General features: G+C 39.9%; 1 protein-coding gene across 1 annotated transcript; it reads right to left on the bottom strand.

Moving 5' to 3' along the window:
* Positions 1–31,550: 31,550 nt before the first annotated feature.
* LOC122794802 (1-phosphatidylinositol phosphodiesterase-like) lies at positions 31,551–91,691 on the bottom strand. Its single transcript, XM_044063416.1, has 2 exons — positions 91,563–91,691; positions 31,551–32,669 (listed from the first exon to the last, which is right to left on the bottom strand). The coding sequence occupies exon 2, from the start codon at positions 32,652–32,654 to the stop codon at positions 31,827–31,829; it is 828 nt and encodes a 275-aa protein (XP_043919351.1). The 5' UTR covers positions 32,655–32,669; positions 91,563–91,691; the 3' UTR covers positions 31,551–31,826.
* Positions 91,692–144,179: the final 52,488 nt, after the last annotated feature.

Genomic DNA, 144,179 nt, shown 5'->3' with positions numbered 1-144,179 from the left:
ATAATCAGCGTAACTGTTAAACTGCTGGACGGTGGACGCCACCATTCGAAGGTGGCACCGAGTTAAGTGCGCACACCAAAATGCTGTTTAGGGAGCGATCTTCTTGAGGGGTTGAGGTTGATCACACTGATGACGGACACCTGCTCTTTGAAATAAAGTAAGTAAATCAGTAGTTTCATCTGTCCACACGGTGGACACCGTAAAACCCAGAACCCCGAGAGTTAAGTGCAGCCGACCTGCCAAATAATGCCAATCGAAGCAGCCGAGGGGTTGAGCATGGTCTGCTCAATTAACTATACTCCCACTGACCTTTTACCTGATTCTAAGAAACCAAAAGGGGAAATACAACCTTTTCAGCTCTGCCATGAGTAAACCTTGCAAACCTCCTTGAATCTGCATGATCTGACTTGGCTAGCTTCAAAACAGCCCAATCTGGCAGTGTCAGACTTGAAGCTCTGAGTTTCTCACATGAAAATAGGGAAAATTCAAAAACAAAATCTGCGCATGGTTGACCCCGCCGTTCGCAAACCGACGCTAGTTAAGCGGGCAGCTGATGGTATGTTTCTCGCATCGAAGGGGCGCAAGTGTTGAGGAGGGTCTCTGCGCTTAACCGAGCCCTCCTGAATGGACACTATTCCCATAACTCTGATTCACAGTATAGACCAGGCATGGGCAAACTACGGCCCAGGGGCCACATGCGGCCCGTTAAACGTTTTGATTCGGCCCACCAAACTTGAAAAAATTTAATAAGTTAACCTTGTTAATGTTTTATTTCCCCTGCAATTCTGATATTTCCTCACTAGATGGCACACTCTAGATATATTGGCTTTGTTGAGGTGAAGCGTAGGCCTATTACTCCACGTTTGCACTTTACCCTTTGACCCACCGCCCCTCTATGAAGATGAGCGGACCCAAGAAAAGGAAAGTGGACAGAGAATGTCGAGTGTTCAATAAGGAGTGGACAACTAAATATTTTTTCACTGAACAACGATCATCTGCTGTTTGCCTGATATGCCAAGAAACTGTGGCGTTTTTAAACTAACTCCAGACTTTGATGCGCTGGCTAAAAAAGGAGACCAACAACACTGCACCCATTAAAATGTGTGTGTCTCCGTGATACGCACTTTGTTAAAATAAACAGTGCGCGCAGATCAAATATAACGCTTCACAGACCGACTTGCTGCAACTCTTTCGTCCTTGCACTGGTCGTTGTTGACTTTTGGCACTGGGGAAACAAATTGAATAAAAGGAACAGGACAAGTACATCTGCATCTCCTACCGTTTCTGAAATAAAAAAGACAGTCAGGAGGAGAGTGATGGTGATATCCTGAAGGATAACAGAACTTTCAGTGCTTTAAAATAAAATGGTCATTTATTTGATTTTCAGTGTTTAAAGACTCATTTCGAAGTCAGAGATTTTATTGTAATGCTTTTCTTCATTTTCATTGGAGATTAAAGCATATGTTTTCTCCATATCCCAAGATGTGTATTTTTCCCCCAATGAGGTGATGTTTTCAAAGCATGCCATCTATCTGCTCCTGTTCTGGCCCTGAATGGACACTATTCCCATAACTCTAAGATTCACAGTCTAGACTCACGTATTTCCGCCCCCGCTGCTCGAAGACCGAAGGGAGTTAAGTGCACCTGCTCACATATGTTACTTCCTCCGATAGGGTGGACGATCTGACGGGGGTCCCGGAATGTCACCTCACCCCTATCCCCTAATAATCAGTGTATCTGTTAAACTGCCGGACGGTGGACGCCACCATTCGAAGACAGCACCGAGTTAAGTGCGCCCACCAAAATGCCGTTTAGGGAGCGATTGTCTGGAGGGGTTGAGGTTGATCCCACTGATGACAGACACCCGCTCTTTGAAATAAAGTAAGTAAATCAGTAGTTTCACCTGTCCACACGGTGGACGCCGTAAAACCCAGACCCCCAAGAGTTAAGTGCAGCCGACCTGCCAAACGATGCCAATTGAAGCAGCGGAGGGGTTGAGCATGGTCTGCTCAATTAACTATACTCCCACTGACCTTTTCGCTGACCCTAAGAAACCGAAAAGGGAAATAAACCTTTTCAGCTCTGCCATGAGTAAACCTTGAAAACCTCCTTGAATCTGCATGATCTGACTTGGCTAGCTTCAAAACAGCCCAATCTGGCAGTGTCAGACTTGAAGCTCTGAGTTTCTCACATGAAAATAGGGAAAATTCAAAAACAAAATCTGTGCACGGTTGACCCAGCCGTTCACAAACCGACGCTAGTTAAGCGCGCAGCTGATGGTATGTTTCTTGCATCGAAGGGGCGCAAGTGTTGAGGAGGGTCTCTGTGCTTAACCGAGCCCTCCTGAATGGACACTATTCCCATAACCCTAACCCTAACCCCTAACCCTAACCCTAACCCTAACCCTAACCTAACCCTAGCCCTAACCCCTAACCCTAACCCTAACCCCTAACCCCTAACCCTAACCCCGACCTGCAAAACGATGCCAATCGAAGCAGCTGAGGGGTTGAGCAAGGTCTGCTCAATTAACTATACTCCCACTGACCTTTTCCCTGACCCTAAGAAACCGAAAGGGGAAATGCAACCTTTTCAGCTCTGCCATGAGTAAACCTTGCAAACAGCCTTGAATCTGCCTGCATTAGGCCACACCCATTTTCAAGATGGCGGCCGTTGTGGAGGTTCCTGCTGCATCAGCAGCTTCTGTTTGTGCTATTCCAGTTTTTGGTTCTGCTATTTCAACTTCTAAGGATTCTGTGGATACTACAGCTATTGTGGAAAGTACATCGGTGTCAGATGCTGCACTTATTGGTGTACAACAAGGTGAAAATGCTGCTTCCAGTTTGTCTCTTTCAGATGCTCAAGTTGCTGCTTCCCTGTCATGGAGTGAGACTGCTGAAGATTTTCCACCTCCAGCCGGTTCTTTGGCAGCTGGTATGTTACAACAAACTTCTGGTGTTAATGTTTCTGTGACTGGAACTACTGGTTTGCCTAGTACTACAGTTTCTGAGGGTGCGAGTTTTTCTGGCACTGTTAAAAAGTTTAAAACTGCTGTTGGGACTGCTTCTCCTGTTTCTGCTGCAGTGGCAGATGCTGCTTCTGGGGCTTATACTACTGTTACTGGCAGGCCTGTCAGGCCTGATGTGTCAAGGCCTTTATCTGCATTTAATGTCTTGGCAGCTTCTAAGGAGGCTGCTTCTGTTGCTGTGGCTGATGCAGTGGATTATACATGGAAATCGTTTGCTTCTGCAGTGGGACAACCTTCAAGGTTTACACAGAGGCCATTTGTTTGTGTTAAAACTGTGAGTAATGCTTCATTGGATTTAAAACATTTGTGGGATGGGGTTTTGGCTCCAGCTGGGGTGCGTTTAAAAGATATCAGTGGATATGTGCTGTGGGGAACTGAACCCTATATTGACTTTTATTTTGACTCTTCTGCTGTTGCCCTGCATTTTTCCTCTATCTTTCTCGTTAACAGACATAGGGCTCTTTGGAACTTATATTGCATTTCTGATGTGGATGTCCGTTTGAAGAAAAAAATTCACTTGAATTTTCGGACCCTTTATGTGTCAGACAGTGACATTAAAACTTATCTGTTGCAGTTTTGTTCTGCGGTCCATTCTGTTACAAAGGCTACTTCTAAAATACTGCCTGGTGTTTGAGATGGGGGATGGGAGGCATGGGTTACCATGTCGGCTTCCTCTGAAGGTGTTAAGCACATACCAGGTGTCTGCTTTGTCTCCGGGCAAAGGGGCATAGTACGCTTTGTGGGTCAACCCCGCTTTTGCTTTTATTGTGGGGATTTCTCTCACATTGTTTCAGTATGCCCTCTCAAGAAATGTACAAAGTGTGGTTCCACTTCCCATTTTTCAAGGGCTTGTCCACGTCATTGTTCACAGTGCGAGGGGCCGCATCATTGGAATGACTGCCCCTTGGTATTTCCTACAGCAGTTCCGAACTCGCCTCCAGTGCCTGCTGTTCCTGCTACTGTTCCTCCTGTCAGCTCTGACCGACCTTCTACTTCTGTGGCTCCTCTCTCAGTGGTCACTCTAGAGGAAAGCAATGCTGTGGCTAATGATGTTCTTCTACCGGCTGAGATGTCCCAAACTGTGAATACCAGTACGGCTTTGTCTCCTGTTGCCCATGTGCCTTTGTCTCCTGCTCTGGCCTCGTCTTCCTTGCCGGACTTGGCCCCTCCGTTGCCGGACATGGCTCCTAGTCTTCCACCTACTGGCACTTCTGTGATGGATTTGCCTGTTACCACCGCTGTGACTGATTCCTCAACTTCGGTTGCTGCGATAGTGCACGTCCCTGGGGCACCACTGGATCTTTATATTACTCATCCTATCTCTTCTGACCAGGATATGTCTGATGATTGTGTGGATGTTCCTGTTCAGCATTTGCCTATTTCTCCATCTTTCTCAGCTGAGGACATGGACCTGGATGGGCGGGAGGCCGAGGATACTGCATCATTGCCCCCTCCTGTGCCTGCTCCAGTTCTACAACAGTCTGTACAGGACTCAAAGGAAGTTAAGGACAAGCAGAAGAGGATGAGGCGTTCACGGATTTGATGGTGGTGGACCCATTCACAGTCTCCTTTTGTAATATTAATTCCATGGTTACTGTTCAACGGAGGCTTCAGATCTATGACTGGGCACACACTTTGCAGTTTGATCTACTATGTCTTGTTGACACAGGCCTTGTACCTGAAGATGCTCAGTCTCAGTGGGCTGCACTTTGAGGGGGTTATGTCATCTGGTCTCCGGGTGGAGATCGACATTCTGGACTTGTGCTTATGTATAATTCTCAGTTGTTTTCTGTTTGTGATGTGATGCATATAATTCCTGGCAGGGTGTTACTTGTTGATTTTTTCTTTGGACATGTTATTCTGCGTGCCATTTTTATTTATGCTTTCACAGTTCACTCTGAAAGAAATGCTCTTTTTACATTACTAGCTCCTTATTTGCTTGTGGATCATCCCCTTATTTTATGTGGTGATTTTAATTTGCATTTGTTAGATAGGTCTGCTAGTGCCCCTGCTGATGTGAGGCATTGCTTACGGATTCTGCAGAGGGCTATGTTAGTTATGGGTCCTATGCCTACTTTTACTTTTCATAGTGGAGCTACCACTACTGCTATTGATTATTGTTGGCATAATTCCCTTTTGCAGTGTGCCTCCTCAGCTTTGCATTTGGTTGCATTTACTGACCATGTCTTATTATCTTATTCATTTGGTGCTGATGTGTCCCGCATGAGAGGGAAGGGGTTTCCGCGTATGCACAAATTATATTTAAAGGAGGAAAGATGGAAACACCTTTCCTTTGAATTATGGCAGTCCCATTTAACTTTGTTTCCCTTATATGAATCCGTTTCTGCTTGGTGGGGGGATTTTAAGAGTAAAGTCCTCTCTGCTTATTGTGGTTTTGTGAAATCATTTCATGTGGAAATGAAAGAAGCCACGGCCTCTGCTTTTGGCCGCTTTCAACTGTTGCGTACTACAGATGTTTCTGCGGCTTTATGTCAGCTGAAGGAGTTGCATTCTCTACATCAGACTAGAGTGCATACTAAGTTATACAATCTTGCACATGCACTGAAAGGCAGTGGGGAAGAGTTTTTGCCGTATCTTGGCAAAAGGGTAATGCACAACAGTTCTTTTATTAGATGTTTGCGGGATGACTCTGGGACACTGTTCAATGATAAGCATGGCATATTGTCGTTGGTGAAACAATGTTTGTTACAGTGGTATGGTGGCATTCCAGGTTCTGCTTAGGATTGGTATGTGCCTACTATTTCCCCTGACTTGGTACACCAATTAGATGCAGATATCACTTTATCGGAGTTGCATGAGGCCTTGCACCTTTTTGCACTGTCTGATTCTGTGCCTGGAGTGGACGGCATACCGTATGCTTTTTATGCTCAGTTTGATGATATCAAGTTACACTTTTTGGTGTTGTTGTTTAACGAGTGGTTGCATTTAGGTTTTCAGGATCCCCAGTTTTTGCGTGTGGCTCTACATTTTTTCTGGAAGAAAGGGGATCGTTCCATCCTCACAAACTGGAGACCCATTGCCCTTTGTAACTGTGATTACAAACTGTTTACGAAAATTTTGCAATTACGACTCAAACAACACTTGTTTCATATTTTGCCTTCTGGCTGTTTTGGCATTTCTGGTAAACCTGTGTGGGATTTATTGTTACTTTTGAAAAGTGTGTCTAAAGATTTACTTGTGACTCCTGGGGCAATCTTGGCATCTTGTGACATAGCAAAAGCGTTTGACAGCATTTCTCATTCTGTATTGACTGATGTTTTACTTAGTTTTGGTTTTGGCCCTATCTTTACTGGGTGTCTTCAGTCTATTCAACGGGGTACTTCCATTGTTCCAGTAGTTAATGGCTGGTGGGGTGATCCTGTTGCTATGCGCAATGGTATTCGCCAAGGTTGCCCCTTGAGTAGCTATTTGCTTGCCTTGCTAGTTGGTGCAGTCATTTATAGGTTTCATGCGCATACTGGTATGCCGTCTCTCTCCTTTTCTTGTGCAGGTGTGATGCTGCCCCGTATAGTTGCATATGCTGATGATGTCTCCTTTATCGCTGAAAATCTTTCAGTTTTTTCAGGAACTGTTTCATGGGGTCTTAGTTCCACTTTTTCAGCGGGTTGGTTGGCAATTGAATTTTTCCAAATCTGTTGTTTTTTCAATTGGGACATTATCTTCTCAGGACACTGGAGGTATCCCTGCCACCACTGATGTGGTTCGCATTTTGGGGGTTCCCTTTAGTACACTTCCTTTTGTTGCAGATGCTTGTCGAGAAGTTCTGCGGAATGCTACTGCAAGTTTACCCTTTTGGTCCTCTTTCCACATGTCTTATAGAAAGAAGATATACATCCTGACTACTTTTTTGTTAGCAAAACTGATTTGTTTTCTCGGTGTATTTTTTTCCCATAGCATGGTCTCAGGATTTGTTAAGGCCATATTTTCATTTTTTTTTGGAGGTCGAATCTTGAACCTGTCTGTAGGGGGATTTTGTATGCTCCACCAGCACAAGGGGGGTGTTCATTGAAACATCCTATTTTTTTTTACATTTGTTATTTATTTATAGGATGTTTGCCCATCTTCGTGCTGCGGTGCCTTCTATGTTGTCTGCTTTATTTTTGGCCCAGGATGTTGGTTTCTGGCATTCCTGTCTGAATGGGAAGAGACCTTTAGGTGTTTTGTCTTCAGAACATCGAGATGTTCGGTTGGTCCTCTTCCGCTATAGACTGCATGCATTCGACATATCCCTTCCTAGACAGCAGTGGTATTCCATCATCCTTCAGCGGCATTTTTTTATCAATGCCTTTGAGGACTACCCACCCTTTCGCCTGCATGGCATTAGACAGCGACAGTTGTTCCTTTCCTCAGTGCCTCATTGGCACGACTTTCTTTGGAAGTGTGCCCTGAATAAGCTGCCTGTCTTGGCCAATTACAGGAGCCATCTTGGGGTGGTGAATTCTTGTTTTCATGGTTGTGGGGAGATTGAAACAGCTGGTCATGTTTTTTTCACTTGTTCTAGAAGTGCTGGTTTTTGGACAGCGTTTTGGACTGTCTTTTCAGTCCCTTTATTGTTTCCCCTCAATTTGGAAAAGTGCCTCTATGGCAATTACCAGTGTTTCTGGACACCGGCTTTAAGACGCACTGATTTTGTCCTTGTGTCAGCCCTGCAAGTATTATGGCTGGCGAGATGTGTTGAGAAGCGTACACATGATTGCATTCCAGTGCCTACCCTACTTTCTAGGTTGAAATGCTGGCTTCTGCATAAAGGCTACTCAGATTTCATTGTTTAAAATGGTCCTTTTACTGTGAATTAACAGTTGCTTCTTGCATATTATATATATATATATTTTTTAATATACTCACTGAGATTTATCTGTTGTTTCTGCATATTTCGACTTGATTTATTATTTCTTTATGCCAGTGTTATTACTGTGAATTAACAGTTGCTTTTACATTATTGTGTTGTTTTTACTTTTTGATTTTCGTTATTCCAGTTATATACTCACAGTGACTTAACTGTTGTTTCTGCATATTTTGTTTTGATTTATCATTTCTTTATGCCAGTGTTATTACTGTGATTTAACAGTTGCTTTCTGCCTTTTGTATTGTCCTTTTTTCTTTAATAAACTTGATTGGTTGATTGAATCTGCATGATCTGACTTGGCTAGCTTCAAAACAGCCCAATCTGGCAGTGTCAGACTTGAAGCTCTGAGTTTCTGACATGAAAATAGGGAAAATTCAAAAACAAAATCTGCGCACGGTTGACCCCGCCGTTCGCAAACCAATGCTAGTTAAGTGCGCAGCTGATGGTATGTTTCTCGCATCGAAGGGGTGCAAGTGTTGAGGAGGGTCTCTGCGCTTAACCGAGCCCTCCTGAATGGACACTATTCCCATAACTCTAATCCTAACCCTAACCCTCACCCTAACCTCAACCCTCACCCTAACCCTCACCCTAACCCTCACCCTAACCCTCACCCTCATCCTCATCCTCACCCTAACCCATACCCTAACCCTAACCCTCACCCTAACCCTAAACATCACCCTAACCCTCACCCTAACCCTCACCCTCACCCTAACCCTAACCCTCACCCTCACCCTAACCCTAACCCTCACCCTAACCCTCACCCTAACCCTAACTCCTTCCCCTAACCCTAACCCCTACCTCTAACCCTAACCCTAACCCTAACCCTAACCTTAACCCCTAACCCAGACCCCCGAGAGATAAGTGCAGCCGACCTGCCAAACTATGCCAATCGAAGCAGCTGAGGGGTTGAGCAAGGTCTGCTCAATTAACTATACTCCCACTGACCTTTTCCCCTCACCCTAAGAATCTGAAAGGGGAAATACAACCTTTTCACCTCTGCCATGAGTCAACCTTGCAAACAGCCTTGAATCTGCCTGATCTGACTTGGCTAGCTTCAAAACAGCCCAAACTGGCAGTGTCAGACTTGAAGCTGTGAGCTTCTGACATGAAAATAGGGAAAATTCAAAAACAAAATCTGCGCACGGTTGACCCTGCCATTCGCAAACTGATGCTAGTTAAGCACGCAGCTGATGGTATGTTTCTCGCATCAAAGGGGCGCAAGTGTTGAGGAGGGTCTCCGCGCTTATCCGGGCCCTCCTGAATGGACACTATTCCCATAACTCTAACCCTAACCCTATTTTCCTCTTTGTCTTCTTATTTTTTTGTATTGTAATGTTTTCCATGTTTGGATTCCTTTGCCTATATTTCTCTTCAGATATCTTTGGTGCTGCTCTTTTAGTATTGGTTAGTTTTGCTTTCTCCTTTACATAAAGTACTGGCTCAGTATAGGTGGCTCCATTTACAATGAGCTCTGCACACAATTGTTTATTGCCTTTAAGGTTGCGGACGTAGCTATAAATGCCTTGTGGTTAGCCCTTGACCTGAGACTTCTACTTTACTAATCTTCTTTTCTATGTCCCCCCCCTTGTGATCTTATTTTTGTATTGTAAACATTTCCATATCTTGGTGCCTTTGCCTGTATTTTTCTTTGAATATCTTTGGAGGTGCTTTTTTTGTATTTACTAATTTGGTTCTCTCCTTTGCATAAATATTGCACAATGGTTATCAGATCTATTGTTCTTTCTCATGTCCATTTTAATTTTTTATACCTTTCAACCATCTCTAGATTTTGCTCTTTGTATTTTTGATCTTCCTTCATTGCTTTTATCCCCCCCCAAACAGTCCAAGGTTTCTTTGTCTATAAAATGTAGTTTATGAATCTGTTGTATTAATGAACACAAATTTGTATTTGAAGCTTTGGACAGTTTTTTTTTGTACAATTATTTTTTCTTTCCTCTTGCTTTTTCTCTTAATCTTTTTGTATATCTTTTGTCCAGAAATTCTCAGCTTCTTGCATAATAGTAACAATACATAAATTCTTTCTATCCTCAATAGTCCACTCTATCATCTTTTTGTCTCTCTCTCTCTTTTTTTTTTTGACCTATCAGTTTTTGTGATTTTTGTGGACTACTGCTTCCTTCTACAACAGGGGGTCATCCTCCCTTGGACCTAGCCTAACCCCATTGTAGGAATGTTTCCATGTATTGAGGATTCTGTACTGTCATTTTATTCCAGTACTGGCACCAGTGCACCTACCAGGATCGGGCACTTTTTTTTAAATCCTGGTTCATGTTTACCCAGCTGACTTTTTTTAACCTACTTCTGTCCATGATATACATTATATAAAACACAGTCTATATATCAGTGTCATCTTGGTGCAATTTTTAAAAACACACTCCATCTCATGAAGGTACTCACCAAGACTTGAGGATGAATTCAGTTCCAGCAATACTGCTCTCCTTTGCTTGCTGATTTTATCTCTCCAGTCATACCCCCAAATGGAGTGATATACCTTACATCCACATACCTTCTTCCCAAGTCACCAGGTGAGAGCCTGTATGACCTTGAGTAAGTCACTTAAATTCACATTGTTTCTGGTTTATCTCATGGTTAACAAATGAGTATCACTGGGGTTTTTGTATAATGGTTCCTTGTATAATGGTTAAGGTATTTACCTTACAGGCGCAAGCTGCAGGTTTTGATTTTCATCTTTGAAACAGAAATTGACTAGACTTAAAAAGGCCCATGATGGCAGCTATCAAAGTACTTGACTATGAGGATGGTCACCCAATAGGCAAAGGAGGACTGGGAGAATCAAACCTTGTAACCCTGGAACTATAGCTCACAGCTTTAACTCTGCATCAGCTGCCACATAAATCTTACTCTAGCCTACTGCATCATCATCCCTTGAGTGGGTGTTCACAGTACCACTGAATATGTACATAAGTAAAGAAAATTGGAGAAGTGAAACACATTAAAGGAAGCACAATTTTTTTTTCAATATGTGCTGTGATGTCTATTCCATCCATCTGAACTACCACAAACTCAGGCGGATGATTCCTCAGTTTAACATCTCATCCAAAGCATGTTATACTCAGTTAATAAGACTTGAGTGCACATAAATCCTTTACTAGAACTATCAGGTGGATGAGACAGCATTCTTGTAATTAAAGGTTGAAAATACTAATGCTATTCTCTGTGCAATTTAGACTTATTCACAGAAGTCTATTATGTACAAGAGCAATTTGAATGAAACATGTTGGCTTTGTTGGGTATTAGATTTCTGAATCTTAATCTTAATATATGAAATTGTAGGCATTTGGTGGCCTTGCCCCATGTATAGTTTTTTGATGTAATGTTCCAGCATGTGGGGAGCATATGTGCTTTCCATGCACACAGCAGAGAGATCTGTGAGTGAGACACCCCATGTGGGATTTTGTGTGATATAGCCCATTTCACTGATATGCTGGAGGCCATAGACTGAACCTACATTGAAATAAAGGACTGATCTGGTGACTTGGAAAGAAGGTATGTGAACTGTAAGTGTTATCACTCCATTAATTCCTAGCTTGTCTGTAATGCACAGGTCATCATCTATAATGTGTCTGCAAGCCACCCATACTATTACCATGACTCCCACATATGGCATATATGTAACCTTTCACAATGGTTTCTAATAGATGACTTCTCACTGGAGAATGGTATTAGTGGCATGACATATGTCCTGGAGCCCTGGTTGATCACATTCATCAGAAATCAACAGAGTGCCATAGATTATGGAAACAATTGTGTCCTATCCTATTCTAAACCAGGGTCATTATGGAGCCTGTGTCTGGGCTGCCGAGGATGCACAGCAGGAGTTTGTGGTGTCCTGCAGTATGACCCAGGTGAATATGCTAAATGTTTTGCACTGCATACACTGTTACATAATTTCATACTTATGAGGCAGTTACAGCAGGTGGGAATATCGCTGGATCAATATATCACAACATATAAGGCAGTGGAAGCTGTACCAGATGAGGTCTGAGTGAAAGACCCAACAGCAGGGGATGAAAATGTTAAATACAGGCAGGTGGGGTATGCTGTGGCATTGGCAAAGAGGCAGAGGATTGCTCACAGATTTTCCCACAGCACTGCAGAAACAATACAGTACAAGTGATGTATGCAAACCCAACAGCAAATGTGCTGCCCATGCACAGTTTAGCCACACTGTGCATCAGACATAAGCAACCAAGTAATAAAGTAGAAAAGGCAGGACAAAAATACAATTTTCACAAGGTTTACAATGAATCACAAGTTTGGAATATCAAAAAAAGAAATGTGTGAGGATACAGTTGGGATAAAATTTAAAATGATAAATGCTTCATTTATTGCCCATCATATGTTCATAGGTAGGTACTAGGCTATTGGCCCTAGGGCCTATATAAGCCTAGCCAAAAAGGTACCCTGGCTTTCACCACCCAAGAAAATTATTTTCCTGTGCCCCTGTTGAGCAGAGTCACAGAGGTGATCCCTGGGGTGAACTTCTTATTTCCCATCCAATCATCAAGATTTTTCTTGAAGACTGCTAATGAGGAGCTTTGTTTGATATAGATAGGTAGTTTGTTCCAGAGTATGAAAAGTCTCTGGGACAGGAATCTATCCCTTCAGCATGTTCTGTTTATTGTGGTGACAAGGTTTAGGTCCTTAGAGCATGTAGCTCAGAGGGATTGGGATTTCTTTAAGTGGAGCATGTCCAACAGCTCTGGATTTGACATAGCTTTATATGTTAGGCAGAGATTGCCTCTGAGTAGGCAATATGCGACAGAGTAAAGCTGGAGATTTTTGAGACGGTCTGCATAGGGCATCTGTTTGAGGCCAGTAATTCTCTTTGTGAGGTATTTCTGTGGCCTTTCCAGTTGTTGTTGATGTCTTTTCAGGTACATACCAAAAGGGATGTTATACTCTATAATAGGTCTAATGAGTGATGGGTAGAGGGGAACAATGACTTCTTTTTTCCTGGATGAGAAACCTTTTGTGATGAGGTGAGCCATGTAGAAGGATTTCCTGACTATTGTGGCAATGTGATTATCAAAGGAGAGACTACTGTCCACTTATGTCCCAAGGTTTCTTATCACACTTTCAGTGTTAAGTAGACTACCACCTATGTGGTAGCTCATGGGTACAGAGTTTTTACAAAAGGGGATGACAATGCACTTTTTGGCACTGAGCTTGAGGCCATGGCTTTGACACCAGGCATCTGTCTCAGTGAAGCCCTTTTGTAGGCTGTCTACATTGTTAGGAGTTTTGATTATGGCTCCTAGTTTGCAGTCATCTGCGAACTTCATTAGCCAAAGACCTTCTGCATTAGCCTGTACTTCAGAAAAGTAGATACCAAACAGGAGAGGACCCAGGACTGAACCCTGTGGTACTTCACTTGTCACTGGTCTGAAGTCAGATTTGGAGTCTGCTACTTTCACAGTGTGGGTTCTGTTAGTGAGCCAGTTGGCAACCCATCTTGTGACATAGGGATTTATACCTAGTTTAATGAGTTTATCTATAATTCCGGAGTGGGGGATGGTGTCAAAAGCCTTGGCAAGATCTTGATAGGCTGTGTGAACCACCTTACCCTCATCTACGGCTTTGGTGACTGCTTCAAAGAAGTCTGTCAAGTTTAGGAGACATGATCTGCCTTTTACAAACCCGAACTGGGTGATGTCCAGAGTTTGAAGATTACCAATGTATTTGTTTATAAGTTCCATGATGATACATTCCATGGCCTTGCAGACCAGGCTTGTTAGGCTAATGGGGCAGTAGTTTCTGGGGTCCATGATGGCTCCCCCATTGTGGAGTGGGATAACCATCACTGTGCACCATTCAGTGGGCACAAAGCCTAAGGTGAGGCTATGATTGAACATGGTGCTTAGGTGGGGTGCCAGTTCATTCTGTAGTTCATGTAGAACCCCTGACCCATCTACAAAACTATTAGGTGTCATCATAGACAATAATCTAAAATTTGACCTACATGTTAACCAAACTATCAAAACCATCAATACAAAACTAGGGTCACTTTATAGAATAAAAGCCTTCCTAACCCCTCCAGCTAAAATTGCCATAGCTCGCTCTCACCTTCTTTCAACCCTTCTGTAGGCATCCTCTCTACTCTTGAATTTAAACAAGACTGTTCTTAACAAACTCTCAACTTGCTACAACCACATTGCCAGGTTTGCCACTGGGCTGCCTTTTAGGACACATCATTGCATCAATCTAAATCAGCTTGGGTGGCTTGAACTACCCAGCCTAATCCAGTATAACCAACTGATTATGGCCTATAAAATCCTCTATAATCCGGACAATACTCCTGCACTTAAAAATATTATCACCCCCTATAACAATCCTAGTCCGCTTCAATCCTCTAACAAACTACTAATTCAGACAAGCAAAATTAATAGCAAAGCCGGTGATTCTCTCTTTGCAAACTCTGTAAGTAGATCCTGGAACTCTCTTCCAGTTGATATTACCTTACTTTCCACCTTAGGTCAATTTAAAACTAGACTCAAACAACATTTGTCACTTAACTGGCTATGTCAATGTATCAAGCCTGGCTTACTCTCTCTAGAATGTGTAAAAATCTGTTTACCAGTTTACTGTGTAATTTAATTTAATCCTGACTTGTGCTCAGAATTAACTGTAACCTGTGGAACTTGTTTAACTTGCTTGCTTAATCTCTGTAAATAGTCTGTTTGTAATATGCAATGCTGGTATTATGTAATGCTGTATCTGCTTACCCTTGGAGCTTTTCTCCCCGGGCCTCCACTGAAAATGGACATGTATCCAGTCGGACTATCCCGGTCAACAAATGTAAAATAAAAATAAAAATAAATAAAATAAACACAGCCTGGGATGTTGTCAGGTCCCATGGATGCTATCTTCTTGGCATTGGAAAGTGTTTTTACCTGTGCAGCTATGATTATAGGAACAATGCATTCTTAAGGTATAGAGATGGGACCTTTAGAGGGTGAGAGGGTGGTAAAGTTAGCACTGAACCTATCTGCCAGAATGTTGGCAATATCAGTTGGTTCTGTATATTTAGTGCCATTGTGCTGTAACTCAGAGCAGATCTGAGTGTTGCCATTGAGATTCTTGAAATAGCTAGAGAATGCTTTGTGGTTGTCTTTAGAATCAGTGGTGATTTTGTTTTCAAAACTAGCTTTGGAGGATTTTATGAGGGATCTCAACTTCTTACTGAGGCTGACCAGGGAGTTCCTCCAATCATGGGATTTTACACTTTTTTGCAAAAGTTTCTTTCTTCTGTTGTAGATTTTCTTTATGGCAGGGGACCTCCAGATTGGCTTCCTTTTTTTTGGAGGATAGCATCTTGGTTCTGTTAGGGGTGGCACGATCCATGCACTCCTGTATGTGTTTATAAAGTGCATTTGTGTAGGATTCAGCAGTTGTACCACTATTGTCCATCTGCATGGGTGTCGTGAAGTTTGCCACTTCTGTCTTAAGAAGAGTGAGGTTGGCTTTGGAGAAATGTTGTACAATGGTTTCCCTAATGGCAAGATGTGGTACATGTGATAGATGTGAATTGATGTATTAGCGTGAGAGGGCAGGTCATTTATGAGAGTTAGGGTTATACCTTGGAAGAAAACAGGGATTTTGATTGTGCAATAAGGCTGATTTAAATGTGTTAGAAAACAGGGCTCCTGACACTTCCTCTCACCACAACCAGTCAGGTTGTAACAGTTGAAATTTTAGAGACCATGGTTGCAGTTAGAAATTTATTCGTAGGAATCCCCATTCACAAAATCTGTGGCCAAACAGTTGATGAACTGACCATACGTTGAACTTGTGCATATGCACTAATCATTGATGAAAACAATTAACTGATTGGAACGGGACTATTCCCATGCTAAAGTCTGGCAACAGTTAATATGCAGTTACTCTGCACAAAGAACAGGCTAATGTTACTAGGCTAATAACATGCACACCTCACTGAAACAAATGTTACTCTTTACAAGGAACAGACTAATGTTACTAGGCTAATAACATGCACACCTCACTGAAATAAATGTTACTCTGCACAAAGAACAGACTAATGTTACTACGCTAATAACATGCACACCTCACTGAAACAAACGTTAATCTGCACAAAGAACAGGGTAATGTTACCAGGCTAATAACATGCATACCTCATTGAAACAAACATTACTCTACACAAGGAACAGATTGCAGTTATAGGCTAATAACATGCACAGCTCATTAAAACAAACGTTACTGTGCACAAGGACAGGCTAATGTTACTAGGCTAATAACATGCACACCTCACTGAAACAAACGTTAATCTGCACAAAGAACAGGGTAATGTTACTAGGCTAATAACATGCACACCTCACTGAAATAAATGTTACTCTGCACAAAGAACAGACTAATGTTACTACGCTAATAATATGCACAGCTCATTGAAACAAACGTTACTTTGCACAAGGACAGGCTAATGTTACTAGACTAATAACATGCACACCTCACTGAAACAAACGTTAATCTGCACAAAGAACAGGGTAATGTTACCAGGCTAATAACATGCACACCTCATTGAAATAAACATTACTCTACACAAGGAACAGACTGTAGTTATAGGCTAATAACATGCACACCTCACTGAAACAAACGTTACTTTGCACAAAGAACAGGGTAATGTTACCAGGCTAATAACATACACACCTCATTGAAACAAACGTTACTCTGCACAAGGAACAGATTATTGTTATAGGCTAATAACATGCACACCTCACTGAAACAAACGTTACTCTGTACAAAGAACAGACTAATGTTACCAGGCTAATAACATGCACACCTCACTGAAAAAATGTTATTCTGCACAAGGAGCAGACTAATGTTACTAGGCTAATAACATGCACACCTCACTGAAACAAACGTTACTCTTCACAAAGAACAGGCTAATGGCATTCACACCTCATTGAAACAAACGTTACTCTGCTAAAGGAACAGACTAATGTTACCAGGCTAATAACATGCACACCTCACTGAAACAAATGTTACTATGCACAAGGAACAGACTAATGTTACCAGGCTAATAACATACACACCTCATTGAAACAAACGTTACTCTGCAAAAGGAACAGGCTAATGTTACCAGGCTAATAACATGCAAACCTCAATGAAACAAACGTTACTCTGCACAAGGAACAGGTTAATATTACCAGGCTAATAACATGCACACCTCATCGAAACAAACATTACTCTGCACAAAGAATAGACTAATGTTACTAGGCTAATAACATGTGCACTTTACTGAAACAAACGTTACTTCGCACAAGGAACAGGCTAATGTCACTAGGCTAATAACATGCACACCTCGCTGAAACAAACGTTACTCTGCACAGGGAACAGGCTAATGTTACTAGGCTAATAACATGCACACCTCACTGAAACAAATGTTACTCTGCACAAGGAACAGACTAATGTTACCAGGCTAATAACATGCACACCTCACTGAAACAAACGTTACTCTGCACAAGGAACAGGTTAATATTACCAGGCTAATAACATGCACACCTCATTGAAACAAACATTACTCTGCACAAAGAATAGACTAATGTTACTAGGCTAATAACATGTGCACTTTACTGAAACAAACGTTACTTCGCACAAGGAACAGGCTAATGTCACTAGGCTAATAACATGCACACCTCGCTGAAACAAATGTTACTCTGCACAGGGAACAGGCTAATGTTACTAGGCTAATAACATGCACACCTCACTGAAACAAATGTTACTCTGCCCAAGGAACAGACTAATGTTACCAGGCTAATAACATGCACACCTCACTGAAACAAATTTCACGCTGCACAAGGAACAGACTAATGTTGCTAGGCTAATAACATGCACACCTCACTGAAAGAATCGTTACTCTGCACAAGGAACCGACCAATGTTACTAGGCTAATAACATGCACACCTCACTGAAACAAGCATTACTCTGCACAAAGAATGGACTAATAACTTGCACACCTGAATGAAATAAACATTACTCTGCACAAAGAACAGGCTAATGTTACTAAGCTAATAACATGCACAGCTCATTGAAATAAATGTTACTCTGCACAAGGAACAGCCTAATGTTACTAGGCTAATAACATGCACACCTCACTGAAACAAATGTTACTCTGCACAAGGAGTAGACTAATGTTACTAGGCTAATAAGATACACACCTCATTGAAAAAAATGTTACCCTACACAAGGAACAGACTAGTGTTACTAGGCTAATAACATGCACACCTCACTGAAACAAACATTACTCTGCAAAAAGAGCAGGCTAATGTTACCAGTCTAATAGCATGCACACCTCATTGAAACAAACGTTACTCTGCACAAGGAACAGACTAATGTTACCAGGCTAATAACATGCACACCTCACTGAAACAAACGTTACTCTGCACAAGGAACAGACTAATGTTACCAGGCTAATAACATGCACACCTCACTGAAACAAACGTTACTCTGCACAAGGAATAGACTAATGTTACCAGGCTAATAAGATGCACACCTCACTGAAACAAACTTTAGTCTGCACAAGGAAAAGGCTAATGTTACCAGGCTAATAACAGGCACACCTCATTGAAAAAAATGTAACTCTCCACAAGGAACAGACTAATGTTACCAGGCTAATAACATGCACACCTCACTGAAACAAACGTTACTCTGCACAAGGAATAGACTAATGTTACCAGGCTAATAAGATGCACACCTCACTGAAACAAACTTTAGTCTGCACAAGGAACAGGTTAATATTACCAGGCTAATAACATGCACACCTCATCGAAACAAACATTACTCTGCACAAAGAATAGACTAATGTTACTAGGCTAATAACATGTGCACTTTACTGAAACAAACGTTACTTCGCACAAGGAACAGGCTAATGTCACTAGGCTAATAACATGCACACCTCGCTGAAACAAACGTTACTCTGCACAGGGAACAGGCTAATGTTACTAGGCTAATAACATGCACACCTCACTGAAACAAATGTTACTCTGCACAAGGAACAGACTAATGTTACCAGGCTAATAACATGCACACCTCACTGAAACAAACGTTACTCTGCACAAGGAACAGGTTAATATTACCAGGCTAATAACATGCACACCTCATTGAAACAAACATTACTCTGCACAAAGAATAGACTAATGTTACTAGGCTAATAACATGTGCACTTTACTGAAACAAACGTTACTTCGCACAAGGAACAGGCTAATGTCACTAGGCTAATAACATGCACACCTCGCTGAAACAAACGTTACTCTGCACAGGGAACAGGCTAATGTTACTAGGCTAATAACATGCACACCTCACTGAAACAAATGTTACTCTGCCCAAGGAACAGACTAATGTTACCAGGCTAATAACATGCACACCTCACTGAAACAAATTTCACGCTGCACAAGGAACAGACTAATGTTGCTAGGCTAATAACATGCACACCTCACTGAAAGAATCGTTACTCTGCACAAGGAACCGACCAATGTTACTAGGCTAATAACATGCACACCTCACTGAAACAAGCATTACTCTGCACAAAGAATGGACTAATAACTTGCACACCTGAATGAAATAAACATTACTCTGCACAAAGAACAGGCTAATGTTACTAAGCTAATAACATGCACAGCTCATTGAAATAAATGTTACTCTGCACAAGGAACAGCCTAATGTTACTAGGCTAATAACATGCACACCTCACTGAAACAAATGTTACTCTGCACAAGGAGTAGACTAATGTTACTAGGCTAATAAGATACACACCTCATTGAAAAAAAAATGTTACCCTACACAAGGAACAGACTAGTGTTACTAGGCTAATAACATGCACACCTCACTGAAACAAACATTACTCTGCAAAAAGAGCAGGCTAATGTTACCAGTCTAATAGCATGCACACCTCATTGAAACAAACGTTACTCTGCACAAGGAACAGACTAATGTTACCAGGCTAATAACATGCACACCTCACTGAAACAAACGTTACTCTGCACAAGGAACAGACTAATGTTACCAGGCTAATAACATGCACACCTCACTGAAACAAACGTTACTCTGCACAAGGAATAGACTAATGTTACCAGGCTAATAAGATGCACACCTCACTGAAACAAACTTTAGTCTGCACAAGGAAAAGGCTAATGTTACCAGGCTAATAACAGGCACACCTCATTGAAAAAAATGTAACTCTCCACAAGGAACAGGCGAATGTTACCAGGCTAATAACATGCACACCTCATTGAAACAAACGTTACTCTGCACAAAGAACAGGCTAATATTACCAGGCTAATAAAATGTACACCTCACTGAAAAAAACATTATTCGGCACAACGAACAGACTAATGTTACCAGGCTAATAACATGCACAACTCACCCAAATAAACATTACTCTGCACTAGGAACAGACTAATGTCACTAGGCTAATAACATGCACACCTCATTGAAATAAACATTTCTCTGCATAAAGAGCAGACTAATGTTACTAGACTAATAACATGCACACCTCACTGAAACAAACATTACTCTGCACAAAGAACAGGCTTATGTTACTAGGCTAATAACATGCACAGCTCATTGATACAAACATTACTCTGCACAAAGAAAAGACTAATGTTACTAGGCAAATAACATGCACACTTCACTGAAACAAAAGTTACTTTACACAAGGAAAAGACTAATGTTACTAGGCGAATGACATGCACAACTCATTGTAACAACATTACTCTGCACAAGGAACATACTAATGTTACCATGCTAATAACAGGCACACTTCATTGAAAAAAATGTAACTCTCCGCGAGGAACAGGCTAATGTTACCAGGGTAATAACATGCACACCTCATTGAAACAAACGTTACTCTGCACAAAGAACAGGCTAATGTTACCAGGCTAATAACATGCACACCTCACTGAAACAAACACTACCCGGCACAAAGAACAGACTAATGTTACTAGGCTAATAACATGCACACCTCACTGAAACAAACATTACCTTGCACAAGGAACAGACTAATGTTGCCAGGCTAATAACATGCACACCTCACTGAAACAAATGTTACTCTGCACAAGGAACAGGCTAATTTTACTAGGCTAATAACATGCACACCTTATTGAAAAAAACATTACTCTGCACAAGGAACAGGCTAATGTTACTAGGCTAATAACATACACAGCTCATTGAAACACATGTTGGGTTGGGAGGGTGGCCTAATGGTTAAGGTGTTTGCCTTACAAACACAAGGTGCAGGGTTTGAGTCTCACAAGGGACATTTGGCTAGGCTTAAAATGGCTCTCAAGGGCAGTTAGCTTAGTACTAATCTATGTACCTACTCTGCACAAGGAACAGACTAATGCTACCAGGCTAATAACATGTACAGCTCATTGAAACAAACATTAACTCTGCACAATGAACAGGCTAATGTTACTAGGCTAATAACATGCACACCTCACTGAAATAAATGTTACTCTGCACAAGGAACAGACTAATGTTACTAGGCTAATACCATGCACACCCCACTGAAACAAACATTACTATGCACAAAGAACAAACTAATGTTATTAGGCTAATAACATGCACAGCTCATTGAAACAAACATTACTCTGCACAAGGAACAGGCTAATGTTACTAGGCTAATGGCATGCACACCTCACTGAAACAAATGTTACTCTGCACAAGGAACAGACTAATGTTGCTAGGCTAATAACATGCACACCTCACTGAAACAAGCATGAATCTACACAAAGAACAGGGTAATGTTACCAGGCTAATAACATGCACACCTCATAGAAACAAACATTACTCTGCACAAGGAACAGGGTAATGTTACCAGGTTGATAACATGCACACCTCATTGAAACAAATGTTACTCTGCTCAAGGAACAGACTATTGTTATAGGCTAATAGCATGCACACCTCCCTGAAACAAACATTATTCTGCACAAGGAACAGACTAATGTTACTAGGCTAATAACATGCACATCTCTGAAACAAATGTTACTCTGCACAAGGAACAGACTAATGTTACCAGGCTAATAACATGCACACCTCATTGAAAAAAATGTAACTCTCCACAAGGAACAGGCTAATGTTACCAGGCTAATAACATGCACACCTCACTGAAACAAACATTACTCTGCACAAAGAACAGACTAATGTTACTGGGCTAATAACATGCACACCTCATTGAAACAAACATTACTCTGCACAAAGAACAGACTAATGTTACTAGGCTAATAACATGTGCATGTCAGTGAAACAAACGTTACTCTGCACAAGGAACAGACTAATGTTACCAGGATAATAACATGCACACCTCATTGAAACAAACATTACTCTGCACAAGGAACAGGATAATGTTACTAGGCTAATAACATGCACACCTTATTGAAACAAATGCTACTCTGCACAAGGAACAGGCTAATGTTACTAGGCTAATAACATGCACACCTCACTGAAGCAAGTGTTACTCTGCACAAGGAACAGGCTAATGTTACTAGGCTAATAACATGCACACCTCACTGAAACAAACGTTAATCTACACAAAGAACAGGGTAATGTTACTAGGCTAATAACATGCACACCTCATTGAAACAAACGTTACTCTGCACAAGGAGCAGGCTATTGTTATAGGCTAATAACATGCACACCACACTGAAACAAATGTTACTCTGCACAAGGAACAGACTAAAGTTACTAGGCTAATAACATGCACACCTCACTGAAACAAGCGTTGCTTCTACACAAGGAACAGGGTAATGTTACTAGGCTAATAACATGCACACCTCATTGAAACAAACGTTACTCTGCACAAGGAACAGACTAATGTTACCAGGATAATAACATGCACACCTCATTGAAACAAACGTTACTCTGCACAAGGAACAGACTAATGTTACTAGGCTAATAACATGCACACCTCACTGAAACAAGCGTTACTCTGCACAAGGAACAGGATAATGTTACTAGGCTAATAACATGCACACCTCATTGAAAAAAACGCTACTCTGCACAAGGAACAGGCTAATGTTACTAGGCTAATAACATGCACACCTCACTGAAACAAACGTTAATCTACACAAAGAACAGGTTAATGTTACTAGGCTAATAACATGCACACCTCATTGAAACAAACGTTACTCTGCACAAGGAGCAGACTATTGTTATAGGCTAATAACATGCACACCACACTGAAACAAATGTTACTCTGGACAAGGAACAGACTAATGTTACTAGGCTAATAACATGCACACCTCACTGAAACAAGCGTTGCTTCTACACAAGGAACAGGGTAATGTTACTAGGCTAATAACATGCACACCTCATTGAAACAAACGTTACTCTGCACAAGGAGCAGACTATTGTTATAGGCTAATAACATGAACACACCTCACTGAAACAAGCGTTACTCTGCACAAGGAACAGACTAATATTACCAGGTTAATAACGTGCACACCTCACTGAAACAAATTTCACGTGTACAAGGAACAGACTAATGTTGCTAGGCTAATAACATGCACACCTCACTGAAAGAATCGTTACTCTGCACAAGGAACCGACCAATGTTACTAGGCTAATAACATGCACACCTCACTGAAACAAGCATTACTCTGCACAAAGAATGGACTAATAACTTGCACACCGGAATGAAATAAACATTACTCTGCACAAAGAACAGGCTAATGTTACTAAGCTAATAACATGCACAGCTCATTGAAATAAATGTTACTCTGCACAAGGAACAGCCTAATGTTACTAGGCTAATAACATGCACACCTCACTGAAACAAATGTTACTCTGCACAAGGAGTAGACTAATGTTACTAGGCTAATAAGATACACACCTCATTGAAAAAAAATGTTACCCTACACAAGGAACAGACTAGTGTTACTAGGCTAATAACATGCACACCTCACTGAAACAAACATTACTCTGCAAAAAGAACAGGCTAATGTTACCAGTCTAATAGCATGCACACCTCATTGAAACAAATGTTACTCTGCACAAGGAACAGACTAATGTTACCAGGCTAATAACATGCACACCTCACTGAAACAAACGTTACTCTGCACAAGGAATAGACTAATGTTACCAGGCTAATAAGATGCACACCTCACTGAAACAAACTTTAGTCTGCACAAGGAAAAGGCTAATGTTACCAGGCTAATAACAGGCACACCTCATTAAAAAAAATGTAACTCTCCACAAGGAACAGGCGAATGTTACCAGGCTAATAACATGCACACCTCATTGAAACAAACGTTACTCTGCACAAAGAACAGGCTAATATTACCAGGCTAATAAAATGTACACCTCACTGAAAAAAACATTATTCGGCACAACGAACAGACTAATGTTACCAGGCTAATAACATGCACAACTCACCCAAATAAACATTACTCTGCACTAGGAACAGACTAATGTCACTAGGCTAATAACATGCACACCTCATTGAAATAAACATTTCTCTGCATAAAGAGCAGACTAATGTTACTAGACTAATAGCATGCGCACTTCACTGAAACAAACGTTACTTTGCACAAGGAACAGACTAATGTTACTAGGCTAATAACATGCACACCTCACTGAAACAAACATTACTCTGCACAAAGAACAGGCTTATGTTACTAGGCTAATAACACGCACAGCTCATTGATACAAACGTTACTCTGCACAAGGAACAGACTAATGTTACCAGGCTAATAACATGTACAGCTCATTGAAACAAGCATTACTCTGCACAAGGAACAGACTATTGTTACTAGGCTAATAACATGCTCACCTCACTGAAACAAACATTACTCTGCACAAAGAAAAGACTAATGTTACTAGGCTAATAACATGCACACTTCACTGAAACAAAAGTTACTTTACACAAGGAAAAGACTAATGTTACTAGGCGAATGACATGCACAACTCATTATAACAACATTACTCTGCACAAGGAACATACTAATGTTACCATGCTAATAACAGGCACACTTCATTGAAAAAAATGTAACTCTCCGCGAGGAACAGGCTAATGTTACCAGGGTAATAACATGCACACCTCACTGAAACAAACACTACCCGTCACAAAGAACAGACTAATGTTACTAGGCTAATAACATGCACACCTCACTGAAACAAACGTTACCTTGCACAAGGAACAGACTAATGTTGCCAGGCTAATAACATGCACACCTCACTGAAACAAATGTTACTCTGCACAAGGAACAGGCTAATTTTACTAGGCTAATAACATGCACACCTTATTGAAAAAAACATTACTCTGCACAAGGAACAGGCTAATGTTACTAGGCTAATAACATACACAGCTCATTGAAACACATGTTGGGTTGGGAGGGTGGCCTAATGGTTAAGGTGTTTGCCTTACAAACACAAGATGCAGGGTTTGAGTCTCACAAGGGACATTTGGCTAGGCTTAAAATGGCTCTCAATGGGCAGTTAGCTTAGTACTAATCTATGTACCTACTCTGCACAAGGAACAGACTAATGCTACCAGGCTAATAACATGCACAGCTCATTGAAACAAACATTAACTCTGCACAATGAACAGGCTAATGTTACTAGGCTAATAACATGCACACCTCACTGAAATAAATGTTACTCTGCACAAAGAACAGACTAATGTTACTAGGCTAATACCATGCACACCCCACTGAAACAAACATTACTATGCACAAAGAACAGACTAATGTTATTAGGCTAATAACATGCACAGCTCATTGAAACAAACATTACTCTGCACAAGGAACAGGCTAATGTTACTAGGCTAATGGCATGCACACCTCACTGAAACAAATGTTACTCTGCACAAGGAACAGACTAATGTTACTAGGCTAATAACATGCACACCTCACTGAAACAAGCATGAATCTACACAAAGAACAGGGTAATGTTACCAGGCTAATAACATGCACACCTCATTGAAACAAACATTATTCTGCACAAGGAACAGGGTAATGTTACCAGGTTGATAATATGCACACCTCATTGAAACAAATGTTACTCTGCTCAAGGAACAGACTATTGTTATAGGCTAATAGCATGCACACCTCCCTGAAACAAGCGTTGCTTCTACACAAGGAACAGGGTAATGTTACTAGGCTAATAACATGCACACCTCATTGAAACAAACATTACTCTGCACAAGGAGCAGACTATTGTTATAGGCTAATAACATGAGCACACCTCACTGAAACAAGCGTTACTCTACACAAGGAACAGAATAATGTTACTAGGCTAATAACATGCACACCTCATTGAAACAAATGCTACTCTGCACAAAGAACAGGCTAATGTTACCAGGCTAATAACATGCACACCTCATTGAAAAAAATGTAACTCTCTGCAAGGAACAGGCTAATAACATGCACACCTCATTGAAACAAACATTACTCTGCACAAAGAACAGACTAATTTTACTAGGCTAATAACATGTGCATGTCAGTGAAACAAACGTTACTCTGCACAAGGAACAGGCTAATGTTACCAGGATAATAACATGCACACCTCATTGAAACAAGCGTTACTCTGCACAAGGAACAGGATAATGTTACCACGCTAATAACATGCACACCTCATTGAAACAAATGCTACTCTGCACAAGGAACAGGCTAATGTTACTAGGCTAATAACATGCACACCTCACTGAAGCAAACGTTACTCTGCACAAGGAACAGGCTAATGTTACTAGGCTAATAACATGCACACCTCACTGAAACAAACATTAATCTACACAAAGAACAGGGTAATGTTACTAGGCTAATAACATGCACACCTCATTGAAACAAACGTTACTCTGCACAAGGAGCAGACTATTGTTATAGGCTAATAACATGCACACCACACTGAAACAAGCGTTGCTTCTACACAAGGAACAGGGTAATGTTACTAGGCTAATAACATGCACACCTCATTGAAACAAACATTACTCTGCACAAGGAGCAGACTATTGTTATAGGCTAATAACATGAGCACACCTCACTGAAACAAGCGTTACTCTACACAAGGAACAGGGTAATGTTACTAGGCTAATAACATGCACACCTCACTGAAACAAACGTTACTCTGCACAAAGAACAGGCTGATGTTACCAGGCTAATAATATGCACATCTCACTGAAACAAACGTTACTCTGCACAAGGAGCAGACTATTGTTATAGGCTAATAACATGCACACCGCACTGAAACAAACATTACTCTGCACATAGAACAGGCTAATGTTACCAGGCTAATAACATGCACATCTCACTGAAACAAACGTTACTTTGCTTAAAGAACAGGCTAATGTTAGGCTAATAACATGCACACCTCATTGAAACAAACGCTACTTTGCACAAGGAACAGACTAATATTACTAGGCTAATAACATGCACACCTCACTGAAACAAGCGTTACTTCTACACAAGGAACAGGGTAATATTACTAGGCTAATAACATGCACACCTCATTGAAACAAACGTTACTCTGCACAAGGAGCAGACTGTTGTTATAGGCTAATAACATGCACACCTCACTGAAACAAGCGTTACTCTACACAAGGAACAGGGTAATGTTATTAGGCTAATAAGATGCACTCCTCATTGAAACAAACGTTACTCTGCACAAGGAGCAGACTATTGTTATAGGCTAATAACATGCACACCTCACTGAAACAAACGTTACTCTGCACAAAGAACAGGCTGATGTTACCAGGCTAATAACATGCACATCTCACTGAAACAAACGTTACTCTGCACAAGGAGCAGACTTTTGTTATAGGCTAATAACATGCACACCTCACTGAAACAAACGTTACTCTGCACAAAGAACAGGCTAATGTTACCAGGCTAATAACATGCACATCTCACTGAAGCAAACATTACTCTGCACAAAGAACAGGCTAATGTTAGGCTAATAACATGCACACCTTTTTGAAACAAACGTTACTCTGCACAAAGAACAGACTAATGTTACCAGGCTAATAACATGCACATCTCACTGAAACAAACGTTACTCTGCACAAAGAACAGACTAATGTTACCAGGCTAATAGCATGCACACCTGATTGAAAAAAATGTAACTCTCCGCAAGGAACAGGCTAATGTTACCAGGCTAATAACATGCACACCTCACTGAAACAAACATTACTCTGCACAAAGAACAGACTAATGTTACTGGGCTAATAACATGCACACCTCATTGAAACAAACATTACTCTGCAGAAAGAACAGACTAATGTTACTAGGCTTATAACATGTGCATGTCAGTGAAACAAACGTTACTCTGCACAAGGAACAGACTAATGTTACCAGGATAATAACATGCACACCTCATTGAAACAAACATTACTCTGCACAAGGAACAGACTAATGTTACTAGGCTAATAACATGCACACCTCACTGAAACAAGCGTTACTCTGCACAAGGAACAGGATAATGTTACTAGGCTAATAACATGCACACCTCATTGAAACAAATGCTACTCTGCACAAGGAACAGGCTAATGTTACTAGGCTAATAACATGCACACCTCACTGAAGCAAGCGTTACTCTGCACAAGGAACAGGCTAATGTTACTAGGCTAATAACATGCACACCTCACTGAAACAAACGTTAATCTACACAAAGAACAGGGTAATGTTACTAGGCTAATAACATACACACCTCATTGAAACAAACGTTACTCTGCACAAGGAGCAGACTATTGTTATAGGCTAATAACATGCACACCACACTGAAACAAATGTTACTCTGCACAAGGAACAGACTAATGTTACTAGGCTAATAACATGCACACCTCACTGAAACAAACGTTGCTTCTACACAAGGAACAGGATAATGTTACTAGGCTAATAACATGCACACCTCATTGAAACAAACATTACTCTGCACAAGGAGCAGACTATTGTTATAGGCTAATAACATGAGCACACCTCACTGAAACAAACGTTGCTTCTACACAAGGAACAGGGTAATGTTACTAGGCTAATAAGATGCACTCCTCATTGAAACAAACGTTACTCTGCACAAGGAGCAGACTATTGTTATAGGCTAATAACATGCACACCTCACTGAAACAAACGTTACTCTGAACAAACAACAGGGTGATGTTACCAGACAAATAACATGCACATCTCACTGAAACAAACATTACTCTGCACAAGGAGCAGACTATTGTTATAGGCTAATAACATGCACACCTCACTGAAACAAACATTACTCTGCACAAAGAACAGGGTAATGTTACCAGGCTAATAACATGCACATCTCACTGAAACAAACGTTACTCTGCACAAAGAACAGGCTAATGTTAGGCTAATAATATGCACACCTCATTGAAACAAACGTTACTCTGCACAAAGAACAGACTAATGTTACCAGGCTAATAACATGCACATCTCACTGAAACAAACGTTACTCTGCACAAGGAGCAGACTATTGTTATAGGCTAATAACATGCACACCACACTGAAACAAATGTTACTCTGCACAAGGAACAGACTAATGTTACTAGGCTAATAACATGCACACCTCACTGAAACAAGCATTACTTCTACACAAGGAACAGGGTAATGTTACTAGGCTAATAACATGGACACCTCATTGAAACAAACGTTACTCTGCACAAGGAGCAGACTATTGTTATAGGCTAATAACATGCACACCTCACTGAAACAAGCGTTACTCTACACAAGGAACAGGGTAATGTTACTAGGCTAATAAGATGCACTCCTCATTGAAACAAACATTACTCTGCACAAGGAGCAGATTATTGTTATAGGCTAATAACATGCACACCTCACTGAAACAAACGTTACTCTGCACAAAGAACAGGCTGATGTTACCAGGCTAATAATATGCACATCTCACTGAAACAAACGTTACTCTGCACAAGGAGCAGACTATTGTTATAGGCTAATAACATGCACACCTCACTGAAACAAACATTACTCCGCACAAAGAACAGGCTAATGTTACCAGGCTAATAACATGCACATCTCACTGAAACAAACGTTACTTTGCACAAAGAACAGGCTAATGTTAGGCTAATAACATGCACACCTCATTGAAACAAACGCTACTCTGCACAAGGAGCAGACTATTGTTATAGGCTAATAACATGCCCACCACACTGAAACAAATGTTACTCTGCACAAGGAACAGACTAATGTTACTAGGCTAATAACATGCACACCTCACTGAAACGAGCGTTACTTCTACACAAGGAACAGGGTAATGTTACTAGGCTAATAACATGCACACCTCATTGAAACAAACATTACTCTGCACAAGGAGCAGACTATTGTTATAGGCTAATAACATGCACACCTCACTGAAACAAACGTTACTCTACACAAGGAACAGGCTAATGTTACTAGGCTAATAACATGCACACCTCACTGAAGCAAGCGTTACTCTGCACAAGGAACAGGCTAATGTTACTAGGCTAATAGCATGCACACCTCACTGAAACAAACGTTAATCTACACAAAGAACAGGGTAATGTTACTAGGCTAATAACATGCACACCTCATTGAAACAAACGTTACTCTGCACAAGGAGCAGACTATTGTTATAGGCTAATAACATGCACACCACACTGAAACAAATGTTACTCTGCACAAGGAACAGACTAATGTTACTAGGCTAATAACATGCACACCTCACTGAAACAAGTGTTGCTTCTACACAAGGAACAGGGTAATGTTACTAGGCTAATAACATGCACACCTCATTGAAACAAACGTTACTCTGCACAAGGAGCAGACTATTGTTATAGGCTAATAACATGAGCACACCTCACTGAAACAAGCGTTACTCTACACAAGGAACAGGGTAATGTTACTAGGCTAATAAGATGCACTCCTCATTGAAACAAACATTACTCTGCACAAGGAGCAGACTATTGTTATAGGCTAATAACATGCACACCACACTGAAACAAACGTTACTCTGAACAAAGAACAGGCTGATGTTACCAGACTAATAACATGCACATCTCACTGAAACAAACATTACTCTGCACAAGGAGCAGACTATTGTTATAGGCTAATAACATGCACACCTCACTGAAACAAATGTTACTCTGCACAAGGAGCAGACTATTGTTATAGGCTAATAACATGCACACCTCACTGAAACAAATGTTACTCTGCACAAAGAACAGGCTAATGTTACCAGGCTAATAACATGCACATCTCACTGAAACAAACGTTACTCTGCACAAAGAACAGGCTAATGTTAGGCTAATAACATGCACACCTCATTGAAACAAACGTTACTCTGCACAAAGAACAGACTGTTACCAGGCTAATAACATGCTCATCTCACTGAAACAAACGTTACTCTGCACAAAGAACAGGCTAATGTTAGGCTAATAACATGCACACCTGATTGAAACAAACAGAACAATGAAAAGTGATCAAAGAAAAAGAATAAGGGTCAAAGATACAGACGTAGACAAAGACAGACAGAAGAAGAAAGAACGTTGAAACAGAACAATGAAAAGAAATATCAACAGTTTTGTTTGTTTCTACATTAATATATGGTGCTGCAAATCAAATAACCTGCATTTGTATGCAAGCAAATCACTGAAAACAAAACACCAACATACGTATGATGGTTGTATAGTCTTTAAATGTTTATTTTTGCTTTCAGTCTTATATGATTTGACCATATTATGTATTCCATCTGTAGTCTTTAAATGTTTCTGTTAAAAAGCCGTATATTTTCTTAAATGTTCAGAAATAATTAAACATTATTTGGTTATAATTGTGTGAAGCAGCATTTTTAATTTGGTATTTTATTCATAATTATGCACAGATAACATTTGGTGCCAAAACCTGCAGTGTTCATTTTTTATAATGTTGCATTAAAATGCATCTATATATGAAGTAATTGTGATCAGCAATTACTTTCAATTATATCACGGATAAGTTTTGGTCCAGGATAATCACTAACTACAATTCCTAGTCTTCCTTTTCGTCCAGTAATGTAGGAATGAAGTTTGGGATTCATTTTTCGTGATAGTTCACGTGGTGCTTGGCCACCACATGTGAAACTTGAAAATGTTATGAACAGGGTATCACCTGAGCTTCTCTGTGCTTCATCTAGGTGAGCTTTGACCTTGTCCCACTTTTCATCTTCTCCAGCACTCCAAGTGTCTTCAAGATCTGCTGATCTGAAGTAAATTCCCAAATCGTAACCGGAAAAGTCTCTTAAAACAATGATCTTTCCACGGCATTCTCTCATGTTTGGAATGTGGTCTTGCAAATAAAATCTTGCTGCAGGAAAGTTACTCATTCCTGCCTTTAGTGTATCAGTGAAAGACCTGGTATTGCCATCTGATTTATACTCCTCCCTAATTCGCATAAGAAGAACTTCAGATGGATTGGCTTCCAAGTATGATATCATTTCTGACACCACACCAGTAAAATTACAACCCTGATAGAAGGCTTCATGATGGATTGGCAAACCGTCATTGAAATGCCTACATCTAATGTCAAAGAATCGAACTCCAAGCCTCATTTGGGTATTTAAAGAAAGACTTTGGCACCAAACCCACAACAAGTCTCCAGCACGGGCCATACTGTTATGTGTTCCAGGAACTGAAAGCTGTGATATTTTCTTGTCATCAGGAACAGATTTCATCCAACATTCATTGTATGATTCAGATGGTGGGTCATCTGGCACATTCCAATAATCAGGATCTTTAGCATTAATATTTCCCATTATTTCAAGATATACCTAGGAAAAAAATTAACACAAGTAAGAAAAATGTCAGCAACAAAATTGTAGAAAACAATAAATGTGAATATTACCAGAAAAGTTTATATCAGCTAACTTGCATTCTTCTAAATTGCTTGGTGTCACTGCTAGTGGTAATAAGCACTTTCCTGTGGAAATATCTCTGGACAGCTGTGCATATCATTGGCACAAGCACACCTCCATTCACTTTCCCACACACATGCACGCATGCACACACACACACACACACACACACACACACACACACACACACACACACACACACACACACATGTGTGCACATACGCACACACATCCACACACACACACATGGACATGCACGCATGCACACGCACACAGACACATGCACGCACACACGCATACACACAGACATGCACACATGCACACGCATGCACACACACGCATGCACACACACACAGACACACACATGCATGCACACAGACACACACACGCACGCACACACATAAACAGACACACACACACATGTACACACACACATACACACACATAGGTTCATAGGTTCATACTAGGCTATCTGCCCTAGGGCATTTATAAGCCTTGCCAGAGTGTGTTTGGCTTTCTTCACCCATTTTAAATTAATTTTGCTATGCCCTTTTTCGAGGTTAGTATACTGTGCCTCTGTCTAACAGTGACACAGATGTGATACCCGGGGTAAACCTATGATCTCCCATCCACTCGTCAAGATTCCTCTTGAAGAGAGTCAATGAGGGACTCTGCCTAACCTGGACTGGGATTTTATTCCAGAGTGAAGGGAGCCTCTGGGTTATGAATCTGTCCCTCCAGTATGTACTATTTATTTCAGTGCTGAGGTTCAAGTCTTTCAAGCGCGTAGCTTGATGGGATTTGGATTTTCTGAGATGCAGCATGTCCATTGATTCCAGACATGCACAGACACACACACACACACACACACACACACACACACACACACACACACACACACAGGCAGTAATTGTTGATCAGGCCCAACTAAATTGCACTCGGAGACACAATCAAGCATTAATTTCTCCACAAATATACAGATACAACTGAGACTATTCATCTGTCTGCATATATTCAGAGATGTAAGCACATATACAGAAATTCACACCCACCCCAACACCACATGTCCGCTAACCTTTGGTGCAATTAATTCTAATATGATCTCACACATTGAAACTAATGAGTGGATGCAAACTTTTAGGGAAGTTAACTTACACAGATCAGTGCTTCTCGGAATTACTTGGCTGGGTAAATGCCTTATAGTATGCATTTCTGGGGTATTCATCGCTGATTAGTGAATCCCACTTCCCTGAAAAGTCTCATTAGCATGTAGGCCAACTGGGGAGACAGCCCACCAGAGTGATTTTACCTACAGCATAGAATCATTGCAGAGGATCTGTCTCTGAATCAGAAAGGGCCACTGTCAGTGAGAAAATGGATGAGTTAGGGCTTAACACTGGTGGTAGCCCCTTCTGAATTGCAAATTTTAGTTCCAGCACAACAAACTATATGCTATAGTTTTTTTTTTTTTTTTTTTTTTATAAGAGCAGCTTCATTTCACATTCTTATTTGAGAACCACAGTTATACTGTATATCCTCAATTAATTCATAAACTATCAAAATGTTGCAAAAACAGCATTGATTTTTATGTGAGGGAAGAAATTTTGGGCTGACATTTGGCATTTTACTTGTCTGAGTCAGAATGTATTTGGCATTTTCTTTACCCAAGGTAAGATGGTTTGTTATTTCAATGAGCATGATAACATTAAATAACAAAAAGAGTTACAGAAAGCTGTCAGTTGAAATACTTATTAAGATCTTTTTGGTCACTCTTTTACTCATCCATAAAATGTCTACTTTTTTTACATTTCCTTTATGCTCACTAAGAATGTTGATATTCTGTGCATGTTATATCTGCCATTTAGCTATTTTTACAACCTGTAAAAAGTGCTAGCCTGCCTTATGAGTAACATTGTACAGTACTGTAAATGCAACATCCTTCCTTATGAGTAACATTGTACAGTACTATAAATGCATCATCCTGCTTTATGAGTAACATTGTACAGTACTGCAAATGCAACATTACCATTTGGGAGTATAGGAAGGCAGTGAAGTTGGCATATGCACATGTACATAGCTACTTTTATGTTCTGTACAGTTTTCGTAGGAAAATAGGAGAGCTTTGTGTTCATGTTTACTTTTGTTTCAACAATCTGAAGTTGTACTAGTTAAAAACACATGTCATATATGTATACTGAATACACACACACACACACAAGGGTCAACTTCATAACATTGAAATTTCATAACATTGAATTTCATAACATTGAGACCAGAACATCAAAAATTCAAAACGTTGAAAATACAAAACATTGAAAACTTAGAACATTGTGCTTCATAACATTGAAAACTACATTGCACAAATAAGATCCCATACACCTACAACAGCAGCTAACTAACAAACACACTTTCTACTACGTCCTCTGCACCCCCATGTGGGGGGTCTGCCTCCACAACCCCCCGTAAATTAACTATACCAACTCCAAGATCGCACTACAGTGGAAAAAAGTTAATTTTGTAACTTCAGTGTATGAAGTTAGGAAATTATCTTTTTTTTCACTGTAGTGTGATCTTGGCATTGGTATATTTAATTTACGGGGGGTGGGGGGCAGATCCCCCCATATGGGGGGTACAGGGGGCAGAAACATAGTAGAAAGTGTGTTTGCTAGTTAGGTGGTGTTATAGGTGGAGAGGATGTTATTTATATATGCATTATAGTTTTCAATGTTATGAAGCACACTTTCATAGGTTCATAGGTAGGTACTAGGCTATCGGCCCAAGGGCCTATGTAAGCCTAGCCAACAAGGTTCCCTAGCTTACACCACCCAAGAGAGTTATTTTCCTGTGCCACTGTCGAGCAGAGACACAGACGTGATCCCCGGGGTGTATTTCCTATTTCCCATCCACTCATCAAGATTTTTCTTGAAGAGTGCTAATGAAGAACTTTGCTTGACATAGACGGGTAGCCTGTTCCAGAGTATGGGAAGTCTCTTGGACAGGAATCTATCCCTCCAGCATGTCTTGTTTATTGTGGTAACAAGGTTTAGGTCCCTAGAGCATGTAGCTCAGAGGGATTGGGATTTCTTTAGGTGTAGCATGTCCAACAGCTCTGGGTTTGACATAGCTTTATATGTTAGGCAGAGATCACCTCGGAGTAGGTGATATGCTACGGAGTAAAGCTGGAGTTTTTTGAGGCAGCCAGTGTAGGGCATTTGTTTGAGGCCAGTAATCCTCTTTGTCAGGTACTTCTGTGGCCTTTACAACTGCTGCAGATGTCTTGTGAGGTACATTCCAAAAGGGGTATTGTACTCTATAATGTGTCTAATGAGTGTTGAGTAGAGGGGAACAATGACCTCTTTTTTCCTGGATGAGAACACTTTTATAAGGTGTGCCACATAGAAGGACTTCCTGACTACTGTGGTGATGTTACTATCAAAGGGGAGACTACTATCCACCTGGGACCCAAGGTCTCTTATCACACATTCGGTGTTAAGTAGATTGCTGCCTATGTGGTAGTTCATGGGTACAGCGTTTTTACCTAAGGGGATGACACTGCACTTTTTGGCATTGAGCTTGAGGCCATGGGTCTGACACCAGGAATCTGTCTCAGTGAGGCCCTTCTGTAGGATGTCCACATCATTTGGGGACTTGACTATGGCTCCTAGTTTGCAGTCATCTGCGAACTTCATTAGCCAGAGGCCTTCTGTGTTAGCCTGTACTTCAGAGAGGTAGATAACAAACAGGAGCGGTCTCAGGACGGAACCCTGTGGTACTCCATTTGTCACTGCTTAGAGGTCAAATTTGGAATCTGCACCTTTTATAGTATGGGTTCTGTCAGTGAGCCAGTTGGCAACCCATCTTGTGACGTAGGGATTTATACCTAGTTTAGTTATAATTCCAGAATGGGGGATGGTGTTGAAAACCTTGGCAAGGTCAAGACAGGCTGTGTGAACCACCTTACCCTCATCTACGGCTTTGGTGACTGTCTCAAAGAAGCCGATCAGGTTCAGGAGGCATAATCTGCCTTTCACAAACCTGAACTGGGTGGGATCCAGAGTTTGGAGGTTACCAATGTCTTTGTTTATGATTTTCATGATGATATGTTCCATGGCCTTGCAGACCAAGCTCGTCAAGCTAATAGGTTGATAGTTCCCAGGATCAGTGGTGGCTCCCCCTATGTGGAGTGGGATAACTGCTGCTGTGCACCATTCAGTGGGCACAAAGCCTGATGCACAAAGCCTGAAAACTCAACGTTCTGAGTTTTCAATGTTTTGGGCTTTCAACGTTTTGAATTTTTGATGTTCTGGTCTCAGTGTTATGAAATTCCATGTTATGAAATTTCAATGTTATGAAGTAGACCCACACATACACACTCACAAAATTCATAGCCACTGCATTCACTTGATGAAGTCAGATAATGATGATGGTCTTGTGTTGTCTCTAGTATCACCCAGTTGGTAATTCCAAGACTAATAGCTTCAAAGTACGCCAGTACTATGTTCAGTGTATGTGCAGTGCAATATGGGCATCCCTAAATACAACAGAGTGCAACTGAAATGAGGATACTTCCTGTATGTGTGTTATTGTCAGGTACAACGGTGATTTAGTTATTTGCTGCACTGCTTTGATGTCTGAATCCCAAACCCATCCTATGTTACTTGCACAAAACCAATTCCTGCTCAGTATAAACTGCCCAAAGCTCAGAACACCCTCTTTATATCCACAACCTGTATGTAGGGCTACCTATCATGTGTGTATGATTCACCAGACCAGTCAATATGCTTCTAATTATTACTGAATTCTTCTTTCATGTTCTGTTTACAATGATCTACATATATTGTACATTCATTTTAGAGCAACTCTCAACACTTGTATAGTGCTAGTATGGGACCTACTCTTCTCTCTGTCACCTCTCTCCCAATCAAAAAGAAAGAGTCCAGAGGAAAATTAACTACAAATGAAAATCATTGTTGTGGACCAGATAAAACCATCATTTCTCTACAGTTGTTTTTATTTTGACTTTATGGCCACAATTACTAAAGAAATACAAGGTGATTGAACTGATACTTGTAGGCCAGTAGTCAAAAAACAACTGGAGTAATAGGCAAACTTTGTCAAGCATGAAATGAAATAGGACAAATTTAGTTTTCATAGACAACTCTTTCTTTCAAAGTCCAAAGAGGCATTCATCTTTACATCGGGGTATCACCCAATGATTAATACCAAAATATGATTGAATATATACTTTGCAGTCAAGGCTGGAAGGGCTTTATACAGTCAGCAAATCAAGACCTGAGTTGAATATGGCTTGGACCATCAGCTTCTCATCACAAAGTTTAAAATCAAATACTTTTAAAATCAAGGAACCTTGATTGGATGGGAGATAGAAAATTCACCCCAGGGATCATGTCAGTCACCCTGCTAGACAGGGGTCCAGGGTAGTAAATAGTGCGGGAAGAAATATCCAGGGAATTGTTATGGCTAGGCTTGTATAGGCCCTAGGGCCAATAGCCTAGTACCACCCTATGAACCTATGAATGAAATAAAACAATCAGTAGGCCCAACTAGACAGAAGCTCAACAATATTCCATTTGAATAAGTACTGGAGGTGAACAATAGATTTAAGGGAATAGACTTGGTGGATACCATTGGCAAGAAGATGACAACAAAAACATATTCCAAAAAGAAAGAAGATTAAGAAGGCAAAATGGTTATCTGAGGGCCTTTAGAAGTGGCCAAGGAAAGAAGAAGACAAACGGCAATGAAGATGAATAATATTTTTCAAACTGAATGAAGACTTTTCAAAAGAATAACAATAAAAGATACAGAAGGATATTTAAATGAACAGTGCAAAGAAAGGGAAGGAAATAATAGAAGGGAAAAGACAAGAGATCTTCAAGAAGAATGGAAGCAGTAAAGGAATTTTCCAGTTAAAGATGGACATGATAAAAGGCAAAAACTGAGTGGGACCTAGCAAAAGCACAAAAGAAAAATATGTTATTATCAGATTGAAGAAAAGAAAAATATGTGGCTGGATGAGTCAGAACTACATAAGAAGGACCCTAACATTATTGGTACATATACTAGCCAGACAATCTGAACAGTGAAGTTAAATGGTACCCAGAAATCCTTAATAATGTAATAACCAGTTCAGTACTGGAAATGAACTGCAGCATAACTGCATATTGCCATCTTACGTACTTGATTTATTTTTTGCAAATACATTTATAAAGTTTTCAAAATTAGAAAAATACACAGCATACATCTAGTTATTTAATTTATATACTGAATATATTACACAAAATGCTGTGTTAAGTGAATCAGATGCTGGATTCAAAACTGTTAGTAGAAATATTTCTAAGCCTAGCTATGCAGCCCAACTCAATTGTGTCCCTATATATCATGGGCATTTATTAGGTGGGGGTATGTTAGGAAGGTTCTAGAGGTTATGTAGGGAGGTATGTTAATTTGGGCATTACTGTCTGTTTCTGTCTATTAGACATATGGGAGCCAGACCTGGGGTGAATTTCCGATTTCCTATCCATTGCTCAAGGATACACTTAAAGAGGATTAGGGATGGACTCTGCTTCACATGAATGGGGAGCTTGTTCCAGAGTGTAGGGATCTTCTGAGACACATATCTGTCTTGCTAGCATATACTATGAAACTATAACTAATTATATTATATAAGGGGACCTTCATTGTGTCACTACTAGACAGAGGCACAGTATTCTAGATTTATTCTGTACATTTTTGTACCATTTCATGGGGTGGCAAAAGCCACATCACTATGGCTAGGCTTACAAATGCCCCAGGGCAGATAGCCTAGTACTATACTATGAAACTATGAAACTACTATGTTCTATTTATGTCACAAGCAAATTTAAATCCTTGGATCTAGTGGTTCTACTGCTGTTCATTTTACGGATCTGTCAAAGTTGGATTTGAGGGATGCCTTATACATTAGGCATAGATTGCCTCTCAATAACCTGCAGGAGACAGAGTATAGAGATAAAGTTTTAAGATGATCCATATAGGACAAAATGTTTATACCCTGGATTTTCTTGGTAAGGAACCTTTGTGGGCATTTCAGCTGTTGCATATGTTTGGTCAGGTACCTGATGAAGGGGGAATTATATGATAAGAGATTAATAAAGTGCCACTATGAAATTAAAAAATGTCAAATGGCACCCAGCAAGAAACTTGAAACAAAATAAAGCACGTTCAGGAAACTGAACAACAGTATCCACTCAGACAACTGAATAAAATTAAACAAACATACTTCCAACATTGCAACTATTTTGCTAAGCGCTTTCATTCTTTTTAATTAGAACTTCATCACAGCCAAAAAATCAGACCACATGGTTTAAATACTTCATTCAAAGTTAGTCACATGGTTCAAGTAAATAATTAGGCAGCTATTCCTTTTTGCAATATCTTTAAAATTAATAAATCAAACCATTCACGTCAGTAGCAATATTTGTGCACTTACAACTTAATAAACTAATATTTAAACAAGCAAAAATTAATTAGATACAAAAATCCTCATAAACTTTATGATTTTAAGATATACTTGATGTTAGTATTTTCATTTAAACTGGTCAACTTGTCTGTCTGCGAATAAATCTGCCAATTAAGTACTTTTACTTCAAGAAAATTGTTAATATCTCCACTAAAGGGACTTTGTATGATGAAATCAACTACATAAAATATAAATTTATTGAAGTTAATACAGATAGACTGATATTTGGCCAAAGCATTTGTGAAATCTTTCTTCTTTATACCAAGAATATGCTCATATATTCTCTTACATAACTTTCTATTTGTCTTGCCAACATAAAAACATTCATATGATTCACAAGTGGCCAAATAAACTAGAAAAGCAGAATTACATGTAAACCTACTTTTGGTCCAAATCTACTTCTGATTATGTTTCATAACTACATTGGAAGCCTCATTTATATACCTACAATATTTGCAGTTATGACAGCGAAACATATCATTCCTTTTTAACTTGTACAAGAAATACTCTCAAATAACCTTTTTAAATCATACTTTTTCTTATAACTAAAACTGAGCATAAATCTCTTTTCCCAAGAATAATATTCAAGTTCCTGTTTACAACATTACTGATGTTAGTAGAACCTAAAAAAAGGAAAAGTAAAAATCCTCATGTTTGAAGTAACATTGGGCCACTCCTTAAACCTGTCAATAAAATAGGATACAAGTTTTTCTCTCTAAAATCTTTTAACTTCTGAAATAATGTTATGCAAAACCATCTCTTGGTGACCCCTATCTCTAAATAATTCTTTGAGATGAATAACTTCATCCTCAAATCTCAAGTTACTGCTTACCAAGCTACCAAGCCTAATAAACTGTCCCATAATAAATTTGTTCTTCGTAAATTTCGGATGTTGTCTGTCAGAGTTCAAATAACTATTAGTAAAAGCTGGTTTATTTAATGTTATTCAGTCATCTGAGTGGTTACTGATTTTCACTTTCCTGAATGTGCTTTATTTTGTTTAAAGTGGCACTATAACTTCCTTGGACCTGAATGTCATCCCCTTACTTTTAAGTTGGTCAATATAGAATGATTTTCTTACTACCTTGGCCAGATGTTTGTCAGAGGCCATTATTGTCTACATATGTTCCCAGATTCTTGACTACTGGGTCAGCTGTTAGTAGTGTCTTATTGATAGAGCAATTAGTCTGTATGGCAGCTTTCCCCAAAGGCACTATAATGCATTTCTTGGTATGGAGTTTTAGTCCACGACATTAGCACCAGTCAATTATCTGTCTTATACCCTCTTTTTAGATGTTTGAATCATGAAGGAAGCTTTAATAGCTCCCATTTTGCAGTCACATGTGAACTTTGTTAGTCAAAGGCTCCTGACTAATGTCAAATAGGAGCAGTCCCAGCATGGAGCCATAAGGTACCCCCACTGTTGACCAGTCTCTTAGTGGAGGTAGTATCACTAATCCCAACTTCTGGGCTCCTGTCTATGAGCCAGTTGGCAATCCAGTAAGTTACGTGGGGGGGTTATGCCCAGTTTGGTGAGTTTGCCAACTGTACCTGAGTAGAGTATTGTATTGAACACCTTAGCTAGGTCCAGGTAGGCAGTACACATGGTTTCCCACAAATCCATGCCTTTGTGACCTTCTCAAAGAAGTCCACAAGGTTTAGTAGGCATGGTCTTTCCCTGATAAAGCCAAACTGGGTTGGGTCCAGTATCCCCACATGCAGCTGACACCACTCTCATGGGTGAAAGTAAAGAGGAGTTGAAAATTCTGTTGATGAAGGTGAAAATGCTGGCTTGCTGCTTAAAATGAAAAAATAAAAAGTTGCCTAGCCCAATCAATTCTTTCCAAATAGTTGTGAAGAAATGGAAATAGTGACAAATTATATTTTTCTGGAACCAAGGAGCTTCACAGATGGCAATTGCAACCATGAAATTAAAGCACATTTGCTTCTTGAGAGGAAAGTTATGATAAATCTGAATAAGATACTAAAGAGTAAAGATATCACATTTTTAACAAAGGTCCATAAAGTCAAAGCTATGGATTTTGCATTTGTAATATATAACTATGAGAGCTGGACTGGACTACAAGTAAGGTTGTGCATCCATAAAGTGATGCTTTTGAACTGTGGTGCTGCAGAAAACGTTTGAGAATTTCACGTACTGCAAAAAGATCAAAACAATCAGTACTTGAGGAAAAAACACCTAGATCATTCACTGGAATGTCTGATAGTACAACTAACTTGGAGATGCAGAAAGAACCCCAGGGTTTGTGTTAAGGACAGCGGTCAAAAGACCCTGTTTCTGCAATGCATTATTTTGCGATTCAGAGATATTTTAGCTATAATGAGGAAAGACCTCATTACTGGCTAATTTTTTTAAAACTCCAGGTGCAGATTAAGACTTTCCTGTGGTAGCTAAAACTGACAGCCTATGCATTGTATTGGCACAGGCACACCCCTTCATTCACTCTTACACAAACCATATATACCATGTCTGTCTCTTTGCTGTCATAATATCCCTCCATATCTGTCTCTTTGCTGTCATAATGTTCCTCCACGTCTGTCTCTTTGCTGTCATAATGTCCCTCCACGTCTGTCTCTTTGCTGTCATAATGCCCCTCCATGCCTGTCTCTTTGCTGTCATAATGTCCCTCCATGTCTGTCTGTTTGCTGTCATAATGTCCCTCCATGTCTGTCTCTTTGCTGTCATACTCTCTCTCCATGTCTGTCTGTTTGCTGTCATAATGTCCCTCCATGTCTGTCTCTTTGCTGTCATAATGTCCCTGATTCATTTTTATTGCCCTCAAAATCACAGATGATTACAGTCAGTCATAAATGCCAGATATTTGAGTTCCACTTTTCATAACCTTCATTAAAAGCATGCTAGTGCAAACACTGTTATTCTAGTGACTATTTATAAGAGAAATAATTCCACTCTGTCCCTGATAGTGTGCCTGTGTCCACCCATTATTTCTGCCTTTATCTAGATTTCATCAGCTGTGAAGTTAAGAACTATGCTTGTATGCACCCTGTCCCTCTCCCTCATAACTCACAAACTGTTGCAAACTTCCATAATGCCCAGGACAGTTATTATGTTAAAAAAAAAACTGCACCAACTTATTAGTTAGCTTCATAGGTTAATGCTACTGTTTTCCTTGGCAAGGGCGCAGCATTCAAACCCTCTATCCCAGGTATCTAGTTGCACCCTTCAGCCCACATCATCTTTCTTTTTTTAAATAAGTGCCTTTAAGTTATACTGTTAAGAGTCTCCTTGGTGTCTAGTATTTTACTACCCACATCTTTTGAAAGTGTCATTAATGAATGTTTCTAGTGGGTAGTGTTTCCCAGCCACATCTTTAGTAAGTAAGTGACATTAAGGCTCATCTTCTGTGGCTAGTGTTTCTTGTCCATGTATAGTTAAAATGCCATTAAAGCCTGATACTGCAGTATTATCTTTGATGTCTAGTGTTCCCAGACCCAAAGTACCACTAAGGCATGGATTTAGAGTTATTCCTTGTGTCTAGTATTCCCCTGACACTGTGATGCAGCCTAAGAGAGTGCTGCACTCCTGACTACATCATCCTTTGGATGAGATGTTAAGGTGTGGTCCCATCTACTTGAGTTGGTGGTAGCTCAGGAGGATGTAAAAGATCCCACAGCACCAGGAAAGGTCCCATTACTCTTGCCAGTTTTCCCAGAGCAGTATATATACACCATGTTTGATCTCCCTTGAACAGAGATAACTAGCACAGTGGGAGTAACGTGATTAGCAAAGGATAGATACATTTATTAAGTGCATCTAAGGTACTATATGATGACTATTTATGTTGGCTAGAGAGCTAGTGTTCCTCTCATCCCTTGTTTGAGTACTATAAAGGTGAAATATTGAAAATATGTCCGTGGAGGCTAGTGTTCCCTGATGTTCATCGTGTTTCACTGTTGCAGTCATCACCATAGGGTTCTCCTTGCCGGCAGGCAGTCCTCGGTCGGCCAGAATCCCAAAGACTGGGTCCGGCATCAGCTGTTCAGCTATGCTCCCTGATGTCAGAGCGTCAGGAGTACAAAGCTGCTAGCCGACGCCATGTTCTCCAGTCTTTCTTGCCATGCGGTGAAAGCAGTTCGCAAGTGCCGGTCGACTGACTCCTGATAATTTTTCGTACTTCGGTCCAAAGACTTATTTCTTCTACTAAAAGCCAAGTACCCCATTGGGGAAACTTTTTTCTTGCTCCAGTCCGATGTCAGAAAAAGTTAATAATTGTATTTCTTGTGGGAAGCAAATACCTCATAAGGATTTCCATTCTTACTGTATTCCTTGTTTGGGCCCTGACCACAACGTAGCTAGTTGTTGGTTTTGTGCTCGATTTAACCAATGAATGATTAAGCAAAGGTAGGATTTTGCTTTTCACTACTTTGGTAGGCGATTTAATTATAAAATGTCGTCGGAGTTCACAAACGACACAAGGATAAGGACAGGCCTCCGAGGTCCAAATCAGACAATGTTTTACAAGCAGAGCCAGCTTCTGGTTCAGCCGTCATCAGTGAGGCGCTTTCGCAGCCCCTGTCGTCAGCCATTTCAGAACAGATTGCTGAAATGGACTCCCATGAGGAGCCAACTAGGCCTTTGAGTACTTCAGCTGCAGGACCTTCGGACAATGCTCCCTCGGATGGGTCCGGAGCCGCTGTGCAGTTACCGGCTCCCGAGGGGGTATTCAGGCCTACACAACTTCTGATAAAGGCAAAGCCAAAGACAAAGGCAAAGACTCCTTCTAAATCCAAGGCACTAGCCCAGGCCTCTTCTGATCCGGGACCCAAAACACAAAAACAGCTACTTAAAATGGTGGAAGACTTGCTTACCATGATTAGGGGCACACATCCCCCTCCAGACAAAAGGCCAAGGCAGGAATTGGATTATGATACTTCTGATCAGGCATCTATTTCTTCTGTGTCTTCCTCTGACCAGGATTATTCTTTCCCTCCTTATGAGGATTCTGATGCTGAGGAATCCATTCCTTCAGCCTCTCCCCCTAAGGATTTTTCATTTGGGGAAACCTTACATGAAATGAGGGAACATTTTCACTGGGAAGGGCAGGAGTACTCAGAATCTAAGAAAAGACTTAGGGATTTTCTCCTTCTTCCCCAACATAGACCCCTGGCTATTCCTCCTATTTTGGATATTGTGGATGATGCCTTTTCTGAGGCTAATTTAGCTCCTGACTCCTTTCCACCAGCCCCTGCTAAGTATGATAGATATTACAGGGTTCCTGATTCACACCAATTTTTGTGCAAGAATTCTACTGCTGATCCTGAAACCATTTCTCAGGGTCCTAGGGGGGTTAAGGCCGCTTCTGCTAAAAACCCTATTCCGACAGATAAGGATTCCAGAGCTTTGGAGAGATGGGGCAAAAAAGTGTACACTTCTGCAACTTTATCTATTAGAGCTTTAAACTGTCAATTTCATATGCTAAAATATCAGCAATTTTTACTGTCTGTTATGAAACAAAAACTAGCTACCATTTCTGCATATAGGTTCATAGGTTCATAGGTTCATACTAGGCTATCTGCCCAAGGGCATTTATAAGCCTAGCCCATAGTTATGTGGCTTTCGCCACCCCTTTAGTTTGAATAAAAACTATGCCTATCATTTTGCTGTGCCTCTGTCAAGCAGTGACGCTGAAGTAATCCCTGGGGTATATCTGCAATCTCCCATCCATTGGTCAAGATTCCTCTTGAACAAGACCAGAGAGGTGCTCTGCCTCACATGCACCGGGATTTTGTTCCACAGCATAGGGAGTCTCTGGGTGATGAATCTGTCCCTCCAGCACGTTCTATTTATAACCGTGTCAAGGTTTAAGTCTCCCGCCCTTGTGGTTCTGAGGGATCTAGATTTTTTGAGGTGAAGCATATTCATCAAATCTGGGTTTGACATGGCCTTATATGTCAGGCACAGGTCACCTCTGAGCAAGCGGTATGAGACTGAATAGAGCTGGAGTTCTTTCAGTCGGGCAGCATAAGACATATTTTGAGACCCTTTATCCTTTTGGTGAGGAACTTTTGGGGCCTTTCAAGCTGCAGCAGGTGTCTGGTCAGATACATTCCGAACGGGCATTGTACTCAATCATAGGTCTAATAAGTGATGAGTACCGGCGGACGATGACCTCCCTTGATCTAGATGTGAATCCCTTCATGATCAGGTGGGTGATATAGAAGGTTTTCCTAACTACTTTAGCAACATGAGTGTCAAACGAAGGCTACTGTCAACCTGGGTCCCCAGATCTCTGATAACTTTTTCTGTGCTCAGTGGATTGCCACCTATATGGTAGCTAGGGGTAGCCTTGTTTTTCCCAAAGGGTATGACTATGCACTTTTTGGCGTTTAACTTCAGGCCATGGCTCTGGCACCAGTTATCCATTTCTGTGAGGCCCTTCTGGAGGATATCTGTGTCTGATGTGTTTTCGTCTATGGCCCCCTGTTTGCAGTCATCTGCAAACTTTGTCAGCCATAACCCTCCTGTGTTTGCTTGTACTTCAGAAAAGTAGATGCCGAACAAGAGTGGACCCAGGACTGAGCCCTGTGGGACACCACTTGTGACAGGCTTTGAGTCTGACATGGCTCCAGCAACTCTGACCCTGTGGGTTCTGTCACTTAGCCAGTTTGCAACCCATCTTGTGATGTATGGGTTTACATTCAAGCTGATGAGTTTTCGATGATACCTGAGTGGGGTATTGTGTCGAAGGCCTTTGCCAGGTCGAGGTAGGCTGTATGGACTGCCTTTCCCTCATCAATGGCCTTGGTGACTGTCTCAAAAGTCAACCAAGTTTAAGAGGCAGGATCTGCCTTTGACAAAGCCAAACTGAGTTGGATCCAAAGTCTGCAAGTTCCCTATGTCTTTATTTATGAGTTCCATTATGATCCTCTCCATGGCTTTGCAGATAAGGCTTGTCAAGCTAATGGGGCGGTAATTTCCAGGGTCTGTGGAGGCACCGCCCTTATGAAGTGGGACCACAGTGCGCGCCACTCCTTGGGTAATGTATCCTGAGGTGAGGCTAAGATTAAACAGCTGTCCTAACTGTGGGTTTAATTCCTCATTGAGTTCATGAAGCACACAGCCGGGGACACCATCCGGTCCCATGGATGCTGTGATTTTGCCTTAGTGAGGGCAGTTCTCACCTGGGCGTTGGAGATGTTTGGGGGGCTACAATCCTCTGGAATAGATATCTCTCCTTTTGGGGGGGGGAAGTTTGCACTGAACCTGTCAGCCAGTATGTTGGCAATGTGTGTAGGTTCAGTAATTTTCACATCATTTTGAACTAATTCTGAGCATATCTGGGAGTTTCCTCCTAGGTTTCTAACATAGCTAAAGAAGGCCTTATGATTCTCTTTAGAGTCCTTGGCGATTTTTCTCTCAAAATTTGCCTTGGATGATTTTATGAGAGCTCTTAGTTTTTTACTTATAATGATCAAAGGTGTCTTACCTTTCAAGGATTTTGCTCTATCTTGTAGTAGCTTCCTCCTTTTGTTGTAGAGCTTGTTTATGGCTGGGGTCCACCAGACTGGACGCTTGCCTTTGGTACAGAGAGTCTTAGTTTTGTTTGGGATTGCCTGATCCATGCAGTCCTGTAGGTGCTGGTAGAAGGCATTTGTAAGTGATTCAGCGGTTTGAGTAATGTTTACCACTGGCTCAGGGGCCTTAAAGGAGACCACACTAGTTTTTAGAAGTGTGAAATCGGCTTTTGAGAAGTTTTTCACTGTGGTCTTTTTGTTTCAGGTGGGGCGGGATGAGGACCTCCAGCGAGATTAGTTTATGATCTGATCTCACCAGTGAGGGTATACTTCGGTGTTGAACATTTTGATCCCATGTTCGTGATGATGAGATCAAGTATGTTTTCTCCTCTTGTGGGGATGGTGACTAGTTGTTCCATGGCATTTGAGTTTATGAACTCCAGGAATCTTTGGGTTAGAGTGTTCGGGCTTGAGTAGTGTTCCCAGTCTATATTAGGGTAGTTAAAGTCACCTAGTATGATGGTGTTTGGAGATACATTTATCCCTCCAATGTTTTCAGGAAGGCCATGTGAGGTTCCTGAGTTTGAGAGGGTGGCCTGTAACATGCTACAAATTGCAGAGCAGTCTTGCCTATGGTTAATTGCACCTGGATGGTCTCCGATGCATCATGCGTTGCCACCAACCTTGAGGTGTGGGTGTCCTTTATGAATATGGACACCCCCTCCTTTCTTGGTGTTGTCCGGATTTTGGGGCGGAACATGATATGAGGTGAAACCTGTTAGTGCTGGGGTGCTCTCAGGAGCCTTGAACCAGGTTTCTGTCACAGCACAGACATCGATGTTCTCCATATTGAGAAGGGCCTCGAGTGCGTGCATCTTGAGATTGAGACTTCTGGCATTGAGCAGCATTACCCTTAGTTTTTCCTTTTGGTGTTCTAGGGTGGTAGGTTTAGAATTTGAGCCTTGCCTAAAAAGGCAATATGGGGTGGCAAGAGCCTTTGCCAATATCCGGAAGCCCAGGGTGACAGGTGCAAGCCGTCCCTTGAAGCAGCGTGGCTTGTCCAGCATGTCATCCCAGGCAGACAGACATTGGATCCCCTTTGAATGACACCAGAATTTAAGCCAATTATTAAAGCTGATCATCTTATCACTGTATTGTGGCATCATTCTAGGTGAAGGTAGGATACTGCTCAAGGTCAGGGTCATACCTGCCTGGGCTACATAATCAGAGAGCTCCTCGATGTCCCTTTTCATGTAGTCCAAGGAGGTGCGTCTCAGGTCGTTGACACCAGCGTGGACAATGACTGAGTCGTACTTGTACCTGCTGTTGAGAGACCTGAGTGCTTGCGTTATGTGGCGGATTCTAGTGCCTGACAGGCAGCTTACTGTGACCTTCTCTTTACTCAGTCTGGTGAGCGGGGCGTCAGTGTGTCTGACTATGGAATCACCAATGACAAGTGTGTCTGGCATTTTGTTTGGCCTTAAGGGCTGTGACTGTTTGACACTCTGACTGTGTGGTCTATGTGTTGCATGTGTTGGGTCGTGAGGTGGTAGTTGTTTGGGTGTCTGCTTTGGTGGCCTCTGCTGTTTTGGTAAATTTTTGATCAGAGCCTCCGAGTATGTCTTTGTGTGAGTATGTGTATGATTTGAAGTTGTGATGGTACCATGTGTGACTGGGTATGTATTGTGTGTGGTTACCTTCTCCTCCTGTCTGGTCTTGCCAGTCCTATGTTGAGAGAGCTCAGCCTCCAGTTTGGCCGTATAGTTGCATCTCGCATGTATTTGTGTTTTGTGGGAGAAGGAGAGGATTGTCTGTGTACATGAGGCAGTTGTAACATTGCCTCAATATTCCCAGGTTCACCAGTTGAGCTGGAGAGGACACTAGCAACTGATCCCTCGACATACTAGAAGTAGTAGATAAAGAGACTTTCAAAGGACTCCGGGAAGTGGGTTTTAGGCTGGTGGGGTACTATCTATAATAAGAGTGCTTTATCAAGGTGCAAGTACTGTAGGAGTAAGTGCTAGGCTTTACAGATAGAGAATAGTCTACTTGGGAATCAAGTAGAGATGAACTTTTCAGTTATAGGATATGCTGGTTAGATCAGCAGTACAGCTCGAGGAAGGTAGTTTTAAGGGAAAATTGGAAGAGTGGAATTTAGATGGCCCAAATAGTTTAACCTTGTTTAACCGCCGCTGCTCTTGTGTGCAACAGTGGTAACTCAGCTAAATCGGCTACGCGTTAGCGTGTTTTATAGCAGGGGCTGAAGGGAGCTAGGAATTGGCCCAAAGCGACCAATGGACTACTAGTTTCTGGCTGAAACTTCACCAAATCAGACAAAAGGCAGCTCAGTGCTTCCCACTCCCACTGGTAAGCAAAGAAACTTCCCTCCTTCCTAATAAGGCAATGGATCAGTAACAGGAACTAAAAACAAAGCCCAGGGATCAGCAACTCTGAAACTGGACTACTCTAGTTCAGTAAGGCGGAAAACAAGAGATTTTTTGTTTTATTACAGAGACAAGGAAAAAACAGACAGTAATTGCTGTAAATTGGCTAGCGACTTTAGTGTGTAGCCTACAGAAACAATTTGCAACAATTAGTAACTTAAAGTGCAATAAACAGTGTAAAATGCAGAAATCACTTAAAGTAGCAATAAAACAGGCGAAATGCAGTTGCTAGCTTAAATAACAGTGGGAAAGCCACAAAAATACTTATATCTGGTAGAAAGTCACTCTTTTAGCTCTCTGCTGCTTGGATCACTCTGCAGGCCACCACGAGGATCTGTGCTGAGTTGGTACAAGCTGGAAAAGCGTGTTTAGCGTGTTTTATAGCAGGGGGCTGAAAGGAGCTAGGAATTGGCCCAAAACAACCAATGGACTACTAGTTTCTGGCTGAAACTTCACCAAATCGGACAGAAAGGCTGCTCAGTGCTTCCCACTCCCACTGGTAAGCAAAGAAACTTCCCTCCTCCCTAATAAGGCAATGAATCAGTAACAGGAACTAAAAACAAAGCCCAGGGATCAGCAACTCAGAAACTGGACTACTCTAGTTCAGTAAGGCGGGAAAACAAGAGATTTTTTTGTTTTATTACAGAGACAAGGAAAAAAAACAGACAGTAAATGCTATAAATGCTGTAAATCGGCTAGCGCACTTTAGTGTGTAGCCTACAGAAACAATTTGCAACAATTAGTAACTTAAAGTGCAATAAAAAGTGTAAAATGCAGAAATCACTTAAAGTAGCAGTAAAACAGGCGAAATGCAGTCGCTAGCTTAATAACAGTGGGAAAGCCACAAAATACTTATATCTGGTAGAAAGTCACTCTTTTAGCTCTCTGCTGCTTGGATCACTCTGCAGGCCACCACGAGGATCTGTGCTGAGTTGGTACAAGCTGGAAAAACGCGTGTTTAGCGTGTTTTATAGCAGGGGGCTGAAAGGAGCTAGGAATTGGCCCAAAACGACCAATGGACTACTAGTTTCCGGCTGAAACTTCACCAAATCGGACAGAAAGGCTGCTCAGTGCTTCCCACTCCCACTGGTAAGCAAAGAAACTTCCCTCCTCCCTAATAAGGCAATGGATCAGTAACAGGAACTAAAAACAAAGCCCAGGGATCAGCAACTCTGAAACTGGACTACTCTAGTTCAGTAAGGCGGGAAAACAAGAGATTTTTTTGTTTTATTACAGAGACAAGGAAAAAAAACAGACAGTAAATGCTATAAATGCTGTAAATCGGCTAGCGCACTTTAGTGTGTAGTCTACAGAAACAATTTGCAACAATTAGTAACTTAAAGTGCAATAAACAGTGTAAAATGCATGTGCAGACAATACGGAATTGCATGATTTGATACATGTCACTGAGCAAGTGTGGAAGCATGGTTTACACTGTGGTTTTGATGCATTGGAGGCTTCATGCAGGGTGGCTGCCTCTGGCACAGTCATTAGAAGGCATGCTTGGTTAAAGGAACAGAGCTTACCTGATCAAGTGAAAGCAAAGTTACTGGATGCTCCTGTTCAGCATAATGTTTTGTTTGGGTCTAAGGCTGAGGAGGTGATAAAGAAAATGGAGGATAAGGCAAAATCCATGCAAACGGATAAGGATTTCTTACAAGTACAGCCCCCCAGATTTAGTAGGAATTGGCCAACTAAGAATTGGTCCTTTCCCAGTTTTGACAGGCCTCAGAGGGGTAGATATAGATGCTCCAGAGGGAGGCCCCAAGCACAGACCTCTTACAGACCAAGACAGTGGACTGCTTCCACCCCCAGGGGTGGGGAGGACAGACCTCAGTCTTATAGAAAACAGGCTCAATGACTCCCCCTGCTGGGCTACAGGAACTTCTCTCCTGGAAGCCCCACTCAGAGGAAAACTCTCTCTATTTCAACTAAATTGGACTCACATAACCCAAGACAAGTGGGTTCTGGATGTAGTTTCAAGAGGTTACAAATTCCACTTCCATACCTTGCCAAGACAACACGGATGGCCGGACCTCCCAAAACACCAATGGTCAGAGGCCTTAAACCAGGTGGGAGCCCTCATGACTATGAGGGCCATAGAAATGGTACCACATTCAGAAAGGGGGCAAGGCTTTTACTCAAGGATTTTTCCTAGTTCCCAGAAAGCAAAATTCATGGAGACCCATCCTGGATCTGTCAGTCTTAGACACTTTCCTGGTGATACCAAGATTCAAGATGCTTACTCTACAGCAGCTCCTGCCAATGTTGAGCAAAAATGCATGGCTGGTAACATTGGATTTAAAGGAGGCTTACTTACACATACCTATCAGACAGGAGTGCAGAAAATACCTCAGGTTCAAGGCTGGCTTGAATCATTATCAATTCTCTGTGCTGCCCTTTGGATTGTCTACTGCGCCCAGGGTCTTCACAAAATGCCTGGCACCAGTAGTGGCTTATTGCAGACTCAAGGGAATTCAAATTTACCCTTATCTGGATGACTGTCTTATTCAAGCAGACAGCAAGGATGTCTTACTCCAGCATCTAGAATTTGTACAGAAACTTCTCAAGTACCTGGGATTCACTGTCAACATAAACAAGTCAAATTTGACACCCTCACAACAGAAAACTTTTCTGGGAGCTCTTCTAAACACAACTACTCAGATGGCATCTCTGACATCTGAAAAACAACTACACCTGGCTTCAACTTTCAAAACTTTGGCGTCACTAACTCAGCTGACTGCAAGGAGATTCCTGCAGGCATTGGATTACATGGCCTCCTGCATCCTTCTCATACCATATGCAAGGCTACATATGAGAAGAATACAGTGGTACCTAAAAAGTGTATGGTCCCAACATTGCCACAGTCTAGACACACAGATTACTGTCCTGCCTTATCTATGGAAAGAATTCCTTTGGTGGACCAAGGCATGTCTTCACAACAAGGGAAATGCCTTCTGTCTGCCTCCAGCCAGCCAGGTGTTAACAACTGATGCCTCAGATTACGCATGGGGAGCCCACTTCCAGGGAAAAGGTCTGCAAGGTTTTTGGACAAAGAATCAGAAGCACCTACATATCAACTTAAAAGAGATGCTAGCTGTTCAGAACACTCTCTTGGCTTTCAGGGATCTTCTACAACCAGGACAACTACTGATATGGACGGACAACACCACAGTTATGTGGTACATAAACAAGCAAGGGGGATCACATTCCTACCCCCTGTGCAGACTTGCCATGAATCTATGGAACACAGCTCTAGCTTGCAAAGTGGATCTACAAGCTCAGTTCCTGCCAGGGAAACAAAATATTCTGGCAGACAGCCTGAGCAGGAACCTGTCAGACCCACATGAATGGATGCTGGACACACAAATATTCAAGATGATTACAGAAGCCTGGGGCTGCCCACACATAGATTTATTTGCATCCCCCCTCAACCACCAGTTACAGATTTTTTGCTCAAGGACATTCCACAAGTTAGCATGGAAAGTGGATGCACTATCATTCAGTTGGAGAAGCCTCTCGGGGTATGCCTTCCTGCCACTACCTCTTCTTCCATCGGTGTTATTAAAGATCAAGCAGGACAAGCCCAAGATGATGATTTTACTGGCCCCAAATTGGCCTTGACAATTTTGGTACCCAGCACTGATGAATCTTTCCCAGGAGCCCCCTTGGGTTTTATCACAGACTCCAAATCTTCTGTCCCAACACCAGGGCCAGGTTCTGCACTCTCATGTAAAAACTCTCAGCCTGGCAGCCTGGCGAATTCAGGGCCTATGATTACTCCTCTCCTTCCCAAACAGGTCTTGGATGTTATTTTAGAAGCCAGACGCCCTAGCACTAGAAAATCTTATGCAGGAAAATGGAAAAGATTTTGCACCTGGATGCATGCTCAGGATTCGGATCCTCTTAGCCCAAATATTCCTCTGATTTTACTATACCTGACAGACATGTTACATAAGGGTCTATCCTTCTGTTCCATAAAAATTCATGCCTCAGCTATCTCTGCCCATTATAATACAGATCCTCCAGTCTTTTCCCATCCACTTCTTAAACAATTTCTCAGAGGAGCAAAGAATTTAAGACCTCCTAGAACACTACCCATTCCTGTCTGGGACCTCAAATATGTTCTGGAAAAGCTCACTCTACCTCCTTTTGAGCCTGCTGCCACATCTGATATCAAGTTTTTATCATGGAAGACAGCTATCCTGCTAGCTTTGACTTCAGCCAGGAGAGTTTCGGAGTTGCAAGCACTCATGGCTGTGGAACCTTATATTATTTTTCACCAAGACAGGGTGTCTTTAAGGACTAATCCTACTTTCATGCCTAAAGTGGTTTCCAAGGTGGCTTTAAATCAAACTATCCACCTGCCAACTTTTTTCACTAATCCTCAAAATAAGGGGGAAAGGATCTTGCATTCCTTGGATGTACACAAACAACTTAGTTTTTACTTGGACAGAACCAAGAACATCAGGAAAAACACAGCAACTGTTTGTTTCTTATTCTTCGAATTCCCAAGGTAAAGCCATCTCAAAACAGACCATTTCTAAATGGATTCCTCATGGAATCAGATTTTGTTATTCTCACCATGGAAAGCAAATCCCAGGAAATATTAGGACTCATTCTACCAGAGCTGCTGCTACCTCAGCTGCCTTCCTCAGAGGTGTACCTACCAAAGACATTTTGGAAGCTGCTACTTGGAGTTCGGTGCATACTTTTTCTGAGCACTATAATCTACCTCTTTACTGTAAGTCTAGGGCAGGGCTTTGCTTCTGCAGTCTTGCAGGGCCTTCTAGCTGCCCCCTCTACTTTATGACCACCCATTTCTTCAGCTTTGGGATTCAACTCTACAGTGATGACTGCAACAGTGAAACACGATGAACATAGTACAGTTGTGTACACTTGCCATAAATGTAGATGTTCGAGTGTCTTCACTGTTGCAGTCTGGGTTACCCTCCCTCCTGTCCCCTCTTACTCTATCATTACTCTGGTTTCCTACTTTACCCTTCTTCTGAGGTGTATTTTCTACAGGGTATGGGGTTTGACTCATTTTTAGACACCTGACATCTGGGGCAAGAAAAACTGGAGAACATGGCGTCGGCTGGCAGCTTTGTACTCCTGACGCTCTGACGTCAGGGAGCATAGCTGAATAGGCGATGCCGGACCCAGACTTTGAGATTCTGGCCGACCGAGTACTGCCTGCCGGCAAAGAGAACCCTACAGTGATGACTGCAACAGTGAAACACTCGAACATCTACATTTATGGTAAGTGTACACAACTGTACTTTCCACATCTTTTGAATTTTCCCTAGTGTCTAGCTGTACTTCTGACTCACATCCTTAAGGATAATCCCTGTGATTTGTGATCCCCCAATGTAGCAGGATTTAGTTGTTAGTCTAGGGGAGTGGGGAGATATGACAGCCCCCACCCACAAAGCATACATTCATATATTTATGCATACCCACATATACAGCTTCCACTTGATCAGACTTGCATACACACACACATGCGCGCACATGCAGACACACATGCACACACACACACACACACACACACACACACACACACACACACACACACACACACACACACACACACACACACACACACACACATGCTCACGTGCATGCAAGCATGCACACACACACACACACACACACACACACACACACACACACACACACACACACACACACACACACACACACACACACACAGACACACTTATCCAGTTCCCTAACTCTCCTACTGCAGTCTCCCAGGCAGTAAAACACTCACACATTTACTCATACATAGAGTTCCACACATGCATGCCTCACAAACAATACCTTTCCACAAAACTCCCCATCACTTACCTCTGCCATGATGGATGAACACTGGCTTTTAGACATGTTCATTAGTATGAGTGGCAGTGAGTGTCTGTGTTTATGCATTTGAGTGGTTGTATGAATCACTGAGACATGGAAATTCTTTAATACAAGTAGTTTTAGGGAAGGTCATACGGATAATGTGCATATAACTCTACCCTGGAATGCATCATTAACATTTAGCATGGTCACTGAGACAGCAAATCATGGTGATGCATGTCTTCATGCTGAAGCACTGTGGTAAGGCTGCCTCTGAATGAGAAAGGAGGTAACATTTCTAAATTTTGATCTTAAATACTTTGATTACATAATGTGAAGGAAGGCAGGATTCACTAGAGAAAACACTGATGATGGAAAAGTTTGAAGGCAAAAGCAGAAGGGGAGGCAGATGCTAAGATGGATAGGCAACATTACTGATATGAGTTTGCATAAACTTAGAGACAGTTGTTGAGAGAGGCCTTGGATGCTAATTTCCTTGAGGTCAAAAACAGCCAGCCTGAGCCACAATTAATTGAATAAGCAACAACAACACTGATACTTTTCAAATACTCCCATTTTAAAGTCTACTGAGGAAACGTAGATACATTTGTAAAGCAGAAGAAAAACATAGTAAAAGCAAAACTTTGAAATCACTCACCTTCTCTAAAGTAGCAATGCTCTAGTGAAACAAAAAGGTATTACATATAAGGGCAACTGCCCAGAAAAGTACAGTTGTGTACTTACCATAAATTTATTTATTTTATTTATTTATTTATTTACATTTTGTTGAGAGAGGCCTCAGGCCATCTAAATGTAGATGTTCAAGTGTATTCACTGTTGCAGTCATTACTCTTGAGTTATCCTGCTGGCAGGCTACCCACAGTTGGCCTGAATTCCATAGTCTAGGTCTGGCGTCAGTTGCTGTCACCTCCTCCCTGACGTCAGTGTGCCAGGGGTATAAAAGATGCAGCCGACGCCATTTTCTTCACTTTTTCTTGCCCCAGATGTCAGGTGCCCCCAAAATGGAAGGCTAAATATTATGCCAATAATTATGCATGCAGTAAAATAAATATTTCCTTCATCTACAAGCAAATACACCACATAGGTTGTATAGGATAGAGAAGTATAGATAAGTCCCAGCAAAGAAAAGGGGGATGGTGGGTAACCTGGACTGCAACAGTGAAGACACTTGAACATCTACATTTATGGTAGGTACACAACTGTACTATCCTCATCGTGTTTCACTGTTGCAGTCATTACTCTTGGGTTAAATCCCAAAGCTGAGGTTGGGTGGCTAGGCCTAAAGAGGATTAGGAGAAGCTATAAGGCCCTACAAAACTGCAGTGTCAAAGCCTGCTCTGGATTTAGAGTAGAGAGGTAAATGGTAGTGCTTGGTAAAAGTGTGCACTGAACTCAAAGTTGCAGCCTCTAAAATGTCTTTGGTTGATAGTCCTCTGAGAAAGGCTGCTGAAGTGGCTGCTGCCCTGGTTGAATGTGGCCTAATGCCCTTAGGCACTGATTTGCCATGTTGTGAATAGCAGAAATGAATGCATTGGCCTATCCATTTTGAAATAGTCTTCTTTTAGATAGCCTTTCCTTGAGATCCTGCAGCATATGCCACTAAGAGTTGCTCAGTCTTTCGGAAAGCTTTAGTTCTGTCCGAGTAGAAGCATAGTTGTCTGTGTATGCTCAAAGAATGCAGGAGTCTCTCACCCTTATTCTGTGGGTTTGGATAAAAAGTAGACAAATTAATAGTTTGGTTAAGGGCCACACTGGATACTACCTTAGGCATAAATGTTGGGTTCGTCCTTAGAGAAACTCTGTCTGGATGGAAAATGATGAAGGGTTCCACAGCCATGAGTGCCTGTAACTCTGAGACTCATCTTGCAGAGGTTATTGCTAGGAGCAGAGCTGTTTTCCAAAATAAGAACTTTATATCAGCTGTATTTGCTGGCTCAAAAGGCGGCAGTGTGAGTTTTTCCAAGACATAATTGAGGTCCCATGCAGGTATTGGGGCTCTCCTTGGAGGTCTTATGTTTTGGTCTCTCTGAGGTACTGCCTTAGCAATGGATGAGAAAAAATAGGTGGTTCCATATTGTAATGAGCTGAAATGGCAGAGGCATGAATTTTAATTGATGAAAAGGATAGGGTTTTGTCCAGCATCTCAGTCAGGTATTCTAAAATCTGAGGAATATTAGGTACAAACGTGTCAATTCCTTGTGCCTGGTTCCAAGCACAGAATCTTTTCCATTTTTCTGCATAAGATGTTCTGGGACTGGGCCTCCTGGCCTCCAAAATAACATCCATCACTGCTTTAGAGAGAGGTGTGTTTTGAATGTCTACATTATCTGCCATGCTGCCAGATTTAGAGTCCTGAGTTGGCTGTGCAGAATCTGATTGTTTCGCTGCATCATCAAGAGGCAATGCCCAGGCTGGTGGGCCTTGAGACAAGCTTTTTAGGATTGGGTACCAGTGCTGGCATGGCCAGTCTGGAGCAATCAGAATAATTTTTGGCTTCTCTTGCCTGACCTTTAGGAATACCTTGGGGAGGAGAGGCAGAAGAGGAAAGGCATATACTGTTAGGCTTTTCCAGCTGAATGATAGAGCATCCACTTTCCATGCTTGCTTGTGATAAGTCCTTGTGCAAAATCTCTGTAGTTGGCAATTGTGAGGGGAGGCAAATAGATCTATGTCTGGGCATCCCCATTCCTTTGTTATCATGCTGAAGACTTGTGGATCCAGTTTCCACTCGTGGGGATCCGTGAGGTTTCTGCTTAGTTCATCTGCCAGAGTATTTTTCTTTCCTGGCAGGAATTGTGCTTGCAGGTGTACTTGATTAGTCAATGCTGTGTCCCACAAAGTCATGGCTGGTCTGCAGAGTGGGTTGGAATGTGTTCCTCCCTGCTTGTTTATGTACCACATGACTGTAGTATTGTCCGTCCTTATCAGTAGTTGTCCTGGATGAAGTAGGTCTTTGAAAGCTGTCAGGGCATTCTGAACAGCTAGCATCTCTTTTTGATTGATGTGTAGATGCTTTTGGCTTGTGGGCCATATGCCCTGAATACATTTTCCTGCCATGTGGGCCCCCCAGGCATAATCTGATGCATCTGTTGTTATTGACTGCCTGGCTGTGGGTAGATTGAATGGCTGTCCCTTGTTGAGGTGACAGGCCTGTGCCCACCATCGAAACTCCTGTTGCAGGCAAGGAAAGAGGGTAATTAAAGTTTCCAGGCTTTGGCAATGTTGAGTCCAAACACTTTTTAAGTACCATTGAAGTTTCCTTATATGCAATCTGGCATATGGAATTAGTAGAATGCAGGATGCCATGAAGCCCAAAGCCTGCAGAATTTTTCTTGCAGATAACTGGGTCTTTGTTGCCAACATTTTGAAGTAAGAAGTCAGTTGCCTTTGTTTGTCTGGCGTGAGATAAGCCATCTGGGCAGTTGTATTTAAGCTTGCACCCAGGAATATTATCTCTTGAGAGGGTACTAGTTTTGATTTCTTTTCGTTTACTGTGTACCTCAGGCACATTAATAATCTTTTTACAAACGCCAGATGCTGTAGTAGAATGTCCTTGTTCTCTGCTTATATAAGGCAGTTGTCCAAGTAAGGCTATATTTGAATTCCTCTTTGTCTGCAAAAAGCAATTACTGGTGCCAGGCATTTTGTGAAGACCCTGGGCGCAGTAGATAAGTCAAAGGGCAGTGCAGAGAATTAGTAGTGCATTGAGCCAGCTATGAATCTGAGGTATCTTCTGCAAGATTGTCTGATTGGGATATGCAGGTATGCCTCTTTTAGGTCCAAAGTTACAAGCCAAGTCTTCTTGCCCAGCATGGGCAGAAGCTGCTGGAGTCAACATTTCAAATTTTGGAACGTCCAGAAATGTGTTTAGAATAGATAGGTCCAGTATTGGTCTACAGGCTTTGTCCTTTCTGGGTACCAAGAAAAGTCTCGAGTAAAATCCTTGTTCCTGCTCCTGCTGTGGTACTTGCTGAATCCTGGCAGACAGATTCAGCACAAACTTCTCCCCCCTTCCCCTCCAAAGGAGCAAATGCCTATCCCAACTGAATGTAACCTCCCTGACTTCACAGATGCACAGGTGAAAGCTGCCCTCTCCAAAGCAAAAAACACAGCATCTATGGGACCAGATGGTGTCCCAGGCTGTGTCTTACATGAGTTCCAAGAAGAACTGAACCCTCACATTAAGTCACTGTTCAAACTTAGCCTTACTACAGGATATGTACCCAAAGAATGGCGTACAGCTACAGTGGTCCCACTCCACAAAGGTGGTGCCACAACGGACCCCGGAAACTATTGCCCCATAAGCCTGACTAGTCTGGTCTGTAAAGCTATGGAGCATATTATCATGGAACTCATAAACAAAGACATTGGGAGCCTCCAGACACTGGACCCTACCAAATTCGGCTTTGTTAAGGGCAGATCTTGCCTTTTAAACCTAGTTGATTTCTTTGAAACAGTTACCAAAGCCATAGATGAGGGCAAGGTAGTCCACACAGCCTACCTGGACCTCGCAAAATCCTTCGACACAATACCCCACTCAGGCATCATAAATAAGCTTACCTGCTTAAATATCAACCCCTATATCACAAGATGGGTTGCAAACTGGCTCAGAGATAGAACCCACATGGTCAGAATCGCAGGTGCCATGTCCAAATCCAAACCAGTTACAAGTGGTGTCCCACAGGGCTCAGTTCTGGGACCTCTCTTGTTCAGTATATACTTCACTGAGGTTCAGGCTAACACGGGGGGATTATGGCTGACAAAGTTTGCAGATGACTGCAAACTGGGGGCCATAATCGAATCTCCAGCTGACACAAGCAGCTTCCAAAAGGGTCTCACAGAGACGGATGCTTGGTGCCAGAGCCAAGGCCTCAAGCTAAATGCTAAAAAGTGCATAGTCATCCCCTTTGGGAAAAACAAGGTGCCCACAAATTACCACATAGGTGGTAATCCATTAATCTGGAAGAAATAATTAGAGATTTGGGGACCAACGTAGATAGTAATCTCTCCTTTGATAATCACATTGCCAAAGTGGTTAGAAAGACCTTCTATATAGCCCACCTTATCACGAAAGGGTTCGCATCTAGATCAAGAGAGGTCATTGTGCCCCTCTACTCGTCACTCATCAGGCCCATAATTGAATACAATGCCTCTTTTGGGATGTATCTTACCTGACACCTGCAGCAACTGGAAAGACCCCAAAAGTACCTCACCAATAGGATCATGGGCTACAAACAGATGTCCTATGCAGCTCGACTAAAGAAACTCCAGCTCTACTCAGTTGCTTACCACCTACTCAGAGGCGATCTATGCCTGATATACAAAGCCATGGCAAACCCAGAATTAATGGACATGCTCCACCTCAAAAAATCCAAGTCCCTTAGAGCTGCACGATCCAGGGACCTAAACCTCAGCACAAAAATAAATAGGACATGCTGGAGGGACAGATTCATTTCCCAGAGGCTCCCCTCACTCTGGAATAGAATCCCAGTTCATATTAGACATAGCCCCTCGCTGACCCTCTTCAAGCGAAATCTGGATGCGTGGATGGGAGATCGCAAATTCACCCCTGGGATCTCTTCTGTGTCCCTGCTAGACAAAGGCACAGTAAACTAATCTTAAAAGGGTACCCTCTGTGACCTACTTTAAAGAGGCACAGTAGGCTAATCTAATAGGGAGGCGGAAGCCAAATACACTCTGGCTAGGCTTATAAATGCCCTAGAGCAGATAGCCTAGTATCTACCTATGAATCTATGAACCTATGAGCAAAGTACAATTTCCCTTAAGTGCACACAGAGATCACAGTCAGTCTGGGGTTGGTTGCTCCCTTGCGCTCTAGGTCCCCAATAAGACTACCCACTGGCACAGCTATAGAGTCCAGATCTCAGCCTAGCTGGCAAGCTAACCTCCAGTACCCTTTCTGTCCCACCAGTGTTTTGTGCTCCTACCCAGGTAGCTGAACCACCACACACACTTTGAGATAAGTATTTATACAACTTCACATACACTCCTGGGGAAGGCTGACACAGATTCTCCAGCTGTGCTACTTTACCCAGACTATACAGTAGTAATTTCTGCCACCACCAGCTAACAATTGTCAGCTACCCAAAGGCCCTTGAAAGGTGTCCAGTTATTACTGTGCAATATTATTATCTATTTGGTAATGTGACTATTCAGTCTAAGGCTTACTAGAGTGGCTTATTACGATAACCTCTATAAATATGCAATGTACTCTAGAGCCTACTATCTCTACACAAACCAGCCACAGGCAAAGGTTTTAAAATATTTAAGAATAAATAATCAAAATCACAAGACAATACTACTACACCACAGAGATATCTAAGAGTTCAGAGATCACACAGAAACTTAAAATAATACAGTAGGACAGGTCTGATGTCAAAGAAAAATGCTTAATCTGACTTTCTAATCTTTAGCTATTCCTAAGAGAAAACACAGTGCTATAATCCTACTTATATACATAAAGAGCATAAGCAGTGCAGGGGTTGATGGTCCAAGACAAATGCTTTCAGTCTCTCACTGAACAATAGTTTTTAAAAACACTAACAAATGGTTCTGCTAGGGCCCACCCAGATTACATCATTTTGACACTTAGGTTTTCCCAGTATTCACATTACATCATTTTGATACTTACTCTGGAGTTCCCAGGCAAACAAACTGCATTATTTAGCAAGCTAACACCTGCTCAGGAAACTACAATAAAAGACATTTCACATGTACACTCTAGCAGCCATTCCTTAAGTTACTATAATAGAAAGAATGTGTTCAGCCAGCCACTTCGGCACCATTTTTTACATAATTGTAACTTCAAAGAACAATTGAAATGCTTGACTTTGTTTCCCTTACAGCAGATGGCAATGTTGCAACAATGTTGAAGTTCACATTTTACAGTGTTTTCTTTCATTTAAGAACACAAGCCTGTATTTTACATTTATATAGACAAATGATAAAATTATGTATCAAATTCTATTTGACTAGGCTGGCAGCCTTCTCTCATCTTTCCCCAGTCTTCACACCCACATTAATATATTATTCATACACATGACCACCATCAAGTATAGCCATGTGTATGACTGCACACCCCAGAGGTTTGTTTGTGATGAAATGAATGAATAAATGCATAAATTAATGGTCACACATGAATATATAATCTCAGTTCACTGCTCTCAGAATAGAGAATGCAATCAAATGTAACATGCTCCCCTTTCACATACATCCTAACCTCTTATCTCAAGAATCAAGCAGAAAGATAAAAGAATGCATAACAATTGATAAAGGACCATCCTCTTTTATAATTAGGCAGTTGTTAAGAACTTCTCTGATAGATATTAAGTCTGAAACTCAGATGTTAGCCATTAGTTAATTATTTCAGCCTGTGAAATAAGGGGGTCTATATCAAAATAGCGAAGAGGCGTTTAATCGAATGCCTCTTCGCCGACACATAAACAGAAAATTCACTAAACTTTCCCTGGGAAAGAAATCGGTAGCACTAACACACAAACACACACACTTTCAAACATTACAATGTGGAGGGCTTTGCCCCCCACATCCCCCAACATGGGGGGCTGTGTCCCCACCCCCCTAACTAAATATACCAACTCCGAGATTGCACTACAGTGGGGAAAGGAGCAAACACATGGGGAAGGCCAAGCGATTTCTTTCCCAGGGAAAGAAATTGCTGTTTTGAGCAACCCATCCAAACATATTCAACAGACATAACTGAAATGTAAATAATCAAAAAAAGGTGAGGAATGTCAACCACATACTAAAATAAAATGGCCAAACAACATGAATTAAAAATTGGCAACCTACAAAAAACATGAATCAAAGAGCAGAAAACATTGTACCACTGGAAGTGTAAAATGCTGCAACAAGAATTGCAGTAAATAGATATTTCCTATTTATTGTTCCTTCAGAAATTACATTAAACAAAATGTCTGACATCAATAATTCATCACAATATAGATATGAGTCTTCCAGGCATAAAACATACATTTACCTGTAATGAAATGCATCTGTTTGGAATAATCATGGCTTATGAATTGGTAAATAATAGATCGATATTTTAAATAGATACTTTATATAGATGCTTTATATATATATATATATATATATATATATATATATATATATATATATATATATATATATATATATAGCATCATCATCATCTTTCGGCTGTTCCCATTAGGGGTCGCCAGAGCGGATCATCTGTTTCCATTTTTTCCTATACACACACACACACACACACACACACACACACACACACACACACACACACACACATAAAAAAAAATATATATATATATATATAAGCTGAGGTTATAATCATATCCAGTTTCAATTCTGATAAATTGGTCAATTTCTATAAATAAAGCCCACTCACTAAGGAAAAAAAAATATTCATTATCCCACTGCCCAGTTGTGAAATCAATGCATATCTTTCAGATTACAGTCAATTGCCATTTTTATCTCCACTCAAAAATATTATAAAAATGCATTTGTACACAACTTCTCAAATATCTAATAGATAACTAGGAATGATCTTCCCTCTTCATCACAACACGACTACTTTAATGTTGAATTTTTGAATACTGTCAACAACCATAGAAATACCAGCACAATCTTCTCCATCTTCCAAGATTTATAAAAAGATTGTAATACTGCCTCCTGCCGGAAACAGAGCTCAAGCTCTGACATGGAAAAATGAATTCACCCCCTTCTTGCCAGTAACTACTGGTGTCCCACAAGGATCTATGTCATCAATAACCTCCACAGTGCTGTATAAAGTGCTACCCTAGTCCAATGTGCTGATGATTCAAGACTAATCTGCTCTGCCAAATCTTTCTCTAAACTCCAAGCCCTTACACAACCATCCTCAGAGTGTATTGTAGAATTTCACTCAGTGTTTGTTTAATGCCCTTACACAACCATCCTCAGAGTGAATCGTAGAATTTCACTCAGTGTTTGTTTAATGCCCTTGCACAACCATCCTCAGAGTGAATCGTAGAATTTCACTCAGTGTTTGTTTAATGACCTTATGGCTTTGACGCCTCCTCAAGGAGTTTTTGTTCCAGCTCCCCCTTGGCCTTCTACATCTCTTAAGAGGCCTAGGGAACAATATTCCTCTAAGGAGGAGGAGAATTCAGATAAGGAATCCCTTGCCTATTCTTCCCAGACTCCTTCTCCCTTAGACTATAGTTCTGAGGAAGAGGAGCCCAATAATCCTGACTCTCTTTTGGAGGAGATTTCCTTTGGAGACATCATTTCCAAAATGATGGAATTTATCAAATGGGATTGTGCCGAGGTGTCTGGGGTCCAGAAGAGGTATTATAAGCTTCTGCAAATGGACTCTTCTAGTCCTACTGCTGTTCCTCCTGTTCTGGCTGCCTTGTTCAATACATTTTCTACTGCATCACAGGCTCCTGATTCCCAACCCCCTGCTCCCAAAAGCTGGATAGGTTTTAGAAGGTGCCTGATGATTGCAAGTTCCTCTGTAAGTGCCTTCTGCTGACCCTTCTGTGGTATCTGTAGCATCTGACAAGTTATCAAAGTTACTGCCTTCTACAAAGTTGCTTCCTTCTGATAAAGACAGCAAAAGTTTGGAAGACCTGGTAAGAAAGTTTATACCTCAGCTATCCTTGCTTTTAGGGCTGTCAATTATTAGACCCATATGACAAGATACATTTTGGCTCTTCTATCTCAGGCCTGTTAGGTTATTTCTGACCTTTCTGATTCTGAGAGGAAGACTTCTGCTCCCTCCTTGTTAAGGACTTCTTCTCAGGTGGCTCAACATTCCATTAAATGCAGTTATGATGCAGCAGATGCTTCTTATAGGGCTGATTCCTTTGGTTCTATGTTGAGGAGATATTCCTGGTCTCAGCTTCAACCTTTGCCTACCAAAATTAAGTCTAAGTTGATGGATGCTCCTCTGGCTAACAAGCAATTGTTTGGTGTTGCTGGTGCAGAGTTAAGTCCCTACAGGAAAAGGGTAAGGCTTTACAGGAGCTAAATCATGTTTTTGTCTTTTCAGTACCTAAGTTTCAAAGGAATTCCCAGAATAAGCCATCCTTTGTTTGTAGGCAGTTTTGCCCTCCTTCTAAAGGTAAAACGGGTGGAAGAAGGGCTCCCCCTGCTAAACCTACTGGGACACCTTTAACTCAGGAATCTCCTTTTCATGACAAATTAGGTGCTGTCTGGCTATCCTGTTCTTCTCAGTCACATTCCTTTTTCTCTTCATCTTTCCCTGTCCCTTCATATTTGGTTAAAGATTACTCAAGATTCCTGGTTTCTGTCCATTATTCACCTAAGGTACTACATGGTCTGGAAAACTCTTCCCCTTTCATGGGCAGTCCTCAGCCCCCTCAGGAACAATTAGCCTTTTCCCAGAGGTGCATTAGGGTCTTTTGACTCAGGGAACTATTCAGAAAGTTCCAGTTTCTCAAAGGGAGAATGGGTTTTACTCAAGAATGTTCTTGTTCCCCAGGAAAGAAGGCACTTGGAGACCCATTCTGTATCTCGCTCACCTAAACACCTTTCTGAAGGTCCCTTCCTTTTGGACTTTGTCCCTTCAGACTTTGTTTCTTCTGCTGCTTCCTTAGGCTTTTTTAGTTTCTGTGGAACTCAAGGATGCTTATCTTCACAGCCCTATTCATCCACTTTTCAGGAAGATTTTAAGTTTCTCTGTTGTTTCCTGGCATTTTCAGTTCTCTGCTTTGCCCTTTGGCCTGTCTACTGCCCTGAGGGTATTCACCAAATGCCTCAATCCTCTGATTACTTTTTGCAGGCTAAGAGGGTTACAGGTTTTTATCTACCTCATATCCAGAGATTCTACTGCAGTATCTTCACTTTGATATTTCTGTCCTGCAAAGCTTGGGGTTCACTATAAATTTTCAAAAGCCCTTCCTGACTCCTTCATAGAATCATGTGTTTCTGGGGTGCGGGATCCAGACTGTTTCAATGTTGGCATCCCTGCCTCCTCCCAAGGCCTTGACTCTCAATGTTTTCCTTCAATCCCTTCCTCTTTGGCCACAATTACAGCCAGGGAATTTCTGAAAGCTCTGGGTGTCATGGCCTCCATCATTCCTATTCTCCCTCTAGTCAAATTCCACATAAGAAAGCTTCAGTGGTTTCTAAACTCAGTTTGGCTTCTGCACTCTCATCCTCTTGATTTCATAGTCTCTCTTCTTCTATGCCTCAAGCTGGAATTTCAGTGGTGGATTCAGCAACTGTTTATCAATCCAGGGCTTCATTTTCAACCTCCACTCCCCTCTCAGGAGCTTCAGACTTAGGATGGGGCACTTTCTTTGGCTTCCTAAAAGTGCAGAGCTTGTAGTCACCTCAACAAAAGAAAAAAAACACATCACCTATCAGCTATCCACTGCAAAGAACAACCCTAAAAAATTTTGGAAATCAGTTTCCTCATTAATTAATCCTGGCACACCACAAAACCCTACCCCAACACCTGACAAAAGCCCACAGCAAATCTCTCATGATTTTAACACCCGTTTCATTAATACTATTCAGAACCTAATTAAAGACCCTAAAACAGACTCCTCACAAAACAATGCAACCTTCCTCATGCTAGACTCCTGCATTTGTAATCCAACAACACCTTTGTTCTCCATCCAACCCATCCCTACCTCACAAATATGTAGACTTCTCAATAAACTTAAACTCTGTCCACTCTCTACAGACAAACTCCCCCCAAATATCTAAAACTAGCATCAAGTGCAATTGCATACCCAGTCAGTATACTAATAAACCGATCTCTGTCAGAATGTTATGTCCCAAACTTATGGAAAAAATCTATCATTTCTCCACTATATAAAGGTGGAACTTCCCATGACCTCTCAAACTACCACCCAATCTCAATACTTTCACCACTATCAAAAATATTAGAAAAATGTGTACATAATTACTGAAACACCTCCTAGATAATAAGCTTCTCTCTCCCACTCAACATGGCTTCCGCCCAGCACATAATACAATTACAGCCCTGCTCTCTTTCACCGACACTGTCAACAAAGCCCTTGACTCTGGTCTCTATACCTCAGTAATCCTATTAGACCTGTCAAGGGCTTTCGACACAGTATCACACAACAAACTACTGTACCAAATATCAAAACTTGGAAGTTCCCCCAATTCTGTCAAATGGTTCTCCTCCTACCTCAATAACAGGGAACAGTCAGTAAAATGGCAAAATGTGCAATCTAACTATCAAAAAAGCAACATAGGAGTCCCTCAGGTTCCATTCTAGGGCCACTACTTTTCAATATATTTATCAATGACCTTCATAAAGTCTTTCAACTAGGTACCTTGATCCAATACACTGATGATTTGATTATTATTTCTTCTGCCCATAACTTCTCTGACCTCCTCAATATAACCCAAAAAGCTTTTACTTCAATAGAAACCTGGCTAAATAATTCCCAGCTACTACTAAATGCCAGAAAAACAAAACTACTCCTATTCACTTCAAAACCACCTAACACAGACTTTAAGATATTCTCTAAAGATGGAATTAAAATAGAAATAACTAAAACTGCCAAACTACTAGGTATTACAATAGATGACAAACTTACGTTTGAACCGCATATTCATAACACAATAAAAAAGTACACTTCAAATTAGGCAAACTATATAGGCACAAACTATACCTCAACAAGCAAACCAAAGCTAAACTAGCAAGTACCTGCTCATCCCTCCCCTTCTATATGGAAGTGCTATCCACCAATCTACTCACATCCCTTAGGAATAAACTGCAATCCTGCTATTATAAAATAGCTAAATTTGCCTGAGGAAAACCAAACCATACACACCACTGTAAAGCAATTGCAGAACTCAACTGGCTCGTATTCTCAAGCCATCTTGCTTATACCCAGCTAACACTAGCACATAAATTAACTTTCATACCCCACCTCTGCCCAGCACTTCAGTCAGTTGTACAAACTTACAACCCTACTCAGTCTCTTAGATCCTCTCAGAAACAACTAATAAAGGTCATAAAACCAAACAAAAGAGCTGGACAAAGTCTATATTCCTATAGTATAGCAAAACTTTGTAACAAACTACCCTCCCATTTAACTCTAATGGAATCTTCTAAACTCTTTAAATCATCAAACTACACTACTAAAATAACTTATCCTGTCACTGCACAATGACCAAACCTCCATAGCCTCCCCACCTCAAGCTAAACCATCCTATAGGGCAATCTCAACTAACCTCTGTATATATTGCTGCACTTTACCCCTGACTTCCCCTCCTTCCCCCTACCTCTTGCTACACTATCCTAAACGACACTCACAACATACCTCACTACCTCATCAGCCCTTTTACTCATGGACTTAACTCTCTCGCTTGCTCAAAACCTTCTGTAACTTTTATCAGAAGATGGAACTATGAAGATGTTTTTTAGTGTACCATACTGAAGGTACTACCATTACAGTATATAATGTCAGTTGTGTATGATATTGTTATTTGAATGTAAATACCATTAGGGAATATATGTGCATATGTACTTTTAAAACTCAAATGTCCTAATGCTTTTTTTTGTAATACCATGGAGCTTTTCTCCCCAGGCCTCCATTGAAAATGGGCCACTAGCCCAGTGGACTTTCCCGGTCAACAAATGTCAATAAATAAATAAATAAATGTCAATGACATGAGAGCTCTTCTGTTAGTTCTTCAAGCATCTGATGGTGGCCAACATGTGGTTCAGCAAGTGACAGTCACGAGATCACATACAAGAGTAGTCAATATGCAACTCAGGTAGACTTCCTCCTAGGAAGGAAAGGGAACTGGGGTAGAATCAGTGAATGCAAAGTCATGCACATCGAAGTAGTCAGTCCACAGCATAAAGCACTGGTTGTCACAGTCAGCAGCAAGCAGTGGTCAGGGCAGGCTCTAAGATCAATGGAGAGTAGGCTGATGATCTGGAAGATGACTGAAGAGAAAATGGAAGACTCCACAATAAACAATGGGCTCTAGTACCTTCCAAAGAAGGGAAATAGGTGGAGTTGAGGAAGAAGAAGAATGGCAGTGCCTCAAAACAGCATGGGTGTGGACAATAGAACAGATATGTAGCAAAAGCAAGTGTGGAAATAAAGTACATAAGGAAAGTTAGCGGTGAGTCCATAAAAGTCATCTAAAGAAAGGAGTGCAGGAAAAAGTGGGAGATACAAAAGATGGACCAGGCTAAGAAGGAATACTGGTTTGCTAATAAATAGGCTATGAGACTAGTTGCAGTAGTGAAGAACAAAACCCCAAAGGCACTCTATCAGCTTCTGGAAAGTGACTGACTAGATGGTAGAAAGAAAATGTTTCAGGTTGCAAGGCAAAGACAGAAATCTAAAGAAGATAGTCATCAGCCACCCTTCATAAGGGATGCCAATAATAGCCTGCTTAGCAGTCCACAGAACATAAAAGATAGATGGAGGGAATACGTCTAGTAACTTCTGAATGAAGAAAACTCCACAGAAGCTGCACTGCCCCAGACACATCCCGTAAAAGAAGAAGAGCAGTCCACCTTAGAAGAAGAAAGTACATCACTAAGGAAAATGAAGTCAGGAAATGCAGCAGGGTCTGATGAAGTCATGGCAGATATGATCATACCTCCTAACCATACTGAATTACTCAGTTTCTACCGAGTTTTAGGGTCCAAATAATGGGGTGCCACAATTCCCGAGTGGCATTCCTTAATTTCCAAATTTCCCAGCTTTTTTAATTTTATTTTTTTCCAGCTTTTTGACCTGACGTCATCACATGCACGATGATGTCAGATCCATGAAATGGCCTGCCAGCCTGTCGGAATTGAGCTCAAGGGCTCAACAACATAACGTGCGTTCATTTCTGGTTTGCCACTAGGGAAATAGCTGGTGTAGCTGCAAGCAGGAATGGTGGTTCCTGGTGAGGCTGTTAACAGTTCTTTAAGTGAATGCCAGCTTTCAATGACAAAACAGAGTCGGCATCACACACAAATTCACACTAAGTAAAGTATCACGCCACTCTCTTCTAACATTATAATTATTCGTGCTCCCTTTTTTATGGCAATAATGCATGATGCTAAACAATTAAACTGGACAAGAAATAAAAGGAATACAAAGCAGCTCATAACCAAAACTGAATGAATACACAGTTTACAGAAGATGCAGGAAAACAGACAATCCAAGCAGGGTTTACTCTCTTACAAAATTGCTATTTGTAGAAATTTACTATTGCTGAACAGGTCTAGAAAAATAGCTGGGTCACTGATCTGTGTGAAGGCAACGTGACTACAGGCTTTCTGCAGCCACAACACTGAAGGGGCTAAGAAAGTATGTCATTAAAAATGAAAACAATAAGCACTTCATTTCTGCAGCTCGAACAGTCTGCATTCTGATTGGTCCATTCCCTTGTGGTAGCATAATAAATACCTCTGCAGTCCATTCCTGTTAACAGCCTCACCAGGAACCACCATTCACGCTTGCAGCTACACCAGTTAATTCCTCTCGCATCAAGCCATTAGTGCACGCACGTTATGTTGTTGAGCCCTTGAGCTGAATTCCGACAGGCTGGCAGGCCATTTCACGGAGCTGATGTCATCACCTTAAGGTTCTGTCTAGTACTCGGATTCACAGAGGTTCATAGGTTCATAGGTTCATAGGTAGGTACTAGGCTATCGGCCCTAGGGCCCATACAAGCCTAGCCAAAAAATGGACCCTGGCTTTCACCACCCAAGTAAACTATTTTCCTATGCCCCTGTTGAGCAGAGCAACAGAAGTGATCCCCGGGGTGAATTTCCCATTTCCCATCCAATCATCAAGATTTTTCTTGAAGAGTGCTAATGAGGAGCTCTGTTTGACATAGATAGGTAGTCTGTTCCAGAGTATGGGAAGTCTCTGGGACGTGAAGCTATCCCTCCAGCATGTTCTGTTCATTGTGGTGACAAGGTTAAGGTCCCTAGAGCATGTAGCTCAGAGGGATTGGGATTTCTTTAAGTGGAGCATGTCCAACAGCTCTGGGTTTGACATAGCTTTGCATGTTAGACAGAGATATGAGTAGGCGATATGCGATGGAGTAAAGCTGTAGTTTTTTGAGATGGTCTGCATAGGGCATTTGTTTGAGGCCAGTAATCCTCTTTGTGAGGTATTTCTGTGGTCTTTCCAGTTACATGAATACCCTGTCCTACACAGGACACCTTAAGGTCCTGTCTCTGTACATGGTCTCACACTGGTTACATGAACACCCTGTCCTACACAGGACACCTTAAGGTCCTATCTCTGTTCTCAGTCTCACACAGGTTACATGAATACCCTCTCCTACACAGATCACCTTAAGGTTCTATCTCTGTACTGAGATTCACAGAGGTTACATGAATACCCTGTCCTACACAGGACACCTTAATTTCCTGTCTCTGTGCTCAATGTCACACAGGTTACATGAGTACCCTATTCTACTCAGATCACCTTAAGATCTTATCTCTCTTCTCATTCTCTCACAGGTTACATGAATACCACATCCTATACAGATTGCCTTAAGGTCCTATCTCTGTAGGTTACTGAGTGGAGATTTATGCTTGGCATATAAGGCATCCTCAGATTCAGCTCTAATGAATCTCTTGCACATCCGCAAAAAAAAAAAACAACACCCAAAACACTATATCCAAGGCCGTGAGCTTTGCCTTCAACATGAAAAGAACATGCTGGAGAGACTGATATGTGTCTTAAAGGATCCCCTGCACTATGCAATAAGCTTCCCATCTACATGAAGCAGAGTCCATCCCTGACCCAGTTCAAACAAAACCTCAATCACTGGATGGGAAATATTCACTCCTGGTCTGGCCTCCATGTGTCTGATGGACAGAGGTTGATAGTAACTAAATTAATCCCAAACTAAAATCCCCCCGCACATAACCCTTAATTACCTCCTTGCTAACATATCCAACTATATAGGGTACAAAACTGGGTTGGTTTGCATGGCAAGGCTTATAAAAACCCTGGTGGTAATTAGCCTAGTATGAACCTATGAACCTATGGCTGCATGCCAAAGAAAGATTTATTTTCTATTATGGGCCTAGTTAGGAAGTAATAGAAGAAGACAATAACTTTCTTAGCAATTAGATGGGTTAAGTGGAAGGATATCCTAACAACAGTTGACACATGGCAGTCAAATGTGAGTTAATCATTTAGGAATGTTTCTGGATCTCTACTAATGGTTTCAGATTCCAGGAGGGTGTAATTTATGTGTTAGGTGCAGGGATGTTTTTGTTTCCCCAAAGAATACAACACTACATGTTTGCACTGATCTTGCGTCCATGGTCAGGACACCAGGGATTAGTACATTTTAAGTCATCTTGCAGGATATGGGTATCATTAGGAGATTTAATTACAGTGCTAGTGGAAAATGAAGTTATACCTTCATTGATAGAATTTATAAATACTAACACTACTGCATGCCAAAAAGTAATATGTACTATTATGATGAAAACAAAATAACCACAGGATAAAATTACTGAATAAAACTGAAATTCATAGAGAAAAACTGTTCACTGTTATATGATCGGTTTATATTCTTTGGCTGTTTAATGAATCTTAGTAATGTATACATTAAGAATTGATGTAGATAGTTATTCTTCATTTCATGTTAGTGTGGTTGTTCCTGTGTATAAAATTTCAATAGCAGTATTAAAAATAGACCCCGAGATTCATGAATGTGAATTTTCCATGCAGGGAACAGTGTAAGTGCTCCTGTATGGAAAATGGATGCTTTGTAATCCACGAACGCGCCGTTTTGATGTGCACGAGCACTCCTACACTATTCCTGCACGGACAACATGGCTTAATGCTAATTACCTCATTTGCTGGTAAAAGCATGCAAATGAGGTGAATTAGTGATCTAGGAAGCAGGCAGGCATCCCTGCAGGAACGGAGTAACCTGCAGAAATGTATTCAGTTACTAACCGAATACATTTCTGCAAATGACAAAACGGAGGCATGACAGCTCGAAAGAAAGCATGTATTCAATGGAGTAGGAATGCCCATAGCTAAATATATGGCTATTGGCATGATAAACAGTTGCAAAAGCATAAAAAATAATTTTTTTTGACTGCCCTTCATACTGGCGAGATGTATTTTCTTTGAATGTGGGTTTCAATGCTGTTTCAATGAATGTGAATTTCAAGGGCAGAAAAGTTTTATTGCTAAGTCTATTTTCATTGTGAGACTGCATTGCATTCTTTAGCAGATTTCTATTAGTATTTGTGCTGTAAAATGTAAAATAAAACTTTTAAATGAAATCCAAATCATCATAGAAGTAAAGCAGTATGCACATTACAGTGTTTATGGTAAATGTGGTGAAATAGCCAAGTCATGGTACATTGGAATAGCTGCAGGGGGGAGGCCCCATTCAACCATGATTTTGAAAGGAGGGGAAGGGCAGCAAACTCAGACAGTCCCGGCTGAACTATACCTCTTAACTGTCCAGATTTTTGCAGAATGAAGAGATTTTTGCTACTTATTTTTGGTTTGTTCCTCATAACATTTGTGGTTTTCTGGCAAATCATTTAGGAATTAAGTCACTAAATAATGACACACTGAGTTTCAGATTTCATAACCTTCAGAAAAATGCATGCTAAAGTAAGACCTGTTCTATCAACTGTCTCAGTTTATACAAGAGCAATTTTTAGTACTGTTTATATGTTCCCCCAATATATTTGGCCTTGTCCAGATTTATTGCATTAACAGGTTGAGAGGTACATGCAAATAAATTGCTTTATAGAATTAGGCATAGCCAAACCTCTCAACTGTCCCTGATTTTGGCTCAAAATGTTGCTCTTTCCCTAATGATCCCTCCACAAAATAGCAATTTTGGAAGAAAACATGGAGGGTTTATAATTAAGAAATAACTGTAATAATCTGTTATATTACTTTTATTTCAGAAATGCATGTAGATTCTTTTATTTTGTCAGCTGCTCAAGTTAGCAGTGTTAATATTAAAGTGTCCCTTCTTTGACAGGTTCCCAGCTGTCTTGTGTTGCTATTTTATATTTTTACATCACATTTTTGGTCCATTTTTCATAAAATTGTGTTTTTTTTGGCAAATTAGTGACAAATCACTAAAGCCTGAAGATAGAAAATAATGACAGACGTTTGAGTTTCAGATTTCATACCATTCAGAAAATTCATACTAATGCAAGACCTCTATTATCTTTCTAAGAGCAATATTTTAAAAATTGTCCTTATTTTTGGGCCTTTGTCCCATTTCTTTGTATGGCCTTGTCCAGATTTCTTGCTCTGAGGTTGTGAGGTATGACAGATGTGTCAGGGCCATCACAAGTCAGCTAGAGACATTTCAAACTGTGACATACTTGTTGCACCCCACTCCCCCATGTAGTGACTCTGGATGTGTCGAAGCAAGGCAAGGAGTAGTTATGCAGTGTAAATGTGCAGAGTATCCCCCCCATCCAAGGTAGACAGAAGTACTAGAGTGGCTTTTCATCTGTCCTTGATTTTTACAGAATGATCTAGTTTCTGTTATATTTTTTGTACTGTTGATTTATGCTTATTACTCAAAGTGCCTGTTGCTCTGTGTTTAACTAGCAATACTTTAATGGCCATCAGGAAAGCTTGGCTGAGATTGCAAGATTCAAGTAAGCTTTAATAAGCATACTGTTAAAGAATTGCTAACATTCAAAGTCTTTCTGTTGCCATGTAGAGAATACTTAACTAGATAATTTATAAGCCTTGGGTATTGAAATGCATATGCCAGTATTTGTAATAAAGGACAGGATTACATTATTTTAAGAGTCTCATTACACTTGGAGACTTCCAGTCATCTCTGCAGACTTTACTCGTAAACCGAATGCAAATCGCGTGGTCCATAACCTGTACAGTAATCCTTTTAAGCAATGTATCTTGAGCTTATTTCTTGTTTGCTTTTCATTTTTTACTTTGATCATGTTTTCCCCATGAAACAAGTAGATGTCAGGCAGCAGGTCTTTTTTTGGATAAGGAACATTTTTATAAGTGGGGACATCAGAGATTTCTACTTTCAGCATGTTACTTGGTACTTTAATAAAGCTGAATATAAATTCTAATTAGAACTGCAGTGCAAGAAGTGGTTTGAGTTGAGTGCTGCTTGTTTTTCTTATACTTGATTTTGACTGGCATTCCATTAATGTATTTAAAAAAAAAGTAATTTATTTTTTTCATGCCTCACAACCTTTTTTGTTTCCATCTAGATATTAAGCTGTCATGCAGCCAGTGCATTGAAATATTTTTATTCTTCTACACTTCATTTTGTCTTGATTGGACTCTCATAATGATGGTTTGGCACCCAGGGCAGTATATTTAGTTTTTATGGTTTTGAGCATAGCTCCTCCCCTTTCTAGTTGGCCGCACCCCTTCTCATTGACCCCACTCATTCAGCTGTCTCCTGCAGCCCCCCTTTGATTTGAAGTCACCAGCCGCCACTGGAAACAACCATGCTTTATATGTTGGATTTTTGAGGAAAAAAGTTCTCAGAGTACGTATTGTTAAATTAATAATGTCTGAGTTAACATTGAAATTGGAATTATTTATAAATTCCTCTTTTAATAACCAATTTATTTGGATGTCCCAAAAAGTTGATTGGGTTAAAAAATGTCCAAATATATATTTCCAATTGGCAGTGTAATAGGAATTTGACCATAAAATTATTGTTTTGGTGATAGAAGCAATCGAATATAGTTCTAAGTCTGGTAAACCAATACCTCCATTTACCCAATCTCTAATATGATTATTTAGTGCTATTCTAGGTTTATTAGGAAACCTTAAGAATTTTAATTAAAGAGTTGAATTTCTTTATAATGTTTTTAGGCGGAGGTACAGCTAGTGATTGCACTATGCATAGAATGTCTGGGAGAATAATCATGTTAATAATAGACAGCCTCTCATCCACAGTAAAGAAGTATTTATTCCAATTATTTATAAGTATTTCTATATTTTGCAGGCTAGTCTCATAATTGATATTTATTATATTTTTAATGTTTTCTGCAATAACTATCCCTAAATACTGTAACTGTTATTCTTGAACTAGATATTTAATAAATTCTTCTCATATATCTTTATTACCATAGTTTATAGGTAGAATTTTTGTCTTATTTTTATTAAAAGTAAGTCCTAATTTTCTTTGAAAATCTCCTATTAGGGTAAAAAAGTTAGGTCAATGGAATGTCATCAGCAAATAACTGAATTTTGACTATTAAATCTTTGCTTCTTGAAACTCATTTAATGTCAGAATGTGATCTTATAAGGTTAGTAAATGGTTCAATAACTAAAGTAAACAGTAAAGGTGAGAGAGAGCATCCTTGTTTAGTGCCTTTTGCAATTTTTATTGGTTCTGGAGTAAACAGACCTATTTTAATATATGAGTGGGAGTTGATATAGAAAAGGTTAATGAGCTGTATACATTTATGAGAAAAAATACTTCCTTCTAGTACTAATGAAAAATACTTCCAATTTACTGAATTGAAAGTGCAATTAATATCAAGCCTTGCTACTGTTAGCTTTCTTTTGTTTTATTGGGAAGATCAATCAGAGACATTATTCTTTTAATATTATCATATACATTTCTATTTAATATAAAACCTGTTTGATCACTGTCAATTGGGGAAGAAATTGTTTTAATCTGTCTATATGTATAGACATAAATAATTTATAATCAGCATTCAACAAAGAAATTGGTCTATATGACAGGCATTTTATTAGATCTTTATCTGTTTTTAATATTGAGGTGACGAGAAAATAACTCCAGGAGAGGGAATGGCTTCTAAGTTCTTAACCATATTTAAAACTTTAAGTAATATATTTAAAGGCTCTTTTGACATTAATTTATAAAATTCATGGATAATACCATCATTACCAGGAGCTTTATTTATTTTTAACTTTTTAATATGTGTCTTTAATTCAGAAATTGAAATAGGCTTATCTATAAAGTTAGTTTGATCTATATGTAGGTTTTTCTTAGTATATTTCTTTAAGACTTTTTTATTTTTTCATTGGGGTCTACTAATGTGTTATTTCCATTTATTCTAGTAAAATAGTCTCTAAATTATTTTAGTATATCTTCTAAATCTGAAACTCTCTTGCTTTTGGAAGGTGAATATATTTCTTTGATATGATTAGATTTATATATATTTTAGTTCTCATAGCTAATGTATGCATATACTTTGGATTAATTGTATGATTTATGATTCTTATTCTCTCCAGATTTCTAAGTGCTTACTTTTCAATTCATTTAACTGTTTTAACTTATCTACATTTGTATTTTGACCATTGAGTTGTAGCTTATCTATTGGCTCTTGTAAGTCTATCAAATATTTATCCCATTGTTTTTTTCTTAGAAGTATACCAAGATAATCTTCTGCCATATAAATATGTGTCTTGAGTGTTGCTAGAAATTAAATAGATTTCAATTTCTTTTTGAGAAATGCCTTAAACTCTTTTAAATTAGTTATATATGCAGGTATACATCTTATAGGATTTTTAAAGTTTTGTTTTAGTGTGAGTTGGAAGCTTATTGCATTATGATCAGAAAGCAGACATGTTACAGTCCTTAATCTATCTAAACTATTTTTTAGGTCGGTGGATATATATATATATATATATATATATATATATATATATATATATATATATATATACATATATATATATGTGTGTATATATATATATATATATATATATATATACATATATATATGTGTGTATATATATCTATATATATATATATATATATATATATATATATATATATATATATATATATATCCTATCAATTCTCACTTGTGTCCCATGCCTGTGAGAGTAGTGTGTGGAAAAAAGTGAACCTGGATCTGAATATTCTTGTATGTCCCTGACTTGCATTAAATTAATACATGTTTTAAGCTGTTTAGCAGTAGCAGAAAGTTTTCTTTTTTGTTTTGTGGAATTAGAATCTTCATCTTTTTTTATACAATTGAAATCTCCTGCTACTATAAGACTTGCCTTTTAAATAAATTCTGATTTGTTCCATTTGTTTCTTTACACTTCTTACTCCTATCCCAGTGTGTAATAGTTTTTATTAATTTCTAGTGTAACTGAACACATTAGGCCATTATCATCTTTATAGATATTGATTATTCTAGGTACTGGAGCAGTTGTTTTCCATAATATTGTTACACCTCTTGTGTGAGCTAGATAGCACAGTATACATTTTGGGGTTGAGTCTATCAATATCAAAATGCAATAAGTGGGTATCGTGTAAAAAAAAATAATCTGAGAATTAAACATTCTTAAGCATCTAAATAGATTCCCTCTCCTACAGCTATTATTTAGACCATTAATATTTAATGATATACAGTTTAAACAAGTCACAAAGTTAAGTCAATGAGTTTAAACATACTTTCCATAGAATTTAAATTGTATAATCACTCCTCTATATATTTAAAAATCATAAATGGTTATGGTAATTATTGACTAAAGTTATAGATGAAAAGATTATATGAAAGATTTTTACAGACACCCTGAACATTGAACTAACTCTTGTCAACTGTAAACATATTATTACAAAAACTTTCCCACCCCATATGGAGTCTAAAACTCTCTGCTTAGATGGTGATTCCATCCATGCATTTCCTTCCATCTCTTTCATAGAACTCTTGAAACCTAACAAGTTATATTATCATAGCAAGATCTATATGAATTGAGCATATGAACAAAGTAATTTAACCAGCAACTCATATATCTGTAATTGGTTGAGACAGCCATAACATTAAAGCAAGTAATATTTGTTTTTGTCAGTTTATCTTGAATATAGGTTACTTTTGTTAATATGACTGCCAATGTAGCATTAATCAGTTTGAATTGGTTTTTGTAGCTCAAGCTTTTCAAATATTTTCAACTTTTGTATATAAAGAAATACTGTATGAGAATAATGTCAGTTGCTAAGCTCTTATTACACAAGTATCATCAATGCATTGAAGTGTTAAAAAACAGATCTCTGGTATTATTATTAACAACACATCAATGAATGATTGTCCTTTGACACCATCAATAACTGTGTAACCCTTAAAAAAGCACTTCACCTCATCCATCTGCCAGCACAAGTGACAACCTTGCTTCTTCAATTTCAGTAGTAGTAGCAATTCTGATATTTAATATAGACTTATTATTCATTGTTGCCATCAGAATTTGTGTTCAACTCCGTAACCTTTGTTATTATTGTTTGTTAGACTGTGGTTTGATATTTGGGTATGGACCTACTAAACATTAGATTTGCAATAATTGCTTGTTCAGTGAAAAAAATATAGGTATTTTCTTCATATATGTCTTTTGTTATAAGTTTTATAAGTTGCCTAAAGAGTGCAATACTTAGTCTTTTCAGAGATAAAATATCTGACTGGACAATTGTCTTGATGCAAAATTTCAATAAACTTAATCACACCTCTTAAATATGCTGGATCATATAATAAAAGGCAAACACTCAATATGACCAGGTTTGTACACTGAAACAATAAGTAATGTATAGTGTTTGTAAGATCTATCATTTATTTCTGTTAGAGTATATTTAACAGTGAATAAAGGTTGAAAGTAATTCTGTTACAAATATGTAACATAAATAAGGTATAAAATAAAGCTTGCTTACATGTCAAAATAGAGTTTAGCAATATGTGATTAGCATCTATACTAAAATGACTGTGGCATGAAAAATAAGGAATCTGCTTAATGGACATGTTTCCTTACAGACTCAGCAAAATTGTAAAAAACAGGATGTGTGCATTTCACACTGTCACCAAGAAAGCTGATCTCTTACAGACTAGATAAGAATGTAAAAAAACAGGATGTGTGCATTTCACATTGTCACCAAGAAAGCTGATCTCTTACAGACTAGATAAGAATGCAGTAAAACAGGATGTGTGCATTTCACATTGCCAGTAAGAAAGTTAACCTGCTTTTGTGAAGAGTAGGCAACAGGAAAACAATCTGTGCGTGTTTCTATCATATGACATTGTTAAGCAAGGAAGTTTGAATGGTGTTTTTATAAAGTCAGCATTTGCACAAGAAAAGACAATACCAGTACAGGATGAAAACATATTTTTTCTGCAAACATCAGCAAACAGATGTTCTCATACAAAGTACAAAGTAGAGTTCCTCTTGTCCTGTGGTCTGAACAGTTTAAGGTCTTATCTAGAATGCAAGATACATTGCAACACATGCCTTTACAAAGGCCACTCCTTATCTGACCATGAAAACTTATAATATAAATGGCAATGTGTTGCTCCAATAAAGCTAACATAAATGCATATACTGTCTTTATTGCTCTACATTTTTGAAAAAAGGTAATGCAGTGGACTTGGAGGTTAGAGACGGGAATATTAGATCCTGCTAAAAATAACAACAGAGGTTGTAATTTTTAACTTTACATATTTTGCACAAATAATATCAACTGAATATTATTCACACTTACTTCTTAAACCTATCTCAACCTTGTTGCAATATGAAAAGCTGCAGTATGTAGGACAGGATGCCTTCAAGAATTCAGTCTTGTTCTAACTCAGAGCTGTACCATGCCCTCCCTCTCAAAAATGATGGTCAAATCATTGATTAATCTGAGAATAAAATAAGCACAGTTATGTTTAAAGAAGTGCTCTGTAAAGGTAATATATCTACATCATGTTTATTTTCTTCCTACTAGTTTCTTAATATGGTGTCAGCAGTGTTTTAATGTCTCTTACTTTGACTCACAATTGATTAGACATGTCACTCATTCAACTTGCAAACATTGTCATGAAAATGAAAATGCCTGGCAACATATCATCATTAGCTAATAAAATAAAAGTGGCTGAGGAAAGTGACAGTGTGATAGCCATATCTAATAGGGCACAGATATTACTGCCAGTTACTACATCATGCTCCCAGTGCAGTTTGTGAAAGCCCACCTCTTCAAAAATGCAACCTTTAAGAGTTTCAGTGACTTACCAAGAAGTTACAGATGCTATAAAGAAGTATATAAAGCTGTCCAATGATAGCTTCAGGAAAATTAACTTCTGTTTAACTCTGAAACACCTAAAACACAGTCAGCAAATAAATGTCTAATTGTGTATCATTTACCATCAAAAGTACAATCCGAACTAACTCTTTAATAAATTATCACAATATTAATAAAGAAATGGTAGTTCCTTACCTTGCTATAGTTCATTGAAGTTAACTGTACATTTGTGCTGTCTTATGGAGCCATTTTATTCGTTAATGCGATACGACCTATATTAACTTATCCATGCTTAAAACGATGACACAGTTTTGTTTTTATTAAGTTGTATTTAACTTAAATAGTTATGGTCAGTAAAATAATGTAGCCAGATAAGTGAAACAAGTTAGTTTTAACTGTAATCAAACCTTGTTGCCATAACTAAGGCAAACAAGAATGTTTCCAGCTCAAGGGTCACATCAATGCAGCCATCATCATGTAAACAGCAGCAGAGGCATTAACTTAATGAAATAAAAGCTTCTATCCTCTTGACTGTGGTGGAAACAAAATCTTTGAAAAGTACTTTATGGTAAGAGCAACATTTAATTTGCTCACTCTCTCCTCTCACCAATTCATTGTTGAGGACTGAACAGCAACCCAAATTAAAAAAACAAAATGAAGATGCAAGCCAAAGTAAAATGCACACATCACAACACACCATTGCCCAGGACCATCCCTGCACCACGGAAAACCACCAATTCCCAGTGCCCAAACCTAATTGACCTCAGACACAACCAGACAAACCTATATAATCAAAATATAATAAAAACAGTAAAAACCTGATTTATCAAGAGTTTGTCACACTCAGCTCCTCAGTAAAGATAGACCAGTCACAAAACAACACAAGTATATTCCTAATCAAAAATAATATTTTCCAGAGATGCTCAAAGAGAAACTGCACCATTCAACATTTTAAAAACACGACCATATCACTGCCAGTTAGTGAATGCTTATAAAGGAACATTAGAACAAACTAACTTTTCCAATTAAACACAAGAAGATATAAGATTATATATAACTATATGTGAAAAAAAAAGGAGACAATGCAGATTTTTATATACTCTCATATGCCCATATCTGGCTATATACAGATGTGTGCACTATTACACACATAAACTTGTGAACATAAAAATTAAATAAAAGAAGTACCTTTATGTATGATGTTAATCAATGTTTAAACTGAGATTCTACTTTGATTTGTATAATATAGGACTGATGAACTGTGTTAAATGGCAGACAATATCAGTTGTAAGACTAATAGTTAAAATGAAGAAAACAAGTTATTTTTCTTTTAATTTCTTCTTTTTTTCATTGACTTTCCAGTTATTTTACTCTGCTTTACTCCATTCCATATCCTCTGCCTTATCCAGTACACCTTCTAGTTTTAAAAATAATATGGCATTGTCTAGGTGCCAAAGGTTTTTGTTTCATCTGGAAGAAATATTTTCAGTCTATCTGGGAAAAGTAGGTGAAGTTTGATCTGACATTTTTTGAGTTTTTTATTAAAGGTAGAAAGCATTTTCTTTTAGACATCACCCCAGATGAAAATTCATTATCAAACCTTATTGTTTGGTCCTGAATTTTTATGAGAGACTTTGTCCAAGCTGTCCTTATGATTAGATTTTTATCTTGTGTAGAAAAAAAATCTTACAATAGTAGATCTTGTATTTGACTTCTTTAAGGAGGAAACTGCAGCAGATAAAGACCTATGCACTCTCTCAATGCCAAATGGCATAGCTTCTGAGCGAGCAAAGGCTTTAGGAAGCCAAGATGTTAAAAAATGTCATGTTGTCATTTTCAATGCCTTCAGGTAATCCAGAAATTCTAATGGTGTTTCTGCAGGATCTATTCTCTAGATCAATATATCTTTTCTAATAGCAAAGTGTTTTGCTTCAGTAAAAATTCCAAATTATGTTCATCTTCAGATAGTCTTCCTTCAAAGTCATTTAAGACATCTTCTATCCCTGAAATCTGAGTTTTTGTTGATTTAATATTTCTTGTATCTGCTCCATTTGTCTAGAACAACTTTCCTTGAAATTTTCTATTTTGCTGTTCAGGGACAGTTACTTGACTCAAGTAATTGTTGTTTTTACTTGAATTTAATTTTTATTTGATTCTGTGTGGACTTAATATCTAGTAGTGGTGTATTCCATAACATGGTAATTGAGTAGTAATAAAGAAATTGTCCTGCAGTTTTATTTGGCTTATATAGAGTTAATAATTGTTTATCTTCAGGGCTCAGTTGGGAGTATAGATTTGAATTACACAATTTATGGAAGGGCAGTTTTCTAAATTACAGATTATTTTATGGGCCATGGTTACTTGCTGGTAGATGAGTTGTTTGGATAGATTCAGCCAATTAAGGAAAGTAAGAACAAAACAATGATGTTTTTGGAATGGCAGGCCTGCTGCAAATTTGGCAGTTTTATTATTATAACAGGATTCCAGTTTATTTGTTACTGTGATTTGGAGGTTGGTTAGTACAGAGGTACCATATAGTAAGGAGGGTAGGAGGTATGTGGTTGCTAGTGTTCTTTTAGTGATTTGGTTAATGAAAGTTTTGTGCCTATATAACATTCCCAGTTTTTGGTGTGTGTATTTTTTGATGGTATGGTAATGTTGGAAAAAAATATGAAATAACCAAAAATACCCAAATACTTCTACATGCAAACTGGAACAAGGTACTGAAAAAGAAAATGCTAAACTTCAAAGCAAAGTGAGGAAATTTACCTATCAGCAGGGGACTGTAAATAAAAGGAGGACACAGAGGATGGTGTTAGATTTTCCTGTAATGCAAGCGACAATCCCCCAATCTTGTGACATCTGAGCCCTGAGTGGAAAAGCTTCCTGAATGTAAACAATAGGCTTGTGTGACTTAACAACACAGAAAAACAAATGAGGCAGTGGAAAAGTTTGGAACGCTACCTTTAAAGCAGATGAGGCAGGAAGAGCTTTTTTACCAAATCCAACTTCACTGCACATTTTCGCATTTAACTTGAGACCATTTTCAGTACACAGTATATGTGTATATTCTACTCCTTGTTGGAGATGTTTAGTTCCATTTTATTTATTTATTTTACATTTGTTTACAGGGAATGTCTGACTGGGTCTTAGCCCATTTACAGCTGAGGCCCAAGGAGAAAAGCTCCACATAGAAAGAAATTAACTGAATACCTCTGCAGTCAGGTTTACAAAACTTGTACATTTCTACATATACCAATGGTCAAGTTTCAAGAAGTTACACATGATTCATGCTCACACATTCAGATCCTATTAATGAGGACTAATAATTTGATGTCTTGCAGACTTAGAGTCATGACATATTATGAACTTTGGAGGCTCGATGAAGGTCATATTATAGCTATGAACCTATGAGCTAATTTTACAGAGAGAAATAGGAGACCAGGTAGATGGCCTCATCAGCCTGGAGTACTACAAGAGCACTGCCATGAGTTGGTTACATGGGCTTTGAGTAGTTGTTTAAATTGGTTGGTTTTGAGGTTATATATAATTGTAGTGGGAAGTGCATTCCAGGCTTTAGTGACCAGAGATGAATATAAGGAATCACCGGAAGTATTATTAGATTTAGTAACCTGAAGCAGTGATTTATTTGATGAACGAAGAGTACGATTGCAAGAATAGGGGGGTGAATAATGTTTATAAGAGTTGGTATATTCTCAGACTGGTAGAGTAGTTTATGGGCTATGGTTAACTGGGTGCATGTAAGGAGGTGGGGTAGCTGTAACCAGAAAAGTCTTTTTAAAGCATGACAGTGATGACTCTTATATGAAGAGTCTGTAGCAAATGTAACAATTTTTATTATAGCATGCTTCTAATTTGTTTGATCTTTTGATATTAGTCAGTATGGGCAATGTTTAGAGTAGAGCTGATAAAAGGTTGATTCTGGCTACTGCTACTCTGGTGATAGGGGTAAGAATTTTTTTGTCTCGGTATGGAGGTCCCATTTTTTTGTGTGTGTTTTTTTAATAGTTTGAGCTGTATAAATGTCAAAACTCATATCTATTATGACTAATAATTTTGTTTGTAAGTCAGGTGCAATTTTTGTATTATTGCTAGCAGTGATATGGATGTTGAGTGGGAGATTAGAGGGTCAGCTGGAATGAAAGATCATTAGCTTGGTTTGTTGGGGTTAAGTATAAGCTGTGATCTGTTAATCATGTTAACAACTGGTGGCCAGATACACAAAACATACACACACACACACACACACACACACACACACACACACACACACACACACACACACACACACCTGCTTACTATAAATGTAGCAAGGAGTTACTACAGTTTATACTCTGCACTAAGGACTACAGCACACAGGTTTCAGATTAAAAAGTACATGGATATATACTTTTAAACTTTAGCAAACTTGCTACTTTTAGGGTCACATATGAAACACTACAACACTCAGATTTGACTGCAAGTGTAATACTGGCTTTCAAAAGCTGGTATGCATTAAGGAGCAATAAGGGTTGACCAGTTGTGCCCCCCCCAACACATTGTACCCATGGCAGTTACCCCTTTTGCCCTTTCAATAGCTTTTTTTGTCTGAGTGACTTTCAGGTGCAGTTTTCAAACTCTGCACCCTCACACCTCCCAGAGAAAATATTAGTCTTCTGCTTCATTAGGCAACATGAATAGTATTTACACAAGAAATAAAATGTACAAAAAAAAATAACTAAATAAGTACAAATGAGGAGGGTGAGTCTTTGAACCCTCTATCCTTGCCACAGCAATTAGTAGCACTAACCCACTGATGTAATTAATATGTTTATGTTGTGACGATTCTTGTACAATATAATAAGGATCTTGTTAATTAGGACTGCAAAATTTCAGTAGCAATGAAGAAGACGGGCAGAGTATATCACTAGGAAACAGTAGGAGTGTCCTGTAAATCAGAGGCATTTGAGAGGGATGGAGATGTGTCTCTGCATGGGGCAGGGAGTCTTCAGGACAAAGTCAGGTGGAACACTATCTGAAATCAGGGAGAATTTTTGAAATGTGACTGAATCACTAAAAAAGTTATTAGAGCAACAGACCTAAAGTTGCAGCAAACTTTCTGCTCAATAAGAAATGTGAAACTATGTCTGACATGATTAACTGACTTTAGTCACCCATGCAGAGGAGGAAAAATGATGGAGACATCGGGGACATTCTGACAGCTAAGGAGCAGGTATTAGGTATGTAGTGTAAGCACAGCCATGTGCACTAATGTGTGTGTGTGTGTGTGTGTGTGTGTGTGTGTGTGTGTGTGTGTGTGTGTGTGTGTGTGTGTGTGTCAGACAGAGAATACGGGGAGCCTGTAATAACATGATGTGAATTCCTGAAGAGTACTCCGGGAAATAACATTTTTCTCTAAGGAGTTAATGGTTTTCAGTAGTGCAGTTTGTAGTTCTTTCAGGTCTTCCTCACTCATTTCTAGGTGTCAGAGCTGTTAGTCCACCCACTTATACATAAGTGCTTACCAGTAAGCAGGACAGGACCGTGTTAACCTGCAGTACTACTTGTTTCTCTTGGGCACCCTGCATCTATTTTGATGGCAGGATTCTGTATAAACTGGATCTCCTACATTAAGCTCATTACACAGTTCCAGTATTCTGCTTATCGTGACTTATTGTGGAGAGCTAGGCATAACATTTACTGTGATAAGCATTAAACAAGAGGCATAAAATGAGGGACAAGAATCATCATTTCAGATGGCTGGGTGACTCCTAATAACCAAGTGTAACAGCATTTCTAACAAACAGAATTTTTTTCTTGATTCTTTGCAATTTTACAATACATGGAAAGTTTGCAATCTTGGCTTTCATGTGAAAGGAATGTGGTTGGTAGATGTGGGTATTAACAGCTAAGTAAAATTATGTGCTTTGTACATTAGACAGCAAATTCAGTCTCTCAACCTTCTGCAGTAGCACTCAGCATGAACGAGTCTAACCTCAGAAATATATTCATAGATGATTCTTTTTATACCAGATGCAAGCAATATTCCCAACATTTTTGTAAACAGGCCACCATGTGCTATAAACTAGCTGTGTGATGAGTTTCAGTATAACTCCTCGGAAATATTGATGAGAATCATGTGAATTTGTCAAATTCACTTTTAATGAAAATAAATTGGTTGAAAAAAATGCCAAACCAACATTCAACCTACCTTGGAGGTATTTTTTATTTTTTTTGCAGAGGATAAACACCACCTCAAACACACACACATATCTATGTATATATGTATATATATATATATATATATATATATATATATATATATATATATATATAGGTTCATACATTAGTACTAGGTTAACTGAACTTTTGGGCCATTTTAAGCTAGCAAATTAAACCATGCAAGAATAAAACCCTGCACCTTGTGTCTAGTTCAATGTTGCACAACACTGGAGAAAAGAGGGCACTCCGCTGTTTATAGAAGTTGCCTTAGTCTATTAGCATTCATAGAAATAGCTAGCAATAGACTTACATGCTCCGGTGTTGATGTAGTAAATGAAGGGCAGTTATTGAATTCCAGAACTGAAAAAAAGAATATAGAGGATTATGAGTGGGTCTGAGATATTAACTGCCTTATTATGTGTTTCATAACATGGGCACCAATAAATTCATCTTGCAAGTGAAGTGAATCTTATCATCCATGTTGAGAACATATAATAAAGCAGTTATGATCATTGACCCACTCATAATTCTTTGTAGTGCATAGAGATTTAGCTTCTTCAAGCACTACAAATTAAGCAAAATCAAGATAAAAAAATGCTATGTGTTTTTCTGGTTTTGAAAACCAGGAAAGCAGTGTGTGTGTGTGTGTGTGTGGTGGGGGGGGGGTGTTGATGTCTATATATATTCCCTGTCTAAGGGAAGCAGTTTAATTCAAAATGCTTTGTGTACGTCACAGACAGCAGGCAGAAACAGGAGTTGAAATTAAGCTCTCTCATGTCCTGCTGCAGCTGTTTTTTGGTCAATATTGTCAGTTGTAGTGCTGATCTGACCTTAACAATACTCAGAGAGGTGCTTAACAGTTGTTAAGCACCTCTCTAAGCATTGTTAATGCCAGTCTTGTGCTAAACTTTGCAGATTTGCAGCCATATCACCTAACTTTGCAGATTTACAGCCATATTACCTAACTTTGTAGATTTATAGCCATATCACCTAACTTTGCATATTTATAGCCATATTACCTAACTTTTCAGATTTACAGCCATATCACCTAACTTTGCAGATTTACAGCCATATTACCTAACTTTGCAGATTTACAACCATATCACCTAACTTTGTAGATTTACAGTCATATCACCTAACTTTGCAGATTTACACCCATATTACTTAACTTTGCAGATTTACAGTCACATCACCTAACTTTGCAGATTTACACCCATATTACCTAACCTTGCAGATTTACAGCCATACCACCTAACTGTAGATAGCCATACTACCTAACTTTGCAGATTTACAGCCATATTACCTAACTTTGCAGACTGATCTTGCCTTAACCTTTTGTGCTTCAGCAATGTAATAAGAACTGTTCCACACTGATCATTTAAGCAATTGCAATTTTCAGCAGTGGCTTCCATCAGTGATCTTTAGACAATCTGAGCATTTTTTCTAGTCGATATTTTCTTTTTGTTTTTATGATTACACACCTTTACACGCGCAGCTCTGCTTTTACATCTCTCTGTAATGCTTGCCTTTTTAATGTCCCCTTCTGATATTCATACCTCTCAACTTTGTAGAACAAGAAATACAAACAAGGTCAAAATAATAGGGGGATAAAGGGCCAAAAAATAGGGACACATTTTAAACGTTGATCTTAAAAACTTAGAAACTTGCTAGAATAACAGATTTTGTGTTTCCCTGGATTTTTTGAAGGATGTGAAATCTGAAATGCCTATGTCTGTCGTTATTTAGTGACCTCCACTTGTTTTTCAGCCCTCACAATTAACGCATTGTGAGCCTACTTTCCTTGGTGAATTTTATCCTCACTGATTTGTCAGAAAATCACACATTCTGTGAGGAACATACCAAAAATAAGAGAGAAAATCTGGACATTCTGCAAAAATCTGGACCGTTAAGAGGCATACTCATATTCATTATTAAGCCTGTATAAGGAGATAATATTTTACTTACATACATCAGGCTCTAGGACTTCTTGGAAAGAATATGGCTTCTGTCTGCACTATTTAAAGATGTAAACCATGATTTATTATGATTGTGCAACCCTCATAATATCAAACAATAACATACTTAAAAATCATTTATAATTTTACTACTGTACAAAGGCAGAATATAAAGCAAATTAAATTATTTTCCAAGCATGTTTTATAAAAATGAAGGTGTATTAAAACAAAAGCTTTTATAACATAGGCTTAACAGAAGTTTAACTTGAAGGAAAACAGCTGGTGTATACTTTTTATCAACACTGGCTTAACTCTTAGTAAAGTTTTTGTTGTGTTTGCTAGCTGTCTAACGCATTCTTTAAGTTTGCAAGAGAAAAATGTAACACTTTCAAAATTTTTGATGTTTTCACTGTGAAATATTTCACAAAGTTTGTGGGAAACAAATCCCTAGCATTACTAGGTCCTCAGTCTCTAAACTTTCCCATGAATAAAACAATTGCAGTTAGTTCTACAATGATTTTATTTGCATGTAAAGAATGTCTTTAACATCATGAAACAAATACAACTTTTGAGAGCTGCATTATTAGTATATAGTAATGAATTTCCTCCTGCTTATATCTGTGGTGAACACACAACCTAGCTAAGAGTGAAATGCATCATCTCTCTATATAATGGTTTCTTGTTATATGTCACGGTGAGAGAAAATTCTATGAATGCAGACACTTAATTAGAAGTGTCTTTATCTTTTGCTGTATGAGAAAATGGGCTTTTTTGGGCATTAACCCTCAGCTTGCTAAGGCAGTTTTTTTGTGACCCTTTCTTTAAACCAGAGTGACAGTGCAATAATGGAAGTACTGTTCTTGATGTTATCACTAACAAATGATACTTCCTATCTGTATCTGTATTTCAAACCATAACACCTTATTTCTGTAGTACAGTTACGTGATACTACTGATATGCCTGTCATAGTGCTACCTTGTACAGAAAACCATGAAGTATGCAAATCCTATAAAAGTAACCGCAACAGCACCTTATTGGACTTGTTACTTAGAGCACATTTACATCTTATGATTCTTGTCTGAGTAAGTGTGCATCTTGCAGCACATAAATATCAATGCACCATCCTAAAAACATACCTTCAAAATGTTCTTTTTCAAAGCTAAATTTTGTTTAAACTGAACTGGTATCCCTCTTTCAAAGAAACTCAATCTTCCAACTACTATTCATTAAAATTTTAATTGAATAAACCTGCATAATAAAGCAATAGAAATTAAATAACATTTTGATCCTGTAGGGTTACCTTAATCCAACAGCAGTTCGCTGAGATGTTCCGATACCTGAGCAGCTTTTCTCGAATGATGATTTTTTTTAGTGTGTCCAGCCTGTTATAAAGGTCAGCTGATACGCTCTTGACATTCTTCTGCACAGATGCAGACACTTATCTTGAACTGCTTCACTTCTTTGTTTTCACTTTTAACCCCTCCCCAAAACTTTTTTTTTTTTCAGATCATTCTGCTTTCTTGGCATGAAGTGTTTTTTTCTGAGACTGTGTGTGTGTGTGTGTGTGTGTGTGTGTGTGTGTGTGTGTGTGTGTGTGTGTGTGTGTGTGTGTGTGTGTGTGTATGTGTGTGTGTGTGTGTGAGTTTTGGGAAGAATGCTCTGGGCAAACTTATTTTATATGATGTCTCATACCGTAACATCAACACTACTAGATAGTTTGCTTCAAAAATGGCAGAACTGACATGATCCCCTAAATGAGCACATGTTAAGATTAATAATGACAAGAATGTTGTTATTCTTTCATATCTTTTTAATATTTAAGACAAGTGGTGCGTTGCCTCAAACCTGACTAGCACCATTTATCAGAAGTAAGTTATATTCCTTTATATGTTGCCAAATGTAGTTGACTAAGGATTGTTTATTACTAACATTTATATCATTTTTTGTAGAGAAACTTAATTACAACATATGGCATACTCTGTCAAATAGTTTATACTAAATTATATTAGTTTTATTTAGGTTTACAATTTTAATGATGTATAAAAGTTTAACAACGTACCTATAATAAGTCAAATTGTTCGTCAGTGTCAGTCTGACCTTATGGAATGTCCAATACATTCCTTTAAAGTTTCTGTCTCATTCACTAAATATGGTTCATTTTATGACAGTAAAGTAAAGCATAATTAAAGGCAACTGTAATAATGATATTAAATGCTTGTTGTTATTATTTTTTCAAACTGCTTAATTTCTGCTCTCTATCATACTTTGCCATTCTTCAGTTCTCCTGGGTCTCTGTTTTCTTTCCCTGTTGCTTGAACATTTAACACCCTGATAATCCACTTCTTATATGCTCCTGTACTCTTTGTCCTTTCCATTTACACACTGCCTCATGTCTCCTAAATGATGTTTGCATCCAAAACAGAAATGCCTTCTTTATACACCTAACAATGCTAAACAACACATTGGACTTCTTTGCCCTAATTTCTGTTAATATCCATCCACATCACAATCTAATACATTTTTTAGACTTCATATTTTCTTCACTGATGGCATTTCTCTGATTTTGCCTCCTATACTTGCTTTTTCCTGAAGTACACAATAACTGACTAATAGCAAGGATTCTAGGTTAATCTTACCCAGAGACCTCTCGCTCTGCATCTTAAGGTTATCCACACCAGTCATGGCATAATCTGTTCTGATCAAAACACTCAACTGCCTTCAATTAACATTTTGTCAGTGATGATTTTATGACACTTTCAACCCCCAGATTTCTATTTTTATCATGACCTTCCTAATCTACATCATGGCTTCCTTGAACTCTGGTGTGTGCAGCCCTCTTCCTCTATTCACTGTTATGCTGCCATTTAATTGATTTTCAAACCCATACAGGCTTACACTCTTCTCCAGTATCTGGCTTACAAATTTCCCATCCACATCATCAGTCACTAATCTTATTCCCCTATGTAAAATGCATCAAAATGCAGATACTCAAATTACATATCTCAGCTCTCCCTTAAAAGCTTATAGTTCTCATTTTTATGGTTGCTTTTTAGTTATGATCTGTGGTGACATTAAATCTACCTTTCACACATGAACACCTATAGTATCTGAAATGAATAACACTTCCTTGAAGATAGTTTAGATCTACACAAAATGTAGTTTGCGCTCTTGTTGCATATATGTTTAACAATTCATTTATTCAAACAAAAATTCACATATTCAACAATACAACAGCAGTTGTATTGCATCCACTTCAGCAGTACGGTAAGCAATGCAACAGTAAACACTAACCAACTTATGTAGCAGTTTTAGGACAGACCACTAAAGTATTTTTATTTATTTATTTATTTATTTATTTGTCATTTGTTAACTGAGAAACTCCGACTTGGAACAAAGCCAATTTTCAGTGGAGGCCCAGGGAGAAAGGCTCCAGCTGCAGAAGTAGAAAACCTTATGGCATAGGTGTCAGTGGCACAACAGGTAGTGCCCTCCCCTTTGGTGCAGAAGGTGGTGGGTTCTATTCCCAAACCAGGCAGATGGGTTTACAACACTGTGGTGCAGCTTAAGGAGGGGGCTGCACTCCTGAGTATGTTGTCCTTTAGATGAGATGCTAAACCAAGGCCCCATGTGCCTGAGTTGATGGTAGCTGAAGTGGATGCAAAAGATCCCCTGGCACCTATTGAAAAGAGTAAGTAGCCTTTAATTAACAAAACATAGGGATAGTAGGTTGTTGCTGGTTAGATATTCAACCAATTGTTTGTGGATGCATTCTTCAATTATTTTAGATAGAGGGGACAGTATGGAAATGTGTCTAAAATTAAATAGGTCATGAGGGTTTCCACCTTTATGAAGTGGGGTGATTACTGATGTTTTCCAGAGCTGCAAGACTGTGTGCTCTGCAAGTAATTGGTTTATAAGGATACTTACTGGGAAACCTATTGCCTTAGCACTAATTTTGAGGTATTCTGGGGGAAGATTATCAGCAGATAAAAAGCCTGGTTTCAATTTGCCACGTAATGTTTGTATCTGAGAGGTTGCTACAGGTTGGAAGTTAAAAGATGGTATGGATCTGATATTGCTTTGCGGTATGATAGATGGGTTAATGGGGGTTGGGGTATTGGCTGCATTTACTATTGTAAGGATAATATCAATAAAGTTTTTATTAAATATTTCACTGATTTCAACTGGGCTTTTGTCTAGAAATGGAGATGGGTTTTGGGTGCTGCCAGGATTTAATAATGAGTTGACAGATTTCCAGAAAAGTCTGGGATTATTACTGTGGGTGTTTATTTGTTGAGAGAAGTAAGTTCATAGGTTCATAGTTTAGTACTAAGCTAATTGCCCTTGCGAGCCATTTTAAGCCTAGCCAATTATCCCTTGTGAGACTCAAACCCTGCACCTTGTGTTTGTAAGGCAAACACCTTAACCATTAAGCCACCCTCCCAACCTGAGTGTTTTTGTCCTGATTAATGGCCTGTTTTGCTTTGTTTCTAAGTATTTTGAAGGCGGTTTCATTGAGTGGGGTCGTATCTTTTCTCCATTTGTGCAATGCTCAATCTCTCTTAATCAGTAGTTGTTTGGTTGATTTAGATAGCCAAGGGCATGGTTATGTTTGACACTCTTTTTTCTTATGGGGGATATGGAGTTAAGGGTATCTAGGAAGACAGTATTGAAATAATGTACTGCTTCATCTAAGGGAAGATATTTCAATGGGTTCCAGTTTAGTGTTTGTAATAGGTTGGAAAAGTGAGACTGACTAAAATTGGCTAGATTTCTGGTATATTTGTATGAATGAATGCTTAGAGTGGAGGTTGACTGGCTGTGTATCAGGGCTTATAAGTGGTCACTTAAGGTGTTGGGATTGGAGTAGTACTGTGGGTGGGATACTAATATCCAGTCTAGGGTGGATTCAGGGTGATTGTTGTGTGTGTTGGGGGTTGTATAAGTTGTGTAGATTTGAACAGATTGATGGAGTTTGTGGAGTTGTTTGGTGTTAGTTTAAGTCGATGGAGACAGAGTTAGTTTAGGTTGATGGAGACAGAGTGATTACATCAGTTTTAAGTGGGTTTGCATGGGTTTGTACAATGCTAAGTGATGCTAACACACTGTTAAATGTACAGATGCTTAATCTGTGTTGGCTTCAGTTAGCATAGAAAAAGTGATCTTACCAATTAATTGGTGCTGCTTTTAGAGAGCAAGTGAAAATAATAATAACCAAAAGCTGCACCAAAACATGGACCCAGATAAAACACCTTTGGATTTTATCTGGGTCCTTTTTTTGGTGCAGCTTTTGGTTATTATTATTATTGGCTTCAGTTAGCATCACGCAAACTTGCTTACTCCCACTTCATCCCGCTTACACCCAAGCTAGTTTTTTTAAAAGAAAAGAAAAATGGATGCTAAGAAAGTGGTGAAAAAGGAGCACACAGAGAGAAAAACAATATGAAAGATAGCTAGGGATGTGCAGGACGGGTGTAGGGAAGGTCCATTGCTGTCCATTTCTTATACAGCAACAGTTGTGCATTTTTACAGAATTTACCGGTGAATTTGGACACTCAAACCCCAGAGAGAGGGGTGAGGACAACAGAAATGTGTTGTCAAGCCAACTGGACCAGATTACATGTGTCCAGTGGATATGTGCGAAATGGACAGCTATGTAGGGGTCAATTTTTTGGGGGGGACAGATGTCCCCCTTTTTTTTAAGATAAGAGTGGGATGTTGGGGAATGATTGTAGGTACATCTGGGGAGGCAGGTTAGGTAGGGAGACAGCAGACAGACAAGACAGCAGACAGGTGTGGTATATGACACATGAGGATGGGGAGGGTGGCTGGGAATCCAAAGCCCATGGGCACCCATATGGTTACAATGGGACTGAGATCCCCACCCATGGGTAGTCATCACTGCACCTTCACAGTCACAAAGGTGGCTGTGCTGGGGGCTGGACAGGAGGGGCTAGCCTGCCCCACAAGGTGTGCCAGGCGGCTCTCCATCTGGTGCAGCTGCTCTCCAAACTCAGCTCGAAGGATGCTGTGCACCAAACCCCAGACCTGACTGCAGGTGACAGGCTCCTGTCCACGCCCACTCCCAGGGGGGAATGGCCCTGTCCCCTGAGGCAGTTCCACCCAAAGGTAGTGCAGGACCAGCAGATGAAGGAGATCCAGGTTGGGTTCCAGACATGCTGGGGTACATTGCCATGGCCAGATGAGGCAGGACAGGCAGATCTGCTGGGATCTGCCTTCCCAAATGCACTATGGTGTTGAGGTTTTACAAAATATGTTGGTTAGTCCTGAACAACACATTTCAAGATTAGTTATAACAGCATGCATGGGTGTTCAAATTAACCCCATAAAACAGATTTGAAGCAGTTGCATAGCAAACAGAACACATGCATAAATGTAACAACAGTATGCACCATAACAGCATGTCAGTAACATTGACAGCAACAGGCCACCAACAATGGTATTTGAACAAGGTATGTTAACATGCAAGCAATCAAAAATATTAACAATAATATAACACACATTCCCAACATTAGGGTTGGAGCACAACATACCTGTAGTATATGAGTAATAATTACTGATGCAGATGAGGGGTGGGAGAGAGACAGAAAATCCATTAATAACTGTTTATGCTTCTATTTTCCACAACAGTACTGCTCAATACTCTATGGGTCTGGCCTCCCTTTATATCTACCTATGCCCATAGCTTCTGTAGTACAAACATACCCATTAAACTGTCAGCCTGGAATGGTATGAGGAAAACTGTGACAACTCTATGTACATGACTAGAGGAGAATCGTACATGTCAGGGTTACATATCTGGCACAGGAGGGGTACCCTGAACTGCTGTTACGTGAGTGTGCTGCTGCCATACATCACCTGGTTTCCTGTCTGTGTCCAGGATTACTTGCAGCAGTGACCACTAGCCGTAACATCATGACACTTGAGAGACATGTATCAGGAACATACCTCTCAACCTCTTAGAGCATGACATCTGGACAAAGCCATACATAAGAATGGGACAAAGGCCCATAAATATGGACAGTTTTTAGATATTGCTCTTACAAACTTAGAAAGTTGATAAAATAACAGGTTTTGCATTTGCATGGATATGATGTCTGACACTTATATGTCTATCATTATTTTCTAACTTCAGTCTTTAATGGTTTGCCACTGATTTGCCATGACACCAATATTTTATGTAAAATGGACCACAATCTGAGACAAATATCTGGACATTCAGTGAATATCTGTACAGTTGAGAGGTATGGGTTGGGAAGAGTGCATATTGTATGTATCTACCCTGCTGTCATTTGCAGATATGTGATGTGACAATTGAACAATTGTACACAGTTTATTAGTATACCCTTCATACAGCTACTGGGAACATTTGCTTACATGTAAAACTTGTGGGGAAAATATCTGTTAACACTACCTGACTGTTTTTACATTTATTCCTGATTCCTTGTGTGTAGATATGCATACATCTTAGTACCACCCCTGAATTCAAACCGTGTCTGGGTATGCAAAATTAACAACTAAACTATTTCTCATCAAACTGCTGTTTTTTAATTCACTGGTTTCTTCCTAATAGTCTCTTGGTTATACAGTCTGAACTTGTAATCCTGAGATGCATGCATGACAGATAGTTACTCCTTTGGATTACTACAGTCTGGAAAGCAAAGGTTAACACAAGGCACTGCTGCATGGAACACACATATTACTATTCAGGTTTCTGAGCTTAGTGCAGTATATATTTCACATTTAATTTATATCTCGTTTTATAGCTACAACATCTAAAGTTACTCTTAACAGCTTGTTCACAGATGAACCTTAGTTAATGTATGCTGTCACAGCCATATTTTCTGTGAAGAACCTGCATACATTCTATATATGTCTACAACATACCAGAATAAACACAACAGTTTTTTAAGGGTCTTTATTGTACTTCAATATTCATTAGTCAAACTTTTTTATTTATTGACTTCACACAGTAACAGTATACCTACTAGCAGTAAGCAATGTACTCCTTCTTAGCTATGTTAACAATATAATGCAAATTAGATTTGTACTCACCAGCCTGTTGGTGCAACCTCAGCAGTCTATCGCCATGGGCTTCAATGTTCACAGCTCTCTCTCCTGCAGCTCTAGGGGAGAAAAACACACACATTCTCAGGCTAATATTTGCTACAAACTACTTGATACTGATACTTACACACTACTGGAGCATTCCAGTCCCATGCATCTTGGATCCACTGGTCCAGAAATGCCCCCTTCCTATGTTTTAGGTTGGCATAGTGGTGCTGTACCTGCTCAATAGTCCGGGGGATGCCAGTAGCACTGGTGAGGTCACGTGCGAGACAATCCCAGGCCTCTGCTTTGTATTGGGAGCTCTGGTACTGGCCCTGCAGCAGTCTCTTCTCATGTTTTTTTTACTAGGAGTCCAGCCATGACCCTGGACTCCCGAATGCTGCACCTTTGCGCCCAAAAGCACACTTCCTCTCCAACGCCAGCCATTGTTCATAGGTTTATAGGTGTGTACTAGGCTAATGGACCTGGAGCCTATATAAGCCTAGCCCAAGATGATTCCCTGGCATCATGCCACCCAAAGTTAGTTCCCAGTGCCTCTGTCAAGCAAGGCCACTGAAGTGGTCCCTGGGGTGAACTTCCTATTGCCCATCCACTCCTCAAGATTTCTCTTAAAGAGGGCCAGTGAAGTGCTCTGCTTGACGTGAATAAGAAGTTTGTTACAGAGTATGGGAAGTCTCTGGGTTAGGAACCTGTCCCTCCAACATCTTCTGTTTATTGTGGTAATGTGGTTTAGGTCCCTGGAGCATGTGGCATGGAGGGGATTGGGATTTCTTTAGGTGTAGCACATCTAGAAGCTCTGGGTCAGCCATGGCTTTGTAGGTCAAGCAGATATCACCTCTAAGTAGGTGATAAGAGACAGAGTATAGCTGGAGTTTTTTGAGTCTGTCCATATAGGGCATGTGTCTAAGGCCTAAGATCTTCATGTGTCTAAGGCCTAAGATCCTCTTAGTGAGGTATTTTTGTGGCCTTTCCAGTTGTAGGTGTCTAGTGAGGTACATACCAAATTGAGCATTGTATTCTATAATAGGTCTAATGAGGGACAAGTAGAGAGGGATTATGACCTCTTTCTTCCTGGATGAGAAACTTTTTGTAATGAGATGTGCCACATAGAAGGACTTTCTTCTGACTACAGTGACAATGTGGTTATCAAAGGAGAGGTTGCTGTTAACCTGTGTACCCAGGTCTCTTATCACACCTTCGGTGTTTAGTGGACTACTGCCTATGTGGCAGCTCATGGGCACTGAATTTTTCCCAAAGGGAATGACAATGCACTTTTTGGCATTGAGCTTAAGGCCATGGTTCTGGCAGCGGTCATTGGTGTTAATGAGGCCTTTTTGTAGAATGTCTACATCAGTTGCAGAATCAGTAATGGCTCCCAGTTTGTAATCATCTGCTAATTTGGTCAGCCAGAGTCACTTTGTGTTGGCTTGAACTTCAGAACAAACAGGATAGGACCTAGGACCAATCCCTGTGGGACACCACTTGTAACTGGTCGGTAGTCAGATTTGGAGTCTGCTACTTTCACAGTGCAGGTTCTATCAGTGAGCCAGTTGGCAACCCATCTTATGACATAGGGGTTTATGCCTAGTTTAGTGAGTCTATCTATGATTCCTGAGTGAGGGATGGTGTTGAAGGGCTTGGCAAGATCTAGGTAGGCTATATGAACTACCTTGCCCTCATCCACAGCTCTGGTGACAGACTCGAAGAAGTCTATCAGGTTGGATAGGCATGATCTACCTTTTACAAACCCAAACTGCATAGGGTCCAGAGTTTCGAGATTCCCTCTGTCCTTATTTATAAGGTCCATGATGATGCACTCCATAGCCTTACATATCAAACTTGTCAGGCTAATGGGGTGGTAGTTCTCAGGGTCTGTAGTTGCTCCCTCTTTGTGGAGTGAGATGACCGTAGCAGTGTGTCATTCAATAGGAACAAAGTCTGAAATGAAGCTGTAATTGAACAGGGTACTCGGATGAGGTGCCAGTTCACTTTGTAATTCATTTAGAACATAGCCAGGGGTATTATCAGGTCCCATGGAAGCTGTATTCTTGGCTTTGGACAGTGCAGTTTTTACCTGTGTAGCCATGACAATAGGGACTTGGTATTCCTCAGGTATTCTGATAGGCCCTTTATGAAAGGGAGGTAAAGTTCGCACTGAACCTGTCGGACAATATATTGGCAATATCAGTTGGTTCTGTATATGTATTGCCATTGTGCTGTAACTCATATTAGATCTGAGTATTGCCATGTAGCTTCTTAATATAACTATAGAATGCCTTGATGTTGTCTTTTGAATCTGCAGCAATTTTGTTTTTGTAGCTAGCTTTAGAGGATTTGATGATGGATCTCAGTTTTTTTGCTCAGGCTACCAAGGGAGTTTTTCCAGTATTAGGACTTCACCCTCTTGTGCAACAGTTTTTTCCTTCTGTTGTGGAGTTTGTTTATGGTGGGGACCACCAGATTGGCTTCTTTTTTGGAGGAGAGCATCTTGGTTATGTTTGGTATGGCCCATTCCATGCACTTATGTATGTGCTCCTACAGTGCATTGGTGTATGACTCAGCAGTCATGCACCTATTTTCCATTTGCATGGGTGTCGTGAAGTTAGCCACCTCTGTTTTTAGAAGCCCAAAATTGGCTTTGAAGAAGTTTTTTATGGTGGTTTCCTTTAGGGGATGAGGGTGGGATGTGGATATCCATGGTGATTAGCTTGTGGTCAGATCTGACCAGGGAGGAGTTGATTACTGGTGTAGAGCAATGGTCACCCATGTTAGTAATGACCAGGTCAAGGATGTTTTTACTCCTGGTGGGGATAAAAATGAGTTGGTCCAGGGCATTGGAATTAATGAATTCCAGGAAGCGGGCAAGTGTGTTGGTACATGATCAATTTTCCCAGTTAATAGAGGAGTAGTTAAAATCTCCCAGTATAAGTGTATTGGGTTGTACCCTAATATTTTCCAGTATGTTTAGGAATGTAGAGTGGGAAACTTTGGGCATGGTGGGGGATCTATAGCAGGCTACAACCTGGATTGCAGTTTTATCCAGTGTTAGTTGTACCTAAAGTATCTCTGATGCATTATGTTGGGCTACTAGTCTGGAGGTGTGCATATCCTTTATGAATATGGAGACACCATTGCCTTTAGTGCTTTGGTCCAGGTTTAAATGCCGAAAGGTGTGGTATGAATTATAGCCTGGTAGTGCTGGGGTGCTCTCTGGAGCCTTGAACCAGGTCTCTGTCACTGCACAGATATCGATGTTCTCCATTTTAGAGAGTGCTTCGAGCGAGTGCATTTTGAGATTTAGACTTCTAGCATTGAGTAGCATAACCCCTCAGATTTTGTTTGCTTGTAGCTGTTATGGTTGTCATTTTGTCTTCAGGATATTGCCTAAAAGACACTATAGGGGTGGCAAGAACCTTGGCCAGTATCTGGAATCCCAGGGGTGACAGTTGAAGGCCATTTCTGGAAAACCATTGAGGTCTGTTGATCATGTCATCCCAGGCAGACAGATACTGGATCCCTTTAGAATGACACCAGAAACTTAGCCAATTGCTGAAGTCAATCATTTTATGCTTGTCCTATGGTATAATTCTGGGAGACGGTAGGATGCTACTCAGAGCTAGGGTCATACCTGCCTAGACTACAAGATCCAAGAGCCTCTCTATTTCTCTTTTCATGTAGTCCAGGGAGGTACATCTCAGGTCATTCACACCAACATGGACAATGACAGAGTCATATTTGTGCCTGTTGTGGAGTGACCTAAATGCATGCATTATGTGGCGGACCCTGGCACCCAACAGGCAGCTGACTCTAATTTTCTCCTTGTTAAACCTAGTGAGTGGGACATCAGTGTGCCTTACTATTGAATCACCTATAACTAGTGTATTGGGTAAGTTGTTTTGCCTTATGGGCATTGATTGAGTGGCACACTGTTTATGTGAGCTATGTGTCTCATGGTTTGTGCTGGGATGTAGTGGTTGTTTGTGTTTCTGAATTAGAGGTCTCTGTTGTTTGGGCAGATTTTTATTGAGAGCTTGCATGAAAGTGGATGTGTGTTTTGTGTTACTATGTGAGGGATGTGGTGGCGTATGTTCTGGAGGGCTATGTATTGAATGTGATGTGGTGCAGGTGTTTACCCTCTCCTTTTGACTGGCTAATCTAGTCTTGGCTGGAAAGTGCTTGCCTTTCAAATTGGCTATATATGTGCATCTCTCACAAGTCACAGTGTTGGGAGGTAAGACGAGAGGGCTGTCTGTGTACATGAGGCAGTTGCTACATTGTCTCAGGATGCCCAAGTTTGCCAGGTTAACAGGAGAAAACACAGGGAACTGACCTTTAGACATGCCTGGATATGAGTTCAATATATTAAGTACTGAAGCCTTTTACAGGAAAAATGTCACTCAAAGTGTCTGAGTCTGTACAGAGCACTGCCAAACCCTTGAGGGGAAACTAATACATAGACCCTGAAAATTTAAGGATCAAGTATTTAGGCAGATATTCTAAAGTTAGGAAGAAATCAAGCACTACTTTCTGAAAATAAAGAATTAGCTTGTCAAGAATGATGAAAAGAGGGGAGTCACATGAATGGCTACTACCTGGCTACTACTAATGCTGGTCTCAGCACAGCTTCACTCTGTTGGGATACAATACTCCTTTGCTTCTTCTCTCACCAGAAGCAAAATGTTAGCACCAATCCCAAGAAGAGAAGCAGGCCATGGTCTGTTTGGTGAGCCACAGTCTTGTCCCAGATGATGCCAGGGTCTGAAGGTTTGTAGCCTTTTTTGGTAGATGCCTTGAATAGCAACCAGACCAATCAGGTATGTTAAGCACAGACACTTACTTTCCAACCAGAAAGAGTCAGAAATCAATGCATTCTGCTCCTACACTCACCAGGATCAGAATAAAAGCACAGATTCCAAGCTGTCACCTATAAAGCAGTTATTAAGCTTTCTGGTGATCAGCAGTCTCCAAGAAATAATGTAACTGCACTCCTTCTCTCACCAGGAGAAAACAGAAACACTAATACCAAGATGGCTACTGAGAGGCAGAATGTGGGCTCTCCAATAACTGGTGGTCTTGCAATAGAGACTTAAAGGTTAAGATGAAAAAAAATAGTTTATCCTAAACACTGCAGTGTGCACTAGAGGAGTTAGATTTAAAAGTAGGTAACTTAAGTTTTACCAGTCTAAAAAGTTATGTTTTAGAGGAGAGTCACTATTTTTAAAACAGCAAGATAGATTGAAAGGGGGTGGCAATTTTTTTATTCTAGTTCTATGGAATACAGTAGGATGGCCAATGCATTTAAATAGTTGAAGGGGAGTGATTTCACAAAATGATAATTTTGTGCTTACTCACACCAACCAGTAAAATCAGAGAGGAAATGAGATATATGGTCAAATTAACATAAGGGGCAGGCAACTAGGAAGACAGTGATGTTTAAACAGTAACTGGGTGGGAGGGTGGGGGACATTTCTGTCTGACTCACAAGAGACAGAGCTGCGGTGTCTTTTCAGGTTTTAATATGCAGTTAAAAGCTGACTATAAGTAAAACACAGTGTAAATAAAACAAATTGCAGTATACAAAATAATAAAAAGCAATAAAGCAATACAGAATACAACAGATAAAAAGCAAACTAACCTTTCCTTCACAGCAAACTGTAGCAGAGTCTAGGTGAGCCTTTCCAGTAAAGCATGTGTATCTGCACAGATGAACTATAACAGATTATGGCTGTATTCCTACCTGCGCCATTTAAATAGTGTGATATTTCTACCCTTTGCTGTCATTGGACCATTTTGAAAAGGTGAAGCTCTGCTAAGAAGTGTGCAAACCTGCTAAGCTGATTTTAGCAATGATTAAAGGGGAATTTTTTGAGCATTGCTTACCAGTGCACGCATCTGCTTAGATGAGCTACCTTAGCATTCACATAAAAGCAATGGTTACATCTGCTAAGCATATCTGAGCATTGCTGACCATTGCTCACTTTTCATTTATTAAATATATCAGAATACTGACTTCATTTATTAAGTGTATATCCTTTACTTTACATGACATTCATCTATCTGCTTTCCTTACATTGGCAAGGGGTGTGACTATACTGTATGGGACACTTGTGAATACAGGTGTGGTTTCAGATGTTATATGCAGTCATACTTCCAGTTACACCAGCTACACAACCCTGGGTTGTCAAAAAACAGTTACTACATAATTTAAGTTTAAAAAAATAATTTTAACACTGCTTTCCCATATAAAAATAACTTGCCTGCCTTGGTACTCATACTGTGAACACCTGCAGTTAAAGCCAGGACTCTAACCATTAGAGTATCTGGGCTTGGGAATGTCACCTCTATATTTGTATTTATCTCCTATGGGCTGTTTAAGCTATGGTAAGCTTAACATTCCTTAGCTTAGAAAAATATAATATTATTATTATATTATTACATTATGTAGTGAGTATTGTGGTGTTCTGACAAGTCATTGAGAACTGTAGTCAGGAAATAATGGCATATGTTTGGCTTTCAGGCTTCTATCCTTCAGGGATTCATGCTAATACATATCCTGATTTCTATCAACTTTCTAGGTTTGTGAGGGCAATATTTAAGTGGTGTCCCTGTTCTGAGTGTTTTGTTCCCCCATTAATTGTGCCTTTGTCCACATGGACTGCTGCCAGGGAATATTGGCATACATTTGACTTTCAGACTTCTTTCCTTCAGAAATTCATGCTAATGCACAACCTGTTTTCTATCAACTTTCTAAGTTTGTGGGAGCAATATGTCAGACATGTCTCTTTTCATAGCTTTATCCCTCATTATTTGTGCCTTTGTACACACTTCCTGCTTTAGCAGGTTGTGGAGGTGTCATACAGTGCTTTTACAATGCACAGGGTGTATCAAAGAACCTGTCACACACACCCTGCATTGCTTTCCTGCTGCCATATGTATTTCAGTGTCCGCAGACACTGACATGATCATTTATTTTATTTTGGTGTCTGTGGACACTGAAATACTGGCATAATATTAGGGAAAGTCTTTAATATTATGCTGGATCATGATTAGGAAGTGCCATACAGCACTTTCTGAGTGAAGCGGGCATGGTCAATGTCCATGCACTACTTGAACATGCCCCCTGCTCTCATTCATGGTTCATGTCTGTGCAGCTTAAATAGCAGGGTGCCCTCATGAATATGCAAGGTGCACTGCTGTGGCTCCATGGACATGAACCACTCTGTGAAGAAATAGCACTATTCCTGCACAGATTTTATTGAATCTCAAGGATATACTTTTTTCCCAAACATATCAATAGCTGTGCCACCCTTGTCAGAAGAAGGATAAAAAATAATAAAATGTTTGGCAATAGCTGGATTAACTAAAGGTAAACCTGTTTGGTCAGGTCTGGGATAAGTACATAACCACTTGAAAGAAAGAAGAACTTTATACATTCTATCTGCTTCTGAGGACCAGTAGGCTGACGATTAGATAAGGTACAGGTTGTGATTAATGCATCCTTCAAAGCTGACAGCAATGTGGAGATGGGAGGAAGTTCTGTGAATTCTAGCTGTAACAGTGTGACACTGCCAGCCCAGCTATCTGGAATTCTATAAATAATCTACAATAATTCTATAAATAATCATATGTCATTTGTGAATATTAATATGATTCATATGTTTTTCTTACAAATGTAAAAGAACTGTATGTTATGTGTATATTAAACTACTGGCGCAGAAGTGGGTGTTGAACTATATATTATGTACTGATCTTCAAGAATGTAACCTGTACCCTACTGGAAAAGAACAGAAATTTATATAAACTATATACCTGTGCAAATGTATGTTTTAATAGTAAAAGCTGGAGCATACAGAGTTAACTTTCAAACCCTCAAGAAAATAAGTTGGAATTGTTTTAAAATTGTGTTATCTCTGTTTTAGCAAAAGGCAGGATGTCTAGAGCTATACATTTTTCTATTGTCTTCAAACAGAAATAATTATTAGGTTTAAAATTTAAAAGTGTTTGTTTTATGACTTCCAGTTATGAGCAAACATCTGAGAGATATGTACTTCTCACACAGAGATGCTAACATTTTGTTATGTTTCTGTTAGCCTGGGAACTGAAGGCAGATGACAAAGAGTGATGTCATCCAAGCTGACCCAGAAGTAATGTTTGATAGTAATTTAAGAATTATCTCAGAGACAGATTTTGCATTTTGTATCTTGTCTTGAACATAGAAACATCCACTCATCTGCATTTGCCTTGTTAATAGTAAGAAACTAGTGTACAGTAATTTCTTTTAGATATAGATAGAAATATAGTAAAGAATAGTTTAGATGTTTTCTGTATTTATTTGAGACTGTCCTGCAATGTCATTTTAAAATATTTCCTGTGATTCTGAACTCTGTAGTCACTGTGTTGAGTTATTGAGTATTGACGTGTTCTTTTATTTTTTTATTATTAAATATATTTAAAGCTTTTAATTGTGGCCAGCTTGTTTAGAGGTATTTAAGCTCGTAGAGTACTTGTATGTATTTGGTGACACAGTAAAGGCCACTCCAATTGCCTTGCTCTTGGTCACACTTACCATTTGGACAATAATAACATCACACAGTAAGACTGGTCACCTTTTGTAAGGGCCTTAGAGTAGCTGATACAGAGCTGGTTGGTGGCAGTGATAACTACCTTATAGTCTGGGCAGGAGAGGGCATAGCTAGTAAACTGGCGCCAGCCTTCCCCAGGCATGTCTGTGTATTTGTATGGAAATCAAATCTCAAAGTGTGTGTGTGTGTGTGTGTGTGTGTGTGTGTGTGTGTGTGTGTGTGTGTGTGTGTGTGTGTGTGTGTGTGTGTGTGTGTGTGTGTGACAGCTACTTGGGCACTGGTTGGAAAAAGAGCATGCTGGAGGTTTTGGCTTGACCACTCGGCTGATATCTTAACCCTATAGCTGTGCCAGTTGGGAGTTTTATTGGGGATCTGAAGAAAGAGGGAGAAACCAGACCCAGACTGACTGTAAAATTGTACTTTACTGTGTGTGTGTACTTGTCATCCTCCCAATGTGTACGTCCCTCACAGGTGCTAGTGGTGAGGACTGAGGCTCCTTGATTACTGGGCCAGTGCAGGGACACAGCTCGTAGTATTTTCTGAGGAACTCAGAAACCTCAGTGTTGTCCCACTGAAAACACTGGCACATTCTGACAGTGGTCTCAGAGAAAGAGATTCCTTCACAGGGAGATTCAGATAGCATACTGTCCTATGAATCTGAAAAAAATCTTTCTGTGTCCCATCACTTTCCTCTACAGGGTCATATTCTTTAACCTCTTCAGGAAAAGAGGAATTCCTTTTACTTTTACAAGAAGCTACCTTATAAGAAGTGTCAGTAGCCTACAAAAGTCCCTGCACCAAGTTCAATAAATTACTCCTGTCCAAAGGAGCTGGCACAGAAGCAGTTAACTGTTTTCTGTTTCTTTTTGACAGGAAACTTGGGGCAAATTGACCCATTATTGTCAGCAACTCCTTCCCCAGTGATGGGCTCAACATTCTTGCCAAGCAGGTACACATTCCCTGCCCCATCCCCCAAGAATGACAACAGTGTCACTCCCTTGCCCACTGAGAGGACCCTGACAGCTGCAGAGTATGTTGCTAACCTCTGGTGCATTGTTAGTGTATGGACAACACTGGATTAATCCAAAGAAAAAGATAGCAAGGAAAGTTGTTATGAAGAATTGGAAATCGGAATATACACTCTTATTTAGTAGTGAATTTGCTCATTTAGCCAAACTATTATGTGATGATCCCTGGAGTGCAAGAATAGTGCAACTGCTCCTGCACGGAATATGGCCGCCGAGCTATCCAGTAAACTACTGTTTTGACGTACATGATCCTGCCTGCACTATTCCTGCATGGAATCAACTGAATAATGCTAATTACCTAATTTGCTGGTAAAAACCATGCAAATGAGGTGAATTAGTGATTCAGTAAAGAGACAGGCATCTGTGCAAGAATAGTGTGAGGTGCAGAAATATATTTGGCTAGTAACCGAGTACATTACTGCAAAAATCAGAATGGAGGCATGACAGCTCAAAGGAAAGTATCTATTACAATCCTTAGGCATGCCAATGGCTAAACATGTGGCCAGTGGCATTGAAAATTGTTTCAAAATTATAAAATTCAAAGTTTATTTTTTTGGCCGATTTCAGCCATTTAAGCATAGGGCAGCAGCATGCAAATGGGATTGTGCTGAAAATTAAAAAAAAACATGAAAAGTCAATTTTAAGTGAAATCTGCATTTTCCCATTATAGTCTATGGCATGCAGAATCAAAACAAGAACAGGTAACACTTGTTGCTAAGGAGGGAGGTAGTGGTATAGTGGGGTAACCAGGGACTAAGGCAGTGGGGTATGCAAATGAGCAAATTTTACTGAATCACAAATGGGAGGCTATTCCCTGGCTGCACCTAATCATGTATGAGCTATAATATGATTGTGTAATCAGGAAAAGCAGCTGACATGAAAAGGGTGGTGCGTCATGCTTAGTGTAAGCACATTGGAGCTCCACGGCTCCTATTTGAGCTTAGCTAAGCATAACTAAGATAGGGGGTGTGTGTCTGAAGCTATGGGTCTTATTCCATGAAAATGAAGAGCGTGTTCACATCCATGGGAGGGCCGTTTCTGCTTAAAAGTGTTTACCTTAGCTAAATGGGTTTGCTTGGTGCACACTGGGTCTTAAACACAAAAAAAAAAAAAAAAAAAAGAAAGAAAGAAACAGAAATAGGAGAACTGTTTACATTTCAGCAGCGGGTTTGTGTGGTGCACCTTGGGACTTAAAAGGGGAGGAAATAGGAAGGGGAAAAAAGAAAAAAAAGGAAATAGCAGAATACAGGCACTCAAGTACAAATAATATAGCTGACAGGTGGAATGTATCATACTCAGCCAATCACAGAGGCAGCATCTGCAGAACAACAATATAAACTATGCAAACACCTTTCAGTCTGGTTTTTCCCACAAACTCTGCACCGTAGGTGTACACACACACACACTCAGGGGAATTTTAACTGACAAAACTAACAAAATGTTAGGGGCTGCTGTCGCTTTGCTACATCAGTATGTGCTAGAGACTGATAATGGTGATGAAAATAATGCTGACATCAACCACAGACTGAGGAGGAGGAGAAGAGTGTCAGGCTCAGGCTAGCCTACCAGGGGGCTACATTATCTGGAGATAGTAGAGCACTACAGGATGGACAGGGGCTACTTCAGCAAATCCTCAAGCTGTGCCGGCCTCACTTCAGACCCAGAGCTAACAGAGGGGAACCCATCCCAGTGGATACCAAAGTATGTGTAGCCTTAAGAATACTAGCTACAGGTGCTTTCCAAAGACCTATGGGGTCATCATGGGAGTCTCTCACAGGCATCTGCATCCAGGACACTCCACCAGTTCCTGGATGCCATGCAACTACATGCCAGTGAGCACATTTACTTCTCCAGCAGCCGTGATGAGAGGACCAACAATAAGCATTTCTTCTTCAGTATAGCAGACTACCTGGAGGTACTGGGTGCCATAGACTGCACGCACATCAACATCAAAGCACCACCCGGTGACCAAGGTAGGGTCTATATAAACCGCAAGGGCTTTCATTCCATCAACTGACAAGTCATGTGCAATGTCCAGGGCATTATCATGAATGTATGTGCTGATAGCCCTGGAAGCTATCACAAATCCCACATCTGGCATTCCTCACAGTTGTATCAGTGATTTGCCAGGAGGGGACATCCATATGGCCATCTGGTGGGGGATTCTGGCTAAGCACTGGAGCTGTGGATGATGACACCCATCAGAAATGCACACACACCCACTCAAGAACACTATAATGAAGCACACCCACAAACCAGGATCATTATAGTGTGTGTGTTTGGGATGCTCAAGTCACGGGTCCACTGCCTTGACATATCTGTTTGAGCCCTGCAGTACTCTCCAGCCACATGTGTACACATGTTAATAGTATGTGCCATGCTACACAATATGATCCTGTGGAAACAGCTGCATCAGGAACAGCACGGGGAATGGCCACATAGCCCCCCATCATTGCCAAGGTCCCCACAGGCACAGAGGGACTTTTTGGAGAAAGCCATTGAGCCTGCTCCTGTAGGCAGATGGAGGCATACCCAGTATGCCCAGGCCTTGCCAAAGAGGCAACGCATAGCACACACACTGACACTGTAGGGACCCAGGGACTGTCACCTCTCCCTGACTCACACACACAATAAAATGGATGCCACACACATCACACTACCTGTAGCTTACTATGTATACGCAGTGTACTGCATGCATCTGACAGAGTCAGCCCTCACCCACCATCCCCACAACTGCTGTAGGCAGAAGGTAAGTCAGTCTTCTAAACAATAAATGTATGGAGTAATATGTTCTGGTAGCATATCTATGGTATCACTGCAAGCATGCAAGGGAATAAGGTGGCCTACTGGGGTAGCAGCAGACATCTGACACCTGTGTGGGACACCAGGCAATGTTTGCCCAATACTGGCTTCCCCACCCTATGCAGTATTATCCAAGGTGGCAAATCCCACTGCAGTATATGCGGGGGGCCAACTAAGGGAGGGTCATAGGTCACATGCATAGATGGCAATATGGGGATCCCATACACACCCCTCAGACTCACACAGCAAGTCAGCCATATAAATCCATAAAGGAATGTCTGGCAAAGGCCCACAAATGGTGACAATGATGAAATTCCCCCCTACAGACTTTTTACACAGTGATAATGCAGCAGGTGTTGCAGTTGCAGTATGGCTCTGAAGGGTAAGATGTCTAAAACTCAAATGCTTATGCCATAACAATCTGAACCATGGTCTTTAGTGATATGCCTCTAATCTCCAAGACAGGGTACAATACTTTGCTAAATGGAACCAAAATTTTAAGCAAATATCAGCACATTCTATTCAAATGTGTATTTTTGACAGGTGTGCCCCCCACCCATATTCCCATAGAAATGTAGTAACATGCATGTTTGTAGGGTAATAGCAGCAGGTTGGGAGGGTGGCTTAATGGCTAAGGTGTTTGTCTTACAAACACAAGGTCCAGGGTTTGAGTCTCACAAGGGACAATTGGCTAGGCTTAAAATGGCTCACAAGGGCAGTTAGCTTAGTACTAATCTATGAACTATGAACCTATGAGTATGAGTTGCCAGGGCCTCACCATTTCTCTATCCTCCCTCTCATTCACACAGATATATTCTGTCTTAGTCCTGCTGACCTTCATTCCTCTTCTGTCTAGAGCATATTTCCACCTCTCCAGGGTCTCCCCCATCTGTTCTCTACTCTCACAATGTCATCTGCAAACATCATAGTCCACATGATAAATTGTCACATGTTCACAATTTGCAGGGGGTCAATGAGCTATGTACATAGGATAGTGAATCATGAAGTTCAGTGGATTAGCAAGGAGGAAGTAAGGATAGCTATGAAGGGGATGACGAATGGAAAGGCTGTTGATCTAGATGACATACCTGTGGAAGCATGGAGGTATTTAGGTGAAATGGCAGTGGAGTTTTCAACTAGATTGTTTAATGAAATCTTGGAAAGTGAGAGGATGCCTGAGGAATGGATAAAAAGTGTTCTGGTTCTGATTTTGTAAGAATAAGGGTGATGTGCAGAGCTATAGTAACTACAGAGGGATTAAATTGATCAGTCACAGCATGAAGTTATGGGAAAGAGTAGTGGAAGCTAGGTTAAGAAGGAAGGTGATGATTAATGATCAGCAGTATGGCTTCATGCCAGGAAAGAGCACTACAATGCAATGTTTGCTCTGAGAGTGTTGATGGAGAAGTAAAAAGATGGTCAGAAGGAGTTGCATTGTGTCTTTGTGGACTTAGAGAAAGCATATGACAGGGTGCCTAGAGAGGAGTTGTGGTATTTATGAGGAAGTCGGGAGTGTCAGAGAAGTAAGTAAGAGTGGTACAGGATATGTACGAGGGTAGTGTGACCGCAGTGAGGTCTGCAGTAGGAGTGATGGATGCATTTAAGGTGGAGGTGGGATTACATCAAGGATCAGCTATGAGCCCTTTCTTATTTGCAATGGTGATGGACAGGTTGACAGATGAGATCAGACAGGAGTTCCTGTGGACTATGATGTTTGCAGATGATATTGTGAGAGTAGAGAACAGATGGAGGAGACCCTGGAGAGGTGGAAATATGCTCTAGACAGAAGAGGAATGAAGGTCAGCAGGACTAAGACAGAATATATCTGTGTGAATGAGAGGGAGGATAGAGAAATGGTGAGGATGCAGGGAGTAGAAGTGGCAAAGGTGGATAAGTTTAAATACTTGGGATCAGCAATTCAGAGTAATGGTGAGTGTGTAAGAGAGGTGAAGAAGAGAGTAGAGGTAGGGTGGAGTGGGTGGGGAAGAGTGTGAGGAGAGATTTGTGACAGACGAGTACTGGTAAGAGTGAAAGGGAAGGTCTACAAGAGGGAAGTGAGGCCAGCTATGTTATATGGGTTGGAGACCGTGGCACTGACAAAAAGGCAGGAGTCAGAGCTTGACGTGACAGAGTTGAAGATGTTAAGATTTGCACTGAGCGTGATGAGGGTGGATGGGATTAGGAATAAGTATATTAGAGGGTCAGCCCAAGTTGGAAGGTTTAGTGACAAAGCCAGAGAGGCAAGATTACATTGGTTTGGACATGTGCTGAGGAGGGATGCTAGGTATATTGGGAAAAACATGATAAGGATGAAGCTACCAGGTAACAGGAAAAGAGGAAGGCCTAAGATAAGGTTTATGGATGTGGTGAGAGAGGACATGCAGGTGATTGGTGTGACAGAGCTAGATGCAGAGGACAGGAAGAAATGGAAACAGTTGATCTGCTGTGGAGACCCCTAACGGGAGCAGCCGAAAGAAGAAGAAGAAGAAGGAGCTGTGTACATGTGTGGTAATACTGTCAGGATGTGGCCAGTACTTACTCCTGTCTGGTGTGTCTTAGTACCCTAGCTCATTAACCCCAACTACCTTCTCAGGGCACCTTTGTGCTTACACCCAAGCACTCTCTGAGACACATGAAAAGGTATGCTGTTCCACCCAATTGCCTTCCACAAATGCCGTTAACTTTCTAGTAATGTTTTAGCTGCACATTTTCAAATTAAGTTGAAAAAGTACCTGAACTTTGTCAGGTACAGTCTCAACTTAATTTTCAGTGTGGATTAACATCATGTTTATATTTACAATTTACAATAAAATCGGCTTGCCATGCACTGTGTATCTGCTTGCAAGCCAGTTCTATTTGTGTTGCAGGAAGGAAGTGGTGGCAGTCACTCAGATTCTTGCAATCCAAGCTGCCCCTTGCCTAACACCTCCACCCCTGACCTAACTTTTCTTTGTTCTCTTACAATAAATAGAGGGTCCTCCATTAGCAATTCCCTTTCTTTTTCTGTTATTTTCTATATTGCTACTGGATCCTTCTATCTACTATAACAGAACATTTCTGTTCACTGTAAGGGGCTTAATGAGTTTATGTGTGCCCCATGAGGGTGGCAGGGTTTATTAATTACATGTGTGTTGTTTGATTGAGAGAAGGCAAATGGCTGGGGTGAGTAGTACAACTAGGGAATCCAGAAATGCCTCACTTTTTTGAAAGCTTGTTAGATGGTTATTTGGCAGGTTTGAGGGCCCCTGGTTTTGTGGGCAAATGACATCAACTCAGTTTTAGTCAGAGAATGCTATTGTTTGATAAAAGATGAAACAAGACCTTCTTTGTAGCAGCTGGTGTTGTCATTCCATTTTGGGGTACAGTACCAACTTGTTAAGCTGGTATTATCCATTTGTGGTACAGGTCCTGTTAAGCTCTGTCATGGGGTCATTTTGCAGGCTTGGAGGGAGAGTGGAGCTACAGTAATTGGACAGGATGCTGCCATCAGCAGTATTTTCTGTAACTGAGTTTCTAGTTAGGTACCGTAAGAGGCTGCGATGGTAGTTGTTTAGTACCTGTGAGTTGAGCACTCAGGTTGGTGGTGGTTCTGTTAGGTGCTGGGTCTGAGATCTTTGACATGTGCTTGTGTTGTTTTTCACCTTAGCTATTTCTCTGGGGTGTGTCTGACTTTGTGTTTTGAGTATAAGGTGATATTTAGGATTGAAGGTTTACCTTTGCAGAATGTGGGCATGACACTTTTCTCCTTTTTGCATATATCTTGCGTATATCTTCTTGAGCATGTGTGCCGGCTTTGCTGTCACCAGGAATCAGTGCTGGACATTCCTGTTTTACTTTGTTTATGGAATTGATGTGACTCATTGTAAAGTTATCTTTTGTAGCGGCAACTTGTGTGACTGTGGAGGGGTGGGGCTTAGTTGGCATACTGTTTGTAAGGTTGAAGTAGTAAAGGAATTGCAAACTTATTTACGTTTTATGGTAAACCACAGTGTGAAAGCAGGTTGACGTCTTATTTCAATTAATTGCAGTGGATAAACTTTGAAGTGACACTTCTTGATCGAGGAGCACTTTCATAGTATTTTCTTATTCAGAAATAACCTGTAAAGAATATATGTGACTCCTACCGCTCAACCTTTAGAGGAAGAAATCTGGACACACCCATGATTTGCCAGAAAAAACAAATTTTAGGAAAACAGACCCAAAGTATGAAGCAAGGCTCCAGGACCATTAGCCTAATACACACCTATGAACAGTTTCAGGAGACCACCGGTAATTCATCCCACAACAGCTGTGAGAAACCCTGAAAGGCAAGTGGCATACAGCTGCAACAGAGATCTTCCTTACACCAAGGTAAGTGCTCGGGCTATATGTGTAAAGAAGTTCTGTGCACTCTATTTCTCTAAAATCCCCTTCATGCAATCCAGTCATCCAGGTCACTAGGGAATTTTTCAGCTTTATATGTAATGGTAGCCTGTTCCACTTATCCATGTATAAGTTAGTACACATTTGATGACATGTATTTGTAGTCGGACGCAAAAATGTTGCCTACTGTAGAAGTACACAGCCACTAAATCCACCCTAGGTATCCATGTTTTCAGACAATAATTTCTACTCTGATTGCCTGCAGGAAATGCACCGACTCACCACTCTAATGTCTACTCAACCCAAACTGATTGCTTTTTTTTGATATGAGCAAACATTTTTTTTTTTTTTGCACAGGACTGTTTAGCCCTAGAACTGTCCAATTCAGCTCCAGAAATATTTCAACATGAAAGAGTATTAAGGTGTTGTTGCCCTGGATGGTGCTATAGTGAATGGCCCTGATAGAGAAAAGCAGAACCTTAGACTGGAGGCAGCACGTAATTCCATCAGAATCTGAAATCTGAAAGTGAATAGAGACAAATGCAGTTTTGGAAAGTCTGAGATCAATTGTTTTGCATGTTACACCATAAGTGCTTGTTGAATCAGACCAGAAACAAGCATAATCAAAGCAACAGAACTAAGTGTTAATTTTCAGTTATATCAGTTCTCATTATAACTGGACATCAATGAATTGAGAAAGATCCTACATAGCTATATCACATACACTTGTTTATATCTTTTTATCTATATGTGCATACACACACACACACACACACACATATATATATATATATATATATATATATATATATATATATATAGACACACACACACACACACACACACACACACACACACACACACACACACACACACACACACACACACACACACGTCAGAAAATAATTCTTCATTTTGGTGATTGTACATACTTGCTTGAGTGAATGTTTCATTTTGGTGTATGTACATACCAGGAAATGTTACCGAAGGGTTGTTTGGGGAAATATTTCATTCTGGTACTTCTGCATACACCAACATTTTATTGAAGGGGTCACTTTGGTGAACGCTTCATCTTGGTGAGTGCACATACTAAGAAATGTTACTGAACGATCATCTTGGGAAATGTTTCATTTTGGTAATTGTGCATACCTCAATGTTTAACTGAAGGGGTCAGTTGGGTGAATGTTGCATTTGGTGCATGTGTACACCTGGACATGCTAATGAAAATGTTGCTTGGTGAAATAATTCATTGTGTATCAGGGAAGTGCTTGTGCATACATGGTCAGACTGCTGAAGTGACCTCTCAGCAATATAGTTCATTGGTGTGTCATGGAAAACCTTTTACATAATTGGACAATCCCTTTGGTCATTTTATTTCTATATTTACTTTATGTTTATTGGGATAGTACAGTGATCTCAAGGGACCATTTGCAGGCATAGCCCAGGTGAATAGGATCACATAAGGCATGTTCAGAAGACATGAACAAAACATATTTTCAGATATGCTACTTTTACTGAATTCCTCAGGTCTTCTAACAGATGGGTATGCATCACTGTTACATAACACCTGCACCAGGTAATATAATGAATGCCTACTCAACAGGCTATGTGTGGCAATTATCACCTGTGTCTGAGCATGCAGAACCTGACAGTAATAAAATGTGGGTAATTATCACATTAACAATAAATTCAGTTACAGTATAACACTGAGTCATTCTCACTTGTCAGGTAAAACTCCCAGCAGCGCCACTTTTATTCACGAGTAGAAGTTATTATGACATCAATGAATGCACAGTGCAAATTTGGGTTTCTGTCTATGTGGTATGATTTTTCTGTTTTGCAAATAACTTTGCTAGGGAGCATGTAATTGTGCCAAGTAATACCTAACTTTGAAGACAGTATTAGTCCTTACAATATGGTAAAAGAACTGTGCCTGGGCTGTACACATGTACAGATATAACAGTTTGTGCAGGACTTAGGTTATGGAAATTATGATTTTTTTTCATATTTTGGTATATAACTTTGCTAGGGAAGATGTCAACATGCCAAGTAAGACCTCAGTTTGAAGACAGCATTACCCCTCACAACATGATAAAACAACTGTCTGTATGCTGTACTCATGTACAGATATCACAGTTTTTAGGACTAAGGTTATGAAAATTATGATACTTTTTTCATATTTTACTGAATGACTTTGGTAAGGAAAGATGTCAATGTGCTAAGCAATACCTCGTTTTGAAGACAGTATTAGTCCTTACAGTGTGGTAAAATAACTGTGGCCATGTACTGTACACATGTACATATATCATAGTTTGTTTAGGGCTTATGTTATGGAAATTATGATTTTATTTTCATATTTATGTTAATAACTTTGTAAGGGAGCATGTCAATGTGCTAAGTAATACCTTATTTTGAAGACAGTATTAATAGTTCCAACATGGTAAAAAACCTGTGTATGTATGTTGTTCACATGTACAGATATCAAAGTTTGTTTAGGACTTAGGTTATGGAAATTACGACTTTTCTTATATTTTGGTAAATAACTTTGCAAGGGAACATGCCAGTGTACCAATTAATACCTCATTTTGAAGACAGTATTAATCCTTACAACATGGTAAAATACCTGTGTCTGTATGCTGTACACATGTACAGATATCACAGTTTCTTTAGTCTTGTAGGATTATGAAAATTATACTTTTCCAATATTTCTCATTATTATGCCCATATCTTTGCAAGGGATCACGGTGATGACACAAATGATGCATCATTTTGAAGATGACATTGAACCACACAACTTGTATGCTGATATGTAGCCTCTGTCTGTTACAGGTGTTGAGATATTATGCTTTGTTTATTTAACAATTATGAGAAATATAATATTAATCATATTTATGTGAATATCTCCATAAAGGAGCATCACACAGTAATGGTTAAGGTATCATTTTAAAGCTGGCATTCATATAAACAAAGTAAATACAAACTGTATGGGTATACATGGTACCGTCACCAAAATATTGTGCTTTGTTTTTCCAAAAAGATAAAAAATATGCATAATATCAGTATTTCTTGGAAAATATTTAATAATGACTCAGATACACACTATCAGCATTTACACTGTTGAAAAGATCACTGCCTGCTGAACAACTTTTGCATTCACATTTTTAGTCTAGCTCTTATAGTTAAAGTGTTATGAGCATTTGTTTTCTGTCTGGTATTATAAATGGATTTTCTGAAAATGAGCTGAGGCTGCACTGTTGTTCCTATGGTGAAAATAAGCAGGCAGTGTTTTCTGAGCTGCTCTGGAGTGAATGAACTAGGTGCAGTACTGTGGTTGACAAGACCATGGTCTACGAACTGCAGTGCCAACTATATTGTGTGTCAGCTACATCTGTGGTAGGATTTGTACACACAGTCCAGATGTCAATATATGCCGCTGCAGGAAAGTTAGATAGGTCATGGACAGGGGGCCACACATATGGACAGTACTCAGCTTGGAGTAACCTACACAGTGCCTACTATACCTCTCAACTGTACAGACCTATTGTAGAATGTCCAGAGGTTTGCATCATAATTCTGATCTGTTTGTCATGAAAAGTGATTGTCTGGCAAACCACTGGCAAATTACATAAGACTAAGGTCAGAAAATAATGAACGACTATAGTGTCAGACTTCATACCCTATAGAAAAATGCATGTTAATGCAAAACCTGTTATTGTATCACCTTTCTAGGTTTGTAAGGCCAATACTTAAAAATGGTCCCTAAATTTAGGCCTTTAGACCCCAGTTACTAATGGCTGTGTCCAGATGCCTGGATCTCAGAAGTTGAGAGGTTTCATAGTTTCATAGTTTAGTACTAGGGTATCTGCCCTGGGGCATTTATAAGCCTAGCCATAGTGATGTGGCTTTCGCCACCACTTGTAGTGGTACTAAAGTGTACAGAATAGATTTAGAATACTGTGCCTCTGTCTAGTAGTGACACATTGAAGACCCCTTTACTTAATAGAATTAGTTTACTGTGCCTCTGTCTAGTAGTGACACAGGGATGACCCCCGGGGTAAACCTACAATCTCCCATCCACTTGTCAAGATTTCTCTTAAAGAGAGACAGTGAGGGGCTCTGCCTAACATGAACTGGGACTCTGTTCCAGAGTGTGGGAAGCCTCTGAGTTATGAATCTGTCCCTCCAGCATGTCCTACTCATATTTGTGCTGAGGTTTAAATCTTTAGCTCTCGTGGTTCTGATGGATTTGGATTTTTTGAGGTGGAGCATGTCCATCAATTCCTGATTGGACATGGCCTTGTACGTCAGGCACAGATCACCTCTGAGCAGGCGGTATGCTACTGAATAGCACTGGAGTTTCTTTAGTCTGGTAGCATATGACATATGTTGGAGACCCTTGATCCTCTTGGTGAGGTACTTCTGGGGTCTCTCCAGCTGTTGTAAGTGCCGGGTGAGGTACATACCAAATGGGGCATTGTACTCAATCATGGGCCTGATAAGGGAGGAGTATAGGGGTACAATGACCTCCTTTGATCTGGATGTGAAACCCTTCATGATAAGGTGGGCAAGGTAGAAAGTCTTTCTAACCACATTGGCAATGCGGGTGTCAAATGAGAGGTCACTATAGACTTGGGCCCCCAGGTCTATGATTACTTTTTCCATACTCAGTGGGTTACTGTCTATGTGATAATTTGTGGGTACTTTGTTTTAACCAAAGGGGATGACTATACATTTCTTGGCATTCAGTTTTAGGCCATGATTCCGGCACCAGTTGTCCGTTTCAGTGAGGCCTTTCTGTAGGATGTGTGTCAGCTGGTGTATCGACTACGGCGCCTAGTTTGCAGTCATCTGCGAACTTTGTCAGCCACAACCCTCCCATGTTTGCTTTCACATCTGAGAAGTAAATGCCAAACAAGAGGGGTCCCAGGACAGAGCCCTGTGGGACACCACTTGTGACTGGCTTTGAGTCTGACATGGCTCCCGCAATTTTGACTTTATGGGTTCTGTTATTTAGCCAGTTTGCAACCCATCTTGTGACATATGGATTTACATTTAAGCTGTTGAGCTTGTCTATGATGCCTGAGTGGGGTATTGTGTCGAAGGCCTTAGCCAAGTCCAGGTAGGCTGTATGGACTGCTTTGTCCTCATCAATGGCTCTAGTGACTGTTTCAAAAAAGTTAACCAGGTTCAAAAGGCAGGATCTACCCTTCACAAAGCCAAACTGCGTGGGATCAAGTGTCTGTAGGTCCCCAATGTCGCTGTTTATGAGTTCCATAATGATTTTTTCCATAGCTTTGCAGACCAGGCTGGTTAAGCTTATGGGGCAGTAGTTCCCAGGGTCTGTAGAGGTGCCTCCTTTGTGGAGTGAGACCACTGTTGCTGTACGCCAGTGTTCAGGTACATATCCTGTAGTAAGGCTAAGGTTAAATAGCATTTTTATATGCGGGTTTAGCTCCTCTTGGAGTTCACGTAGCACGCAACCGGGGATACCATCAGATCCCATTGATGCTGTGTTTTTTGCTTTGCTGAGGGCGGCTCTCACCGGGCCATCTGAGATGACACGGAGGTTACATTCAGCTGGGATAAGTATTTCTTCTTTTGGGGGTGAGGGAGGGGAGAAATTTGCACTGAACCTGTCTGCCAGAATGTTGGCAATATCTGTGGGTTCAGTGAATTTTTTGTCGTTGTGTACTAACTCTGAGCATATCTGAGGGTTTCCGCCCAGGTTTCTAACATAACTGAAGAAGGTCTTGTAGTTATCTTTAGTGTCCTTGGTGATTTTTCTCTCAAAGTTGGCCTTGGATGTTTTTATGAGAGAACGTAGCTTTTTACTAGTGATGATCAGAGATGCCTTCCCTTTATGGATTTTGCTCTGTCTTGCAGTAGCTTCCTTCTTTTGTTATACAATTTGTTTATGGCTGGGGTCCACCAGACAGGATGCTTTCCCCTTGGTGGAGAGGGTCTTGGTTTTATTTGGGATTGCATGATCCATGCATTCTTGGAGATGTCCGTAGAAAGCATCTGTGAAGGAATCAGCATTGTGGGTTGTGGTTTCCACTGGCCCAGTGGGCTTAAAGGATACCATCTCAGTCTTAAGAAGTGTAAAGTCGGCTTTTGAGAAGTTTCTCACTGTAGCCTTTTGTGCTGGGGGGTGGAGGAGGGATATGTATATCCAGGGTGATTAGTTTGTGGTCAGATCTCACTAGTGAGGGGTATACTTCCGGTGTGGAGCACTTTGTTCCCATGTTAGTGATGATCAGGTCTAGTATATTATCTCCCCTTGTGGGAAAGGTGACTAGCTGTTCCATTGCATTTGAGTTTATGAATTCCAGGAACCTTTGGGCTAGGGTATTAGGGCTAGAATAGTGCACCCAGTCTATGTTAGGGTAGTTGAAGTCTCCCAATATGATGGTATTTGGTGAGACATTCATATCCTCCAATGTCTTCAGGAAGGCTGAATGGGGTTCTTGAGATTGGGAGGGTGGTCTGTAACATGCAACCAGTTGTATAACAGTTTTGCCTATGGTTAGTTGCACCTGGATGGTCTCTGATGCTTCATGTGTTGCCACTAACCTGGAGGTGTGGGTATCCTTGATGAATATGGACACTCCCCCTCCTTTTGTGGTTCAGCCCGGGTTTTGGGGCCGAAAAGCATGATACGAGGTAAAGTCTGGTAGTGCTGGAGTGCTCTCAGGAGCCTTGAACCAGGTTTCAGTTACTGCGCAGACATCGATGTTCTCCATACTGAGGAGTCCTTCGAGAGCCTGCATCTTGAGATTTAGACTTCTGGCGTTGAGCAGCATTACCCTTAATTTTTTTCCATTTTTGTTTTCTAAGGAGGTGGGTTTGTCTTTTGAGCCTTGCCTAAAAAAGGCACTATGGGGGTGGCAAAAGCCTTAGTCAATATCCAGAAGCCCAGTGGTGACAGGTGCAAGCCGTCCCTTGCGAAGCAGTGTGGCTTGTCCAGCAAGTCATCCCAAGCAGACAGACATTGGATCCCCCTAGAATGACACAAGTAATTGAGCCAATTATTAAAACTGATCATCTTGTCTTTGTATTTTGGCATCATTCTTGGTGAGGGCAAGATGCTGCTCAGAGTCAGGGTCATACCAGCCTGGGCTACATAATCAGAGAATCCTCTATGTCTCTTTTCATGTAGTCCAGGGAGGTACGTCTCAGGTCATTCATGCCAGCATGGAAAATGATAGAGTCATATTTGTACGTGTCTTTGAGTGACCTGAGTGCGTGTGTTATGTGGTGGATCCTAGCCCCCGATAGGCAGCTCACCGTTACCCTCTCCTTGTTCAGCCTGGTAAGCGGAACGTCAGTGTGTCCGACTATAGAGTCACCTATCACTAGTGTATCAGGCATAGTGTTTGGCCTTAAGGGCTGAGATTGTTTGACACACCGATTTATTGAAGTATGTGTTGCATGTGTTATGTTTTGAGGTGGTGGATTTTTGGGTGTTTGATTTGGGAGCCTCTGTTGTTTTGGTAAGTTTTTTATTAGAGCCTCCGAGTATGTCTTTGTGTTATTATGTGTTTGGTTTGCAGTTGGGGTAGGTCTATGTGTGACTGGGTTTGTTGTGTGTGTGGTTACCTTCTCCTCCCGTCTGGTCTTGCCAGTCCTGAGTGGAGAGAGTTCAGCCTCCAGTTTGGCAATATGGTTGCATCTCTCACATGTATTTGTGTTTGTTGGGAGGAGGAGAGGGTTGTCTGTGTACATGAGACAACAGTAGCATTGTCTCAAGATTCCGAGATTAACCAGCTGAACAGGAGAGGATGCTAGTAATCCACCACTCGACATGCTAGAATATTATAAGAGAGTGCTGTGCCTTTAAGGGAAGTGGGTATTCACAGGGGTGGTAGGTGGATGTAGTGCTTACTTTAGATTGAGAGTGCTTACTTAGAAGAGAAGTTTTGAGAACAAGTGCTAGGCTTATAATATAGCGAGTAGACTGGTTATTCTAAGAGTAGAGCTTTCTAAGGGAAAATTTGAAGAGTAGACTTGGCAGAGCAAGAGAAAGTTTACCCTTGTTTAACCGGTGCTGCGCTATGCACACAATCTCGCAAAGCCGAGCAAAGGTGAATTTTAAAAAAGGGAACTTCAAAAGAGCTAGAAATGGTCCAAAACAACCAATTACTACAGCTCTTGTGCTGAGGTCACTCCTTCAGGGACAGGTAGGCTGCTCAAGGCTCCCCACTCCCACTAATGAGCAAAGAAACTTACTTCTATCCAGGTAAGGTAATGGACAACACAGGAACTACACCACAGCCCAGAATACAGCAAAGCCTGTAAACTGGTCTAAACTAGTCGAGGAAAGGCGGGAAAACAAGGATTTTTTTTGTTTTTTTTGTTTTTCAGATAGAAAGCACACAGAAATGCAGAAAACAGCAATAAATCAGTTACACAGGCTAGCACACTTTAGTGGGCAGCCTCAAAAGTTAAATTAAACAAACAAACAAACAAACTTTCGACCAATTTTTGACCAAATGTAACTTTAAGTGCAGATATTATATAATGCAACAAACAGCTAAAAAAACACTTTAAGCTTGTTCAAAGTAAGCAAGAGAAGGTATTTCAAGTAAAAAACAGCAAAAATACTTAAATCAGGAAAGTAGTCACTTTTCACAGTTCTCAGTAGCTAGGACCACTCTGCAGGACCACGTGGAGCTGTATCTGAGTAGTATAGCCAGAAAAAAATGCCCAGAGGTGGATTTTAAACAGGGAACTTCAAAAGAGCTAGAAATGGTCCAAAACAACCAATTACTACAGCTCATGTGCTGAGGTCACTCCATCAGGGACAGGTAGGCTGCTCAAGGCTCCCCACTCCCACTGATGAGCAAAGAAACTTACTTCTATCCAAGTAAGGTAATGGACAACACAGGAACTACACCACAGCCCAGAATACAGTAAAGCCTGTAAACTGGTCTAAACTAGTCAAGGAGAGGCGGGAAAACAAGGATTATTTTTTTGCTTTTTTTAGTTTTTCAGATAAAAAGCACACAGAAATGCAGAAAACAGTAATAAATCAGTTACACAGGCTAGCACACTTTAGTGTGCAGCCTCAACAGTTAAATTAAACAAACAAACAAACAAACAAACTTTCGACCAATTTTCGACCAAATGTAACTTTAAGTGCAGATATTATATAATGCAACAAACAGCTAAAAAACACTTTAAGCTTGTTCAAAGTAAGCAAGAGAAGGTATTTCAAGTAAAAAACAGCAAAAATACTTAAATTAGGAAAGTAGTCACTTTTCTCAGTTCTCTGTAGCTAGGACCACTCTGCAGGACCACGTGGAGCTGTAACTGAATAGTATAGCCAGAAAAAATGCCCAGAGGTGGATTTTAAACAGGGAACTTCAAAACAGCTAGAAATGGCCCAAAACAACCAATTACTACAGCTCTTGTGCTGAGGTCACTCCTTCAGGGACAGGTAGGCTGCTCAAGGCTCCCCACTGCCACTGGTGAGCAAAGAAACTTCCTTCTAGCCAAGTAAAGTAATGGACAACACAGGAAGTACACCACAGCCCAGAATACAGCAAAGCCTGTAAACTGGTCTAAACTAGTCGAGGAGGGCGGGAAAACAATGATTATTTTTGTTTTTTTTTGTTTTTCACATAGAAAAAAAAAAGAAATGCAGAAAACAGTAATAAATCAGTTACACAGGCTAGCACACTTTAGTGGGCAGCCCCAACAGTTAAATTAAACAAACAAACAAACAAACTTTCGAGCAATTTTCGACCAAATGTAACTTTAAGTGCAGATATTATATAATGCAACAAACCGCTAAAAAACACTTTAAGCTTGTTCAAACTAAGCAAGAGAAGGTATTTCAAGTAAAAACAGCAAAAATACTTAAATCAGGAAAGTAGTCGCTTTTCTCAGTTCTCTGTAGCTAGGACCACTCTGCAGGACCACATAGAGCTGTATCTGAGTAGTATAGCCAGAAAAAAATGCCCAGAGGTGGATTTTAAACAGGGAATTTCAAAAGAGCTAGAAATGGTCCAAAACAACCAATTACTACAGCTCTTGTGCTGAGGTCACTCCTTCAGGGACAGGTAGGCTGCTCAAGGCTTCCCAATCCCACTGATGAGCAAAGAATCTTACTTCTATCCAAGTAAGGTAATGGACAACACAGGAACTACACCACAGCCCAGAAGAGAGCAAAGCCTGTAAACTGGTCTAAACTAGTCGAGGAAAGGCGGGAAAACAAGGATAGTTTTTTTTTTGTTTGTTTTTCAGATAGAAAGCACACAGAAATGCAGAAAACAGCAATAAATCAGTTACACAGGCTAGCACACATTAGTGGGCACCTTCAACAGTTAAATTAAACAAACAAACAAACAAACTTTGGACCAATTTTGACCAAAAGTAACTTTAAGTGCAGATACTATATAATGCAACAAAAAGCTAAAAAAACACTTTAAGCTTGTTGAAAGAAAGCAAGAGAAGGTATTTCAAGTAAAAAACAGCAAAAATACTTAAATCAGAAAAGTAGTCACTTTTCTCAGTTCTCTGTAACTAGGACCACTCTGCAGGATCACGTGGAGCTGTATCTGAGTAGTATGGCCAGTAAAAAATGCCCAGAGACAGAGTTTAAACAAGGAACTTCAAAAGAGCTAGAAATGGTCCAAAACAACCAATTACTACAGCTCTTGTGCTGAGGTCACTCCATCAGGGACAGGTAGGCTGCTCAAGGCTCCCCACTCCCACTGATGAGCAAAGAAACTTATTCTATCCAAGTAAGGTAATGGACAACAAAGGAACTACACCACAGCCCAGAATACAGCAAAGCCTGTAAACTGGCCTAAACTAGTCAAGGAGAGGGGGGAAACAAGGATTATTTATTTATTTTTTTTTGTTTTTCAGATAGAAAGCACACAGAAATGCACAAAACAGTAATAAATCAGTTACACAGGCTAGCACACTTTAGTGTGCAGCCTCAACAGTTAAATTAAACAACCAAAGAAACAAACTTTCAACCAATTTTCGACCAAATGTAACTTTAAGTGCAGATATTATATAATGCAACAAACAGCTAAAAAAACACTTTAAGTTTGTTCAAAGTAAGCAAGAGAAGGTATTTCAAGTAAAAAACAGCAAAAATACTTAAATCAGGAAAGTAGTCGCTTTTCTCAGTTCTCTGTAGCTCGGACCACTCTGCAGGACCACATGGAGTTGTATCTCAGTAGTATAGCCAGAAAAAAATGCTCAGAGGCGGATTTTAAACAGGGAACTTCAAAAGAGCTAGAAATGGTCCAAAACAACCAATTATTACAGCTCTTGTGCTGAGGTCACTCCTTCAGGGACAGGTAGGCTGCTCCAGGCTCCCACCTCCCACTGGTGAGCAAAGAAACTTCCTTCTATCCAAGTAAGGTAATGGCAACACAGGAACTACACCACAGCCCAGAATACAGCAAAGCCTCTAAATTGGTCTAAACTAGTTGAGAAGAGGCGGGAAAACAAGGATTTTTTTTTTTTTTTTTTTGTTTTTCAGATAGAAACCACAAAGAAATGCAGAAAACAGCAATAAATCAGTTACACAGGGTAGCACACTTTAGTGGGCAGCCTCAACAGTTAAATTAAACAAACAAACAAACAAACTTTCGACCAATTTTTGACCAAATGTAACTTTAAGTGCAGATATTATATAATGCAACAAACAGCTAAAAAAACACTTTTAGCTTGTTCAAAGAAAGCAAGAGAATGTATTTCAAGTAAAAAACTGCAAAAATACTTAAATCAGGAAAGTAGTCACTTTTCTCAGTTCTCTGTAGCTAGGACCACTCTGCAAGACCACGTGGAGCTGTATCTGAGTAGAATAGCCATAAAAAATGCCCAGAGGCGGATTTTAAACAGGGGACTTCAAAAGAGCTAGAAATGGCCCAAAACAACCATTTATTGCAGCTCTTGTGCTGAGGTCACTCCTTCAGGGACAGGTAGGCTGCTCCAGGCTCTCCACTCCCACAGGTGGGCAAAGAAACTTACTTCTATCCAAGTAAGGTAATGGACAACACAGGAACTACACCACAGCCCAGAATACAGCAAAGCCTCTAAACTGGTCTAAACTAGTTGAGAAGAGGCGGGAAAACAAGGATTTTTTTTTTTTTTGTTTTTCAGATAGAAAGCACACAGAAATGCAGAAAACAGCAATAAATCAGTTACACAGGCTAGCACACTTTAGTGGGCAGCCTCAACAGTTAAATTAAACAAACAAACTTTCAACCAATTTTTGACCAAATGTAACTTTAAGTGCAGATATTATATAATGCAACAAACAGCTAAAAAACACTTTAAGCTTGTTCAAAGAAAGCAAGAGAAGGTATTTCAAGTAAAAAACAGCAAAAATACTTAAATCAGAAAAGTAGTCACTTTTCTCAGTTCTCTGTAGCTAGGACCACTCTGCAAGACCACGTGGAGCTGTATCTGAGTAGAATAGCCATAAAAAATGCCCAGAGGCGGATTTTAAACAGGGGACTTCAAAAGAGCTGGAAATGGTCCAAACAACCAATTACTACAGCTCTTGTGCTGAGGTCACTCCTTCAGGGACAGGTAGGCTGCTCAAGGCTCCCCACTCCCACTGATGAGCAAAGAAACTTACTTCTATCCAAGTAAGTTAATGGACAACACAGGAACTACACTACAGCCCAGAATACAGCAAAGCCTGTAAACTGGTCTAAACTAGTCGAGGAGAGGCGGGAAAACAAGGATTATTTTTTTTTTTTTTTGTTTTTCAGATAGAAAGCACACAGAAATGCAGAAAACAGTAATAAATCAGTTACACAGGCTAGCACACTTTAGTGGGCAGCCTCAACAGTTAAATTAAACAAACAAACAAACTTTCGACCAATTTTTGACCAAATGTAACTTTAAGTGCAGATATTATATAATGCAACAAACAGCTAAAAAAACACTTTAAGCTTGTTCAAAGTAAGCAAGAGAATGTATTTCAAGTAAAAAAACAGCAAAAATACTTAAATCAGGAAAGTAGTCGCTTTTCTCAGTTCTCTGTAGCTAGGACCACTCTGCAGGACCACGTGGAGCTGTATCTAAGTAGTATAGCCAGAAAAAAATTCCCAGAGGCGGATTTTAAACAGGTAATTTCAAAAGAGCTAGAAATGGCCCAAAACAACCAATTACTACAGCTCTTGTGCTGAGGTCACTCCTTCAGGGACAGGTAGGCTGCTCAAGGCTCCCCACTCCCACTGATGAGCAAAGAAACTTACTTCTATCCAAGTACGGTAATGGAAAACACAAGAACTACACCACAGCCCAGAATACAGCAAAGCCTGTAAAATGGTCTAAAGTAGTCGAGGAGAGGCAGGAAAACAAGGATTATTTTATTGTTTTTTTTTTGTTTTTCAGAAAGAAAGCACACAGAAATGCAGAAAACAGTAATAAATCAGTTATACAGGCTAGCACACTTTAGTGGGCACCTTCAACAGTTAAATTAAACAAACTTTCGACCAATTTTCGACCAAATGTAACTTTAAGTGCAGATATTATATAATGCAACAAACAGCTAAAAAAACGCTTTAAGCTTGTTCAAAGAAAGCAAGGGAAGGTATTTCAAGTAAAAAACAGCAAAAAAACTTAAATCAGGAAAGTAGTCGCTTTTCTCAGTTCTCTGTAGCTAGGACCACTCTGCAGGATCACATGGAGCTGTATCTGAGTAGTATAGCCAGAAAAAAATGCCCAGAGGTGGATTTTAAACAGGGAACTTCAAAAGAGCTAGAAATGGTCCAAAACAACCAATTACTACAGCTCTTGTGCTGAGGTCACTCCTTCAGGGACAGGTAGGCTGCTCAAGGCTCCCCACTCCCACTGATGAGCACAGAAACTTACTTCTATCCAAGTACGATAATGGAAAACACAGCAACTACACCAAAGCCCAGAACACAGCAAAGCCTGTAAACTGGTCTAAACTAGTCGAGGAGAGGGGGAAAACAAGGATTTTTTTTTTTTTTTTTTTGTTTTTCAGATAGAAAGCACACAGAAATGCAGAAAACAGTAATAAATCAGTTACACAGGCTAGCACACTTTAGTGGGCAGCCTCAACAGTTAAATTAAACAAACAAACAAACTTTCGACCAATTTTCGACCAAATGTAACTTTAAGTGCAGATATTATATAATGCAACAAAAATCTAAAAAAACACTTTAAGCTTGTTCAAAGTAAGCAAGAGAAGGTATTTCAAGTAAAAAACAGCAAAAATACTTAAATCAGGAAAGTAGTCACTTTTCTCAGTTCTCTGTAGCTAGGACCACTCTGCAGGACCATGTGGAGCTGTATCTCAGTCGTATAGCCAGAAAAAAATTCCCAGAGGTGGATTTTAAACAGAGAACTTCAAAAGAGCTAGAAATGGTCCAAAACAACCAATTACTACAGCTCTTGTGTTGAGGTCACTCCTTCAGGGACAGGTAGGCTGCTCAAGCCTCCCCACTCCCACTGATAAGCAAAGAAACTTACTTCTATCCAAGTAAGGTAATGGACAACAAAGGAACTACACCACAGCCCAGAATACAGCAAAGCCTCTTAACTGGTCTAAACTAGTTGAGAAGAGGTGGGAAAACAAGGATTATTATTTTTTTTTTTTTGTTTTTCAGATAGAAAGCACACAGAAATGCAGAAAACAGCAATAAATCAGTTACACAGGCTAGCACAGTTTAGTGGGCAGCCCCAACAGTTAAATTAAACAAACAAACTTTCGACCAATTTTTGACCAAATGTAACTTTAAGTGCAGATATTATATAATGCAACAAACAGCTAAAAAAACACTTTTAGCTTGTTCAAAGAAAGCAAGAGAATGTATTTCAAGTAAAAAAACTGCAAAAATACTTAAATCAGGAAAGTAGTCACTTTTCTCAGTTCTCTGTAGATAGGACCACTCTGCAAGACCACGTGGAGCTGTATCTGAGTAGAATAGCCATAAAAAATGCCCAGAGGCGGATTTTAAACAGAGAACTTCAAAAGAGCTGGAAATGGTCCAAAACAACCAATTACTACAGCTCTTGTGCTGAGGTCACTCCTTCAGGGACAGGTAGGCTGCTCAAGGCTCCCCACTCCCACTGATGAGCAAAGAAACTTACTTCTATCCAAGTAAGTTAATGGACAACACAGGAACTACACTACAGCCCAGAATACAGCAAAGCCTGTAAACTGGTCTAAACTAGTCGAGGAGAGGCGGGAAAACAAGGATTATTTTTTTGTTTTTTTTTTTGTTTTTCAGATAGAAAGCACACAGAAATGCAGAAAACAGTAATAAATCAGTTACACAGGCTAGCACACTTTAGTGGGCAGCCTCAACAGTTAAATTAAACAAACAAACAAACTTTCGACCAATTTTCGACCAAATGTAACTTTAAGTGCAGATATTATATAATGCAACAAACAGCTAAAAAAACACTTTAAGCTTGTTCAAAGTAAGCAAGAGAATGTATTTCAAGTAAAAAACAGCAAAAATACTTAAATCAGGAATTTAGTTGCTTTTCTCAGTTTTCTGTAGCTAGGACCACTCTGCAGGACCACGTTCAGCTGTATCTGAGTAGTATAGCCAGAAAAAAATTCCCAGAGGCGGATTTTAAACAGGGAACTTCAAAAGAGCTAGAAATGGCCCAAAACAACCAATTACTACAGCTCTTGTGCTGAGGTCACTCCTTGAGGGACAGGTAGGCTGCTCAAGGCTCCCCACTCCCACTGATGAGCAAAGAAACTTACTTCTATCCAAGTAAGCTAATGGACAACACAGGAACTACACCACAGCCCAGAATACAGCAAAGCCTGTAAAATGGTCTAAAGTAGTCGAGGAGAGGCAGGAAAACAAGGATTATTTTATTGTTTTTTTTTTTTTCAGAAAGAAAGCACACAGAAATGCAGAAAACAGTAATAAATCAGTTATACAGGCTAGCACACTTTAGTGGGCACCTTCAACAGTTAAATTAAACAAACTTTCGACCAATTTTCGACCAAATGTAACTTTAAGTGCAGATATTATATAATGCAACAAACAGCTAAAAAAAACACTTTAAGCTTGTTCAAAGAAAGCAAGGGAAGGTATTTCAAGTAAAAAACAGCAAAAATACTTAAATCAGGAAAGTAGTCACTTTTTCAGTTCTCTGTAGCTAGGACCACTCTGCAGGATCACATGGAGCTGTATCTGAGTAGTATAGCCAGAAAAAAATGCCCAGAGGTGGATTTTAAACAGGGAACTTCAAAAGAGCTAGAAATGGTCTAAAACAACCAATTACTACAGCTCTTGTGCTGAGGTCACTCCTTCAGGGACAGGTAGGCTGCTCAAGGCTCCCCACTCCCACTGATGAGCACAGAAACTTACTTCTATCCAAGTACGATAATGGAAAACACAGGAACTACACCACAGCCCAGAACACAGCAAAGCCTTTAAACTGGTCTAAACTAGTCGTGGAGAGGGGGAAAACAAGGATTTTTTTTTTCAGATAGAAAGCACACAGAAATGCAGAAAACAGTAATAAATCAGTTACACAGGCTAGCACACTTTAGTGGGCAGCCTCAACAGTTAAATTAAACAAACAAACAAACAAACTTTCGACCAATTTTCGACCAAATGTAACTTTAAGTGCAGATATTATATAATGCAACAAACATCTAAAAAAACACTTTAAGCTTGTTCAAAGTAAGCAAGAGAAGGTATTTCAAGTAAAAAAACAGCAAAAATACGTAAATCAGGAAAGTAGTCGCTTTTCTCAGTTCTCTGTAGCTAGGACCACTCTGCAGGACCATGTGGAGCTGTATCTCAGTCGTATAGCCAGAAAAAAATTCCCAGAGGTGGATTTTAAACAGAGAACTTCAAAAGAGCTAGAAATGGTCCAAAACAACCAATTACTACAGCTCTTGTGTTGAGGTCACTCCTTCAGGGACAGGTAGGCTGCTCAAGCCTCCCCACTCCCACTGATGAGCAAAGAAACTTACTTCTATCCAAGTAAGGTAATGGACAACAAAGGAACTACACCAAAGCCCAGAATACAGCAAAGCCTGCAAACTGGTCTAAACTAGTCGAGGAAAGGCGGGAAAACAAGGATTTTTTTTGTTTTTTTTTTGTTTTTCAGATAGAAAGCACACAGAAATGCAGAAAACAGCAATAAATCAGTTACACAGGCTAGCACACTTTAGTGGGCAGCCTCAAAAGTTAAATTAAACAAACAAACAAACAAACAAACTTTCGACCAATTTTTGACCAAATGTAACTTTAAGTGCAGATACTATATAATGCAACAAAAAGCTAAAAAAAACATTTTAAGCTTGTTAGTGTAACAACAAACAGAGGTCTAACCATGGTCAAAGAATCACAGTTCAAATAATTCACTTACAAGATCTCCGTAGTAAAAGTAAAAAAGATGATTTGTTCCATGGACAAACGGATGAGCGCTTTCACGTAGTGGAACCTACGCTTCTTCAGATAATAGAAACAGACAAAACTCTCCCTTTTTTATACTGAATTTGGCGGGAAGAGTAACATTAATTGACAAACAATTATCTAATCAAACAATTATTCAGGCTGTAAAATCTCATTGACAGTAAAAATTGCTTGGTGATCAAGCTCCTGAATAGGAAGACCCACATTCAATATATACACAAACAGAGGCAATCACCTTAAACTATTGCTCTTAACCATAACTAATCGATCTGTCCTGATGATGTTGATATAACATACATAGCACTACGGGTCACTTAATCGTGTCCTAAGAATTAGTGTATTAATATTAAATTATCATCACGTAGTTGCTGTCAGATACGTAAAATACATTACAGACAAATTAAAATTGACGGCCATTAGCGGAGCGTTGTTATGCAATGAATAGTTGCTGTCAGATGCATAAAATGCATTACAGACAAACTAAAATTGACAGCCTTTAGCGGAGCATTGTTATGCAATAAACATCACTCATTAAACACATCTCTCCTTATCATAAGGCAATGTATAATAGCCTGAAAAAGAGAATATATATATGCTGTTTTTAGCAATTTTATAAATGTTGATTTACAATCTCATTGCCCAGATGAAAATTTAATGTGTAAATAAAAAATATAAAACGCAAGATGTTGTATACGTGGGGCGTGTCAATAGGCACGCCTCATGTCAGTTAGTTACTTAAAAGTTCAACTGTTGTACAGCCTTGACAAATGTGGATATGTGCATCACTATACACCTCTAAAAGACATATGTTCGTCCACATAACCAAACGCCCATGTATGTAAACTGTATAAAAATCTGCGGCATCATTAAAGTGCTGCATGTAGGCTACCTGAAAACGCAGCCATAAAAAATCTGTAAAAGATCTATAAGAAGCAATGACAATATTTTTTTTTTTAAAATAAATGAATAACAAAATTGCATGCTTAGTCTGACAACGTCTACAAGACATGAAACATTATCATGAATATCATAAATAGCAATATACAATAAAAAACTGGTATAACATATCAATATGAATCATGTATGTGAAAGTCATAAATCTATATCATAGCTGACAATTACGAGTACGCATGCCTGCTGTAAGAAACCTGGATGTGTATATATAAATAGTGTAGACATAAAGATACCAATGTATAGACCCCTAAATGCATAAAAAAATTTTTAAGGCCACAATTAATGTCTTATGAAACATGGAGCTAACAGGATACCTGTGAGATTGTACAAAACTTGATATAATATAAAACTCTTAGCTGTCCAAAATGTTAACCATTATATATAATGTTGAATCATGAACATCTATGTTAAATATATTCCAGTTGCACTATGAGAATATATTGGAGTAATGCATTGCACTGGCAATGTTAATGTCAAAGATATATATGACAATCCAATAGGCTTACATAAAAATACAGGAAGGTGGAGATATCATTATATATAGGTATACTTAGGTGCATTGAAGTATGGGCTTGATTGAGATGAAGTTATTCAGACCTGGATGTAAATGTGCCCCTAATTTCAATATCCAATTTAATTCAGCCTTAGCCAGTCTATTGGCATCATCACCACCCCTCAAACTTAGGGCTACTATTTCTAACACTCAAAACTGAAAAGAAGGATGTGTAGGATACTCCATTATGTGTTTGGCCAGGGCATTGTTCTCATTGCCCTTCCTGATGTCATACAGGTGATTGTAAATCCTGTCACTAAGTTTTCTTTTTGTTAAGCCCACATAGAACGCTTCACAACCTGAGCAGTGGGCAAGGTATATTACGTTCTTTGTGTCACATGTGGCAATGAATCTGGGAATGAAATTATAATTCATATAGGGATGATGATATTCCTGAGTGGTGGTAATATAACCACATCTGTTGCAATTATTGCATGGGTAAGTTCCTTGATTTATCCTATTGGAGGTAGTGACAGTTATACCAGATAGTGAGTCTTTACATAGAATCCTTTTTAGGTTGCTACAGTTTTTATATAGAAATCTAGGTCTTTCCCCTACCAGTTCTCTAGTTGCACCATCCATGGTTAGAACATTCCAATTACGAGAAATCACCCCTTGAATGCTCTTGACATCACTCGTGTACTTAATTATATATCTAAGTAATCTACCTGAATTATGTGTGTTAAAATATGTTCTACATTTATAATTTGTGTTGGCATTGGGAGTTTCAGATAACCCAGAATCCAATACCATGGACCTGATGTCCTTCACCATGTTCAAGTTGCATCCTCTATCTTTAAACAGAGATTCCATCAAATCAGCCTCTGCTGATAATAAGTGCTGTTCTTTGCAGAGTCTCTTAATTCTCATAAAATGACTTTTGATAATTCCAGAGAATATATATCTGGGGTGCATACTATCGTACTTAAGTATCGTGTTTTTCCAAACTGATTTCCTATATAGGGAAGATGTGACTCGTCCACTGTCACTAATCTTGAGTAACACATCTAAAAAAGGAATAGATGTTACAGAACTTTCTTGTGTAAATGAGAGGAATGAAGTAGTGGATTCTATGTTTGACCAAAATGAATTAAACTCTGTTTGTGTGCCTTCCCAAATAATTAGGATATCATCTACAAAGCATTTGTACACCTTCACCCTACTGAACATGGGGTGTGTAAATACATGATTTTTCTCCCAATCTAAAACCACTAGGTTAGCATATAAATTGGCGCAGGGTGTGCCCATGGCAACACCCCACTTCTGCAAGTAACATTTCTCACCAAACACAAAGACATTATTGTTCAACACCAAATCTAACAATTGGCAGATGAGAATGTTCCTGTCACTACTGTATGGTGATTCACTAGTGAGTATCTCATGAATAGACTGTATACCTACATCATTAGGTATACAGGTGAATAAGTTCTTAATGTCTAAAGTAATAAGGAGATATCCATATTGATCAGTATTGAGTGTTATATCGCCCAAATGCTCTAGCAGCTGGTAAGTATCTCTCAATATGGATGGAGATGACTCAACAATAGATTTTAACAAATGTTCAATAAAGGTGGAGATGTAAGTTGCCCAATCCTCCCCCAATACAATCGGTCTCATTGGTATGGGGGCTATATTCTTGTGGATCTTGGGCAAACCCTTTATAATGGGTAGGACTGGGTTTTCAATATGAAAAAACTCATAAATCTCTTTACTGATCTGCCTGCACATAACTAAATCGTATAGGGTGTCATGGATGTTACGAATGATTTTATTAACCTCATTAATATGGATTTCTTTATATGCATCTTGATCAGTGAGCATAGACAGCATGATTGCTGTATAGTCTGAAGTATTCAGTACTACTACCCCACCACCTTTGTCGGCAGGTTTAACGATTATATCTTTCCTGTATTTAAGGTCATTAAGTGACTTGTGTTCAAGTACAGTTAAGTTATAATATGTTGCCTTGTTATCTTTATTAAAAAAAGAGTGTAAAAATCTGTTTCACAAAGCTTTAAAAAACACTCTATGTGACCAGGCATAATGGGCATGAAGTTACTCTTGCGTTTAAAGTGAGATGACTTGCTGTCATTTATATTAACTTGGTGTTGATCTTTGAAAAGTAATTTCAAAGAAAGCCTATAACAAAAAAGTCTTAGGTCAATAAGTGTTTCACTCAAAACACCAAGGCAAGCTGGAATAAAATTAAGACCTTTGTTTAAAAGGTTAACTTGTGTATTGTCCAATACAATATCAGAAAAATTAAAAACCAGGTCAGTCAATGCCTTGTTCTCCTTATCTGTCCGAATCTTTCCCCTAATGGTTTTCTTTTTCTCGGGCCTCTGCTGTTCGATCGCCCCCTGTTTTGAAAATTCTGCTTGACTGGGTAAGGTGAAAAATGGGCATTGTCATTGGTTGAAACCTTGGGTATGGCCCTAAGCACAGAAGCTACATGCTTATCTAGAAGTGCTAATTGATTGGGTGGAGGGGTGTCAGCACCCATAGAGTCAACATGATTACCAATATCAGTTTGTGTTGCAGACACAGATTCTCTATTCTCTCTCTACAGGTAGGCTGCTCAATGCTCCTCACTCAATGAGGAGCAAAGAAACTTACTTCTATCCAAGTAAGGTAATGGACAACACAGGAACTACACCACAGCCCAGAATACAGCAAAGCCTGTAAACTCATCTAAACTAGTCGAGGAGAGGCGGGAAAACAAGGATTATTTTTTTGTTTTTCAGATAGAAAGAACACAGAAATGCAGAAAACAGTAATAAATCAGTTACACAGGCTAGCACACTTTAGTGGGCAGCCTCAACAGTTAAATTAAACAAACAAACAAACATTCGACCAATTTTCAACCAAATGTAACTTTAAGTGCAGATATTATATAATGCAACAAACAGCTAAAAAAACACTTTAAGCTTGTTCAAAGTAAGCAAGAGAAGGGATTTCAAGTAAAAAAACAGCAAAAATACTTAAATCAGGAAAGTAGTCACTTTTCTCAGTTCTCTGTAGCTAGGACCACTCTGCAGGACCACGTGGTGCTGTATCTGAGTAGTATAGCCAGAAAAAAATGCCCAGAAGAGGATTTTAAGCAGGGAACTTCAAAAGAGCTAGAAATAGTCCAAAACAACCAATTACTACAGCTCTTGTGCTGAGGTCACTCCATCAGGGACAGGTAGGCTGCTCAAGGCTCCCCACTACCACTAGTGAGCAAAGAAACTTCCTTCTATCCAAGTAAGGTAATGGACAACACAGGAACTACACCACAGCCCAGAATACAGCAAAGCCTGTAAACTGGTCTAAACTAGGCGAGGAGAGGCGGGACAACAAGGATTATTTTTTTGTTTTTTTTGTTTTTCAGATAGAAATCACACAGAAATGCAGAAAAGAGTAATAAATCAGTTACACAGGGTAGCACACTTTAGTGGGCAGCCTCAAAAATTAAACTAAACAAACAAACAAACAAACTTTTGACCAATTTTCGACCAAATGTAACTTTAAGTGCAGATATTATATAATGCAACAAACAGCTAAAAAACACTTTAAGCTTGTTCAAAGTAAGCAAGAGAAGGTATTTCAAGTAAAAAACAGCAAAAATACTTAAATCAGGAAAGTAGTCGCTTTCTCAGTTCTCTGTAGCTAGGACCACTCTGCAGGACCACGTGGAGCTGTATCTGAGTAGTATAGCCAGAAAAAATGCCCAGAGGAGGATTTTAAGCAGGGAACTTCAAAAGAGCTAGAAATGGTCCAAAATCACCAATTACTACAGCTCTTGTGCTGAGGTCACTCCATCAGGGACAGGTAGGCTGCTCAAGGCTCCCCACTACCACTAGTGAGCAAAGAAACTTCCTTCTATCCAAGTAAGGTAATGGACAACACAGGAACTACACCACAGCCCAGAATACAGCAAAGCCTGTAAACTGGTCTAAACTAGTCAAGGAGAGGCGGGAAAACAAGGATTATTTTTTGTTTTTTTTGTTTTTCAGATAGAAAGCACACAGAAATGCAGAAAACAGTAATAAATCAGTTACACAGGCTAGCACACTTTAGTGGGCACCTTCAACAGTTAAATTAAACAAACAAACAAACTTTCAACCAATTTTCGACCAAATGTAACTTTAAGTGCAGATATTATATAATGCAACAAACAGCTAAAAAAACACTTTACGATTGTTCAAAGAAAGCAAGAGAAGGTATTTCAAGAAAAAACAGCAAAAATACTTAAATCAGGAAAGTAGTCGCTTTTCTCAGTTCTCTGTAGCTAGGACCACTCTGCAGGACCACATGGAGCTGTATCTGAGTAGTATAGCCAGAAAAAATGCCCAGAGGTGGATTTTAAACAGGGAACTTCAAAAGAGCTAGAAATGGTCTCAAACAACCAATTACTACAGCTCTTGTGCTGAGGTCACTCCTTCAGGGACAGGAAGACTGCTCAAGGCTCCCCACTCCCACTGATGAGCACAGAAACTTACTTCTATCCAAGTACGATAATGGAAAACACAGTAACTACACCACAGCCCAGAACACAGCAAAGCCTTTAAACTGGTCTAAACTAGTCGAGGAGAGGGGGGAAAACAAGGATTTTTTTTTTTTTTTTTTTGTTTTCAGATAGAAAGCACACAGAAATGCAGAAAACAGTAATAAATCAGTTACACAGGCTAGCACACTTTAGTGGGCAGCCTCAACAGTTAAATTAAACAAACAAACTTTCGACCAATTTTCGACCAAATGTAACTTTAAGTGCAGATATTATATAATGCAACAAACAGCTAAAAAAACACTTTAAGCTTGTTCAAAGTAAGCAAGAGAAGGTATTTCAAGTAAAAAACAGCAAAAATGCATAAATCAAGAAAGTATTCGCTTCTCTCAGTTCTCTGTAGCTAGGACCACTCTGCAGGACCACGTGGAGCTATATCTGAGTAGTATAGCCAGAAAAAAATGCCCAGAGGCGGACTTTAAAAAGGGAACTTCAAAAGAGCTAGAAATGGTCCAAAACAACCAATTACTACAGCTCTTGTGCTGAGGTCACTCCTTCAGGGACAGGTAGGCTGCTCAAGGCTCCCCACTCCCACTGGTGAGCAAAGAATCTTCCTTCTATCCAAGTAAGGTAATGGACAACACAGGAACTACACCACAGCCCAGAATACAGTAAAGCCTGTAAACTGGTCTACACTAGTCGAGGAGAGGCGGGAAAACAAGGATTATTTTTTGGGGTTTTTTTTTTGTTTTTCAGATAGAAAGCACACAGAAATGCAGAAAACAGTAATAAATCAGTTACACAGGCTAGCACACTTTAGTGGGCAGCCTCAACAGTTAAATTAAACAAACAAACAAACTTTCGACCAATTTTCGACCAAATGTAACTTTAAGTGCAGATATTATATAATGCAACAAACAGCTAAAAAAACACTTTAAGCTTGTTCAAAGTAAGCAAGAGAAGGTATTTCAAGTAAAAAAACAGCAAAAATACGTAAATCAGGAAAGTAGTCGCTTTTCTCAGTTCTCTGTAGCTAGGACCACTCTGCAGGACCACGTGGAGCTGTATCTCAGTCGTATAGCCAGAAAAAGATTCCCAGAGGTGGATTTTAAACAGAGAACTTCAAAAGAGCTCTAGCAGCTGGTAAGTATGTCTCAATATGGATGGAGATGACTCAACAATAGGCTTTAACAAATGTTCAATAAAGGTGGAGATGTTGTAAGTTGCCCAATCCTCCCCCGATACAATCGGTCTCATTGGTATGGGGGCTATATTCTTGTGGATTTTGGGAAAACCCTTTATAATGGGTAGGACTGGGTTTTCAATATGAAAAAACTCATAAATCTCTTTACTGATCTGCCTGCACATAACTAAATCGTATAGGGTGTCATGGATGTTACGAATGATTTTATTAACCTCATTAATATGGATTTCTTTATATGTATCTTGATCAGTGAGCATAGACAACATGATTGCTGTATAGTCTGAAGTATTCAGTACTACTACCCCACCACCTTTGTCGGCAGGTTTAACGATTATATCTTTCCTGTATTTAAGGTCATTAGGTGACTTGTGTTCAAGTACAGTTAAGTTATAATATGTTGCCTTGTTATCTTTATTAGAAAAAAGAATGTAAAAATCTGTTTCACAAAGCTTTAAAAAATACTCTATGTGACCAGGCATAATGGGCATGAAGTTACTCTTGCGTTTAAACTCAGATGACTTGCTGTCATTTATATTAACTTGGTGTTGATCTTTGAAAAGTAATTTCAAAGAAAGCCTACGACAAAAAAGTCTTAGGTCAATAAGTGTTTCACTCAAAACACCAAGGCAAGCTGGAATAAAATTAAGACCTTTGTTTAAAAGGTTAACTTGTGTATTGTCCAATACAATATCAGAAAAATTAAAAACCAGGTCAGTCAATGCCTTGTTCTCCATATCTGTCCGAATCTTTCCCCTGATGGTTTTCTTTTTCTCGGGCCTCTGCTGTTCGATCGCCCCCTGTTTTGAAAATTCTGCTTGACTGGGTAAGGTAAAAAATGGGCATTGTCATTGGTTGAAACCTTGGGTATGGCTCCAAGCACAGAAGCTACATGCTTATCTAGAAGTGCTAATTGATTGGGTGGAGGGGTGTCAGCACCCATATAGTCAACATGATTACCAATATCAGTTTGTGTTGCTGACACAGATTCTCTATTCTCTCTCTACAGGTAGGCTGCTCAATGCTCCTCACTCCCACTGATGAGCAAAGAAACTTACTTCTATCCAAGTAAGGTAATGGACAACACAGGAACTACACCACAGCCCAGAATACCCAAATAGAGAAAGCCGCTCAGAGTTAATGCTCCAGTGAATGTAGCAAAATTCAAATAACAAAACAGGAAACACAGGAGCAAAACAATGAAGGGGTATAAGACGTAAATAACGTAAATGTGCAGTCCCATAAGCAAACTAGCTCCAAGTTCATAGAATCCATACCAACACGATCAAAGTTGTAAACTAGAGAATTTAATTGCAGAATAGGTTAGCGCTTTCGCTTAGTAGCTTCTTCAGACCTTAAAACAAAGTACCATATCAAAATTCCATTCTTAAATACTCTAAAAAGCGGGAAATCCATTTGAAATTCTTAAAGCTGCAGTATCACTGAAACCAATAACTTCCAAAACAAGTATTAGTATATAAAAAGCATAAAATAGTATTAAAACTGTATGTATTTGATCACTTGCAACACATCTAATATGTATACATCAGAGCAAGCATGTTATATAAAAAAGAAATATGTGCAAAAAGTCTGTACAGAATCTATTATCTAACCTATATAAAAACATGTACATGTATATGTATGTAATATATAAAGAACAAATAAATAACAAATCTACCCACATGTCTGCCTCCTCATCATAAGAAATAATTGTATTGGAACTCCCCATTAAATCAGATGAATCAAAACGAGCATGCCATATAGAAAAATTGTATGAGAAGATATATGTCCAAATTGGCTATCTAACCTATGTAAAAAAATATATATATGTTGGAACATTAACATATATGAATGAACAATATGTAAACAACAGATCTATCTATATTTCAACCTTCTCATTTTAAGGAAAGGTTGTATTGGAACTTTCCCATTGAGTCCTGGGGGCATGTCTGCTCTAAATTTGATGATCCAGTTAGTTTCCCTGGCTTCTGTATAAGTTTCTACATCACCCCCTCTACTAGTTCTGGAGATCTTCTCTAGTATCTAAATTTGAAGGAGTGACCCTCACCACTATCATAGACATGCTTGGCTAAAGCATTACACATATTCCCTTTCCTAATGTGGTAAACATGTTCGCGTATTCTGTCCCTAAGGCACCTATTGGTCTTCCCAATATAGAACGCTGGGCATCCAGTGCAGGATGCCATGTATACCACATCAGTGGACATGCAGTCGCCATACGTGAGTAATGTATAGCTACCAAGTCCCAATGGGTGTATAAAGACAGGATCTGACAAGATGTAGGAACAAAAGTTGCATCTATTGCATGGTCTAGAAAAAGGTGGACATATAGATGTATCAAACACAGTAGCCTTTGGTTAACATAGGAGGTGCTTAAGATTCTTCTTATTCCTATAAATAAATCTAGGTCTGTCTCCTATGACATCTCTAATTTTCGGGTCCACTGATAAAATGTGCCAATGTGTCATAAAGATATCCTTAATCGGACCTATATCCTTGGTATAGAAGATCGGGAAGGCAACAGGTTGATTGGTTCCATGAGTTTCAGCATTAACATCAGTTGAGACAATCCCTACAGCATACTGATCAAGTGCTCCTGAGGAGAAATATGGTGAAGCAGTGGTAGTTCTTAAATCATCAATGTCCATCAACCCATGGGTAAGGTCAACTGTACTGTAACAGCGTGCTCTCAATCTGTCTTCCAATTCACAAATACCCACTTCATATTTGGAATCAAGTGGGGTGTATCTAGAAACCCGCATCGCTTGGCCACGAACTATGTTCTTATATACAAAGCCTGGATGCATACTATAACGATGCAGTAATGTGTTCCTATGACATGCCTTGTGATACAACCCTGTGTTTATCATCCCATTCTCCAGTTTTTCTACATAGATATCCAAAAACGGAATGCTGTATTCAGACGTCTCAACTGTGAATTTCAAGAAGTCAGTGACTGAATTGATATCCTGAATAAAAATATCCAGCTCATTGGGTGTACCTGTCCATAAAAGGAACAGGTCATCCACAAAGCGCCTATAAAATGGGATGTATTTGATATAAAAATCATTCTGAAACAGATGCCGAATCTCCCATTCAGCCATGACAAGATTGGCGTAGCTATTGGCACAAGAGGTGCCCATAGCTACGCCATCTCGCTGCAGGAACACTTGTTCCTGAAAACAAAAAATATTCGATTCCAATGTGACCTCTAAAAAATTCAAGAGCAAGTCAATATCTGTTCCAGATAATGTCCCCTGTATCCTTAGGTAAGCACCCACCATGTCAATTCCATCTGTATTGGGTATGACCGTAAAGAGGGATTGGATGTCCATGGTCACAAAGATGTATCCCTCTAGAAATGTGGAAGCATTAGTATACTGATAGAGGTCTAACAAAAATTGTTTGGTGTCCTTCAAAATATGTGTGTTAGCATTGACAACAGGTCTTAGCTTACTCTCTATATATATAGAAAGGGGTTCCGTGGACCAACCCCTGCCAGCCACGATCGGTCTCATTGGTGGATGAACTTTGTCCTTATGAATCTTCAGGAGCCCTTGTATAGTAGGTATTAACGGATGTGGTATCCATAGGAAATTGAATAATGAAAGATCAATGATCTCACTGTTATGCAAATCCTTAAGCATACTGTCTATTCTATTAATAATGGAACTGACAGATTCATGTGAAATGGGTTCATAGAACCTCCCATCACTTAGCATAACACTCATATCACTTAGATATCTAGAAGTATCAAAGATAACCATCCCGCCCCCTTTGTCCGCGGGTCTGATAATAATATCATTATTGTTACGTAGACCAATCAGGGCTTCCCGTTGTTTATAATTGGGATTGTACCTACATCTACTATGTAGTGCAGACTGTCCCTTCATCCGATATAAATCGTCCTCAACTAACTTGCTATATGCTGCTACTAAAGGGTGTATTTGAGGTACATAGGTGCTTGGCTTCCTGTATGAACTACAAGGAAAATTATCAGAACCATTATACTCGATTCTTAAAGATAAATTCCTAATAAACAATTTAAAATCCTTCAAAGTCCCTTCATATCTACTGAAAGTAGTGGGAATAAAGGGCAGTCCTTTGGACAAAACTTGAATTTCTTCAGGACTCAAACAATGTTTAGATAGATTAAAAACTATGTCGCCCTCTTCCCTTCCCACATTTTCTTGATGCTCTGGTAGGGTTGCCTGTCGGCAGATAACTTGCGTTTCTGCCGCCCCCTGCTGATGGAGCGTGGTCTCCCTTCCCTGGGTTCTATCTTGATGGGGAAAGGGTGTTGACTATCAAATACCCGTTCAGAACCTAGTGCCTGTTCACCTTCACTATTGTTAATATTGGCACTAATTGTGTTTTTAACTTGAGCAACTCGTGTGTAATTAATCTTTTTCTGAACAACCGGTTCTGAGGTTGATGT

The sequence above is a fragment of the Protopterus annectens genome, chromosome 2.part1, assembly GCF_019279795.1.
Source record: "Protopterus annectens isolate FY-2018-M chromosome 2.part1, PAN1.0, whole genome shotgun sequence".
Classification (NCBI taxonomy): Eukaryota; Metazoa; Chordata; order Ceratodontiformes; family Protopteridae; genus Protopterus; species Protopterus annectens.
This window is presented reverse-complemented; position numbering and strand designations above follow the sequence as displayed.

Bases quoted from the DNA above. Each gene is read 5' to 3' on its own strand.
- LOC122794802 (XM_044063416.1), bottom strand. From the start codon at position 32,654: ATGGGAAATATTAATGCTAAAGATCCTGATTATTGGAATGTGCCAGAT.